Source organism: Leuciscus leuciscus, assembly GCF_965113295.1.
Source record: "Leuciscus leuciscus genome assembly, chromosome: 10".
Lineage (NCBI taxonomy): Eukaryota > Metazoa > Chordata > Actinopteri > Cypriniformes > Leuciscidae > Leuciscus > Leuciscus leuciscus.
The window spans coordinates 14,624,569-14,768,747 of record NC_138734.1 but is presented as its reverse complement, the minus strand read 5'-3'; the positions used below and the strand labels follow the sequence as shown (position 1 = coordinate 14,768,747).

The window sequence follows — 144,179 nt, the reverse complement described above, 5'->3', positions numbered from 1 at the left end:
TCTAGTTATATTGCTTAAAGGTACAATATGTAAGAATTTTGCATTAAAATATCCCAAAATCTCAAGGCCAGTGTTATATATTTTGTTAAGTTGATTACTGACAATATCCCAAATGTTTCCAACTATTTTTAAATCGTGAGAAAATTGCAATTTTAACCAAGGAAACGGGGCGTTAGAACAGGGGTGAGCTGGGAGTCGCCAGTCAATTGCGTCATATCCGCGTTACCCTCGGATTCCGCTCGTACTGCGTGGAGTCCTGGACAAATGCGGAAGTTGTAGTTGTAGCGTCTATCAAGCTACAAACTTTAGCTTGTTTCTTGCAGTCGTTATGGTACACAATTATTCTTTACCGATTGCAGCTGGTTCTGTCGACAAAGCATGCTTAATTTGATATTTTCCAAATGTAGCATTCGGTAATAGTTATGTTTATGTAAGGAAAGTATTATTGCTTTAGATTTGTGTTTAGTTTATTGACATTGTTTATCACGTCTGGTGTTTATGGCCATGTAAATAAACATAGCATGTGTTATACATAAAGATTAATCAGTATTTTGGCAAATGATGTGGGTATGTTCGAATGTACTTTTACAACAATTGTTTAGAACACGTAAAATTGTGCAGCGTTATCACAACAATGGATTCAACAAATACAGTAACATCTATGATAACCAATTTACATTTACATTTTTACATTTATCTGACGCTTTTATCCAAAGCGACTTACAATTGCTATATATGTCAGAGGTCGCACGCCTCTGGAGCAACTAGGGGTTAAGTGTCTTGCTGAGGGACACATTGGTGTCTCACAGTGGATTCGATCCCGGGTCTCTCACACCAAAGGCATGTGTCTTATCCATTGCGCCAACTCCCCCCAATTTAGTATTAAACCTTACTTTTCTTGAGGTTAATTCATTTTAATGAAATAAAAGTGTGATGAGGTTTAAGAGTCAGTCAGGAAGAAGACAGGGGTGACTGGGACTCATAGTTTATTAAAATAAAGCAAAACAAACAAAAGCCGCGCACAACGTGCATTCACCGTGGCAACCGCGACGGCTCAAAACAGTTAAAAAATGAGAGCTCGGATCCACCGGTTTTCTTCCTCTGCGTCCAATTTTCTCTCCAGTCTCTCTCTCGTTCCAGCGCGGCTTATAAGCGGTCTCTCCACGCCAATAATACTGCAATAAGACACAGGTGTTCGTCATTTGCCCTTGACCTACTTGTGGACGCTCGTCTCTTCTCTCTCCCATCACAGACCGCGCTGAACCACGCCCCCCTCGCCACAAAAAGCATGTCATTAAACGCAACATTTATAAAAATAGCCTTAGCCTCATCCATGAACATGATTTTTCGATTCCCGTCTGACTGATTTACATCCACGGTGGAGTTTAAAACGACAGTTCCCATCATTCCACGCTCCTTCACATCGTCATCAAGCTACGCCGTTGTTGTTGTTTGGAATGTAGCGCCCTCTAGCGGCAAAAAATTCTTGCATATTGTACCTTTAATTATATAATATGTTATAATGTATAATGTAAAAAAATAAATAAAAAAAAAGATCTCGTAAAAGTGCAATCATATCTTGAATTTTGTGGGCATGTATTATGACCTTTTGTTGACATTTTTGACACAATCCCCCATTACTTTCTGACCGGGCAAAATAAACCAAATTAGAAAATAAGTTATTGAATGCATTTGAAGCAAAACGTGTAATGATGTTGACAAATAAATTAGGCAATGCACTGGCAATTTAGTGATATTCCCGCAGTTGTGGTCTTGACCGGTTTTGAGAATCCTGAATTATCTTAGTCTGAGACAGAGACAGGCCAAAATCTTTAAAATAAATAGTCTTGAAACCAGTCGCAAGACCAAGACTGGTCTTGAGTACTGCAACACTAATATTAATTATACTGAATATTGGTAAACCAGTTAAATCTGGAATAAGTCCGGTAGGATTCAGTCTTCACAAAGATTTGGGTCCAAAGTTGACGTGACGTTGTTATATTAAGATAATAGAGTAGACACGAAGATATGCATTTTACAGCATTCTAAGGATTGGCAGTAGTTGCCATGAAGTTTATGGCTTTATAGCATGTTTTCTCTTCAATTAAAATCTGCTATCTAACATGCTATAAACACCGGAGGAAAATAAAGTTTAGAACATTGAGAAATATTTAACTTAAAATGACAGCAGAGTCCACGTCTCCTCTCTGACATATATTGGAGCTTCATTGCTCATGTTAACTTGTAATTATTATTATTTTTTTTATATAATAGACGACACAGGCTCATTGGAAAAACATCTGTGGCAACATTTCTGCAAAACGTAAAATACGTACCAATACATACATATCACTGCAGTTTCCAACAGAAATGAACACTAGAGGCAGTAAAACAGCAAGCACTTTTCCTTTTCATACAAAATTACATGGGCTGATTATGGATTAATTAAGACTTATTTTCATGCGGCTCCATGCTAAATATTATATTATGACCTCAAAGCACTTAGTGCATGATTTGTAAACGATAACATTTTGGAGTTTGCCTAACATTACCAGCTCCATATGTTTGGCTTTTCTGACATACTAAGCTTGCTCGGTAGCTCAGCTGGTACAGAATTGCGATGCGGAGAGCTCTGGTATAAATCCTGTGAAAGATGAGGCATGATAAAAGAGCTCAAATACTTCTAGAAACAAGCAAATATGGCATGGTTCCTTCAGCAATTGCGTTTCTGTCAGGACCACTATCGTCAAATACGATTGACAATTAGCATACAGTTAGGATTGGCGGTATGGTTCTGTTCTGGGCAAGAACTCCCTGCGCATACATGCAGCCTAGCATGGATAAGAGCAGGGAGAGCAGCAATAACCCCCCCCGAAAATCTGGATGTGTTTTTTTTTTTTTTTTTTTTTTTTTTACATGCTACCCCAACACGACTGACGCTGATAGAATGGTTAATACATCCTGATGTTAGTGGCATATGTTAAGTACTATAGATCCAATCTTATGGGGGAAGCATCATCCCAAGGACACATTGCAACAAGCGTGTTGCTGTAGCCAATTTAACAGTTGTATGGGATCTATTGGAGGAAGCTTACACCCCTAGCGGCAGCAAAATCTGATACAACCAAGCATGTTGTATAATCGTTTTAACTATTGCTAAAACTAGTTTGGCAGGGGAAGCATATACTCTACAGCAATATCTCCGACTAGCAGCAACAACTTATACAACAAGCGTGTTATATAACCATAGGACTAGTATAAAAACTAGTGTAGTCCGGTCGGGGAAGCATACACCCTGTAGCTCTAAGTCATATGCATTGCGCAGGGAAGCAATGAAGTACAGTGTGCTTCCTCATTCATGAAAATGATTTCTGCTCCCGTCGTACTGAAGACCATTGCTTGTGGAGGTGAAGATGACGACTCCCATGATTCCACACTCCTTCACAGGACCATCAAGCTACGATGTTGTTAGTGTTGAATAACAGACCTCTGATGTGAATGTACAACTGTGCCTACTGTGAATTTTGCACAAGTATGTTACTGATAATCTAGATAAGCTTTAGCTTCAAGCATGTGCTAACTTTAACACAGCATGTTGCAAGAATCGGATAGAATAAAGAACGAGCATTTTCCCAATGCAACCAGATAATCCTAAAACAACGCTTGATTACTACAGCACATTGCTTAGGACAGTATGCCCAATAATACTAGAAGTAGGGCTGGGCCATAGGTAACAATCATGTTGACTGAAGGTGCGTTCCATTCGACCGTAAGTGGACTGCAAATTTAAAGATGACGCAACTACCACAATGTTGCCCAACATCAAATGGCAAACGTAATGAAAGCGGAACGAAAACTGCGCTACTCATTATTTTGTGCTTCACGCTTAGTTTGGAGCAATTTCAGTGCAGCGCGAGCCGATCTTGATCAAGCGAAACTACTACACAGCGTTGAGAGATCCAGTAAAGAAAGCATTTGAATTCTCCACTAAAGTAATAACATTGCTGCGGAGGGAACGGAGGACATAGTCGACGTCGACTGAATGGGATTACGCTAGGGAGCCAATTGTCTTCGAGCATGCGAGCACGAGCCAATGAAATTTGGCGTGCGTGATTTGCATCACACACTCCGCCCCTCGGAGCGGGTATAAATACGGAAGTGGATGCACGCACTAGTTGCTTTACGCTGAGGAGCCGTGAGAACTCGGTCAGCGGTGGTCCAGCTTTAGTGACAAAGGGACTACGTCCTCCGTCCTCTCCTTCAGGGAACGGTGGGTTGCATACGCAACCAGGACGTTCCCTTTCAGTCGAGAACGTCAGACGTAGTCGACGTCGACTGAATGGGATCTTTAACCCTGGAAAACGCCACTAGAGCTGCCCCCTTCCAGTACCTGGGTAAAAGCCTCAAGTCCCCCCGCAACTCTGAGGCGGAGAAGGGTGAGGCTTAGGCCAGGGAAGTCGACTGCTGTTCCACAGGACCACTGGGAAAGCATACCCTGACAAGGAAGGAAGGGACGCTGCAGAAACCACATCCTGACCATCTCCCAGAGCAACCCTCCATCCCTGGGTGGTCCGCTCAGGTCAGCGTTTCCGCTGTCGCTTGCCACCTTGCTTGGCAGAGCCTCAAGACCTGGGTGGAGGCTGCTGCGGTGGTCCAGCGGAGGCGGCTGCAGACGGACGCCCTCAGCGACGAGCAGGCGGAGGATCTACCGCCGACGACCGGGTGGAGGCAGCAACAGGCCGTCGGGGCAGGATGTGCAGAACTGCTGGGCAAAGCTCTCTACCACGTCGCCGAACAACCCAACCTGCGATATGGGAGAGTCCAGGAACCGAACCGTGTCCGCTTCCCTCATGTCCGCCAGGTTGAGCCAGAGATGGCGCTCCTGGACCACAAAGGTGGACATCGCCAGACCGATTACGCGAGCTGCAACCTTCCTACCCCGGAGGGCAAGGTCAGTAGCAGTGTGGAGCTCACCCATGAGCTCACGGTCTGGACTACCCTCGTGCATGTTCATGTGCGCCTGGGCGGCATGCAGAGAAGAAGTAGCTAGCCCACAGGCTTTGTAAGCCTTGCCCGTCAGAGTGGATGAGAACTTACAGGCCTTAGAGGGGAGACGAGGATTCCCTTTCCAAGAGGTAGCGGTCGCTGGACACAGCTGCATCGCAACTGACCGCTCCACCGGAGGGATCACCTCATAACCCTTAGCCGCTCCTCCATCAAGGGTAGTGAGGGGGGAGGAGCTTCTCAGGCGCCATCCATGCCTTTGTCAACTCCTCATGCACTTCAGGAAAGAATGGCACCGGAGCGGCGGGCTGAGAACAAGACCGGCCCGCTCCGAGAAACCAATCATCCAACCGAGCCCTGCCTCGGCGGCCTTTTTCAGCATAGCTGACATCTCTGGATCCGGCTTGGGCAACGCTGGTCTCCCAGAGGGAGGCAGCGCAGCCGAGTCGTCATCTCCAGAGCCCAGCGCCCCTTCCGATGCTGCGACAGACATCCTGTCCTCTGGAGGAGCAGTCGGTACAGAGGGACCAGCACGCTCATCGGAGGCCTCCACCGGCTGCGGTGTGATAGATGAGGGAGGGATCCACGGGGCTTTGCCGGGTAAATTACCCCTCACCGTAATCCTCAGGTCACCCAATCCAGACGGCACTCGAGGCTTCCTCTGGGAAGGTAACCCAGAAGCAACACTGGAGCGGGGCCTGGGGATGGGGACTGCACCTTCGCGAGCGAAGGCGAGTCTCGACCTCAACGCCGAGATTGTCATATTCCCGCAATGGGAACATGAATCATCCACAAAAGCTGCCTCAGCGTGCTGTAAGCCCAGACACGTAATGCAGCTTTCATGACCGTCAGAGGGGGATAGAGCCTTACCGCACCCAGAAACGCACGGATGGAATGGCATCTCGAAAAAGATGCACTTACACCCGTGTTGCTCTTTTAGAAAATGGGACCCATCACCAGTGCTGAAGCACACAGGGAATGACCGTGGCAACACAGTTTCAGTGAATTGAAACAGTGAAGCACTCACTTTTTCGCCCTCAACCGACCGACAACACACAAATAAACAAGAACTTTGTTGCTGTTAGAACAGCAGTTGAGAGCTCAAAGGGGGACTGCTGCACCGCGCTGTAGAAACCACCAGCACTGGGTGAGTCTTTTCCAAAAGAACACCGACACACTCGCTCGTTGAAACACTCAACACACTCTTCAGACACCATTGAACGACTCCGAAGCAAAAAGCAACAAATGCTTTTTTCATGGGCTCGTGCTCGCATGCTCGAAGACAATTGGCTCCCTAGCGTGATCCCATTCAGTCGACGTCGACTACATCTGACGTTCTCGACTGAAAGGGAACTCACACATATTTAAAAATATGTTTTCTTTTAATATATATATATATATATATATATATATATATATAGGCTTTATATATATATATATATATATATATATATATATATATGAAGAGTTTGGTTCCAAAACGCGATAAATCCATTTTGATTAATTTGAGTAAAAATGTGTTTTCTTTACCAAGAATGTGGCAAGATGAAAACCACTATTTTCTGTTTCAAACTTTCACATAGCATCTTTAGGTTATAATAAAAAAAAAAAAATCAAATCCAGATTTTGATTTCAAAGATTTATTATAAAAACTGATAATTTTTCCCCAAAATGCTATAAATTCATGACACTTTTTTTTCAAAATGCAATTAATCCATTGAATCAATATAAAAGTTATTTTTCATATTGAAACTGTTGAAAATACACAACAAAATAAGTTGATCCACATATGACAGCCTCTGAACTCGGTCAATATCTTATTACAGGCACTGGACTAAAAATACATACAATCAGCCATCGCTAGGAAATACCTCCTGAACTTTTTAGACGGCGATCATCTGTAAAATGGCTTGGTCCTGCTCGGTTTTCGTTGACTTTGAGTAAAACAATTGAAAGTTTTTCAAAAGATCCCCAGGGGTTAACGTGTCAGCGTGACTGAAGTTTGATGCTGTCGTGTCGTGTGAGAACAAACAACAGCCGGCATTTTTCCTCCTCCCGCGTGCCTCGTCTTCTTAATCTCCTCACGTAAATGATTAGATTTCGATGGCTTACGTTTCTTCCCTACCGCAGAAACCACCAGAGGTTCATCAATGCCGTCAAAATTATACACATTTTTGTTTGATTGTTGATCAAAAAGTACAAAGTAGATAGGAAAAACTAGGATGCCGGGTGTATTCAGAGCGCCGCCGTTACTGTTTACAATGCGTGGAATGGTGCGCTGTGATTGGTTGAGCGGATTTATCGCATTCTGCAGAGAAAGGAGACTGGCGTTTGTAGCGGTTTGGAAAGAAAGGGAGAAAACATGAGAGAATAACACGGCGGATATCGCATTTTACGTAAAATTTAAAATGGACTTTTCAATACCGACCCTATACAATACTGATTTTTGCGAGAACTCAATTTTTTTTTAAATGGTGTTTATCGTGTTTTGGAACCAAACTCTTCATATATATATATCTTTTTTTTTTTTTTTAGGGAAATTTCTACATATCGAAAACGTACCGAACCGTGACACCACGGTGTCGTATCAAACCGAACCGTGAATTTTGTGAACCATTACACCCTTACTTATTACAGATGTTGATCGACCTCAAAGTTTGCCTTGATTGTTCTACGTTTACACTTTTACATTGCATGCAGTTTGTAACATTGTATTTAAGTTCAAGAGTTTCTTTAACACTTACTTTTTTATCTTAATATAAGGCATAAAGAAGGTTTTTTTTTTTTTACATTTTTGGACTGCTAAAAATAAAATAATTTGGTGTTTGCCTTATCTTTAAAAAAATAAAGGTTATACAAAATTTAAATAATTATCGATACCAAACAATATGAAACATTATATTGTGATAATTTTGTTAGCTATATCGCACAGCCCTAACTAGAAGCCTAAGTAACAAGCATAATTATATTCGATTACATTTGCACGAGCAACCACTAACAGTACTGAGAGCAAGTTGCTAAAACCACAGCATATTGCTGATACCTGATAAGCTTAGCACAGCATGTGACAATGATACCAGATATAAGCCTAAAACACAGCCATGTTCAGCCTGCTGATAATACTGAAGGAGCTTATATGAATACAGTGATAGGCGTCATATTTCTATAGGTAGACGTGTATCAGCTGAGAGTCAGCTCAGCTGATGCAAGCTTGACTAACATGACCTGCCAGAACTAACGCTACGCTTCATTTTCATGTCAAATTTGCTTTTGTTAACACTATCGGGAAGGTTTAGGGTTTAGTGTAGGTGTACAATACTTTAAAATGCGATGGAGCATTAACCTTTTAGCGTCACTCCTTGGACTATTCAATTAAGAACTGCGGTGATATGTACAAAAAACATAGCAATAAAACGTTGCCAGATTCACATTCATCTGTTCTGGATAAAACTGAACACACTTTTAGCGCCACTCACTGGACATTTCACCTTGAAACTGTCGCGAAACGTGCACGACGCAAAATAATATTATTTTGCAGAAATGTTGGACTGTTAATAGGCATAATACCAATGCGCACAAACTTTATTTACAGTCCTATTCCCCATGTACATACTATGTACATATTATAGTAATTGCATTAGCTACCCCTAAACCAAACCTTAACCCATGCAGTTACCTTAGATTACCCAGTATACACTGTAAGTACACGTGCTGTAAAATTCAGTGCAACCCGTACATCTGAGGACCACATGGGAAATAATTATTATATACTGTAGATTTGCAAGAGCATGAAGCATATTAACTCAAGACACTGGATTCAATACAAAACTCCATCCACATTGACCCTTGAAATACATTTCGATAATAAATGGACATTAGTGGACTTAACCTGTGTTTTTCACACACACTCCTGTTAAGGAAACATTACATAATATATTGTGCTCATCCCCTTCCTGTTATCTCTGCACTGATTGGAGGGCAATTAAAAGTATAAATCAACATATCATTAGATATTGCTGGGATTGATGACAGCATGAAGAGAACATTTTGTCTGCTCACGAATAATCTTTGAAAACAAAATATTCTATGTAAAACTATTTCTCTTATCTCAGGTTATTAAGCCAAAGTATAACATATTTCTGAAATTTGCAAAGCTATTGTATGTCTATAAGAATGTAATTGTAAATGTAAATAAAGCTCATGAGCCATAAGGCCTTATTATTATTATTGAATTTTTTTAGCTTGACAGCCTGTGGTTACAATTTTCTTTTGTTGTATAGAAAAGAGCAGATTATGTAAAACATTTCCTTTTGTGTTCCACATAAGAAAGGAAGTCAAATCAGTTTGGATGGATATGATTGGGACTAAATGTTCTTAATTTTTTTTAAGTTTAAAAAACATTTTTTTTAATGTTTATATCTTGAAAACAGTTTCTAGCACCTGTAGAAGAGCTAAAAGGCATTCACACATATTATTATCATTACAGAGCACTAGGACGACACCAACTCAGAACTCACACCTGCTTTCTTATCTTTACCTTTATGGCTTTATAGATCTATCTGGTCTACACTGTAATTGTGTTCACATGTCAGGTCATAAATGATCAAGACGTTTCTCAAGACCCAAAATGCAGATGTTTTGTTTTTTACCTCCAGTGACCCTTCAAGGAGCTTTTAATAGTTTCAAGGGGTTCTATCAGCTTTTAATCACAGCAAGTGTAAATTTTGCTAATCATGTTTATTTAGTGAATCATCTACTTGTGATTAAAAGTTGATAATAGAAAACATGTTTTCTGCATGTACAGTAAAGCACATTTGGATTTATATCTAAGGTGTTTGTTAGACTGGTGATGTAGTTTGTAATATATTTTTACATTTTTGTAATGTGTGTATTATATATATATATATATATATATATATATATATATATATATATATATATATATATATATATGAAGACCTCCGATGCAAAAGCCTCTAAAAGCCACCTCTGTCAAAGATGATAATAATATTGAGTGAATGCTCTCCGCACAAAGTATACGTTCATCAACCCAGCCTCAGCCCAAATGCCGGTACTTGGGTAGAAACCTAGAAACCAAACACCATAGAAGCCTGATAAAGTTTTAATATTAAACAAAACCTTTAGAGGCTTTTGCATCTGAAGTCTTCATACATATATATATATATATATATATATATATATATATATATATATATATATATTTATTTATATATTATGCAGGGCTGCATTTCTCAAAAGCATTGTGAGCTAAGTTGATTGTAGAGACCATTGGTGGCAAAGGCTCTCCGATCTACTTAGGACTTTCATCATATAAAACAAAAAATATTTTATCAAACTTATTAATTAACTTTAACATAGCTGGAGAAATCAGGTTATATCCCTGTAAAGCTGCTTTGAAAAGCACTATATAAATGAAGGTGACTTGACTTGACAGTTATGCTTCAGTAAAACCTTTTTTTTTTTTTTTTTTTGTTGGTTGAATTCAGTCATAATTAGTAATCTTAAATCGTTTATTTCCTTTCAACAAAACCAGTTTTTCAGGTTGGTTGAACTCAGTTATAAGCAGTAATCTTAAATCATCTATTTCATTTCAACAAAAATATTCATGTTTTGTAAATGATTAGTTAATCATTAACTAATCAATTGTAAATGACTTATAACTGAATCTACAAAACATATATACAATAATTAACATATCACTTATTAATCATTTATGAACGCATAGTCATGTTTCGTAAATAATTAGTTAATCATTTACTAATCACTTGTAAATGACTTGTAACAGAATTTACAAAACAAAATGTTAGTATAACACTTGTTATGTGTTTTGTAAACAATTAGTTCATCATTAACTAACCACTTATAAATGACTTACAACTGAACATTTTTATAAAGTGTTACCCAAATTTCAAAAACTTTTAGCCTTTTATGTCTTATATTGCAATTATATATGACGAGTTCAGATGCAAAAGCCTCTAAGTGCCATCTGAAATTTTCTTCTAGAATGATCATTTTTATCAAGCTCATATATTTAAGTTACAGTAATTTCACTTAAATGGCAATGCAAATGACCTATTAATTGTCATTTAAGTGAAATTACTGAACTTAAATAAACAAGCTTTATAAAAATGATCATTCTAGAAGAAAATTTCAGATGGCACTTAGAGGCTTTTGCATTTGAACTCTTCATATATATAAAATCTGGTGGATTATACCATGTAAAAGCACTGGTCACATTAGAAGCATTTCATTGCAATTGGTAATCTCATCAGTGCCCTGATTGGAGGACTTTGCTGAACAATGGCTTCTCTGTCTGATATTATTTGCATCACTGTTTGAACAACAAACATTATTGATTTTATTGATCACTGTCTTTTAACAAACAAGGTCTTACAGGTGACTTTGAATGCAGAGGTCTGAATAAAATAGAGTAATTTACTGACATTTTTAAACTCATCCACACAATGTATAATCCTGAAAATCAACAAGACATATTAAAGCATGTGCATGTGAAAGCCTATTCAAAATATGTAAAATATAGTTCCAGTCTTAGATGATAATTAGTCCCAGTTAGGCTAAAATATGTGATATGCAGTAGCAGTAAAAAAACACCTGGTTACCTAGCTACTGTATCACAATATTGTATACTGTAATTTGTATTATAAATACCCATTTTATAAATGTAATAAGGATAATGCACATAACACTGAAACAATTGCATATTAATATTGTTGCAGAGGCCAATTGATCATTAGTCCATCAATACACAGTTTGCATAAAATTATTCTTCCTTAAATAGTCTATGTTTGAGGTGACAGGAACGCCTCATCAATAATGCAAATGTCCCTTTAGCCAGTCTGAGGAAATTAGGGGCCACATTTAGGCTGTGACACAATACTCAATATGCCGTCTTTACTCAAGGTCCTGAAAACAAAGAGGGCTATTTTATTGAAATAAGGTGTGGTGAAATGTTAACCTGAATAAATAGCTCTTTACACTTTTTGTGTAAAATAATACATATAAGGTAATTATCATACATCATTAATAAATCCCAACACACAAAAGGATAAAAACATACTGCTTCTGCAAATATAAATGCACAAATAAAAACAAAACAAAACATACTATGAAAATACCCCAAATATACCTAAACAAATAATATGTTAATAATGTCAACTGTAGATAATTTAGTTTAGTTTATATATGTCTGGCAGGCTAGTGTTGCTTCACCGGCTTGACTTTTTCTTGTGTATTAATAAGATGATATGTTTAATCTCCACCTTGGTCCATACACCTCTTTTAGTGGCGATATCCAAAATGCCCTGCTTAAATCTCTGAAATTGCTGGAATTGCCAATAATGAGCATCAGTGTGAGGCTGTCTGCATGTCTTTTCTGCCAATAACACACAATGCAACAGCGTCAGAGTGACAGACATACTATTGGCTAATGCAGTCGTTTTTGCATTCTCTAATCTGTAGTTTGTGACCTCTGGTTCAGACATTAACATGCTAAAGCAAAGCATTGATGAGATAAAATAAGTATTCAAAGCATGTCTGTAGAAGCATTGAGAGTGTCTACAGTTGCATATACTTTGGAATAAAACAAAGTGGTTTATGTATAGACAACAATGAGTTAAAGCGTTTAAAGAGACAGTATCCATTTAAATGTTTTGAATGAGTTTGCTCAAACATTTCTCAATCCCTGACATGAATAACAGTTTTTTTCTTCTTTTTTTAAATAGAGCTTAACAGTCCCTTGTATATGCTTTTGTTTTACTGAAAAGGTAAAAAAAAAAAAAATCATCAAGACTGGTGATCACTGGTTCAGAAGAACTTTTCAATTCAGATCTAGCACAAAAAAATAAAAAATAAAAAAACACTGCAGGAAGTTAGTGGAACACACAGTCTTAAAAGTAAATACTCAATGCAGCATAGAGAATTTTGACATGGAACATATGTTCCCTTTCGTTCAGTCACTACGAGTTACGAGTTTCACTGACGAAATGGGGTTTCACTTAGAAGCCTATTACCTTCGAGTTTTAGAAAACGAGCCAATGGCATGGGAAATGCCTTGGGTATGCGGAATTTGTATGCCGCAACTCCGCCCCACCGTGTGGGTATAAAAGGAGGAGCGGTGGCAATTAGTGTTGCTTTCGTCAACGAAAATTATGACTAAATATCGTCGTCAACGAACCTTTATCACGTGACGAAAACGAGACGAGACGCAACGTAAATGCTGGTCATGTGACGATGACTATAATTAAATGTATAATGCAATATGGTTGACGAATAAAAACGAGACTAAATGTGGTTTACAAAATAAAAACTATGCTAAAATGTCTCTTCATTTTCGTTGACCAAAACGAGACGAGACGAAATGTTACAACGTTATTTCGTCTCGTTTAGTCGCAGTATATATTTTTGCAGTATTTCTGTTTCCTGTGTCTCCCTTCAGGGGCTGCATCAGGTCGCACTGCGCAGACGCAGGCGACGTCACTTCCTCAAGCCCGACTCGCGGCATTATTTAGATTGTTTAGACTGCGGTGAATTAGTGTATGTAAACGACAACAAAGTTAAGTCTATTAGTGTGACACAGAGAAAGAGACCGATGGCCGGCCAGACGGGGTTCGTCTTTGGAAGAAAAAGAAGAAACGACATTTGGAAAAACTTTCATTACATAGAAGTGGAAAAGAAAACGGAATGTGTTGTGGAAAAAGATGGGGAGAAATGCGGCCACAAAATCACAGGAAAAAACACCACGAACCTTAAAAGACATCTCAAGGCATTCCATAATGAAATTGAGGTAAGTTAAAAGACATTAACGTAACGTTACTATCTATTTTAGAAAGCTCATGCTAACTCATGAGGCTGTGGTTAATGTGTCTCATTTTAACGTTAGCTTTAGAAGTTAGCCACTGGAGCTGAAAACGACTGAGACAAACGTGTGTGACTAGCGTGTGTGTGTATATTTGTTTGTGAGAGAGTGTAAAGTGAGTTAACGTGTGTGTGTGTGTGTGTGTGTGTGTGTGTGTGTGTGTGTGTGTGTGTGTGTGTGTGTGTGTGTGTGTGTGTGTTTCTTTGTGTGAGAGAGTGTAAAGTGGGTTCTTAGTTCCTACCTCACTAACTGACATCCCTCGTTGGTCAAATATTGTAGCTAGTTTTGTCATTCACATAGCAATCACTCTGAACTGAATTTGGCATCAACAACATGACTTTGAATACCTTATTCTAGACCAATACATACATTTAAACAAATGGTGTTGGCATTAAAGGGATAGTTCACGTCAAAATGAAAATTCTGTCATCATATACTCACCCTCAAGTTGTTTCAAACCTGTATGAATTTCTTTCTTCTGCTGAAGAACACAAAGGAAGATATTTTGAAGAATGTCAGTAACCAAATAGTTAACTGGACCCATTGACTTCCATAGTTTTTTTTTCCTACTATGGAAGTCAATGGGTTCAGTTAACTGTTCGGTTACTGACATTCTTCAAAATATCTTCCTTTGTGTTCTTCAGCAGAAGAAAGAAATTCATACAGGTTTGAAACAACTTGAGGGTGAGTATATGATGACAAAATTTTCATTTTGACGTGAACTATCCCTTTAACATGCCTTTTGAGACTACTACTTAGACGACCTCTGTTTTGATTATGTAGACTTTTTTTTTTTCTTTTATGAACAGTCAAGTCACTCACTCAGAGGTTGATTTACTATAGTAAAAATCTGAGGCTGCATTTGTCCTGACATCTGATCCTGTGCTAGATTCTAGAAATAGCACCAGTGAAGCAAGTCCCACCCAAGAAGATGGACAAGCCAACTAGTGCTCAGGATTTCTTTGCCACAAGGATGTACAACGACAACTCCCCAGAGCAACGTACCAAAGAGGAGGGGATAGCACAGTGGATAGGCCGCACAGGACTCCCAGCAAGAATTGTTGAAGATGAGGAGTTCATCGCCATGATGGAAAAAATGGACAAAAAGTTCAAAGTGCCAAAAAGACATAAAATTTTAAACTTGATTGACAAAATGTACAAAGAAGAGAAAGAAAAAATCAAACAAAAACTGGCCACAGCACGCAGAATAACTACAGGGTTGGATATTTGGACTAAAAAGGGGCTTACAGCATCCTTCCTGGGAGTCAGCGCCTGTTACTTCAACCCTGAGGAAAACAAGGCGGAACACAAACTCCTGAACCTGAAGGAGATGGTTCACCCTCACACCGCAGTGTCGATTAGTACACTTGTGGAGGAGTCAATGGAAGAATGGGGGATCCCCAGAGAGAAGGTCCTCACAACGATTACTGACAATGGCAGCAATATGGTGGCTTCGTTCCACACACATGCAGAAGTTGCCACAACTTCTGAAGAGGACTCAGAGGCAGAGCACGACGATGACTATGAGCATCTGGAAGGGGAGGATGACAGGTAACGCAAGTCTGTGTATGAAACTATGCTATTAATTCAGAATCAGAATCCGCTTTATTGGCCAGGTTTACAAGGAATTTGACTCCGGTTAGTCTTTGCTCTCAAAGTACACAACAAACACTTTACATATAAAGAGTAAAAACACAAGGGGAACGTAAGAAACATAAATAATACTATATACAATTTAATTCATTCAACATTTATGTAACTTGTCATGTATTTTTTATGAATAAAAAATAATTCATAGAAATTTAAAAGATTAAAAATTATGCTATTAATTCATTCAGCATTTATGAAACTGGTCATAATTTAATTTCATATACATAGTGACTAAATAAGTTCATAAGAAGTTAACTACTAAAGCTATATCATTTGGTTCAATAATGTAAGGGCTAAAATGGTTAAATATGTGCATTTGTTTTTTCATGTAGATACGACTACGGAGCCATAGAGAGGACCCCATGCGTGGTTCACACTGTACAGCTTGTAGTGAATATGGTCCAGAAGGAACCCCCAATCCAAAGGCTGTTGGAGAAAGTGAGGCACTTGGTGAACAAATTTAGGAAGTCATCTGTCGCCACAGAGCGGCTGCTGCAGAAGTGTGCTCTGGTTCTGGTAAAAGACTGTCCCACCAGGTGGTCAAGTTGCTTTGCTATGATGTCGCGCTGTCTTGAAGTCAAGGAGCACCTCACAGCTGTAGCTGAGTCCATGGGCTGGGACAGCCTGCAGCCCAGTGAGTGGCAAAAGATCGGGATGCTGAGAGACCTTCTTCTGCCATTTGCGGAGCACACTAAGTCACTTGAAAGTGACACTCAATCACTTTCCCTTGTTGTACCAGCACTCCTGGATCTCAAAAACCACCTGTCGGAGTTCTCGCTTGCACATGGGCGAACCTACAAAGATGCAGCTACTCTGGCTCAGAAGATGCTGTCCAGCATGGATAGGCGCTTTAGTGTGTTTCTCGACATAACGGCTGACAACTTCTCACCACTTCCTGCAGCAGCATGCTTTGTGGACCCTTGTATAGCTGAAACCCTTCTGGAAAATGATGACAACGAAGTACAGAATCTTGTCAGAAAGGCAGAGGACTACATTGCTCATCTTGTGCCACAAAGAGTGCAAGTACGAGAAGAGCAGTGGTCCGATGATGAGCAAGTTGCAAATGCAGGTACAGGGGCTCCAGAGTCAACCCCTGCAAAACGGTGTAGATTTAAATTCTTCAGTGCTAATCGTCCATCGAGGCCCAAGACAGCCAAGATAACAAACATTAGGCAGGAGATTTTAAAATATAAAGAAGGGCTGTCCGAGTCGCACAAGACTGCTGCTACTAGTGGTGAGGTTGAGGAATCCGGCATTGAGTATTGGTTAACTCAGTGTTGTTCCACTGCGTTTCCAACACTGAAACCCCTGGCCTTGGACCTCCTGGCGATGCCAGCCTCTCAGGCATTACAGACCCTACAGAGAGGGTCTTCAGTGTAACTGGTTACCTCTCTTGTGGCCGCAGGAACAGGGCTAGGACCATTTTGGAAAGAAGCACTTTCCTCAAAGTAAACAAGCCTAAGTAGTAGTTAATGGCTGGCCTGAACAGAGATACAAGAAGCATGCATACTGTACACACACACACACACACACACACACACACACACACACACACACACACACACACACACACACACACACACACACACACACACACACACACACACACACAGTTTCTGTTGAGACTGCTGGTTATTTGGTTCAGTAGTTGGCATCATTCTGTTTGTTCTTTTCTGTTCTGTTCTTTTCTATGCAGCCAGTGCTTCCTATCCATCTCTAAGGTCCAAACCATTTGTAGTGTTATATGCAAAATCTGACTTCAGTTTACAATACAAGTAACAGACACACACATTTTATTTGCACTTTTTAGTATGTTATTGTAGCTCAACTATTCAAGCACCTTGTTTCTCTTTGTTAAACTTGAATGTATAAATTTTTTTCTGGCATTGTCATGTGATGCTATTTTATTTATTTTATTTAAATGTATGTGTGTGTACTTCTAACATGCTTGGTTGGTAAAATAAATATGTTGTAAATTCAAATCAGAGCGTCTTGTCTGGAATGGAGGTGTTCTTGAGTCTAAAAGGAAACAATAATATTTAAGATAACCTTGTTTGAAATGGGTTTGGCTAAATGAAAATTGGTTGTGTCTATACTACTAGGTACTTACACTATATTAACTAGGTTAAATCGAATTGCATCACTAAAAAGAGACTAAAATACAATTTTCATTGACTAAAACTAGACTAAAATGTCATCAGTTTTCGTCGACTAAAACTAGACGAAAATAGTCATGGATAATTCTGACTAAAATAAGACTAAAATGCTCAGACTTTTAGTCGACTAAAACTAGACTAGACTAAAAAGAGTATGAACCTGACTAAAACTAATAAAAACTAAAATGACAGCTGGACACAAAGACTAGACTAAAACTAAAACTAAAACAGGCCGCCAAAAACAACACTAGTGGCAATCTCGCATTATGTTTTCGCTTCGGAGCCGAGAGCAATCTTCACTCCTCAAGCCATTCTGAAATCTTCACTCTTCGAGACGAGCTACTCTCCAGGTGTTGGTGTGACGGCTAATTCCAATGAGTTCACATTGCCTGCTGATCGCTTGGCGACCTTCTCCGCCTTTCCTCCCCTTGATGGGGCCGCGGCCAAAGGGTACACTGTGTCACAGTGTCTGGTTGTGTTTCCCTGGGTTGTCACTAGAGGTCCTCGTTCTCACGGTGTCTTTCACATTTGACTTCAATTCCCAGCATTCTGTCTGTCACTCATCAGTTCATTGCACTCAGGTGTTTCCCATCACCTTGTTAGATCTGTGTGTGTATATATACCCTGGCTGTTTCTGTGTTAGTTGTCGAGTCCTTGTTAGATGTCCTCACACTTCCTGGTTGGTTTCTTGCCTGTTCCTGTATTTTGTTATTCTTGTTGGATTGCTTACATGGTATTTGACCCTTGCCTGGACTGGATTACGCTTTACGGATTACCCCAAATAAATATATCTAACTGCACTTGGATCTGCTATCTCTCCATTGTGTGTGTCGTGACACACTGGGGTTCCCCCGGTTGACCGCTCTGTTGCGATGCAGCTGTGTCCTCAGAGCTCCATTCCCCACAGCCCGCCCCTCGGCAGCACCTTAATGTGGTTAAAGAAAGAACTGTCTCACCCATGTCTGAGCCATCAGAGGTCTTGGATGACAGTGCGCGCCGCTCACGAGCCTCGCCACTCTCGTCCCCCTCTGTCGCCGGACCCCTGGCAGAGCAGGCCCCACCCTACTGTTGGGTGGCGAAGGGTGCGATTGAGACTGTCCCTTCAGTCGAAATGAAGTCCGGCTTCTACAGCCCCTACTTCATTGTACCCAAGAAAACCGGTGGGTTACAGCCAATCCTGGACCTGCGCGTCTTGAACCGATCCCTTCAAAGGCTTCTGTTCAGGATGTTGACAGCGAAACGCATTTTCGAATGCGTTCGTCTGTTGATTGGTTTGGCGGGCATATTCGTACGCGGTTCTCTCATTCGAGCTAGCCCTGTCTCCTCGCGTCTTCACGAAAGTCGTCGAGGCAGCCCCTGTGCTGCTACAGCAACACGGGGTTCGGATCCTGAACTATCTCGACGACTGGCTGATCCTAGCTCACTCTCGAGACCAGGTTTGCGAACACAGGGACCTAGTGCTCCGGCACCTAGCCCGATTGGGTCTTCGGGTCAACTGTGAAAAGAGCAAACTCTCCCCAGTGCGGAGGATGTCTTTTCTCGGTATGGAAATCGACTCGTAGGTGGTCTACGTTTCCGGTGTATGTCGCAACTCGCCCGCCACCTCCTCCTATGGATTCAGAAGCATCTGAGGTTGCTCAGAGCTATTCATGTTCCGGGAGACCTGAACCGTGCAGCCGACAAGCTCTCATGGCTTCAGCCACTTCCTGGAGAATGGAGACTCCATCCCCAGTCGGTTCAGCTGATTTGTGAACAGTTCGGTGACGCACAGGTAGATCTGTTTGCCATCCATGACTCTTCCCATTACAGCCTGTTTTATTCCCTGACCGATGGCACGCTCGGCACGGATGCACTCCGCAAGTATGCGTTTCCCCAGTGAGCCTTCTTGCACAGACCTTGTGCAAGATCAGGGAGGACAAGGAGCAGGTCAAGGATCTCCTTTCTCAGAGACGGGGCACCCTCTGGCACCCTCGTCCTGATCTATGGAACCTACATGTGTGGCTTCTGGACGGGACGAGGCAGGTTTGAGTACCCTACCACCTCCGGTGGTGGCTACCATCACTTCCGCTAGTGCATTGTCCACGCGACATGCCTTTGCGTTGAAGTGGAACCTTTTCGTCACCTGGTGCTCTTCTCACCGAGAAGACCCCAGAAAATACCCGTTCAGTGTCGTGCTTTCCTTCCTGCAAGAAGGGTTGGAGCGAAGGCTGTCTCCCTCCACCCTCAAATAGTATGTTGCTGCTATTGCCGCACATCACGACGCAGTTGAAGGTAAGTCTGTGGGGAAGCATGACCTGGTCATCAGGTTCCTGAGAGGAGCGGCATGCAAATTCCGCAGACTCAAGGCATTTCCCATGCCATTGGCTCGTTTTCTAAAATTTGAAGGTGATAGGCTTCTAAGCGAAACTCCCATTTCGTCATTCACTAACGTAACGCCTACTTTACGAGATGTTTTCCAGTTGCACTGTCATTGTACTCAATATAAGCTTGCCACTAATAAATCAACTTGCACCACAACACAACCATTCCAAACTCCATTCACATACTGACTTTATTAAGGGGGAAAAAAACAATACAACATCTTTACAAAAGATGGTATGAATAAGCACCACAGATGACATCATGACATTGATGTGAACCGAACCGACTTTTACTTTTTTTTTTTTTTAACTAGTTTACTTTTCTTTGCAGAAATAATAATAATAATAATGTGACAAAAGGACAAACACAAACATTCAAATGAATTCATACAATTGAAAAAAAAATTATGTATAGTTAAAAGTAAACTCCTGTTTTGGGGATATTAATAAAATATGAGTAAAAATCATCCACGTACAATGTTTTTTATGGCTCAGGTATTTATGAACTAACTCTGAGATTGGGTCCAATTGGAGCCTTTGCTGTGGTCACAGTCTATTTAATTCCTTGACACTTAACTTGTTTCTGACAACACCGAAAACATTGTCACCTGTATGATATTGGCCAGACCTCATGAACACAGTATTACAGGAAATCTTGCCGTTTTTTTTTTTGTTTTGTTTTTTGATAGAGTGTGTGTAGTGCCATGCCAAATTGTGTTGTAATGGCTGTCATTGCTGTTTGCAGACAGTGACAGCACTGACCGATGTTAAAAACACATATTTTTTTTCCAGAGAGAGAACAGTACTACTAGTACTCACTAGATGGTGACAGATAAATGTTTTTTCCTGTGATCTACTTCCAAGGCTCTGCCAAAAAATGAATTTGGGACAAGATAAAAAAATCCCAGAGGTCAATATCACTGTGTAACGGTTCTTACTGAAACAATTAATTTAAATCATATTGTGTATTGTTGGACATTAATGCCCCTTGCTGGAACAGATATCATTCTGCAAGTCTGTCGCTCATAACCGTATATAATATACTGCTCTGCATTGCTATGTATGACATATTGCCATATTTGCTGTTTGTCAAATGCAACCAAGACATTTATAAGGAGTCAGCCAGGGAAATACAGGATCAAGTGTTTGTGGCCATTAAAATGATTGATGAAATCGTCTTTATGGGAGATACATTATACAAGCTTGATTGAGACAACAAAATATGTACCCGTCCAGTACAGTTATAGATGTGGCTTGTCTCCCAACAAGAGTGATTCATTAGCGCTTCCATTAGCATGCGTGATTATGCTAATCATGCAGTAAATAAGTGCCAGTTCTTCGGAGACAGTTCTTTAATTTCCCTTGAATGTAGTAATTAGTTATGTTTTACTTTGCCGATTATTTTCAGGCCCTCTGAAATATTGTCCAGATGTGTTTTCAGTGTCACAGTTCTGCTCTCTTGCTTGGCTTGTACTAAACAAATCCTTTATTCACAGTAATTTACAACCTGAAATTTAATCAACCAAAAACAACAACAACTGGCTACCTATGAATCACATAAACATCTGAGGTGAATGCCTGCAGTAATATTTCTGCATTAGATTTTACATAACACTTAATTTGGCACCAAAAGTGCATATACATCTATTTCATCTATTGGTTTTCTTAATGTTTGTGAGTGATTTATCATTTGCAAAAAATACAGCACACTGAATGGTAAGGTTCTTAACATTCCTAGAGGTGGGTTTTGTGTGCCTCTCTCTTAAACCCTCTAGCGCAACCAACATATGTTGTAGCATGTTTTAGACTTTTGTCTTTACATGTTTTAGACAAAACTGTGTGCTCTAGAAATATTCCATTTTGTCTGATTCCTTTAGTCATGCTGAAATTTTCCATTGACTTAGCTATTTATATAATAATACATACCAGACTAAGCTAAATTACCAGAATTATTTTTATACATTTTTATAAACTTGTCTTTTCTGCTAAAAAGAACATTTTACCAAAGATATGTGATGAACGCAACATAAAGTACTAATGTTGGCCAACCCATGGACAAACTGAATAAATTAAATTTAAATGGATGCTACATTAGAGTACTATAGTATATAATAACATAGAAAAAGGAGAGAAAAACAACGTAATTCATTTGAATGTTTCTTTAAACATGGCTCATATGCTTTAGAAAAGGCTGTTATTCTCATCATAGTGAAAACACTACAGTCACACACAGTGAATCACTCTACAGCCCACAGACCTTGGCTTTGTGCAATCAAACTCATATCGTACAAATGAGATCCTACAAGACAGAGTTCAAAATAAACCTGATTGTTTAGTACTCATGGGAAAGAACAAGATATAGAGAGTGAGTGCTTTGAAGAGGGTCCAACTCCATGAAACTCAGGACTATTACATTCAATGACCCCTGGTGCCATGAAAAAAAATAGTATTTTCTCATCTGCCTGGCTATTCCGTGTGCTACCGAACATTCTAAATGAGTCCCAACCGAATTCCACTTAATATGTTGATCTAATGAATGACCTTAGTTTCACTTAAAAACATTAAAAATGCAGTATCATGACAGTACCCAAAAGTGTATGGCTGGTGGTCTGAACAAGTTTATACCTCCTAATACATTACTCAATCAGATGTAATATTTAGGCTTAGTTTGCATTCAATTCAACGATCACTAAATTTAGTTCAATTTAATTCAAAAAGTTCTTCCTACTTACTAAAATTGACTACAATGGTATAAGAGGATGGGGCAACCAGGGACATGTGCCATCATCTTTTACAGTTTGGGTGCTTCTTTGTCAAAAGTTGCAGATATAAAATGGGAATATCCCACATCTGACTTTGGATGGAAAACAGCATTTGGGCTGGGATTGGAGCTTGAACAACAGCCCATCTTATCCATCTGATTTTACGGGTAGTTAAAATTTTGAATTATGGTTGGAATTTGAGATGGGGTTAGAACTATGTTTGTTTGACAAGAATGTTGTTCCTGGACCATCAAAAGATCTTGATCCAAAGACACATCCTACATGGAAAAAATACAGTCACCATTTATTCTCCATACACACTTCCAGATACTATGTACCTTCATCTTTCAAATTCACTGTTGGTAAAATATTATTCTGTTGGATCTGTCGTAGTACCACATTCCCCCAGAAGTCTCTTGAAACATCAACAAAAATGTATCTCCACCCAAGAGCTTCTAAGAGAGCACCTAACATGGCAGGATGTAAAAGTGGCAGCAGCTGCGCAAATACGCGTGCTACGGGTCACAATAACAGAGTGTATTCACCTAACAGGCCCTGTCTGAGGAACTTGGCAGGTTAGTCTCTAGCCTCTATGACCCCACAAGCTGTCAGAGTGAATGGGCCGACCAAAGGAATAAAACCGCTTTTCTCCTGCTGGCCACCCCAGCTGGGGCTCTCACCTTATGATATTTATTAGCAGAGAGATGGTGAGTAAGTTTGCCAAGAAATTTGAGGTCTTATGGACTGTACTTTTCAAAAGACTGTGGCAAGGTCAAAAATGAGACCGTTTCCTCTGAGGCTGTTTACTCTCCGAGTCAGGGAGAGAAATGAAGGTTGGTGTGGCTAATTCAACTGAAAGGCACTAGTTATTGAATTAGAAATGTTCATACTTCATAATTTGTTTCCATCATGTTTTTCAAGTGTTTTTGTTGCTGGAGCATGTCATATTCACCCACTTATTTGGAGTGAAAAGTGTTAATATAAATTCTAAACGCTCTTTGAAGAGAAACCGGAATATCAAATGGAAAATCTTTGCAAGTTTTATTTTCTTATTAGTGGTCCTTGCTAAGGCAAACATCCCAATTACTACTGCTCATACAGTACTGGTTGTGGTGGATAAAATTCTCCCTTACTGTTTTTGTATATCCTATTGCATACATTGACAAATAAAATAAAAAGTTGCAGCAGCATTCCATTGTTACATATTGTTTTCTTTTTTTAATCTGACATGTAACTCATGCACTGGTGATGAACCAGACATAAATTTTACCTCCAATTTCATAATATGTTCTCCGTGTTTGTCCCTGGACTTTTGTGTTACTTCCTGCTTCTGTGCCATGTTTGTAGTCCCTTGTAGTTTTTCATGTTGATTAGTCTTGATTGTTCCCTTGTTCCTCGCATGACAGAATGATTTACCCTAGCAGGGGTTCAACTCATCCTCCTTCGCCAGGGCCAGCATTCCCTCGAGTACCTTCCGTAATAAACACACTTCCTGGACCATAATTTGATTTGCTATTTTTTAATGAAAAATTAACCTCTAAGAGCACAGCTTTGCAATAATAACGAAGCCAGTACCATCCCGGTCACTGGATCCGTCTCAGGGCAGATAAGATTGGCACCAAGTGTGGCGGATCGACAGCTCATTTCAGTGCGAGCAGCCGGCATCTGTAGTCTGGTGGTCCCAGCACCCCCAAGCTCAGTGGTCTTCCCTTTACCTCTGTGTTTGTCCCTGAATTTTTGTGTTACTTCCTGTTTCTCTGCCATGTTTGTAGTCCCTTGCAGTTTTTCATGTTGAATTGTCTTGATTGTTCCTAGGTGTGTCTTGTTAGCTTGTGTATACAAAACCCTTGTGTTTCCTTTGTTCCTTGTCAGTGATTGTTTGGTGTTTGTTTCTTGTGGATACCTGTTCTCCGAGCTCCCAGTGCTCCTGACTGTTGTTTTGTTTGGATTTAGTCATGTAAAGTCAAGTCACCTTTATTTATATAGCGCTTACAATACAGATTGTTTCAAAGCAGCTTTACAGAGATAACAGGAAAATGCAACAAAGTTTGTTTCTAGAAGAAAATAGCGTCACAGTCCAGCTTAATTAAGTTCAGTTCCCCCCCTGCTTTGCTCTCGGGATGATTTGCCCTACTACGAGTTCGTTTACCATCAAAATGATTTCAAAGCTGTTATATTAAGGTACAAATCTTGCATAGAGTGCCTTTAAAGAACCCATCTCACCATGTGAGGTTAGACAGACAGAAAAGTGTGAAGAGAGATACACAAAATGATGTTTGACTGTTCTTTTTGATGAAGCATCAGATCTGCCTCCTACTGTAACTCATGTCTGAGCAAGACAATCATCATTTTGGCATGCCTGTCAGATTTCGCTGACACTGAGGGAGATAGATCTGGCTCAACCAAACAGGAAATATGTTCCACAAAGCTGGTGGGCCCAATGATGAGAAAGAGAAAAGTGACAGCAGAAAAACACAAATATACTGTATTTTTTTGTTCCCATGCTCTTTCATTTTTAGATTAAATAGTCAGGATGGTGTCAGTTTTTGCGTACCTGTACTGTGCAATAAACGAAAGGTTTCACTTTTTTCATCAGGAAAATTATTGCATGTGTTGATATAGTCACAGTTATTGTTTAATGACGTGGGTGTCATCTCTCATCGTCTTGTCTTAGTCAGGGAAAAAAAGGTTGTCAATGAACATTTTTCGTCATAGTTTTCGTTAACGAAATTAACACTGCAGCAGAGAAAAAGAATACTAAATGCAGCTAATAAAGGCAACTAATATAAGGCAACAAACTAGCATAATTATAACAGCAAAATAAAAAGGACTTATCACTCAAAAAATAAAAAAAATAAAAATAAAAATAAAAATTGCTTGTTTCACATCTAGCCATATTTTAACCATGTTCATATTTTATATCTGAATAAATGTAATTATTTTTTACAATGAACAGATTTATGGTGATTATTTTAGGTGTCTTTAAATACTACATACTTACAAAAATATAATAAATGATTGTTTGGTATAATGCATTATTGTGTTCATGCTGTATTGCAAAATACTTTGCAAAAAAACTATCTGCTATTGAGGTGGTATAGGGTGGGTATGGTTAAGGACAGGTTTTGTGATATGGTTAGGTTTTGGGTGGGTTAAGGTTTAAGGGAAGTCTCTACAGTGTAATTATAGATGTTATGATACTACATTATATTTATGCAGTAGTTATAATCCATGTATTCACTTTTTGAGCATGGAGCTGACAATGAAAATAAAAAGAGACCAGACTTAAGTCTGTGCTCCAAAGCAAAGACAACATTATGCATATTATTTATATATATAAGTCTTTTTTTAAAGACGACAGATTATTGCTGGTGAAAAATACTTTTATACTTTTTTTATACCTTTTATAATTATATATTTATTTATATGTAATTTTTATATGAAATATATATTTTCCAAAACACGTTTTACTCTAAATCTGAGAAAATCAAAGCTATAAATCTAAACAAGCTGTGTTCCAAATCTGAGGTTGATATAAAAAAAAAAAATGTACATGTGCTCCCATTCATTTCGAACATTTTTTTAAAAAAAATTTTCAGCACCATTTAACCTTTTCAAATCATGTCTGTTAATTTATTTGTGTTCACGCAGTTTCGTTCTGCCGGAATGGCAGTTTCGTACCATTCCGATGAAGTAAAATATTGTAATTTATTGTAAGTATTATATTGAAATTTTTACAGAAATAATCTGGCAACCACATGCAGCTGTAATTTTTATTCTGTAAAAATGTGATGTAAAAAATATAAAACATTATTTAAATTTTTTTTTTACCTTACTTAAATCACAAGAGTTTTTGAAACTAAATAACTGAATAGCCTTATTCTATGGTATTTTGGTGTAATACTTCATCAACATTTCAGTATTTAATTTAAGAATGTTTTTGTTTATTTTTGTAATCAAAACTTTTGTGGTAAAGTTTTGGATTGCTACTTGATGTTCAATATAAAATATTGGTCCTGAAGAAAAAAAACTGTTAAGAATCCTGCATTAATAACTAACAAAAGTGTACTTTGAGTCATGGGAGTGTCATTTTGGCATCAAATAGACTAATCCATAAAGTTAAATGAGTTATTGCTAAATTGGAATTGACAGTCTCTGAGTGAAATAATATGTACTCATTAACAAAGCATCTACAAATTATTTATGTAATTTCAGCAATGTTTTTACTTGTAATATTTTACTTGTACTTCTGCCACTTCCAATATCCATTAGCAAGTAACTCTGAAACCAATAAATGTCACTTTGGCTTTCACCTAATTAAAACAATAGATTTCACACAGCAAATTGTGGTGTCATTCACAAAGCTCTTTCTTTCTGCTCTGCAACTTCCTCTAGCCACTTATGAGGAAGGATGGCATAAATAACCGTCATTAAAATGCCAAGCAATTGGTACAAAACCACATTACTGAAATTAGCTAACACACAGTACTGTAAACAAGACTGACCACCTATTTGTATGGGCTGGATGGGTGGGAATATACTGTAGAAGACGATAACTGAAAAAAAACAGCACTACTGATGTGTAAACGTGATGGTACACTAAATAAATAAATAAAATACAGAGTATGCTCTCTTAGTGGTCACAATCTCCATCCAACAGGACAGGTCAGAAAATCGTATAAATGTTGCTTTAACCTAGGCCAAATATGGCATTTTATAGTCCTATTTATTAGAAACCAGGCTATTCTGGGGCTATAGGAGGTTGGAGTGCACTATTCTCTTATATAGTGCAGTATTAGAGGAGACATCCATCTTGTATAGGTGCCCAAAACCATAGTGGACATTATCGAGTATTAAATCCGATAATGCACTGCAGTGACAAGCGTGCATGTGATGTACATTTAGCTGCTAAAGAATACCCATAATACAATATGAGGGTGCCACAAATTAATACCCACATCTCTGCAGAAGAGGCTGAAAATGTGCATTCAGGCAAACACTGCATGTGACATTCACGAACACCCGTCAGCATTTTTTATTGTATTATTAAACAGCAAGCACAAACTACGTCAAAGCATCCAGACTCACTCAGTGTCCAAATACAATTGTTTCCATTCACTCCTTCAAGTAGACTTTATTTTGTGGAATAATATAGGGAATGGTGAATGAAGGGGGGCTAAGACACAGCGGACACAGGACAGGCGCACAAGGTGAGACAATTAAGCCTTTATGAAAACCTCAGAAATCCATGTCAAAGACGAGACATGCAAATTTGATGTCCGAAGGCCATTCACTTAACATAAAAAGATAAACATGTGTAAATATAATATTAAATCACTTAACTTTTACCCTCTCTTTGACCCAAAAATATTTGTGTTGCAAACTATTAAATTATGGGAGTTATTGTGCTCTAAAGTGTCAAAATGCCATTCAGTGTAACTGTCTGGATTCAAATTCAGAAAAAACTAGAAAAAAAAGTATTTGTTCATTAGTATTGTGCGAAATAATCTATATTGCTCTGACAGAGCACATGAAAGTTCTTCATCTAACAGACTTCTCTCCACACCAATTGACATTCACATGGACAACAGCTCCACCTCTTGACATATTATTAATATAGCACATGATCTGCCTTCAGTATTCTCTTTTGTTATACTTTGTACTCCAGTGAATATTTCAGAAACAAAAAATCTTTCGGATATTTAAGTTCATTTAATACATACTAACAAACTTTAACACAAAGTACCCTTGATTGAGATGAGCTCTACTAATTTTTACTTAATTTGTGCTCTTGATTAAAGACAAATAGGGTAAAACTAATGGCCCTAATTATATTTCAGGATGTACTGTATGTTATTAAATTAAATTAGAAATAAAGCATCTGTAATTGAAATTAAATAAACACTGCTCAATGTAGAAATGGATCCACTCCAAGTAAAAACACTGAAGGAAGCAGTGTTGCAGTTTATAAAGTGGGTTCACTCTACAAGTCCTGATTGACCGTAAGTAATGACACCTGCTGTAAATAAACACAGTAACTGAAGAGACAACAAGAACAGAGAAAAAGAGAACAGGCAAACAGACGGCACAACAATTACAACCGACTTACAGCAATACAGTTTTTAGATTAAATCAAATTTATGAAATCAGACAGATGAAATCAACTTACATTTATTTTGAGTTACCATTTTGGTGATTAGTGTTCCCTTTGGTTGGATGCATGGAACTATGAACCAATACATTTAAGTGTTGTTAATAATAATAATAATAATAATAATAATAAAGTTTTATCAGTTAGACACACTTAGACACCAACACTCATAAAGTCAACAATGGTGACATTAAAGTAAATAAAATGCTGCATAAAAATGTAAGCTGTTAATTATATATAATTAAACACAGTAGCCTAATGTTGTTGTTTTTTAGAGTTCTTTCACACATTCCTAGGTGAGATAAGTTGATTCTAAGGCTGCGTGGTTGTAAGTCAGTTTTAATTTGTTACATTTACATGCACAACTTTTGTTTCAATGAATCCGAACGTAGTGAATGCTAAGCATGTGATTGGGTTGATGTGCGCGTTTATGTCACAAGCTTCAAATGGGATCGATTTTTTGACTTGCGCGCACACTGCACGAATATACAGAGTTTCCTGCTGTTTGCCCATAATAACCATTCTCAACTGCAGACTTAATATTTATCCATTTCTGGTCATAATTTGGAGACAATAAACATATGAACCGTTGTGCCGTGCTGCTTATTTATCACGACACACAGTAAAATGCCCAAAACCAGTCGTCTGTGGATGAAACTGAAAAAAGGACTGGTAGGCCACGCCGCTTTCTCCTTTTCACAAGCTCTTGCAATCCGTGGCGTCTGTCGTTTCTATGCAACCATAAACTGCGCTCTCCATGATGACGCGAAATTATCAGCAAAGGATTAATTAATTTCTAGCCCTTGCATTAGATTTACTACTATATATATTTAACCCGCCCTGTACAGCTATGATCAGCTGATATGAACGCTGATCAACAGGAACGCCTTATTCAACAGGAAGAACAGCTAGTTCAGCGCGTCATACGTCATTACGCTATTTTTACGTCATTGAACATGCGCAGTCCTTTCAGTTTCAGTTTTCAATCCAATCAAGTGCTTACATGTTATCTCGATCGGATTAGAAAAGGAATAAATTTAATTCGGATCGAGCTCAGTCGGATCGATTAAGGTGTTTACATGAAGGCTTTTCAGTCCGATTGAGCCTTCAATCCGATTACTAATGGATTATTTGGTTGCATGTAAACGTAGCCGTGCTGTCTGCTTGTCTGGTTTCTCTCTTTTTTATTCTCAGTGTTTCTGCTTGTTAACAGTAGGTGTCATCATCACTAATGATCAATCATCAGTTGTAGAGTGGACCTACTTCAACATTGCTTCAGGTAGAACAAACACTAAAACAGTATTCAGCGAGGTGGCTACACATTGTCATGTTGTAAATACGGCATCATCTGTATTGCAAACACCTTCTTGTTGCAGTTGTTTTTGGCATATGGGTCAAAGACGAGACATGCACATTTAGTGTCCGAAGGCCATTCATATGAAATCAAAAGATAAATAAGTGTAATATATAATATTAAATCACTTAAATCTTACCCTTCTTTTGACCTAGACATGTGTGTGGCAAACTATTAAATCAATGGAGTTATTGAGCTCTAAAGTGTCAAAATGTCATTCAATGTAACTGTTCGGATTAAAATTCTAACAACGTAGAAATTCATCCTAAAAATATAAATGAACACCCATGGCATAACTGTTCTAGTCTTTGCAGCAATATATAGAACAATGGGCAAGGTACTGCATCTAAAAATATTTTAAAACTTTAATAATATTTGTCCGGACTTTTGTTGTTCATAAATGTCATTCAGTATAACAAAGATGAAAAAGCAAATCACATAATGGTAATTATGTGACAGTGTGTGACATCACACAGAAGACCCATTGAAGACCATCAATCTATGTTACGGTTTGGTGTGGTGAAAAGAGAGTGCACAACGAGGAAGAATAACTTTGAACAATATTTAATAATCAACTTGGAGAAGTACAAAGAATAGCACAACCAAAACCAAATATGAACGAGGACAAACAAAGACTGAGGGAGAACACAGGGTATATAAGCACATGGAAAACAAAGAGAACTAATGAGATGATTAACAAGACACGCCTGAAACAAGGAACCTAATCAATTTAAAACCATGGAGACAAACAGGGAGGAAATGAGGATGACTGAAACAATGAACAAACTGAGAAGTGAACTAGAACACAAAAGCAAAAATAAACATAATCATAACATTACTGCCCGGGAGAAGGGAACCTTCCTGGTTGCAAACCGCTAAAAAGATTGCAACCAGGGAGGGGGGACGGGTACCCTGGAGTTCTGGATGTCATGGGCAGGTAAACAGGAAGCCTTCTTCAGGGTGGTACTGGAACTGCAGGTGACCAGGGTGGAGCTGGCAGTTCGGGAGACCAGGGTGGTCTATAAAGTCCGTTACGGACCTATAACAATCGCCAGGAGAAAGGAATCTAAATAAATTATCATCATCCAGTCCCATCCGGAAGCAGGCATTAATTATAGTATCATCCCAGCTCACCAGATGGGAAACATACACTGGACACTCTCTTTTCGATGCGCTCTATATGAGGAGCTTGACGGCTGGGTTAGGATCACACCCAGTAGCCCCATAGGGCTGGGGACGGCGAGGAAGGTAGTGTTTGAATGATAAAAACGCCTCAGCTTGTTTTTTGGCCTCCTGAAACCTCTCAACGACCGTGTTAACAGCGGCGCCGAAGAAGCCAGGGGGGTGATAGCGGGGCATCAAATAAAAAGACTTTGTCTTTATCCTTTATTTCAGACAGATTTAACCATAGATATCCCTCAGTGGCCATTGGGGCTGCCATAGACCACCCTATTGCTCTGGCGGTCTCCTTAGTGGCCCTGAGAGATAAATCTGTGGCACGATGCAGTTCTCGAACTGCGTTAGGCCCAACTGTCATCCAGCTCCCCCAGCAGGTCAGCCTGTAATGCCATTGTGTGCAGATATGCACCGGCCTGACCTGCTGCCGTATATGCTTTCTCACACTAATGTAGATGTTGTCTTTAGTGGCTTAGTGGGTAGCGCTGGAGCCTTCAGGGATGATGCCGAACCAGGGGCCAGATAGCTGGCTAACCTTTGGTATGTCCCTGGACATTGCTCCATAACCGTACTCTTTCAACCCCCTTATATCTAAATAAACGTGAACTTGGGGACTGAATAAGCATGACAAGTACGTTTTTTTCCATGACCTAGAAGTGTAGGTCTGGAAAAATGGAAGGCCCTGTGGTGGAGGTGCAACATTAGATGAAAGGAAGCGCTAGTCCAGTTTGCTGTTTTTGTTGTTGCATGAGACCAACTTAAGTGCTGGAGTAGCTGTACTTTTTTCTCCTGCTCTCAAAACAAAGATTTCATCAAAAGATGAAGTGGTACCAGGGAGATTATTTATTGTAAGGGCTGAAATTATGAATTTTATGTTTGTAGACCATGCAAAGCAGCCATATCACCCTGTAGCCCAATACTGATTGCCCACTGAAGCTAAGCAGGGCTGAGCCTGGTCAGTACCTGGATGGGACACCTCCTGGGAAAACTAGGTTGCTAAACTTTTGCTTCAGCCAAAGTTAATTGGCAAAAAATGATGCTCTGTGGTGTGGTCAATATTCTAGTGGTCCATCACTTCCTGGTGGATTGCAGTGGGGGAAAGCGAGTTTTAAATATTTAGGGGTATTTTTAGGGACAGATGAATATAGATAAAAAAAAATGGGAGGGCCTAGTGGAAAAAGTGTGTGCCCGGTTGTCTCACTGGAAATGGTTACTAACCCAGCTGTCCTACAGGGGTCTGTAAAACCTGGTCTGTAAAAACCTTGTTGCATCATCTCTGTGGCACAAAATGATGATTCTAGAGCCTCCAGAAGACATAGTAAGAAGAATTCAACAGCCCCTGGTGGATTTCTTCTGGTCAGGACAGAACTGGTTGAAGGTGCCAGTGTTCTATCTGTCAATACAGGAAGGAGGACAGGGGCTGGTCGACATTAGATCCAGAGTCAGAGCTTTTAGACTCCAGAAGGCTCAAAGACTGTTATATGGGGAGGATGTAAACTGGGCTCTGGTCCCCGAACTTGTATCTGTATCTGTTCCTGAGCCTGTTTCTGTTCCTGAGCCTGAATCTGTTCCCGAGCCTGAGTCTGTTCCCAAGCCTGAATCTGTTCCAGAACCTGAACCTGAATCTGTTCCAGAAATTGAGCCTGAGACTGTTCCTGAGCCTGTTCCTGAACTCCCACCCAGCCTCCCACCCAGCTGTTTCATGCGAGCCCCTCAGTTCACCCTTATTCCAGCATCAGGGATGTGGGGTCACCACGGGTCTGCCAGTCTCCAGCCCCATCATGGTTGGTGGATCCCCGGTCTCCGCCTCCGGCCTCCGTAACCAGGACTCCACCTCGGCTCGTCGGTCCATTAGTTCTACCTTGGCTCCCACCTCCTTCATCTCCACCGTGGTCCATCAGTCCACCAGCTCCGCCGGGCTCCCTCGTCCCTCCGGCCTCGCCTTGGTCTTTCGTCGGCCTGCCCTCGCCTCGGGACTACACTCCTCTGGCTTCCTCCCAGGCTCCTCACTCCCTCCAGCTCCAACTTGGTCCTCTGTCGCTCTGGCTCCACCGCGGCCTTCTGGATCCCTCGGGATCCTCAGTATCGCCTTGGCTCGTCGGCTCTCCGGCTTCATCCGGGTATCCTCTTCCACCTGCTCTGCCTCCGTCAGTCGGCCCCCTGGAGTCGCCTTCCCTGCCTCCACCATGGCTCCTTCCTCCGTCTGCTCCGCCCTGGCCGCCTGCACAACCAGCTGGTCTCCCGAGCTGCCAGCACCGCCCTGGAGTCTACATACCCTGCTCACCCTCTGGATTAAGACTCCCCTCCCCCCCTTCATGATTCTCTTGATCTTGCACAGTGTTGAACCCACAATGAACCTACAATTTTACAGATTTATATTGAAATTGTTTTTTGTTTTTTTTTGGAGTGGGATCATATGTGTATTTTGTTTTTTTGTTTTTGTAAAGACTCCTAATTCAGTGCTGATTTAGCACATATCTCACCATTTAGCACACTACAGTTATTAATATTAGTTTGACCATGTCCTTGTGTCATTGGAGGACACGGAATCCTGTACTGATGAACAAATAGCAAATACATGTTTATATGTGTGATATTAGGGTTAGGGTAATGGGGTAACCCTAACCCTAACTCTAGCACAAAATATTTCAATATACAGTAAAGTAGGAAAATCAGAATCTAAATCAATAGAAGAGAAGAGAAGTTATGAGAATGTGGCAGGAACAATGGAATAAAGGAAACAAGGGAAGGGAACTATTTTATAAACCATCAGGTTGGGGTAACATTTGAAGGGAGTAGATGCAGAAAGGAGGAAACCATCATTGCAAGATTACGGTTAGGGCACACTGGGCTAAAAAAAACTTTGCATCAACTAGGCAAGCATGATACTGGTTGTAATAATTGTAATTTACCTGATCAGCAGAGCATGTTGTTATGATGTGTAATAAATATGATAGCAGTAGTCAAGAGGAGAATTGAGGACATTGGAGAGACTTATTAAAATAAATATTAAATAAATCGTCAGGCCATAAAAGTTTCTGAGAGCTACCAAGCTGGATAAAAGTTTTTTTTTTTTTTTTTTTTTCATATAATGACAAAGCATGTAAGCCAGAGATCATTCATAACCTGAGGCTGGAGGTAATGCACTGAAACAGTTTGCGAGTGCGACCGCCGTTAAAAAAATCAAAGAAGAAGAAAAATCGCCATGTCACACGGAAAAGTATCCTGCCAATGAAAGAGGCTGCTGACACGTGAAGAGAGACACTGCCTTTATTGGACTAAAACCCCAAAACAGGTAAGTAAAAAAAAAAACATCAATTTAATATCATGTTATTCAGTTAAGTTTAGATGACATCAGATTAAGTGAATTAAGTTACATATGCCCCTTAATACCTTGAAATACTTCTTAAAACGGCGGCATTTTGTGCGGGCACATTAACCGAAAAGTCGACAAACGCTCCGATGCGTTTTGCTGGATTTTTTTCTACATAGCAGCAAAATAGACTTAAAATACATTCATGGTCATACAGACTTAAAAAAATATGAAAAAATAAACTGTAAAATGTCTTTTTATGTGTCCACTTACAATCGAAACAAAACATGTGCTTTTGTAAAATAAAGAAAATAAACAGGGTGTGCTTTCTGCCTCTCCGTCTCCGTGAACTTTTTTTCTGGAACACGTCTCTAAACTTAAACGAAACTCAGCGAATACACACAGGCAAGATATCTTTATTTTAATTTAAGTGTCTACTTTTAAATGATCTAATTCAAAACAAAAACAAATATTCTCTGTTTATGTAATCTGTATGAAAAGATAGAGATGTCAGTCGTTCTCATGGCAACTCATTATCTGCTAATGTGACATGCCTACAGAGACCTGACCGCGTGATATTCAAACGCAAATGATCTGAAGCGACCCATGCAAACCTGTCAACGCCCACATCAGCTCGATAAAACACATCAAGTTTAATCAGATTCATGTACTTTACGTCGTCTTGCGATGCTGTAAGGAATAATAATAGCGTAATAGTAATATAATCCTGGAAAAATTTACCTCAGAAGTGTTGGTTTCGATTTCATTTCGAGGAGCAACGGATTCAGCTGAGGATTGTGAATAGTAAGTTCTTTATTCTTAAGTGCTTTGTTCTAATCACAATATAGTGTATGTAAACCGCAAAAAGACTGTTTAAATATGAATCCTGCATGTCTATGTGTGAATGAACGGCACAGATCTGCACGTTGTTTTCTACAGGCACTTACAACATGCTATTTTTACATGAGCATGAACTTTTCCCAAACTATATTGCTATACTGAGATGAGTAAACATCGACTGAAATATGTTAAATGAAATATTTTATGTTTAAATAAAATGTCTTTGTATAAGCAATGTATTAAACTGCAAATTAACATTTATATGTTCTATATAATATATCATAAAAACGATATGTTACATATGAAATATGTATGTTTAGACAAGATTTTGTTGACTAGTTTTGGATAGATTATAAAGTTTTTACAGTAAAATAGACTACTGCTACATCAAATAAGTTTTTGTTCGCCAATTTCTGCTCATATTTTAAATATAGTATGGGATGTTTTGTCAAAAATAAAGTATATTGAATTATCAACTACGATGTTATTGTTTGTTCCAGTTCAAACTAATGGATCCTTAACTTTGAAATACCTATGATAAAATGTATGCTTTTTACAAGGAAAGATTACACTTGAAATATTGTTAAAATTGTATTTGTTGTTGACTTACATGTAAAAACATTAAGAAAATAGCAAAAAATATATTTACAAGGTAGATGTAAACAAAATCTTTAAGGGGTGGTTGAATATAATTTCACTTTTTTAACTTTAATTAATGTGTAATATTGCCGTTTGAACATAAACAACATCTGCAAAGTTTTGACGGTCAACGTTAAAAACAAAGGGAGATATAATTGCTTCATAAGGACTACAACAAATGCCTGGTAGGGACTACACGACATTCCTCCCGGGTTAGTGACATCACAGACCCTAAAATTTACAAGAACCCCACCCCAGAACACGATTTATAGATTATCAAGACAGAATATGCTGATTAATGACTAGAAGATAACTACACATAAGCTACATAAATTCACCAACTAACCATTCAGAAATGTTGTCTACATGTTGTCACTTCTTCTCGAGTATCTCCATCTTTCTGACTTCGGTTTGAACATATAAGGCTAAAAGTTGTAGAATTTTTCAGTGCATGTCTGTATGAGGTAAAAGGACACAGGCTGTTGAAGCTCCGCCCTCTGTTTCGGGAGCAGCAGCTCATTTGCATTTAAAGGGACAGACACAAAAACGGTGCGTTTTTGCTCACCCTCAAAAAGTGACAACTTTAACATGCTTTATAAAAATATCTGTGGGGTATTTTGAGCTAAAACTTCACAATACACACTCTGGGGACATCAAATACTTATTTTACATCTTTCATAAAGCGCATTATACCACCCCTTTTAATAGGTCAATATAAGCCTTCTCATTAAATTATTCGCAATATTTGGAAAACAGTCTCGACCAGTCGAACCACGAAACAACGGACCATATGATATTCCAAGTCACAGTTCAGCTCACGTAGCACCGCGTTCGTGGTTTGACTGGTCGAGACTGATCTTTCTTTGTAAAAAACTAAAGTATACATTTTATCATACGTATTTCAAAGTTAAGGATTCATTAGTTTGAATATAGCCTGGAACAAACACTATAATAACATCTTAGTTGATGACTTTATTTTTGACAAAACATATATATATATATATATATATATATATTAGTGGTGGGCCGTTATCGGCGTTAACGTGCTGCGTTAACGCGAGACTCTTATCGCGCGATAAAAAAAATATCGCCGTTAATCTATTCTCCAAGTTGGGTTGGGAGATGGCTCTATACTACACAAGCTATGATGACGCAATCTACCCGCGGCCGCGAGGTAAACCCGGCTGCAACGCATATTCGTCGTCATTTTAAGTAAACACGGCTGAAAGTGAAAGCTGGTGAAAAAGATTGCTGCAACATCCATTATTTGGACTTGGTTCGGGTTTAAGCCGTCAGACGAGCAGCAGCAAACTATATACAGAGTGTGTGGGGTAACAGTTCGGTAAGTTAACATACGACTAATCCGTTCGACCACCTCAAATTCAAAATGAAACATGATATCACTGAATACCAGCGCGCGCATATTATTCCCATTCCAATATATTTTAGTGGTGTAGCACATAATCTCGATTTTAAGAATCGTTGTTGTGTTTCTTTTTAACTGAAAAGACATCAGTTAGACAATATTCTAATTTTAAATTTGGGGTTTCATAAGCTCCAAGCCATAATAAACATTAGACCTACTTAAGTCTCTGCAGCTAGTGTACTTAAATTTGATTTATCTGCAAAATTATGTTGTATACTTACAGTTTTGCACAATATATGTTCTCAAAACTACATACACCCTTTAAAAAAAAAAATACATTTAGCAGTTGTTTAGCATGGGTCTGTGTAATCTGTTCTAAAATGGTTTTATTATAATATACTGTATATCGTTATCGCAAGAGGCTGCAATGTATATCACAATATAGATTTTAGGCCATATCACCCATCCCTAATTGATAGCCTATAGTAGTTGATAATAACATAGGCCTACCTAATGTTGCCTACGGACGGTAACAGTACAGTAGTAACCTTTTACAGTCTATGAGTAGAACAGCTTTCTCAAGCAGTTTGTGATGCATTTTGGAAACAGGAGATGAGCCCCTGGTCTAATGCGCCACCTGGCTTGAGAAACCCGTTCTCAAAGACTTACTTTTATAGTCATTATTTGGGTAGAACACATATTCTGAATGCCTTCGGCAGAATTCAAATGAGCCATTTTAATCTAGATTAATCTAGATTAATTTCAAAATTAATCTAGATTAATCTAGATTAAAAAAAATTAATCTATGCCCACCTCTAATATATATATATATATATATATATATATATATATATATATATATATATATATATATATATAGTACAGGCCAAAAGTTTGGACACATTACTATTTTTAATGTTTTTGAAAGAAGTTTCTTCTGCTCATCAAGCCTGCATTTATTTGATCAAAAATACAGAAAAAAAAATGCAATATTGTGATATATTATTACAATTTAAAATAATTGGTTTTCAATTTATTATACTTTAAATTATCATTTATTTCTGTGATGTAAAGCTGAATTTTCAGGATCATTACTCCAGTCTATCACATGATCCTTTAGAAATCATTCTAATATGATGATTCATTATCAAAGTTGGAAACAGTTCTGCTGCTTAATATTTTTTCATAACCTGTGATACTTTTTTAGGATACTTTGATGAATAAAAAAAGGGAAAAAAAAGGGGAAAAAAAGAAGCAAATGTTTTAAAAATAGAAATCTTTTGTAACAACAATATACACACTACTGGGCTGAGTTTCCCGATAACGATGCATCTTAGCTCTTAAGAGCGCTCTCTACGTGCAAGGTTACGAACGCTCGCCGCAATTCCACGCGCGTTTCCCAAAAATGCACTTAACATGAACGCACGAGAACGCGTTCTACGTGCTACTTAAGAGTCGCTGTCCATTTGCGAAGTGCTGAAATATAACCTTATATGGAATCGTATTCTGAATGTTTAACCTAATAATTGTCATCTGTTGTGGATTAGCAATCATAAAGCACCTACCTACAGGCGGAGGCACAGACAAAATGGTTGAACAAAAAAAACAAGAAAAGATACCTTTCAAAAAGATGAAATGAATGTCCTTTTAGAGGAGATAGAGCGAAACAAAGATGCAATTTTTAACAGATTTAAAGGATTTATTTTATTTATTTTTTTGTTCATTCATTTAATTTTTATAAAACTTATTAGATTAAATTATTTCTATTTTTTTTGTTTTGTTTTCTGACCTTTTTAATTATTTAATTTATACATTAATAAAAATAAATAAAAAAGAGTAATAAAGTGTACAATAAAGTACAATCAAAACCTTATATTATAGTCACATTGCATTTGAATAAAGTTAAAGGTGTAATCTGCCGGTTGTCCTGCAGGTGACCTCATAACTCTGTCTTCTTACGATGCACTTGGGGATTTACGATTACTCCAGAGCACTCGTAGATCTACGATGATTTTTAAGTGCTACTTAAGTTACGATGCTTTTGGGAAACAGACCATAATATTAAGATCAGTCGTACGGTCGTTTTTACGATCTACTTAGGCTTACGATGCTTTTGTGAAACGCAGCCCTGGTCAGTAATTTGGGGTCAGTAATTTTTTTTATTTCTTTTTTTGAAATAAATCAATACTTTTATTCAGCAAGGATGTGTTAAATTGATAAAAAGTGATAGTAAAGAAGATTTATATTATTAGAATATATATATATATATATACAGTTCTTTTTAACCTTTTATGCATCAATATATTAGGCAGCAGAACTGTTTCCAACACTCATAATAAATCAGAATATTAGAATGATTTCTAAAGGATCATGTGATAGACTGGATATCACATGTGACACTGAAGACTGGAGTAATGATCCTGAAAATTCAGCTTTGCATCACAGAAATAAATGATAATTTAAATTATAATAAATTGAAAACCAATTATTTTAAATTGTAATAATATATCACAATATTACTTTTTTTCTGTATTTTTGATCAAATAAATTCAGGCTTGATGAGCAGAAGAAACTTCTTTCAAAAACATTAAAAATAGTAATGTGTCCAAACTTTTGGCCTGTACTGTATATATATTTAACATATGAGCAGAAATTGGCAACATTATAAGCTTATTTGATGTGGCAGTATTTTACAGTAAAAACTTTATAATCTATCCGATTTTTCTAGGCGATTTTTTCTTATCTCAGTATAGCAATAGTTTGGTAAAAGCTGTTCATTCATTCACACACAAAAACGCGATTCATATTTAAACAGTATTTTTTGCCAGCTGTAGTAGCTACACAACAGCACGCATCTGTGCGTTCGTTCATTCATTCACACACAGAAACGCGATTCATATTTAAACAGTATTTTTGCGTGTACAGACACTATTGCGATTAGAACAAAGCAAATATAGAACTGACCTATTCCTCAGCTGGATACGTTGCTCCTCGAAATGAAACTTCCAGCACTTCTGAGGTAAATTTTCCATGATTATTATTAAGATAGTATTATTCCTCACAGCGTTGTAAAGTACATGACTCTGATTACTGGTGGTGTGTGTTATCCAGCTGATGTGGGCGTTTCACAGGTTTGCATGGATGCCTCAGATCATTTGCGTTTGAATAGCGTGCGCTTTCCGTGGGCGGGGTCACATTAAAACTTAATGAGCTGAGATGAGAACGACTGACATCTCTCTCTTTTCATACATATTACATAAACTGAGAATATTTTATTTTTTATATAAATTAATTCATTGAAAAGAAGAGAATTCAAGCCTCATGCCTGTGTGCCTGTTTGACTGAGTAATTGCTGAGTTATAGTTCATTTTCGGACGCGTTTCAGAATGGACTTCACTGACAGAGAGAAGGCAGAACTCGCATCATGTTTATTTTTCTTTATTTGGCAAAAAGCACAACACTTTGTTTTTATTTTGAGTATACAAAAAAAAAAAAAACCCAAAACCACACTTAACAGGATCGAATGATGTATGACACTTGTATGTAAGATAAAGTCAACAGAGTATTTTGAGTTTCTTTTGCACTGATAAGAACCCCCTTTCAAAGTTCTCAATGCTTCAGTTTGCATGTAGGGACCCTCATTATAATACCGTGTTAGTGTGGGGCTATTTTGAGCCTTGTTAGTGATATTAACTAGTGATTTCTTTTTACTTACTCTATTCCCTATATACTAGCGTTATAAGCTAATCAGTGGTTCGAGCTAAAACTGGGTACATTCGATTAGCATGAAAACACATCCCAGAGAACGGTCGACTCGGTACCCATTTGTTATTAACCCCTAGGTTCATTTTGAGCCGGAATTGTCCTTTAAGATTTACAATGGCCATGGCAAGTAAGTAATAAAAGTGTTGGAGCTGGTATCAAAAACACAAAAAATGAATTGAACAGGACATACAGCATTAGCAGGTTTAACTTTATATATCTGTTTAAGGATAACAGTAGCATAATTTTCCTATTGGCTCCTTGTCAGCATTTCAAACTGACATGGAGACTTTTACATATGTAGTACTTTTTGTTTTCAGAGTTTCAGAAAAAAGTCTTAACTAAATCGGTGGATATCCACATGGAGGTCAGAAGGCTGGGAAGAAGCGATCCTCCCCTGTCATCCGCCCATATAGAGCAGCTGGAGACGATGGAGGAGTTTGAGAGAGCCTCAAGGACAAGCAAGACTTTGAGTCCCTGGTATGATTTGCGAGACACAATAATATGGAAGTGATGTCATTTTATGCTCTGTTTTATTTATAAATATTATTCTGTGGTATATCAGTGAAACTTGTTATACGCTATTGTTTTACTAAACATGACAGGGATATTACCCCCTCTCTTTAAAGGTGTTGCAGCATACAAGAATTGGAGGGAAAGATGTAAGGGATTGTGTCCACAAAATTCTTGACAGGTATTTTTAACAGGATCCCTACATATAGGAACATGTAACATGCATAACACAAACACGTTGCATTTTTTGTCACAGTTTTCCAGTCAACAGAGGATGTGACATATACTGTATAAACCAACTTGTACTATACACTTTATTCACCAGGCCACTGTCTGAAACAAGTAAGCTGTGGAAAAACAGGAAGAGCTCCAGAGAACGTCTCAGTTGCATATGTAACCCTCGTTCCCTGAAGGAGGGAATGGAGACTTGGTCGACGTGTCGACTGATTGGGCTGATCACGCTTATGGAGCCTGTCATCTTCGAGTATTGATAAAACGAGCCAATGCACACATTGGCGTGTGAGCTTTGCATCCACGCTCCACCCCACAGCGCGGGTATAAATATACCATTTTGCCATATACCAAGTGGCCTTTTATTGTGGCCAGCCTAAGGCACACCTGTGCAATAAATCATGCTGTGTAATCAGCATCTTGATATGCCACACCTGTGAGGTGGATGGATTATCTCGGCAAAGGAGAAGTGCTCACTTCACAAAGATTTAGACAGATTTGTGAACAATATTTGAGAGAAATATGCCTTTTCTGTACATAGAATCTTTGAGTTCAGCTCATGAAAAATGGGGGCAAAAACAAAAGTGTTGCATTTATAATTTTGTTCGGTGTATATGAATCACATATTTGAGGTCTAAATAACTACATTATTGCCTAAAAAACTCTAAAAACTACATTTCGTGACAAAACAGTAGTATTTGTAAAAAAAAAAAAAAAAGTGGATTTGCTTGACCGCCATGACAGTCACAGCCTGTCACCGCTCACCAGTCACCCGCTCACAGCCAGTGATGGGAATAACGGCGTTATAAATAAACGGCGTTACTAACGGCGTTATTTTTTTCAGTAACGAGTAATCTAACTAATTACTGCTTCCTCCATTACAACGCCGTTACCGTTACTGTCAATAAAAATGCGGCGTTACTTTAATTGAGCTCACTGAAGCGGTTTTCATCCGAGTAGGCTCTCTCTCAGCCATAGGAGCTGCGAAGTTTTTTCTCTGGTGTGTGAGTGTTTATGAGGCGCGGGACTCGACAAAAGCGAGGCGAATGCCGCGAGCGTGCTCGACAGTGCACGAGAGAGACCGAGTGTGTCCGAGAACGCGCTCGACAGTGCGCGAGAGAGACCGAGTGTGTCCGAGAACGCGCTCGACAGTGCGCGAGAGTATGGCAAGCCAAGAGGCTCAGAAATACGCCATAGATGAATCGCGTTTAAAGCCAAACGCCGTAAAATACGGCGTTTTAAACCGTATTGGACGCCGTAAAATACGCCGTTGTAATTACAAACGCCGTAAAAGACGCGCGAAATACGTCAATGACGCCGTATTTGACGGCGTTTTAGTGTGCATGGAAAGCGCCGCTTTTTACGCCGTTCATCTCGCCATATGACGCCGTAAAAAACGCCGTTTTGGTTGCACAGAGCGCGCGCTATTTTACGGCGTTTTGCTTATAGTATAATGAGACACGCCCGCTGATTTCCACAGCCAGTAAGTTTGAACTGTTCTCTCCCAATCAATGATGAACTGAGTCAGACCAGACGAATTCAGCACGGATCATTTGTGGTAATCCAATTCGAATTCTTATGCTCGTATATGAGGAGTTATTAAACAAGGAAAAGAATCCAGGTCGTATTGGCTTAACTCGGCACATTTCCATCTAAGTGCTGAATAACAACATATTGATATAACCCATAGAATGCCCTATGAATTTGTGTGTTTTAAATAGGCCTATTTGAAAAAAAAATAAGACGAATGTATTTTTTGCTATTTCTAAAAAATGTGGCAGATTTGTTGGTAGGTATATAAGCTTCTCCTTCCAGAATTAAATAGTGTTCCGATTTTTGTAGGCTAATTAAATTCGTGTTTTATTCATATTATATTCATTAATAAAAATAACATAGCCTAGTTATTTCTTTCCCACATTTGAGTCATTATTCTTAAAAGAAATGTAAATTATGCTTGCAACAATAGCTGTAGGTTAATTGGCCTGGATGAGTGTGATTGGCCTAATATTGTGTCCCAGACCGGCATTAAATAATTCGTGAATATTTGTAAAAATTCGTGGCTTGAAAGAGTTGTAAAATTGACAGTTCTGTCGATGTTTTGCCCAGGCAGGGTTAGTTAAGTAAAACTAAAACTATTAAAAACATTGAAATGCTAATCGAAATAAACCTGAAATAAAGGAAAATATAATTAGCCTATTAGTTGAAAAACTTAAACTAAACGGAAATGAGAAATGTATTTTTTTTTTTTTTTTATCAACAAACTGAATTCATTTCGGGTTTTTTTTGCTTCCACCTTCAACCGACGCGATCTTCCATTCATTAACCGACAAGATTATGTTAAATTAAAATTAAATTAAATTAGAATGAACAAGTGACTGTGACCCATTAAAAATAGGCCTACCAAAAATATTTTTTTTGTTTTAGCCTGCATGTAAAATAGCAGCAACATCATCGTATTCACCTGTAGTGCTTCTGTGAACGGAGAAAAAACAGGATAACATCCATAACTCTATACTCTATCCATAATTCTGATACAATGTCTGAACAATCCGGCGACTCAAAACGGGGGTTGGAGGTAACGAAAAAAATAAAATAAAATTTACACTGCCTACGTAGCTTCTCTGCAGGGGCGGCGCCAGAGAATTTTTAACGCATGTGCTGAGGGGGTGCTAGATCATTGACAGGGGGAGCTGCGTAAAACTTGGCCACTAAATATTTAATATTCAGTTATTTTAATGATCACAATTAAAGTTTTATTAAATTGAACAAGCGCAACATTCAGCACAATCAAATAAAGATGTAGGCTATTATTAATAATAATGTTATATCAACATAATATCTCGTTATTTCGACATAATATGTGAAATATCTCGAAATAACGAGATATTATGTCGATACTACTGCTGTGTCCTTTAAGTTAGTAGCGTCACTAATTATAGTTAGCTACTTCCTAACACTGTATATTCCGCACCGAAGGCTCGTTCTACGAGGGTGTTGGGGATCTAGAAGTTGTTCAGATGGGCTATGAAATAGCTAGATTGAGGCTGATGATAATATATGTATCATTCACCCTCTCTAGCGGATCCCATGTGGGTATCTGAAGACAGAGAATAAGTTAACCCTTTGATGCACAACATGGGTCTAAAAAGACCCGACTGAGTTTTCATTTTCTATATCTTTGTAAGAAATGTATTTAATCATTCAGTATTCCAGGTATTCCTCAATTAACTTGTTTTAGATCATTACAAATCAATATTTAAATTTTTCCTTTCTTACTTTTCAAAAAAAAAAAAAATTGTCAATTGACCCATATAGGAACCTTTGATTTGTATAAATATATTTACTGCAGAAAACTATTCACCTGCCACACATTTCACAATTCAACACGGCTGCTTTTGTATTTTTCATGCATGTAAGTTTTATTTAAAACATTTTTTTTGTCACCGAAAAATATAGATATAGCCTCGTAGGCTAAGGTTACCTTGACCTTGAAAACCATTACTAGTGTGAAAGAGAAACATGTCCAATACCATTAGCTAGCTTGCGTCGACATATTCTATTTTATCTAATGTCAGCTAGGTCAATAAAATAAAATTTGCAATAGAAAGTTATATATACAAGTATATATTGTCGCTGTTGGGCAGAAACCTTGTACCGAAGGTACACAAAAAACACAAAAAAAACTATTGTGTTCTCTTATATAATATCCTCATTGATGTGCAACAATATGGTCTATGTTTGGTGTGTGATAGAATCCACTCATCTCCTGCCCCCTTCAGCACTTAGGATGGAGGTAATAATTGGACATGTAATTTGTTGTAACATTTTTGAGTGAAGGAGGAAGCAACAGTTTCATAAGCAGCGAAGATGGTAGAATCCCCATTTGATTTTTAACTGCCCCCTCCAGCACTGTATCTGTACCGGATAAAGTGCATTTTCTTCCTGAATAGTTTGGTCACTTCTTGAAAGGTTTCTTGTTTGTTATAAATGTTGTGTAACACTTGAATACTTATTTGGGAATTGTATATTTGATTTGTATAATAGTTTGGCATACTGGTCATGTGATTTGATAAGTTCGTTTTTGATAAGCATGTGATTTTTTTTTTTAACACCGAAAAACATGAGGTGCATGTTGTGCACACAAATTAAGAGGTTTAAGATTGAGAAGAGTGTTTGATCAGAAAATGTATCCTAAATCCTGATTAGAAGGCACACGGTATGCTTGCTTTTATCTTACTGTGTGTATCGATGTCAGTTTATTAAGCTATGGGCTTATGCAAAGAAACAAGCATGCATGTCACTGACTGAAACAATCTTTTGAATTAAATTATTTTGTTTTATTTATTAAATGTTTGCAAGGCTAACTTATGATGCTTTTGAAACTTAAGTATTAAAAAACAACTATTAAAATATAGCTGCAAGCAGCGTTGACGGGCCCAAGCTCCGGCGCCACCGCCACCCCAGTGTTTTAGGAAACCTGTGCATGGTATAATTCTAAACAAATTGTAAATCAGACGCTATATTTATATGAATCACATATTTGAGGTCTAAATAACTACATTCTCGCCAAAAAAGTTAATAAAAAAACTCTTAAAACTACATTTCGTGACACAACAACAGTAGTATTTGTAAAAAAATAAGGTGAATTTGCTCGTCTGCATTTGAAGCAGGTAAATGTAACATAACTAAGTCAAAATAGTTTGAATATGCCACATTTACTGCAGCAGCTTGGTGCCATTATGACCATGCATCACAACAGCCACATCCATGAGATCATTTAAATTTAGATGAATTTCATGTCATAGGATGTTATAGGTCACTGAGTGAGAAGTTGTCATTTGCAGCACAAAATTTTGTAATACCATAAATATGTGTCTTAGGTTTTTTATATATATATATTATTATTATTATTAACATGATTAAGCTATTTATATAAAACTGTCAGTGCACTACAATTAAACTGGTTCTTGCCTGTGTTTTTTAATTGAAACTCAGAAAAAGACAAGGCCTTGGAGATTTCTTATTCTTTAATGCAGACAAAAGCTCACAGCAATGAAAGGGTTCAACTAAACCATCAAGAGTGTAACTGACACACACACACAGAGAGAGAGAGAGAGAGAGAGAGAGAGAGAGAGAAAGAGAGAGAGAAAAGACAGACAGAGAGAGAGAGATTCAGATGATTTAACAACATTTGAAACAAAACATAAAATGTACACTGTGACAGAAAATAGTATTTGATAATGTCTACATATACATGATATTGCCGTGTGGAATAAATGCAAGTTATTTTACTGTTCACATGAACTAGGATTTATCCAACCCTGTTTGAAAATAAGCATATGCTGCCATCTTGTGGTTATACTATAACATTAGTCTTCATTTATTGTCTTCATCAGATAGCACTAATCAGAAAGTGTTTAAATGCACACACATCGATTGAAAAAGAAACTCAAATATTGTTTTTTGGTGTAAACAATTAAACATTTTTCATTCGTTCATTCGTTTTTTATATATATATATATATATATATATATATATATATATATATTGAAAGTAAAAAAAAAATTAAAAAAAGAGAAAACAGTTCGGTCCGTGTACTTTTTGATCATTTCATTTCCTGTTTGGAATGGAATAACGAGAAATGAAAACAAGCTTGTTTATTCGTTTTTTTGTTTAGTTTAAAAAACGAAAAATGTATTTTTCGTTTGTGGTTTACAAATCGGTTTATGGGTTCGATATTTCATTTGCACACGTGGGCGGCGCTGAAACGCCCCTTTCATCTGATTGGTCAAAACGCTCCACCTTCAGTAAGCTACAAGCTCTTCTTTCTGTCAGACAAAATAAGAGTCAGTACGAGTGCGGCACTGACAAATGCACTTTAATAAAATAATGTCTGAAACCACCACTCACTGATAACTACACACAATATTTGAAGCAGAAATATGTTGCTGGTCACGTAATTCGTGCTGCTGTGACTTGCAAGCGACCCCAATAATGTGAGCCACAGTATAGCCTATACAGATTATTTTAGCATGATGTATTTCCCATTGATAAATACAGTGCAAATAGTTCCGTCTCTTTGGATAAAAGGGAAGTGGAAATAATAATCAATAATAGGCTGAACTGTACCATGATAATATGTCCGTAACATTAGATGTCCGTAGATGACCTACCCATACCTGTTACATTATGTCTAAAGTTCCCATTAAACAAGAAAACCCAACAACCCAATGGGAATATATCCTTGTTTTCAACCACAATACAACGTCTGTCCAATGTTGGAGATTCATGTCAATCTGGCGTTTGATTCTGACATCAGCCTGATTGTACAATAGCCTAAACAGAACTGGAACCTTTGCAAGATATGATTTTATGATGGTTTTTAAACATCTCGTGTGGAGAAAATATTGTTTGTTCTGGGCAGTATGGCAAGCCATGGCAAAAAGAAGGATAACTTGTAGGCTATAGCCTACTTGAAAGGAAAACAAATTTGCAGAGTAAAAACAGTTTTTTGTTGTTGAATCATATATTTTTTTCTAGGCTACATCTTAATATATAGTTCCAGATGGACAAACATTAAATGTAAAAACCAGTGTGAATAACAATATCTTAAAATAATCTAGAGAGTGGATACACAGATATGGCCTATTTATGAATGAAATTCATGCATTTATTTGTCATTTAAACTGATGCAAACAGGGAAAGAGAGTATAAAAGACTTATTATCCTGTCACCCCCTCCAGTGGACAGCATTAAGTATTGCGGCCTTCATTGCTCAGATAACACAAGTCAATGGATTTTTTGAGAAAGTAAGTCTGACCAGTTAGAAAAGATCAGACGAGTCAGCGAGTCAGACCAGTCTGAAGGTCTGAATGCTTGCTTTCTTAAGGCGAGACACTACAGGTGAATAGGGTAAAATTTTAAAATAATAGATATCACCATGAAACTTCCTCAGTTCATTACTTACACAAGTTCATAAAAAAAATGTTTTACAAGTTTTTGAAATTTTTATGTTTAATTATGCAAATTAGGTTTTATCTCATTAAATATGTGGAATTTTGCATATTTTTTCAGTAGATATATCTGAAAATATGATAAAGCCAGACGCAAAATTATTTTTTCATTTTGATTACACACAAGATGAAAAAAGATGTTCAGAGGGATTTCAGGATATATGCTTTCATTACCTAGGAAATCAAAATATACTGTCCATAGCCTTAAAAAATCGATTTTCGACATTTTTTTTTAAATTAAAATGTCACATAAATCAGGCCAGGAATGATTTATTAACAAATCCCTCTGAACAGATCTTTAGAATAATGCTAAGTGTATAACTGGAAAGTTTGGTGTACATAGGTGCTACATAGGCTGAGATGTTTCTACTGGAGAATGACAAAAAAACGCAAAAAAAATATTTTGAGAAAACGGCAGTTAAAGATTTAATAGTTCTAAATGAGATTTCGTCGTTAGCTTTAAATCCCCCTTTGGACATTCACGATTGGTTACTGATAGAAAGGAAATGCCCATATTTGGTTTGCATAGCGTTGTGCAGGAGACTCAGAGCTTTACAACGATCCCGGACAAGACAGACTTCAGTGAACAGACGGAGCTCGGCATGTCGCGTTGGAATACTAACTTCCTGGTAAATTCGGGAGAAACTTACTGCCGCAAGTAAACAAAATGTAATAAAATAAACATTGTAATGTATATTTTCAGCGTTTTCTTTATAGCAGCTTGAAAGAATACATATTGAAGGAGTAAACTCGGCCAAAATCTCAAAACTGACCACTGCATGAAAAATCAATGTTTTTGCCTACCGTGTCTCGCCTTAAGCCAACATAATAAAGAAAACTGTAGCGACAATGAGTATGAACCAAACACAGACTAATCTTCGTCCAGAATATTAATTCAAACTCTCTGCTTCTCGATGAACCAAGAGGAAGATTTGGTCAGGACTTCATATCCTCATCAATCTTGTCAGAGGATCCAGGCGCCAACCAGTCGGGCTATTTAAAAGAGCCCCCAGCACTAACACATAACGCCTCGGTTACGACTGTAACCTCGGTTCCCTGAAGAGGGAACGAGCGTTGCGTCGAAACTGACGCTATGGGGAACGCTTTGCGTGATGACGTCTTGAAGCACATGTAAAATCAGTCCAATGGTGTGGCGGAACGTCAGAGGCGGGTGGCTAGAAGGAACAGAGCTTTCAAAGTCAAGAATTTCTCAGGAACCTCCTCAATAGGCTCAAAGGGGGCCAGGGAAAGGCCTTGCAGCGCAATGGACAAATCCCAAGGTGGCACCCTAGAGCGAACGGCAGGCCTCAGCCTCCAAGTGCCACGAAGGAAACGAGATACCAGAGGGTCTTTCCCCACAGACATTCCACCCAAAGGAATGTGGTAAGCACCTATGGCCGCCACATAGACCTTTAAAGTGGACGGGGTCAGACCTGCAGTGAACCGGTCCTGCAGGAACTCCAGAACTGTACCAATTGGGCAGTTGACTGGATCCAACCGACGGTCACTACACCAAGAAGTGAATACTCTCCACTTCAGGGCATAAAGTTTCCTCGTGGAGGGAGCTCTGGACTGTAGAATGGTCTCAACAACCTCAGTTGAGAGACCTGACTCAATGAGCTGGGCCCCCTCAGAGGCCAAGCCCACAGGTTCCACAGTTCTGGTCGGGGGTGAAAAATCGAGCCCCCTGCTTGGGACAGAAGGTCCCTCCTGACGGGAAGCTCCAGAGGATGCCCGTCGAGGAGGGACACAAGATCGGGAAACCATACTCTGCCCGGCCAGCGCGGGGCTATAAGAAGCAGGCAAACCCGGTCCCTGCGAACTCTCTCCAGAACTCCCGGGAGCAGAGCCACTGGGGGAAAAGCGTACAGACGTAGCCTCGGCCACGTCTGTACCATAGCATCCAGTCCCAGAGGAGCTGGATGCGTGAGGGAGAACCAAAGTGGACAGTGAGACATCTCTCGAGACGCAAACAGATCCACTTGTGCTTGGCCAAACTCCCTCCATATCAGCTCCACCACCTCGGGGTGGAGCCTCCATTCCCCGGGCCTCGGCCCCTGTCTCGACAGAGTGTCTGCTCCTATATTCTGGACCCCGGGGATGTAGGCTGCCCTGAGTGACAGCAACTTCCCCTGGGACCACAAGAGGATATGGCGTGCCAGATTGGATAATGGGCGCGAGCGCAAACCCCCTTGGTGGTTGATATAGGCGACTACCGACGTGTTGTCCGTATGCACTAACACATGGTGTCCCCTGAGATCTGTGATAAAGCTCCTCAGAGCCCGGAAGACAGCTAACATCTCTAGGCGATTGATATGCCAGGAACGATGATGGTCTTCCCACAGACCTTGAGATGAGCGACCCTCTAGGATAGCTCCCCAACCCGTGAGGGAAGCATCCGTCGTTAGCAGTTTGCGACGACAAGGAGCTCCCAGCACTGGGCCCTGGGACAGGAACCAAGGTTTCTTCCACATAACCAAGGCACGTAGGCATCGCCGCGTGACCTTGATTGTGCGAAATGGGTTGCCCCTCGGGGAAAACCCTCTGGTCCTGAGCCACCACTGCAGGGGCCTCATGTGCAGTAGTCCAAAAGGTATCACGTTGGAAGCTGCTGCCATGAGACCCAACAGTCTCTGGAACTGTTTGACAGTGAGTAGCTGGCCTAGCTTTACACTTTTCACAGCTGCAAGGATGGAATCTACACGTGGCGGTGACAGGCGCGCCTGCATCGACACTGAATCCCAAACCACGCCTAAAAAAGTGGTCCTCTGAAGTGGAGAAAGCACACTCTTCTTGGCGTTCAGCCGTAACCCCAGCTCTTTCATATGGGCGAGGACGACATCTCGATGCCGAATCGCCTCCTGATGCGACTGAGCTAAAATCAACCAATCGTCGATGTAGTTCAATATGCGAATACCCTGAAGGCGCAAGGGCGCCAGAGCTGCATCCACGCATTTGGTGAAAGTGCGGGGTGATAAAGCCAGGCCGAATGGAAGAACTCGATATTGGTATGCTTTGCACCCGAAAGCAAACCTCAGGAACTTCCAATGACACGGACGGATGGAAACATGGAAATATGCATCCTTGAGGTCTATCGTGACAAACCAGTCCTCGGACCTGATCTGTGGCACGATTTGACTCAATGTTAACATTTTGAACTTGAGCTGCATGACTGACTCGTTCAGAACTCGAAGATCTAAAATGGGACGCAATCCCCCGTCCTTCTTTGGAACTATGAAGTACCGGCTGTAAAACCCGGTTTCCCTGTTGGAGGGGGGTACATATTCTATGGCCCCTTTCTCTAACAGAGTGTTTACTTCCTGTTCCATAACCAGAACCTGCTCGGGGCCCACCACTGTGGGCAGGACCCCCATAAACCGCGGTGGGCGTTTCTTGAATTGTATCTGATACCCTTTTTCCACGGTCTGCAGGACCCAACGAGAAACATTTGACAGTAGCTTCCACGCTGTCAAAGATTCTACTAGAGGTACCAGCCTCTCGAGACTGGTTTCTGGATTTTGTTGCTGTTGAGTGGTCGGTTCGTCGCCCTGTAACGGCGCACCGGTAGGGAACGACCGAACAGACTGCTCTAGCACCCTCCTCAGAGGGGGCGGGCATCCCGAGGCCACTACGTTTCCGGGTGGACCTTGAGATATGTGCTCGCCGGAGACCGCTGCGCCCTGTAACACCGGAGGCGGCAGGGTTGGCAGAACGGTCCCCTGAGGGCACCGAAGAGAGACGGGCACCGTGAAAAGAGGTGTTAACCGCTCTGCTTCGGGGGGGACTACCCTCATTTGTCCTGAGCCCTCGGACGTCAGGACTTTTTCCCAGCAGCCTTCTTGGCGGTAATAACGGTCCGCAGATCCGTTTTACCCCTCGAAGGCTGCCGGGTTTGAGAGCGCCCTCCGTGTCCCCGAGATTTTTGTGGGGGAGCACGGGAGGACACACTCTGTTTTTGAGTGGCACGATGTTCAGCGCTCTTTTTAGAGGAGTGAGGCTGCTCCCGCTCAGCAGCCTCAATGAAAGAACGGCGGGGGAGAAGTTTTTGCAGAGCAGCTGCCTGTTTAGAAGCTTCTTGTGATTTAGCTACAGCACTGTTAACTGCATCACCAAATAGACCAACAGTGGAGACCGGAGCATCTAAGAGAACGTGTTTCTCTTTATCTGTTATATCGCTCAGATTGAGCCACAGATGCCTCTCAGTGGCCACCAGGGCTGCCATAGACCGCCCGATTGATTTAGCGGTCTCCTTGGTGGCCTTGAGAGACAGATCTGTGGCTCTGCGTAGTTCGGCCACCGTGTCAGGACCAATTCCCCCGCCCTCCTCTAAATCCCCCAATAATTCTGCTTGATAAGCCTACATAGGGGACATCGTTTGCAGACACGCTGCAGCTTGACCAGCGGCTGCATACGATTTATGAACCAGTGCTGATGTAAATTTAACTGGCTTAGAGGGAAGTGAAGGAGCCTTCAAGGAAGATGCCGTTGCTGGAGAGAGATAGCTCGCAAGCGTCTCCTCCACCTTCGGCATCTCCCCATAACCATATTCTTTATATTTATAAATGGAAGAATAGTGAGATGTTTGTGGTGTGTATACTCTGTAAGACACTGGTTTCTCCCACGATCTCGACACCTCGGTGTGGAGATCGGGGAAAAACGGAAGGCTTCAGTGCTGAGGCTGTGTACGAGATGGCAGGAAGCATTCGTCAAGCTTACTTTTCGAACGAACGTCCTGCCTATCCTCTGGCCACTCAATAGATAATCTCTGAACTGCTCTCGTGAGAACATCGAGCAATTCCTCAAAAGCATGAGACTGAGGTGGCGAATCCTCAGACTCAGCTTCAATACTAACAACGTCCAGCTCCTCAGAGCTGGACAATTGCAGTATTGGTGCCTCCATCGGGGGGGAAGAAACCGCAGCGCGTGCTTCCACACCCTGATGAGAGGCACTGGATCTATCAGAAGGAGGCTGAGATAAGGCAGAGCCCGTCTCAACATCCACTGATAAATCCATTTGCGAACCCCAGGTCTGAGATCGACGCCGTGCCTCAGCAGCGGCGGGACCAAAGCCCTGGGGAACGTGATCGGGATTGAACCGAGCCAAGCGGGATCGGAGCGTACGCAATGGAAGCGCTTCGCAATGCACACAGTCACCACCCTCGAGTGCTGACTGGGCATGCTCCTCACCCAAACAAACAACACAAAGAGTGTGAGTATCACCTCCCGTTAAATAACGCGGGCAGGGATGGACACACACTCTAAACTGCTGCTTGCTCACTATACTGAATATATAATATAATATAATATAATATAATATAGACAGACAACACCAAATAACAGGGACAGATTCACACAGAGCGCAACTGAAGACTCAGAAAGCTTTCGTTTTCTGTTTCGGGCTGGCTTTTATAGCTTCCTGGTACGTGACGTCACCCGCCTCTGACGTTCCGCCACACCATTGGACTGATTTTACATGTGCTTCAAGACGTCATCACGCAAAGCGTTCCCCATAGCGTCAGTTTCGACGCAACGCGAGTTCCCTTGAAAGGGAACTGGTCAAATGCTAGCTTTGTTGCCAAATTACTGATTGGTTAAGAGAAAGACAGAGACCAAGGTCTGACACAAGGGTCTTCACATCCCAGAGCCATAACTCACCCAGGCTCCAGAGAGTCTGTAACCAAAGACTTTTATTGGTTAACTGAAGAACTGGTCAACTTCGATAGTGTGCAAGACGGATCGATACCAGCAGATGTTGTTTTCCCCCACAACATTCCTGACCCCTTCCCCGTTGGGACCTCTGAACAAACAAACAGAGTCCGTTTCTCTCTAAACCAGAAAACTGAGATTTTTCCTACAGTATACATAAAACTCATTCGAGAACAATTTTCAATGGACTTACAATCAAACATCATGCAACTACATAACTCTATTTTGTGTCTGCAACTTATATGTGTGTTTAATATGCTTAGATACCATATAACTCATGTAATGTTATAACTGTTAGATGTTTGAATGAAAGTGTGTTGTGTTTCATATCAGTATGATCGTATGCTCTTGATTCAAAAGATGGCTTGATTGAAATCTGTGTAAAATGTTTCATATTCTTATAATACTGATCATGTCTAAACTGTGGCATCTGTTCTCTCTGTTAGTAAGGAAACCCCCCAGATAAGATAATTTACGATCAGAACTGAAAAGAACGCCACCTCCTAAAGTTAGCCAGTGTCTAATTGGCCAGAACTCATCCTTGGAGGTTGGACAAACTTTGAGTTTAAAATCTTAGACCCGAAACAAAGTTCACTCTTCTCTCTGCTCTCTGCACTCTGCTCTCTATCTCTGGGTTCACCCCCAAGAAACGCTCTGCTACCACTCTCAAGAGAGATGGGCAGAAAAAGGATGAAGATCTCAATCAGACAAGTAACCATGTAAACGCGGAGACAAAGAACCCAAATTAAGATCAGAAGAACGGGTTCAACAGCTTTATTCAAGCCATCTTACTACTCTCGTCTAAGTTGTCTTTTCTTTTCTAAGTTTTCCTTTATTTTCCGTTGTGAGTCTCGGTTCTAAGTTAAGTTTTGCGACAAGATTTCGAGCCACGTTTCTTCTGCAAAGCCAGCTTCAAACAAAGACTTTCATTCCGCCAGCACACCACGTGACTGGCCGCCCCAGACCCAGGCACAAGGACACCAGCCAACTAACGGACCGGGAAAACCCCTTTCACGCAACAAAAGGGAATCCCCAAAAGCAAAGACAAGCAAGTATCTCCAGACTAAGAGCTGAACTGGTGTATGGATATAAATTGAATAACCTGTCTAAGAAACGATAGAAGGGTTAAATTAATGATGGATGGTTCATTCCAGGTCATGTCTTATAAGTGCATAAACTTGGGATTTCATCATCTCACTCTTAAACTCACTCTTAAAACTTAATCTTTCCTTACTCTTTTCCTTCTGCAACTCGTATGAATGTGTGTGTGTGTGTGTGTTTGTGTTAGATATTAGTTTTATGTGTTAGTATATAATCAATAAAGTATTGTTTGTATTTGAACAAAGAGATTACTTGTTATCTGCTTATACATTTTATTGTCTTGAACTTCGATCTAAGTTACCGATGCTTTTACCCGTGATTATTTCTTAATTTATTGTTAGCTGGGGATTAATTCTTTCTTGGCCAGGAAGATATTATATTTCCTAGAGTTAATAACTGTTTATGCTTTCTGTTCATGGGATGAACTGATAGACTAATCATACAATTGATTCTGCTACAGTAAATTCTGAAAATAATTAAAAATAATTAAAATATTAATTATTGATCATAATCCGTTATGAATAATAATTAATTAGATTTATACGTGGGCGTATAAACGCTGCAAAACTCAGAGAAACAAAGACCATTCAGTATGTAATAAAATGTTATTATTAGTTTTATAATAAACTAATAACATTTTAAAGGTATGCTGTGCTATTCAACCGACATGATTTTAATCCCAAACCTGGTAATTTTGTTTACGTTAAAAAATTACGTTCACTGATTCTAGCTTCTCTCTTTTCTGTCTCTTTCTTTTCGTGTGAACTGAGTAGGCTACACATGCTTACATTCATAAATATAAACTTTATTTCTATTCAATTTTCAAAATTATTTATAGCCTACATATGTCACACACGCCTACCTTTTGATGTAAATAAAAGACGAGAGTGGTAAATGTTACGGACATATTATCATGATACAGTTCAGCCTATTATTGATTTTTGATTTTTATTTCCACTTCCCTTTTATCCAAAGAGACGGAACTATTTGCACTATTTATCAATGGGAAATACATCATGCTAAAATAATCTGTCATATACTGTGGTTCACATTATTGGGGTTGCTTGCAGGAGTATGAATTACGTGACCAGCAAAATATTTCTGCTTCAAATATTGTGCGTAGTGAGTGGTGGTTTTAGATATTATTTATCTTTAAGAGTGCCACACTCTTACTGACTCTTATTCTGCCTGACAGAAAGAAAAGCTCGTAGCTTACTGAAGGCGGAGTGTTTTGACCAATCAGATGAAAGGGGCGTTTCAGCAATAAAATATTGTGCCCCACGTGCGCAAATGAAATATCGAACCCATAAACCGATTTGTAAACCACAAACGAAAAATGAAAAATCGAGCTAAACTAAACTAACCTAAAAAAAACCCGAATAAACGAGCTGGTTTTCATTTCTGGTTATTCCATTCCAAACAGAAAACGAAATGATCAAAAAGTACACGTTTTTTGTAAAAAAAAACAACAAAAAAACAGAAAAACAAGTGTTCAGCTTGATTTTTCATTTTCGTTCTCATTTAGAAAAAAACATAAACAGCTTGAATATTCGATTTCTACATGTGGGCGGGAATGAAACGCCCCTTTCCTCTGATTTGTCAGCCGAAGATCAAACTGTTCCGTCATCAGCTCTCCCTCAGTTCCGCACAGTCCTCCGCTGCTGCACGGATTCTTAACGCGTTTATTGCAACTACTAGCCTACATTTCATCTTTTTCTCATCAAACAACCAGACTAATGGCTCAACACAACCCATACCGGGGAAGAGCCTAGACAGTGCTTTCTTCTGTGTAGATATAAATTCACGCTTTGCATCAGCTGAGTATGGCAGGATAAATGACGGCTGACGCCCAGTAAGTTTTAAAAATAATAATATTAATAAATTATGATATAAATTAATATAATTAGTTGTAAATTAAATATTTTAAACACTAATACAAAAAGGAAAGAATAATGCATTGACTTGGGTAGCCTATAAAATAGGCCTATTAACGTTCACGCATGAACTGTCAGATGATCTGACAACCGGAGAACAGAGAACAACCCAGCAAACACATTTACGTTGTGGCAAAGTCTGTGGCACGTCGCATTTTTATGGAAAGCCTCGAGAGCCAAAAACACGTGAATTTTAACCAAGCGGCAACCTCCCTGTCTCTCTCTTGAAACCAACACGGAAGTGAATTAAACGGCAATTCATCAACTGGCCGCTTGAGGCTGGCTGCAAAAGTGAGTCGAATCTGCATCTCCTCCATGCTGAAATGCCCAACTTTACAGCAGAAAAAAACATGTTTACAGCCTGGAGCAGGGCCGGCGCTCCGCACACGCACATCACGCACTGCGCGTAGGGCACCAAGTGCTTGGGGGGGCACCAAAAAATCTGGGTCGTGAAAAATCATCACAATAGCCTACTAGTATAAATAACAAATAAAATATGTCTAAAGCATGTTAATATACAAAAGCAATACAAAAGTAATATAGGCCTAGACCAAATTAGTCGAGAAAAAGGTGAATCTCCTGTGCCAGTCTCCCTCTGGTGCCCCCCTTCCCCACCTCCCAGTGGTCTGTTCGATTATGCCTCAATCAATGTCAAATTTGGCAGACACCGACCTCAGACATGGCTTTGAAAAGGCACCAAGAGTCGGGGGCGGAAAAAAGAAGAGACATCGGGATGATGCTCGCGCGTCGCTTGCAGGTAAGACAATGTTTTAAATAAAAATTTTAGTTTTGTAGCTCTTGCGTGTATGCATGTCGGGGCGTCGCTAGTAGTGCAAAAGATCCGGGGCTTTAGCCCTGCATGTTGAGTCTTTTATTTTAACGGGGGTCCGGGGGTTTCTCCCCCATGAAATTTTGAAACTTGGGCTGTTAAAGATGCAGTTAGTTTGATTGAGAAGGAAAGGAAGGCCAATCGTTGGGGTCCTCATCGTCATATTTGAATGACAAATAAAGCTAATTTCCCCCCTAGGTAGGCTATTACGTTACAGATGTGTGCATAGGCTATTAGTGCCCTATTGTAATTTCTATTGTAAATTCCTATTGTAATAGGGAATCACGTTCCCTATTGTAATTTCTTCGCTTCAATACAATGTCTATCTGCCTCTTGGTAAGGTGAACTTTAGAAAAACCCTGCAACTGAACGTGATGTGATTTTGCCAAATTAGACCGCTTAGATAAGTTTTTTCGTTGTTGTTCTATGCGGTCATTTTCAAGAGGTTCATAGGCCAAGGGCGACATCTGTTGGTGAAACCTTGCTTAGGGCACCCAAATGGCTAGCACCGGCCCTGGCCTGGAGCAAACATTTTATGTGAATTTCTGCTTTAGCAAAATTCTTCACCTAAACATTCATGCAAATTAAGCTAATTGAAATGAAAAGTTTGGGACAAGCCCAGCACCTGCATGGAACAGCCCCCCACCCAGAATAAAATTAGTTTTGGAGTTCAGATTCCCAACCCTACCAGGCAGAGGGCAATAAGAATAGTTAGATGAGGGACTATGGCATCTCTTTATACTTTACTAGCAAATGTAGAAATAATAAGTTAAATGTATCACCTTCTCATAGCCTGTCTCACCCTAGCATCGCTAAACGGCAGAGGAGCACTGCCTCCAGCCCTGACTGCTGTACTCTTTCTCGGTGCGTTTGGGGCCGAGGACAGCTCCCGGGCCAATAACTGCACAAAAGCCCGAGCTGCTACCTCGGCCTGGGGCGACAGACCCTGTCAAACACTCACTTAATTCACAAGAATTTCAACTTATAGAATGATACTAGCCTGACCCTATTAGCATGCAGACGCGCTAGCGTAGCTCGCTAGCTCAGCTCGCTAGCTTATGTTGATAGTTGCACAATTAAACCGGTTAACATTAACAATTAAACAACATCTCATAACAAGGAGATAACTAGCTAAACACGTTAAGTTATACTTACCGCTCCCCTGTCGTTGCCAGAAGCCATGTTGAGGTCTCAACTAACTGACAGAACTCCACCGTGCTAGCCCGCTCCCGCACCACATGCACATAGCGCTGTGTGAACACGTTCATGTGATTGGCTTATAAGTAAACAATCCCCCACGTGGGGTGTGTTCTTGTGATTGGCTAAAACAAGGGAGATATCTGATTGGTTGCAGATCATACCCTGTTTAAAAAAAGGCAGTGAAGTTCACAGACCGCAAGCAGTTTGTAAATCAAGATATATTTGTGTGTGCATCAGAAATACATTTCTGAATCTTGTCCTGTGCATTTCTGAATCTTGTGTGCATTTGTCAATTGTGTTTGCATTTCTGAATTGTGTGTGTATTTATGAATTTTGTATGCATTTGTGAATCGTCTGTGCTTTTTAAATTTTGTGTGTGCATTTGTGAATTTTGTGCGCATTTGTGTATCCTGTGTGTGCATGAATGAATCCTGTGTGTGCATATGTGAATGTAGTGTGTGCATTTATCTTTATTGAGACTCTTTAAGCTCCATATTATGAAGGGTGTGTCCACTTTTGAGTGACAGGTGGATTCCCGCGGCTGTGGTCATTAGTCATCATTAGTCATCGTTTGTCTGCTGTCTGTTAGCCGCCACGTTACCTCAGCTAATTGTCTGACTGTAAAAATAAATACATTCGAGAGTGACACGCTGCCAAGATGGCGACAATCGGCTATGCCCACTTTAGGCTTCAAAAACGGTCTTCAGAAACCTACGGGTGACGTCACGGACACTACGTCCATATTTTTTTACACGTGTAAAATACGTGTTGTTTGCGCATGACAAATCAGCTCGTTACATATTCAACGCGTATTTAACAAGTGAAATACGCGTTAAATACACATTAAAAATCAGTTTGAACGGGTCAGTGTCATTGGCTGCTGAAGACTTGGGTCTAGCATTTCTGTGAGCTTAGGGGGGTGTACCATTCACAGACTAGGCTACCACCATTTTACATGCTATCCACAACTTTCCTGCGAGTCTTATTGGGCGTCGCCATGACACTCGATACTTCCTGTTGACGGTATCTCAGTTCCGGTTTAGCCTAACGCTTAATGAAGCTAGCACACAAGGGATACTCGCGTTGCGGTACAAACGGGTGAAACTGATTACTGACAAGTAGTAATGCTGACAGATAAGCAATGACTCCTTGTGGCTCAACTTGTACCGTTGTCGGGTGCACAAACAACAGGCGAAAACTGAAGGATTTTATGAATGGGACCTGTTTCCAACATAAACGGACCCTCTACGCAGAAAGAGTGTTTCTTGTACTTAGAAAAAACTGCAGTACAACTGTATATATATTTTTTAGTGGTATGTTTATTGTTTTCAATATTTGAAAATTAATTCGAGAATTAACTTGAATGTGCGCAGCAATTTGTACAAATAGAGAGTATGTAGGCCTACTATATTTGTTGTAGCCATTAAGTAAGAGCATTTAGTTTCATATTTGTTCAAATATTATAATGTAATTTTTTCCATCTATGTTGATTTTGAAAAGTGAACACCATGATAGGATGCATCGGGAGACACAGAGTGGGTCAGACATGATTTTGTTAATGGGTCAGACATGATTAAACTTAATTTTCTTCATTAAGTTTTGTTATGTAGAAAATCTTTCTTTAAAGTGAATTTTGTTTTGTATAAATTATATCTTAATTTTAATAAATTTTTCATCAACCAATTGCCTGGATTTAATAAATATATAGCAGACAATATAATCATGACATGGAGGCGTCGGCACGGTCACTGGCATTGCACGTGAACAGGAGCGCATCTCATCATAAATTAACCGAAACTCAAACATGAGAAATATAGCCTATCTAAAGAAAGGGTTCAATGTCTTTAAACGAAACAATTCAGAATGAAAAGAAATAGGCTACTCTCTGATTATGTAATCCAAGATGTGCATTTCTCTCTAGGCTATAGGCGCGTTCACTACGGATCGTCAACTTCATCTTTGCAGCAGACACTGACAGAAAACACTAGTTTATTAATAAAAATCAATGCACGCGTGTCACCGGATTTACAAATGCACATCTTGCTTGTTGCACACACACTCGGCACACATATTGTGTTGAAATAACATTATTAATAATAATAAATCTTTAATAATATTTGATTGAATGCCGAATGTTGTGCTTGTTCAATTTAATAAAATTAATACTTTAATTGTGATCATTAAAATTATTGAATATTAAATATTAAGTGGCCAATTTTTGCTCATTTATTAAAAGTATTTATATATAATATATCTAGCACCCCCTCAGCACATGTTAAAAAAGTATCTGGCGCCTGCCCCTGGTTATAACGGCCCACGTATTGAAAATGGTTGGGTGTAAATCGGCTCGGGCTCATAATTATAGTTAATGTGTCGGGCCGGGCCGGGCCGGGCTCAGGTAGGGTCGGGCTTGATTTTTTGGGCCCGATCTAAGCTCTACTCGTCATTACCCAAGCAAGTTGTTTGGGCTTGTTGAGGCTCTCCGATAGCAGTATCTTCAGGCTAACGTAAACCGGAAGTTTGTTACCGGCTTGTTCTACGTAGCCATAGCGATCACAGGAAAGGTCAGAGCCTATTTATTTTGTCCTTTAAAAAAAAAAAAAAGATCTATATAAATAATATATTTAAATGGCAGTTTAATAAAAATTTTGATAAAAATAAAATTGCCATGTTTTTCTCCACTCATGCCTTTTTGTAAATAAACACATTAGTGGACATTCTAGCTTTAACATCAAAGCATTAACATTTGTGTGAGGAAATCAGTTACAGTGGAGGTAAGCAATCAATGCAGGTTTAAGATACAGACCATTGTCATCAATATCTGTCTTTGGAAAACAACGTGAGCTTTTATTGTGCTTTAATTTACTGCTATTCAGTGGTGGACAGTAACGAAGTAAATGTAATTCGTTACTGTACTTAAGTAGCTTTTTTGCGTATCTGTACTTTACTGAAGTATTTAAATTTGGGAAGACTTTTACTTTAACTCCACTACATTTCAAAGTCAAATATCTTACTTTTTACTCTACTACATTTTCAAAATCAGTCGTTCCTTTTTATTTATGAGTGGATAAAAACTTAACTGGTCAAACGAGCCACCAATCACAGTAGCCTACAACGTGCGCGCTTTGTTTTGAACTTGCCTTGGCGGTATCTACTAAGCGCAAACCAGAGCCGTTAAATATGAGAGTTGCGACCATAGACAGTATATAAGAGGTTGCGACACACACGGCTTGTTCGACTTGAATCGGCGCTGCACAGACCGATCAGTTTATGACATCAAAGTATAGAGCGAAATCGCGAGAGCGATTGAAAAGCATACAGAGCCGTCTACTCTCTAACCACTCTCGCGGTATTTTAATGTCATTCACCGATTGGTCTGTGCAGTGTGCCGTTTCAAGTCGAACAAGACAACTGTGATCTCGCCACCGCGCGGTCATGTGATTCGTGTAGCTCTCAATAGTTCCAAACAATTTGTGTTGCCAATGATTTTAAGCGGGGCAGAGAGCAGCAGCTATTATTGCAGCAATTATCGGTAAATACTGACGCATAATGAACATTGCTTATTACCTTGACACTAAAATTACTTGCATATAATAGCATTTTTTTTTTTCTGAGGAGTAGCAGAAACACTGCATTAATACGTTTTGGTGTTTAATTTTGTAGGGAAATTGGCTGCTCCCATAATGTAGTGTGTATATATATATATTCAATGGCATTGTGCAGGTTTATGTGAATGTATCATAACATTAGGATGTTTATAATTATGACCATAGACGCTCGTGAAAAATATGTACAGTAAATACTGTAAATGTATTATACCTTATGGGAACAGTCCCCTTCCGTCAAAAATTAAACACACAAAAAATGTATTCGATTCAAATATATATGACTAATTAATGTCATTTTATTAATAGATTGATGTGCCAAGAGTGACATTAGAGTCTTCACATAGACTGAGTTAAGCAAGAGTCTTGTGACAAAAATTATAATAGGACATTATAGCCATAAAAAAATCATAGTACTTGGATACTTAAGTACATTTGAAGGCAAATACTTTTGTACTTTTACTCAAGTGAATGTTTAAAGGCAGCACTTCTACTTTTACTTGAGTAATATTTTACCTTGAGTATCTTTACTTTAACTCAAGTACATGGTATGTGTACTTCGTCCACCACTGCTGCTATTGCAAGAAGGTGGCGCTTATTGAAACCTTTTTGTTCAGAGATTGGGCACTCATCAGACAAACAGTAATTAGGTACACAGGTGATATTATCAATTTAAATGAATTTAAAGACTTACAGTATTTTAATATGGTATTTAAGACTTTATATATAAGTTTTGAAGACTTTAAGGATTAGAATGAGAGCTTGTGCTCAGGTCAAGACAGGTATAAGAACTTGATTTGCCTTTCCTGACAGCAGAAGTATTATACTGCTACCACAATTAAATATGTTTTCTTGTGTAGACCAAAGAAAATATCTAGATTGCAATTTTATGAAAAAAATATTTTTACCAAGAGAAGATTGCCCCCTTTTGCACATTAGTAGCATTCTAGCTGTAACACCATTCACCACACCTTTTCTAATATTAAAAGCTAACATTTGATTGGGGAAAAGTGTACAGATGTGGTTCTTGATCAATGCAATTGTAAGGAATATCTGTTAAACAACATAACTAAAATGTATCGCTATGGCGAGCAGGGTGCCACCAAGATGCTTCACAGGGACCAAATTACAGAAATGTCCTATCTTAAAGGGATAGTTCACCCAAAATTGAAAGTTCTGTCTTCATTTACTCACCCTCATATTGTTTCAAACATGCATGAGCCTCTTTCTACTGATGAACACAAAATATATTTTGAAGAATATTGGTAACCAAACAGTCATTGGTCACCAATGACTTCCATAGTATTTTTTCCATACTATGGAAGTTCCACACAAGAAAGAAACTCATGGAAGTTTGGAAAAACATAAGGGCGAGTAAATGGGTGAACTATCCCTTTAAGTCCTAAGTTATGATCTGACAAGTTCAGTGTTTTAAATGGGTTCCAAACTGAAATCACAGTGGTTACTAAAGAGACAAGATATTACTCTGACTGAAGTTGTTTCTGTAACACAGCCACATGAAACCATTCTTGACGTTCTTGCAGCCTCAGGAAACCATTCCAGGTCATCATTTCAAGTCCTCCCTCAGTGTCAGATATTCTGAACTAATAGTCTGGGCCAGTGGTTCCCAAACTTTCATCAAGTTATACATGAATTTTGAACAATACTTGTTCTTGTCTTAAGACAACTTTGATTAACTGTTTTGATCCACTTCAAATGTTGACTACTGTATATTGAGCCGGACAACTTTCTTATTTACTGTAATTAGCTCAGGCCAACAGGACATTAGATATTATTGTTTGAATGTGGATTTTTTAATAAACTTGTTGTAGGAGATTCATGCAATTGCCACCAAACTCAGGCAACATTAAACAAAGACACTAAAGATGCTAAATTGCAAACGATTATATGACATCTCCAATTGTGTTGCCATGGCGAGGGATTAAAGTAAGGACAAAAAAGGAAAACAGGAAGTCTCTCATATCTTGTAAAATCATTGTTTGATTTAAATTAAGTGAATTACGATTGTATGTTTGGTCGGTCAGTGTACTTTTGCGTCCATTCGTTTTTCCTTTTTTAACCTGTAATTGAAAAACGAAAAATTAACAGTTGTTGTATTTTTAAAACGCAAAGTTGAACACCAACATTTTTATTTGAACTGTACACACCAAATGCTGCGCAAACAAATAAATATTGATGTATTTTCAGATTTTTGTTTATGACTTTTTGCCCCTTTATTAAACATTTAAAATATTCACAAATTATTATGGAAAAAAAAACAATTTTACTGGTTTTCTTGGGCCAAATTAGAACCCGGAATTTATATTTTTCCCGCAGTGCTGAATGAGAAGAGCCATGTCTCTGGAACCATACAGAGAGGTGATTCATAGGTGATTTATATGCTAATGATAATAAATGTGTCTGAAAAAACAACGAGGCATTTTAATTGTTTATTAATAAACTAGTGTTTTCTAGTGATGGCTGCAAACATATCTCCATCTCTGCTGTAAAGCGGATGTGCCTTTAGAGAGAAATGCACCTTTCATACGGATTACATAATCAGACGGTATTTGCTTTCGATCTGATTTTGTTCGTTTAAAAGTGGAAATTTCAAGCTTTATATAGGTAGGCTATATTTTGTTTCAGATCATTTTTGAGACACGCTCCAGTTCACGGAGATCATGAAAGCGCGTCTGATTGTTTTATTTTATTTTACAAAAGCACAACGTTTTTAGTTTACTCAAATAAAAGTAATTGCGAATGATGTATTATTCTTTTCTATTATTATTCTCTACCAGAAATGATAGAGTATTTTAAGTTGTTTCCACTGTTGATAGGAAAGCGCCGGCGCCTCCGTGCCATTCAGTGCCTGCTCCACTTCTCCGCACAAACCCTTGGATATGCGTCAAAATCTTGTGTTTATTTGTGATAATCTTAGCCCTGTATTATTATTGTCTAACCTGTATTATGACTGAAGTAGCAGAAGAGCTGTACTAGTGACGACATCAGTGATTCCAGAGGGCTCTGATGACATCCCTAAAAGTGAAAGTGAAAGTGAAGTGAAAAAGTGAAAGTGAAAGTGAAAGTGAAAGTGAAGTGAAAGTGAAAGTGAAAGTGAAAGTGAAAGTGACACGTAACGGCCAAGTATGGTAACCCATACTTGGAATTTGACCTCTGCATTTAACCCATCCAAGTTAATGCACACACATTAGGAGCAGAGTAGTGAGTAGTTAACACACACAGACACTGCAAACGTGGATACACACACCCAGAGCAGCGGGCAGCCTTTGTGTGGCGCCCGGGGAGCAATTAGGGGTTAGGTGCCTTGCTCAAGGGCACCTCAGTCATTTCCCACCGGCTCTGGAATCGAACCAGCAACCTTTGGGTTACCAGTTCAACTCCCTAACCACTAGGCCATGACTGCCCCTAAATTGGCTGTTTCATTGTAGGGGGCATAACAGGTAGTTGGGGCGTAATTTGTAGGTGGTTTGTAGCACTGCAGGACACAGTCGGACAAACTTGGATTTCTTCTAAAAGTCATTTGCCTTTTTTGACACTTGTGGGTCGCTGTAAACTGTTACATTAAACCCTAAATTTCAGTGAAGATTCAAGTTGGACTTTTCTGTAAAAACACTTTCTGGGTCGCTAATCATTCTCCTAGGCCATTGGTGCTTAGACCCTGATGATTGCCGCTTGTGGCTATATTATGTTTAGTATACAGTATATGTAGTATAGATTATATAGTATAGATTGAGTATACCGGTAGATGATTGAATGCTTGTTTGATTTGGTGTTGCTACCCCTCACAGTCCTCATGCCACCCTATAAATAATTTCCTAGATCTGCCCACAGTGTGAGCCATACACATTTCGCATTTCGAGTTGAAGTGTTTTTCTCTCGGCTCACCTTCTTTTTGAGGAAAGATTAAAGATTGGTTATGGTCTGTCACTCTGTTTCTGAGGTTGTCAAAGCTTGTGATGAGCTATGTCTCACTGCGGAAGCAAACGGTGTGGCCTCTTTTGGGTTTGAGAACACTCTTTCTACCACCACCACATCAAAATCTGAGTTATGCTGTGGTTTGTCCGATGCTATCCCCCCTAGTGGTCAGGAGACACTGAAATGTCTTGCTTTTAAAGAGCTCGCTAAGGTAGTTTCACATGCTGTAGGTAGACTAAATCTAGACTGGCCAGGTGCAGCCCAGCTGGAAAGCAGTCCAAATTGGATGAGTGCTTTATGGCTGGTCATAATTTGCCTCCAACGCATACACATCTCTCACCATATTGAAGTTGCAGATTACTTTGCCATCCAAGTCCTGCAGGATGATGTCAGTCCTGATCAGCAAGTCCTATTTGGCTGCAAGTCAGGATGGTGCAAAGCTGCATACCATGGTGGTTTTGTTGGCATACATCCTGAAGGATATGGACAAGAGAACTGCTTAAACCACCACTTGGCCAATCTGTCTATCTGGCAGTGTGGACAGATGGACGGATTGGCCATCTGTCAATTTTCATCAGAGTGCTGCCTACCAGTGGGGAACCTACACTATTGTGAACATAATATTTACAAACGTTTAGATAATAGTTTAAAAAGTACAATTGTATTCATTTTTTAATAAAAAGTAATCAGTGCTAATATTATTTTAGTTCTGTCATGACAACTCTTGGGAGATTGGTATGTTAATACTGCCCTGCAAAGGCAAAAGACCTTAACTCGCTAGAGTGTGAAACTGAGAAAAATGACTTTAAAGTTTCTGTTTTGTCCAGACAAAAGTATTATAGGTAGGACTCCCAAAATTTGACAACTAGTTGCTATAATGAAGAAATGTTTGTATGCAAAAAATCTTGAGCTCAAACTTGACCTTTGACCCTTGTTTGGCTGTTACTGTACTCTGCCTTTGTATCATATGCCAAAAATAAGGAGTCATGCAAAGGCAAAAGGCAGTAACTGACATATAATCAATATTTGCTTGCTGTCCCCCATACTTACATCCATTATAAGAACACCTAACCAAGGTCTAGTCATCATGGTATGTGTTTTAAATTATATAGAAGACCTTTGGTTGTTCCTATTTAGTGCTATAATGATCAGGATAGTGCGGCAACACTAACAACGTTAAACAGTATGACAGATACAGATAAGTAAAACGTAAACAGATAAGTTACTTTGCAGTACAGTATGTACAGTATGAATAAATGCAAGAAATATTTTCACAATAAAGATAATTTAATTATAATTGAATACAAATGTTTTTTGTTTTTTTATAAATTACAGAGGAGCAGTAATTTATCAATTTGCAACAAGAATATTTCATATTCATTAGGCGTGTTTAGGCCTTTATTTTGAAATAGCAATAAACAATAGCAAAAAGATTGGTAGAAAGCTCAGTTTGTTTTTATACCAAGAGTTAAAAAAAATAACACCAATTAAATTATCTAAAAAAAAAAAGTCAGATTTAAAAAAAAATATATATAAACAAAAATATTATGGATTCTCGATTCGTGATGCGGCTGCCAGCTATAACGCACATATGCACTCTTTTTATGCGTTTATTAGAGGTTGAATTAAAATGACGGTGACAGTTAAAGGGTTAACTTAAGGGCCACCAAACTGCTCAAGATGCACAGTCAACGAACACGACTTGGATTACTGCTTTTTATTTCTGAGATAATATAGACAGAGTCAACCGAAAAAAAGTTGGAATTACTTTTACCATTTAGGTTAGCCTACTTTGTACGGACGTTAGCGATAACTAGCTTAGTGCTATATGGATTTGTGTACGATCTGACATGAACACCTGCAAGAAGGAAATATGGCTCAAACACGTATGGATTGTTGTGGATACAGCAGATGACGTGCATTGCTATGGATTATGGATTATGCATCTTCCATGGATTATATCGGATTGCATGGAAAGGTAGGATGCCTGTGTATTTAATAATTGGGTTTCGGCGTCTGATGTGAGGCGAGTGTCAACGTTAGCGCTAACTTACGTGACACAGATTAAATTTAGCTAGCTCCGGGCTGTCACTGATATTGACAGATCTGAACCATCGCCCTGAACAAAAATAACAACATTTATGACAACCTATTAGCTTGCATACCATCTAAGTATGGCTTGTTCACCTTGCTTTGTTTCTGATTGCATACTTGGAGCAGTTAGTCTGGCCAAAGATGTGTTGTGTGTATGTTACGTGGTTTGGTGACAATTAAAGAGCGCCACATTTGACAGTATGACAAAGCCAGAGTACAGTAACATCACAGCGGCACCGTAACATCTCTCTTGATGCCAGGCTAAACAAAGTCAGAACACCGTAACTCAACTTCAGCGTGCTGGAACAAAGGCAAAGAGCCGTAACAACTGTTACGGTGTTCTGCTGTGGTTTCTCGTATGGTTTTGGAAGTTACGGTTGTCATGGCCCTTTATTTTCTCGTTAAAACAATCAAATTGACTCACGATATTTATTCACATGATAAAGGAGGTTTCAAATACCACAAAAATGACACTAACTCATTTTTGACCAAACATGATGTTACGGCGTTTTGCCTTTGTAGGGCAGAATAGAGATTGGCATGGCCCTGGCGGAATACATCTGCTACAGTGCTGCAGAACAAGTCCCGAGTCTTGCTACTGCCAATACATTCACATACATTGCTGTGAGCATGTTTAGTAGTTTTCACCATATTAGTCTGTTTTCTCTTTAATACGTGGTTTTCCTGCTAAGACAAAAGCTAAGATCAAAAGACCCTGCAATAAAACAATAAAACGCACCCCTGGAGAGAAGATCTCAAAGAAAGAGCACAGGACACCCCCTTGCATAGATGGGCGAGAAGATAAGTTTGGGCATCTCCCTACTCCCTTCCTTTACCTCTGATTCAAGTAACTGAAAGTTATATGTATCCTGTGAATCTTTTGTTTTTTTTCCCTTTCATGTTTGGTATAATTTTAAATGTCTATAAATGCGATAGGTAAAATGGTCTCAATTTCACTGCAATCACTGGTATTATGAGAAAGATTAAAAACGTAGGAGAATTCTGTTCTCCTTTTTGGGTGGTGTCTCTTCAGGATCTCTGAGAATCCTCTCCTCTCCCCCGAAACCCGGTGTTTGTGTAGTAAAAATGTACAACCCTTTTTTTCTGGTCTGGGTATTTAAGGAAAAGTGGTAGAGCAGCCATTTGGGAACATTCTGTAGCCAGAAGCCCCCATGCAGTGCTGTGTGAGTGTCTTAATAACACTCACACGCCACTGTGTGTCCTGTGTCAGGTATGTATTTCTTAATTTTAAATACAATCTTTGAGCAATTGATGTTATGTATTTATTATTTCTGAATTGGCGTTTAGTATTTAATGAAGCATTGTATAATTAGTGAGGTGTAGATATTCTAAACGGATCAAGAGAAAACAGTACTGGTATCAGATTGGCATCAGTATCGGCAAATACTCAAGATTGTGATATTTGTATCAGGCATTAAAAAGAGTGGTATAGACCCATCCCTAGCTTCTGAACATGCTTCAAACAATCGTCACACCTGAGGCGTGTTCCTATGGCATCATCTACTGACACAGCGTACATGTATTGTTCCCTATTCAAGATTCCAGGGAAACATACATAATGTTAATATTGCACAACTCATTAAAGATGGAACAGTATCTTATAATTCATAATTTCAATTTGCATAAGTGTTTTACTACAGTGTTTTCAATGGAAGAGAGAGAGAGAGAGAGAGAGAGAGAGGGAGAAGAAAGAAAGAAACAGTTGAACTGTTCATTGGGCATTTCAAAACTCATTTATGTGGACAAATCAGCAGAAGTTTTCAGCACACTGAAAAAAAAACTATATATAGAAAAAAAAATTGGGCCAGGGATAGGTATAAATTATTTGTTAAAGGTATAAAATCAAGAAACTCAAATTAAGCCTTCAATGTGATATTTCAGCATTTGAACTACCTAGACAAGACAAATAATAATAATTTCTGATATTTTTATTTTTATTTTATTTTTTTCAGAGTCCATGGTCAGTCTTTTCCTAGATATCCAGATGATACACTGAATTATAAATTATGGGCTTCTCCTACTTGTTAATGCTGAGATTCAAGCAGCAGGGTGGAGTTACTGCAGTGCTGGCATTTGATAGTGTTAGTGGCAGTAAGCGCAGCATTGTTTGGCTAAGATTGGTTGAATTGAAGAAGCAGTGAATCAGCTCTTTGACCCAACTTGCTCAAGTCTGTCTGAATCTCTGGCCAGGATAGGGCTGATGCCCCTAAAGCTTGCGTACGGCCGCTTTGGAGTCCCACTAAGGACTGGTGGGGTTCCTGTTTCCATGGGGCAGATGTAATCTGCAGATTCATCCATCCTGAGTTTTCTCAGTTGTCTGAAGTGAGTGAAGCCAAGCTTCTTTGGCTAAGGCAGAAAAATGTATGTCAAAAAACATGAACATGATTAACTTACAACTGCATATACATTGCTTATAATGGATGACTTAAATTATTGTGTTTGTAATATCATACCCTGACTTTGGCAGTGGTGTTTAGGGGTGTGTGCCCACTGGCGTTGGCAAACTCCTGCTTCTCTTGTTGGGCCTGGAGCCCCACCAGTGTGCTGAAGTTGGTGGTGAGGTGACGTCTGAGGAGGGTCTTCTGAGGAGGGATGTTGAGCAGCATGGCCATGGTCTCAGAGTAAAAGCGAGGCTCTAGGATCTAATAAGCAGAATCAGACAACTTAAAGGGGTCATGAATTGAGAATTCAAACTGTCCTTGAGCTTTTCATATATAAGAGGTCATCATGCTATAAGAATATCCTGTAAGTTTCAGAACTGAATACTTCCTTGTTAGTCCAAAAAGAGATTTTATTGAAACCAAGGTCTGAAAATGATTCGTTTTGGAATGTGCTGATTTATGACGTCATAGATATTTGAAAGAATGCCTCTGCAGAAGAGAAGAGTGATACAGAATCACAGGACTAAAAATAATGTTACCTTCCAAAAGATCCTAATGCTAGGGATGTGGTTATTTATTTTCAATAATGTGAATGTCTCAGTTGAGCATTATTTATTTGTATTAGGTACATTTGACTGTGAATTCTTTTGTAAATCAGTCGCAATTTCGGCGCAGGCTTTGCAAACAGACTTTTACGATATGGACTCAACAGTAATGCAACAACATGAAAGTAACCATACTCATTCTAATGCCTGATCTGTGACCAGTCATTTCTCACATTCATGTACAGTCAGATGTTCTTTGTCTCAAAATCATTTCTTGATGTCTATGGGTCAGTAAATTAAAACAGTGACTAAGGTTTTTTGTTGTTTTTCTGCCCTGGAGTTTAGATTCATACTTATAAGAATAAGGTTTTACAAAATCATCCTGAGATTTGAATACACATCTTTGAGGGAAAACCATTTTCTATTCAGTTGAAAACTACCCTCAAATTGTTGTATTTTAATGCAGATTTTGAGCTGTCATATATATATATATATATATATATATATATATATATATATATATATATATATACAATCATGGTTGAGCCAAGTTTATCAGTCTCTTATTTACTGGGAAGGACAATTCTGCTATCCATATGATGCATATGGCCTATCTCATGTACTGGCATATTTAAGCATCATTAGCAGTAGTGCTTTAGCAGCCAGTGCAAACTCACAATTAGGCCTCCATGAACGCCGCTGCCTCTTAGGTTTGGAGCATATTCAGCCAAATCCACTGACCTCAACCACTCCATCACTCGATGGTTAGACCACTGCACCACCTCAGAGGGAGATGTCTTATTCTGTATGTATAAAAAACAAACAAACAAACACACTCTTTCAGTGTTAGAGCACAAATAATTAACTGAAGCTTTGACTCTATCCATGCTTGCATGCATGTTTAATCTGCGATTTGTCTTACCTCATCCCCTGGCCTGCGTCTCAAGCAGTTTGGGTTAAACTTGTTGACGTGCAGGACATGGATGGCACATTTAATGCTCAGATGATGGAGTTGACTGGTGACTTTCAGGAACAAGAGATCGTTCTGAGAAAAAAAATAACATCAGTTTCAGTTAAAATATGTGCATCTGGAAAAGCACTGTTCCATGGCATTTTTGACAGAGGGATAGAGGGAACGTTTGGTCTTACCACTGTTAGATACTGTAGCATGCGGCCATCAACCTTGCTTTCGTAGAACTGATCTTTGTACTGTGGTAAACCAATGTCATCAAGCCAACCTACAGAAAATTAGGAAGTGGAAACACATAGGCAGAATGGACTTATTTAAACTGGCATACAGAAAACTCACGAAACTTCTTTCTTTCTTTTTTCTTTCTTTCTTTCTTTCTTTCTTTCTTTCTTTCTTTCTTTCTTTCTAACTAATATTCCTTTCTTTTTTTACTAATCGTTCTTTCTTTCTAACTAATCTTTCTTTCTAACTAATGTTTATTTATTTATTTGAAACTAATCTATCTATCTATCTATCTATCTATCTAACTTTCTTTTTCTTTCTAACTAATCTTTTTCTTTCTAACTAGTCTTTATTTCTAACTAATCTATCTATCTATCAAACTTTGCTACTTTAAACTTCTTCAAACTCTCTGGTCCGGCTTTCTCAAGCCAACTTAAGGTTTGTCTCAACAAACTTTTTTTTCTAGTTTTATTTTTTTGTTTATCTAAAACAAAAATAATCGGGGCCCTGTGTTTCAGTAAATTTAGAAAAAATTATATATATGTTATATAATTTTAAAGAACAGAATGTAGTTAATATACATCATTATTAGAAAACCTTTTTCTCACTTCCACAATGCCCAGCAATCCCCCTGAGATGGAATGCGGAGGGTGGGAGGGGAGCTGATGCTGATGCTTGCATGTGGCACACAACCTGATATCAGAGCTCAAAAAATAATTATAATTTCCATTATATCGTATCAAAGTTAAAATATTAATCAATGGATGCCTTATACTCACAAAGTCATAGACATATTATCCAATTATTCCTATTATTCAATTATCCAATTATTCCAATTACACACAAGGTCAAAGGCGAAACCGGCATGGAGAGGTCAAGGTCATCGCTAGGTCAAGGTCAGGTCAAGGTAATCGCTAGGGCAGGGGACGTGGCAAGGTCAAGAGGTCAACCCATCAATCATCATTAATTATAGGGCCATCAATCATTTTTGACACATGCCAAATAATAATCACTACTCATGCCTAACAACGTCCCCAATTTATTTAAAAATGACATTTACCATTTCTTAATCATTTTAATCATGTTCTTAAAGCCACACTAAGTAGAAATTATGTTTTTGTCAAACAGCGACCCCTAGAGTCGCTGTGGAATACTTGCACTGTCGTAAATATATTATTTATAACGTTGTTACATGATTGCAGCTAAATCACAAGTAAATAGTCTATAGGGATCTCCCAGTCACGTGACCCCTAGCCGCGTGTCAGCCATTTTGACGGAATACTATTGCACAAGCGCACATACATGAGAATGCGGATTATCACGTTTTATGGCTGCGAATTGATTAAAATAATGAATAATGGTCACTGAATTAATTATCTTGAGCCTGCTGAAATGTTCCTATTAATATATTTTCTTTCCAACTGTGCAATCTTAATAATAAATAGGCTAAATATATTTATCCACTAAGCTGCAGCAGTCCTATGCTCGCTTTCCCATTAAGTTTTTTTTTTTTTTTTTGACATTTCATACCTGTTGTTAAATTTTTTTATTAAATTGACTATAAAAAAGATTGCTTGTGCTGTAAAATTCGACATAATTTTTTCTAAATGAAACACTAAAAACTAAGTTTTCATTGCAACAAGTGAATTCAGGCACATTAAAATGGATATTCAGTGTGCTGGTGTTCATTCCAGTCTTTTAAAATAGTTGAATGAATAAATGCTCGCGAGGTGCCTGTAACGATTTTAAATAGGCTAACATTAGGCTATTTAATCAATAATGTACACAGGGTAGAGGAGAACGACAGTCAACTACTTTGAATATTATAGCATTTTGGGCATAAACATGTAAATAGTGAAAAGACTGATATTGAAAAATGATTAAAATAACTGACACAGAATGATTAAAATGTAATATTTATAAATGTAATCCAAATAAATAAATGTTCGTGGTTCGCACTGATGTTATTAATTTGTTCTCACACACTTCAGCGTCGCGGTCACTGGCCACTATCTATTATTAGTGCAGCGGCCGTCAGCTAACTCTTCACGTCATGTCATCATAAAAAGAAATATACAAGAGGAAGATAAAATAATTAGGAATCATAGATCCATATGAAGCACCACGAGTTATTTTTACAGGCATTAAATGTGTAGAAAAACTTCCTGACATTGAGTTTGGTGACATTTACAGCTACCATTCACTTCCCATCACGCTACACCGGAGCTTCATTAAAAGCATACAAAAGCTTAGCAGGCTATGGGTATCACGAGTCCGGATGGGTCAGCAACTCTTTGATTTGGACGCCAGTGGGGAAGGATTTTTCAATCATCACCGCAAAGGTTGGTAAATAGGTGAATATTTCGCGACGAGCTGTATTATCACCAGCGGTTTAGCATTTTCTATTCCGTCAAGATGGCTGCTCCAAATGGCGTGACGTCACGCGGGACGTCCCTATAGTCTAGGCCTACTGTATAATTTAATGTGTGTTGTTTTTATTGGAATGTAAACATTACAAAATGCCAGATAACATCAATTAAGTTAAATGTACGTCGCATTATTTCATAACATTGGCCGTTATGATGTCATTAGACATGATTATTGCAATTTATCATAATAGTTTGCAAATTGTGCTCGTTTACACTATTTACAACCTCTACGTTAGGCTTATTTATGTCCTGATAATTATGTGAGATATTGAAAGCTGTTCTCATGATAATCGCAGGAATCAACATCAAACGGCGTTGTCTGATATCCCTCAGGTCTACGTGATAAATACACCTCACAACACCTGAGTTCAGCTGGCAAACTAATTCGTGAGGCATAGCTATCTGATTTATCAAAACGATTCCATTTACACCTGGTCACATAAATGTATTTTTGCTAAACGGATTTAAATTCGATCTTCAATTCTCGCGCTATATGCAGATTTAATGGAGTGCACGTCACCGAAAGCAACAGATATGAGCTGCATTTTATAGATCATCAGCTAAAATTTCTAAATCAAAGGCCGCAATAAGAGAGAGCAGTAACAGCCCTGGTAAGATCATTTCGTTTCTTTACTTTTAATGATGAAGATTGTGTGTTGCGTCTGCGACTTACTTTCACTTTGATTTGCGATAGTTTGCACATTGGCTTGATGCAGTTGCTCATCTGCGGTGATGCGTGTTCCAGCGCGTCGTCATATCTGGATCTAACATATAGCCTATACAACGCTCTCACACGTTTTTTTTTTAGTTTTTTTTTTAGCATTTTTGGAATGAGTACAATTTACATATGTGGTTTCAAAAACCATATGCATTTACACTTGTCCAGTTTCGTCTGGAATGCGTCTCAGATCTCCTCCTGAAGTGGTTTGAGGGATCGGATTCAAATCCGTCTCAAATGCGTTTCGGAGGGCATTTAAACCTGGACTTTTCACGATCGGATAGCTATCCGATCTGAGAAAACGCATGAAGTGGCCAGGTGTAAACAACCCCCATGACAAAAACATACGCACGAAAGCCGAAAACAAACGCTGGTTGGCCTCTCACGTCCAAATTTGACGAAGTGGTGGGGGAAGTGACGTATGCCGTAAAGCAGTCGAATTTTGTAGTTCTTTTTGTGCTCTGGTTACTACCCGAACCCCGAAGTTACATAGTGCCAGTAAAAGCGATACAGACCCTGTCAGGCTATGGCAGACGTGCCATTCAACCTATTGTAAGTCGATGTACCATCACAAGGATCTTGGAAATATATTATGAAGGTTGAAAAGTTACATAGTGTTGCTTTAAAGTATTTGTACAAATCTAGCTAATTTATTAATATTAGTACATACGTGTAACCCAGATGTGATCCAGTTGTGAAGATTTCTCCATTGTCTTGTTACTAAAAGCTCTTAGAGCGAGTTGCAGCTTCTTTCTGTGCAGAGGATGTTTAATACAAATCTCCTGTTTAAAAAGAGCAAAAGAGTCATCATGACTGTTGTTTCACTGAGTCTTGTACACCAGTCTATCTTTGTGGTTGATAATATAATTTATTGTGATGTAAGAAACAAACTGTGGTTGGTTATTTTACATCATGTTCCATCAAGTTGTTGACATTTTTGTTATGACTGCTTTGCAGATAATATTGGGAGCATTTGAAATTTGTTAATTGTCACTTGCTTGCAAACATTCAACAACAACATCTGCATATTACTGTTACTAATATAATCCACAGTGACATGCCTACATAGATCTCAACAGCTAAATAACCATACCTCAATATAAAATTATACACAATAATAATAATAATAATAATAATAATAATAATAATAATAGCATACAAATAAACCTTCTCAAGCTCCTGTGGGGTGGCAGAGAGGAGGGTTTGTCCACTATCAACCCACTGACGGGCCAAACTGACATACTGACCCAAACCACAGTCTTCCAGCCAACCACACACCTGCTCTGTCGACCACTTAGAGAAGGGTATGTGGGAACTGATGAAGACAAGATAATAACATGATAAGAGCAATAACAGTTCAGTGTCTGTTATGTAAAGGAGATCATGTCCCTCCAATGTCTATAGCAGCTCTGGCCTGCCTTTTAAGGGAACTTTACCGAGATGAGTGTCCAGAATCAGGAGTCCGTGTTAGCCGTGGCCCAGCTGTAGCCCTGAAGCCTCCTCTCCTGAACTGAGTGGGCTCCAAGTCATCTGACGGAACACCTGTCCTCTTCATCCTCAATACAAACACATATTCTCAGATGCATGGATGATCTCAGATTTTTTGTCTCAGATTTCTTTATATTTGGTGTGCTACAATTGCTCCTGGTTCAACTTACTTTCCCCAAAGTTTGCGAATGCTAGTATTTTTTATGTTTTCCTGTAACACAGGAGTCTGCTGGCCAGAGTCGGCTCTACAACACACTGAAGAAAGATCAGATGTGGTTGTGTCCTTCATTTTCTCTGTAATTCCTGAGGGGGACAAAATTGAAATAAATAACTAAATAAATAATTGTACTTATTTGCTGGGTGGCAATAACAATAAAGCAGCAACATAATGCTATTTTGGTGCTATTAACCCTTAAACTCATATCTCAGGTCTTTAGTGACCTGGGACGTCATTCACAACCCTTCTCCTCATTCATTTTTTTAAAGTTAGACATCAACCTTCTTAGTATTCCTCAATAAATTCATTGTACACAATGTAAAAAAAAAAAAAAAAAAAAAGTGTACAAATTGTATAGGATCGCTAACGACTCGAGGTGTGTAACAGTGCAAGTCACCTTTATTCCACTAGGTGGCAATGTCTGATACACAATGATAAAGTGACGTTTCTCTAATAGTTATGGCAGGCAGAAAACAAAAGAATGGGAAGTATCATCAGCAAAAACCTCATCGATTTACTGCAGAGCAAGTACTGAACACAATCAAATATTAGTGTCACTGTCACCTGATGGTGGATCAGGTGAAGAAGCGGTCAGCAATCAAAATATAGATTTTGAAGATGAAAATGATATTTTTAATGTATATCATATTGTTTCAGATCGCAAATATGTGCCAGATGCTGAAAGTAGGCTACTGGTAAACGAGATCTGATGAGGACAGTGATAATGGCATAAAACATATACTCAAACGGAACCATTCCTAGCTCCAAAAGGTAATAAAATATGCTTTTGACCCGAAAATGTAATAATGATTGGCGAAACATTCATGTATTTAAAGGTTAAGTAATTATCATGAGGAAGTCAACATATCAGATAAACACAGCCTCATAAGATCTTCTAGAAATGTTCAACAATATTATTCTGCCAATATAATTCTTATTCTGATTTTCTTTGTTTTAGGGTCTTAGTTTCTGAGTTTTAGTTGGTTTGTGTTGTTTTGTATTTTCTTATAAATCATCATCTGCACTTGGATCCAGCTCTCCCTCAACTCTAAATTTACCCTTATTACAAATGGCATGTTGTTGTTTACCACATATTATTTTGACTTGTCCCTCAGAATAAAAAAATTAATAAAAAAAATCACAAAAATAGACCTACAATGCAAATAAATAGGGGAAAATATTCAGGGGGAAGAGCAGAAATGTTGATCTTGTGTTTTTGTAAAATTATTTTGTTTAGTCTCAAGAGAAGCCAGGTTATCCTGGTATATTTTTCTGTTGATATGAATAATCGTAAGTATTTAACAATATAGCGGGTGAATTATAATGTATATTACGATGTTATGATGAACAATATGCCTTTCTCCACTGATGTTCTAAGTTGTTCAAAGTGCTTCTAAGGATACTGATTTTTAGAAGGCAGACTGAGATGGCGAACGGCAACGGGAACATGGTTTGTGTAACATTAGCAACACATTACTAGCTGTTTGATAAAGGCTAATCATATTAATTACCGTTGTGTGTCCAATGTTGTAAAGAGCGATACCATTGTCGAGGATTTACCTCAGTAAAGTTGACCGACCAAGTGGATCTCTGAGCTTGTGTGAGTGAGTGAGTGGAGGCGGGCTAATTTGCCTATTCATGGTTCCGTGTATACAAAATGAAGCAATGGTGTAGAGTTACATTGAAGCTATTTTAAGGAATGAATACTTTTTTTTAATAAAATTAAATAAGAATAAGAATAAAACATTTTTCACTGGAAAATATTTAAATGTCATTTTTGTGATCAAAGATGAGTTTTAAGAGATAAAATGATTGACTACAGGGGGACTTTAAAGTATACCAGTGTCATTGTTTTGACCCAAGATGCTCACCAGCAGTAGTTTTTTTTTTTTTTTTTGCACATTTATAAAAGCTACTTAAATATCCTAATTAAACTAAGGCCAAATCCTGGCTTAATTAAGCCCTGTCTGTGATGTTTTAGTGTTATTGTTTTTCTTTTCGAACAGTGTAATAATATAATATTTTAAATGTTTAATTTAAGTACTGCCTGCTAGGCTTTCATCTAAAGAACATTATAGTCAAGATTTTTTTTCTTCAGTTAGAGATTTGTATAAATGAAATGAAAGCAGCTGTGCTAATGGAGCAGGAGAGACTAACTGAGCAGGTTTACATGGGCCAGTTTCCAGTCTTCCTGCCTGTCAAAACATGTTTGGGCATCTGGCAGTGATTTGCCTTCAGTCAAGCTTCAGTCGCAGGGTGGGTCCTGAACAGGTGGGGCCCATATGATAGTTGCTCTGGCCTCTGGTAGAGACCCTTTCATTACAGCCCATCAAAGGCACAGGGCTTTAAGGATGGTAGAAGTGGTTTTGCTCCAGAATAGGGGTGGAGGAGAGGCTAGAAATATACAGTACATTTGAGTCACAAAAAAGTACTTTACCAAAAACGAGAGGGCAGCTATACCTAAAATTGGCGTCAAGACATGATCAAACACACACATACACAAAAATATTAAATTATATTATAAATATTAAGGTTTGTGTATGTATATACCTGCTCTGATACGTTGGGTAAAAAGTTAATAAACGGGATGGTCACTTTACATGTCAGTCATATGGACTTAACTTATCTGATAATCACTGTCATCTTCAACAGGAAAGTACTAAGTACTAAGTTATTGCATGATAAATCCCCCTAGGCATATAAGCATTAGCAGTTACTTTTTTACATTAGCAGTACTTTTAAAGTGTCTCATACTAAGGTTGATGTCTTCATTTTTGTCCTCTGGAGTCCTCTGGTCGGATGTGTCACTCGTCTCACTGTCTCTATTCTCTGGGTGACTCAAAACTGCTGGGAGTGTCTGATGTCTTTTATCAGCTGGTCGAGTCTATAAAAATGGTTAAGAAGTGAAGTGAAGGTTAATACTGTCTGCTGCAGGCAGAATAAAACCATCTTCAGAACCCATATCATGAAAGAAGCATTATACCACTGCCAATGTAAAATGGCCATAATTTCAGTAATACTGTCTTAATTAGTTTATGTATTATTAATATATAAATGAATTAAGACTGTATAACTGAAATTTTGCCCATGTTACATTGGCAGTGGTATAATGATGATAATAATGATGATAGATTAATAACTCTATACCTCCTCTGATAAAACAGGCTCTACCAGTTTCCCATCCACAGCCTAAAAAAATAAGAGTGAATCATTAGAAACTTTGGCATGTCAACATCACACACACACACACACACACACACACACACACACACACACACACACACACACACACACACACACACACACACACACACACACACACACAAAACCCAAACAAAAATAAATCTGTGTCAACAGCAAACAACTGTTAATAATTTAAAGTGATTCTTTGGTCAAACCTTTTGTGCTGAGCTGCCTTTAAAGTCCTCCATACTGATGGACCTATGTGAAAGCAACATTATTTATATGTGACATGTCATTTTTTTTCTGTATGAAATGAGAATATTTGGATGCACAGACTCATTTACCTGGAGTTTGGATCTTTCTGAGAAGAAAATGGAGACAGCAGTAGAGGAGATGAGCTACTGAAGGTCAACTTTACCAGAGGCAAAGAAAAAAAAAAGTCAGAACCTGTTCAGGAGGTGATGTATCACAGAGTCAACAGCCACCAATACTCATTAACCTACACACACACCTCAGTGTGAGCTGTATGTGTTAAAGTCTTCATCTTTACAGTCCCATTCTGCTTTTCAACTTTGCTGCTGTTCTGTACTGATTTGTCTCCAGGTCCTATGGAAGATATCAATAATATGTCATAAGTTTGTTCAACTCCTGATATTATCTTGACTCACTATGTGTATGGTACACTTTTAATCTCATTGCCATGTCCAACTTACAAACAAATCATTCTTCATTTAATGATTTGTTCAAATCTTGTCAGCGAAATGTCACTTGATTTTGACAGAAAAATGATCTAATCAGTAAAACTCTGTTATGCAGATTTTCTATCACTTTAATTATGCAATGCCATTTTTGTCTTATAAATATTTTCTGGAAAATCTATCTCAAAATTATTTTGGTGGGTATGACCTCTAACTGTCTGATAAAACAAGGCAGAACATGTCTGAAGAATTTACCTTGAACTAAAGTAATGATTTCATTCATCTCTCTAAACTGGCTGAGGAGGAGAGAGAGCTCTTCTATTCGACGATCCTGGAACAAATTTGAACAATATATTAATAACCCATAAAAAACATATTTAGTAAATAAAAAAATAAAAAAACTTCTAAGCATCACATTACTGAGGGTATAAAGCCTGTGACGAGCCGAAATTTAATTATACATTTTGAGTTCAAATGGCACACAAGGCAGTTTCTGCCACAGGTATCCTGTAAGTCCAAGTATTTGGTACGTCTGGGGGAGCTGGTTCTGGCTTCAGTTTCACAGACATTCTACACACTTAAGTCCATAAACACAGGGCAGTGTGACGAACAAAGGACCCAGTGTGCTCAAACTGAGTCTTGCTCACCCTGTGAACATGGTGAGATGGTGAGGAAAGTGTGTTGACAAAGTGAGCTATATTTTGGAATTTCTGTTAGTGGCCATAACAGTTATGAACTTTAGTGTTTAAATATTTACTATTTAAAATAGTGTTTAAATAATAAAAAGTAATAATAATAAATAAATAAAAACTGTTTTGTGTTTTTTTTCTTTGAACATTTCAAAATTTCAAATAAAAAATGATTAAAAAAAACAACAACTCTATATACCTTTTCATTATTGGCAGTAATAAGTGACTCCATTCCTGTCTTTAACCTTTGTAGCTCCTGATCTGTTGACAGAGAAAAACAATGAAAGAGACAAACATTTTAAAACAATGCAATAACAGTAAAATATGGTACAGTCCTGCGCAATGCTATATTTGTAAGTTCCCTTTCAGTCGGTCAGTCGATGCCACGTCGAGACCGACAAATAGGGATCTTGCTAGAGAGGCCAATCTACTTCGAGTGAAACTAAAACAAGTCAATACACATTGGTGTGCAATCATTTGCATCAGCTGTGCAGCCTCGCAGCGCGGGTATAATAAGCAGCTGGTGTGATTGCACTTCAGCTTTTTGCTTCGGAGTAAAGCACTTCGATGCTCTCTACTTATTACAGAGTGACTTTACAAGTCTTTCTGGACCTCTCCATCTTCGGTGCGGGCGTGACAGCACAGCAGCGAGCGGTCTTTTCTCTCTCTCTCTCTCTCTCTCTCTCTCTCTCTCTCTCTCTCTCTCTCTCTCTCTCTCTTTCTCTCGCTCACGTTTTGTCAAATTGAGCAAAAGCAAAAAGCTGTTATCACAGCTGGTAAGGTGTGCCTGAGAGCGCTCAACGGCCGTTTTCATGGCTGGTAAGACCAGCAACAGAGAGACAGTGCACAGACAGGTGCAAATTCCTGTTTGTGTTCGCGGTGGCCGTTCCCCTGCGTGCTTCAGCACCAGTGAGTGCAGTCCCTAAAATAGCTTACACAGATAGAACACGTCTTTTTAAAGATGACATTCTATCTGTGTGTTTCTGGATGCGGTCGTTACCTGGGATCACGGGATGGTCACAATCGCTGCCTCGTGTGTGTCTGGGCATTGAACACGCTGAGGCAGCTTTTGTGGGTGAGTCATGTACCCATTGTGGGAAGATGACCATCGCGGAGCTAAGGTCGAGACTCTCGTTCCTGCAAAGGAGCGGAGTCCCCGTGCCTCTGCCTCGATCCAATCCCCCTCAGAGGGTTGCTTTGGGCAGTGACATGGGAGACCTGAGGATTACGGTGAGCCTTCAGGGAACCTCCTTCGGGGAACCAACCCCCTAGGAGCCCTCACCCCTCTCACGCTCCGCAGCCAGTTGAGCCGCCATTGGAGAACGCCGGACCACCCTCGAGGTGTGTACTGGTTGTCTCCTTTGGTGCTCCCCGCGATGACCAGATGTCGATCGCTGCATCAGAGGGTCGGGCTCACCAACGGGATCGGGCTCGTGTGGAACCGTGTCCCGAACCCTCGAGGTTGGACGATTGGTATCTCGGGGGTGGCGCGCGCTGGTTCTCAGCAACCCACTCCAGTGCCTTTGTTCCGGGAAAGTGCATGAGGAGCTTACGGTGATGTGGACGGCACCTTTTACTGCCAGAAACCGTTCCGGTGGCTCCTCCTCCCTCACCACCCTTGATGGCGGGGGGCTGTTGCTATGCAGCTGTGCCCTAACTCCACTTGGCGCGGAGAACTTCCTTCCCGGGCCTGTAAGTACTCGTTGGATTTAACTGGCAAGGCTTACAAGGCCTGTGGGGAAGCTGCCTCTGCCGTGCACGCCATGGCGTTGCTGCAGGTCCATCAGGCCAAGGCACTGAAGGTCCTGCACGAGGGTGGTCATGATCCCCAAGTTCTCCAGGAACTTCATATCGCGACGGACCTCGCGCTTCATGCGACGAAGGTGACCGCGTGGTCGGTGGGTCATGCGATGTCCACCTTGGTGGTCCAGGAACGCCATTTCTGGCTGTGTCTGGCCGACATGAGGGAGACCAACAAGCTCCGGTTCCTTAAGTCCCCCGTGTACCAGACCGGCCTCTTCGGCGACGCGGTCGAGAACTTCACCCAGCAGTTCTCGGCTGTACAAAAGCAGACTGAGGCCATCAGACACATCCTGCCGCGGCGGCCAGCTGCTGCCTCCACCCCACCGCTTGCGGTCCCTCAGTCTGCTCGTTGCCGGGGGCGGCCTCCTGCGTCTGCCCCTGCTCCCGCGCCGCAGCAGCAGCATCCATCTAACCGGCGCCGTGGAGCCAGTCGCAGGCAGGCCGCCCCGCCCGTCCAGGCCCCCGCCAAGAAGGGCGGCAAAGCCAGAAGCAAGCGGCCCTAGGACGGGTGACCCAGAGATGGAAGGGACTGCTCTCCAGGAGACAATGACCGCATCGCTCCATTCCCCGGAAGAGGGCCGGGTGGAAAATCGTCATTTTCCTTTTGTTTTTGTTCCGCCGCTGACTTCAAAACCAGCGGTACCCAAATTTTCAATAAAATAGCAGTTTCTTCCATCTCTGGGTCCGAAGAGGGCCCGGAGAGCAGTGTGGGGAGAGAATCCTCACCACTCTCATCCGCCTCTTCTATCGCCAGCAGGCAGCAGTGTGCAATTCGAGAATGCAACCAAGCCGCCTCCTGCATCAGGTCGCAACTCGCCCGCCATCTCCTCCTCTGGAGTCAGAAGCATCTGAGATCGCTTCGAGCCATGTATGTCCCCGGTGTGCTCAACTGTGTGGCTGACGAGCTGTCATGAGCTGTGCTCCCGGGAGAATGGCGACTCCACCCCCAGGTGGTTCAGCTGATTTGGAGAGAGTTCGGGGAGGCTCAGGTAGACCTGTTTGCCTCCTCAGAGACCTCCTACTGCCAGCTGTTTTACTCCCTGACCGAGGGAACACTCGGCACGGACGCACTGGCACACAGCTGGCCCCGGGGCCTCCGCAGATATGCATTTCCCCCAGTGAGCCTACTTGCACAGACCCTGTGCAAAGTCAGGGAGGACGAGGAGCAGGTCCTTCTGGTGGCTCCCTATTGGCCCACCCGGACTTGGTTCCCAGAACCCATGCTCCTCGTGACAGTCCCTCCATGGCCCATTCCTCTGAGGAAGGATCTTCTGACTCAGAGACGGGGCACCCTATGGCACCCGCATCCAGACCTCTGGAAACTCCATGTCTGGTCCCTGGACAGGACACAGAGGTTCTAGGTGACTTACCCCCAGAGGTACTTAACACCATCACTTCTGCGCGAGCGCCGTCTACGAGATGTGCGTACACCTTGAAGTGGAACCTGTTCGTCGAATGGTGTTCCTCTCACAGAGAGGACCCCCGAAGATGTTTGATAGGGTCAGTGCTTTCCTTCTTGCAGCAAGGGTTGGAGTGAAGGCTGTCTCCCTCCCTCAGTACATGCTGCCGCTATTTCAGCATATCATGACCACATAGATGGCAAAACAGTTGGAGAGCACAACCTGGTTGTCAGGTTCCTTAGGGGGGGCGAGACGATTAAATCCTCCTCGTCCCCCCTCCATACCCTCTTGGGACCTTTCTCTGGTGCTTCGAGCACTTCAGGATGCTCCCTTTGAGCCTTTGCAGTCAGCAGACTTAAATCTTCTCTCCTTGAAGACTTTGCTGCTGATTGACCAGGCCTCGATCAAGAGGGTAGGGGACCTGCAAGCATTTTCGGTTGAAGAATCGTGCCTAGAGTTCGGGCCGGGTGACAACCATGTTGTACTGAGACCCCGGCCTGGCTATGTACCCATGGTTCCTACCACTCCCTTTAGAGATCAGGTAGTGAACCTGCAAGCGCTGCACCTGGAGGAGGCAGACCCAGCCCTGGCTTTGCTCTGTCCCGTTCGCGCTCTGCGTATGTACGTGGACAGAACTCAAAGTGTCCGGACCTCAGACCAGCTCTTTGTCTATTACGGAGGCCAGCAGAAGGGAAAGGCTGTCTCCAAGCAGAGGATGGCCCACTGGATAGTGGATGCCATCGCCTTGGCTTACCAAGCTCAAGGCTTGCCGTGCTCACTCAGGTTGCATGCACACTCCACAAGAGGCATTGCATCCTCCTAGGCGCTGGCACGTGGCTCCTCGCTAACAGATATCTGTAGAGCTGTGGGCTGGGCGACACCTAACGTTCGCTAGATACAATAGCCTACGTGTAGAGCCCATGTCCTCCCATGTTCTCACCCTAAACGGGTAGAAGCTCTGTGAGTACCGGCTCTGTTGGCTTGCTGCACCCTACTCTGCATCCTTATTGCCCCAGAGTCAAACCTGTTGAGTCCTCCAACACCCTTGGCCAGGACATGGCGGAGCGTCCGGTGCCAGGCCTTTATCCGATGAATCCTTGAGAACCGGGTCTAGGCAGGGTCCTATATGTGTGAACCTACGGGGATCCCATGTCTGTATATTCTCCATGGCTGCTCCTAAATGGAAGCCTGTGTCTTTCCCTTGGGCTAAGTCACCCTCTATTCACATGCAGTACAACCCTCGGGTTAGTCCATATGTGTATTCCCACATAACTCTCTTTAAGAATGTGGCTCCCGCAGCGTTCCCCTCCCTCAGATCGGGCACGCTTTCCCAGTGATATCCAATAATCTCACTGTATGGGTTATCACGGAACAACAGTCAAGTCAAGTCAAGTCAAGTTTATTTGTATAGCGCTTTTCACAATACAGATTGTATCAAAGCAGCTTCACAGTATTAAATTTAAATAATACAACAAAGTTTGTTTCAATAGGAATTTATTGATTGATAAAATTAAATTAAATATCCCCAAAATATCCCCAACTGAGCAAGCCAAAGGCAACAGTGGCAAGGAACCGAAAAACTCCATCAAGTGACCTAATGGTGTCCTAAAACTCCATCAGGTGACCTAATGGAGAAAAAAAACCTTGGGAGAACCCAGGCTCAGTCGGGGGCCAGTTCTCCTCTGGCATTAATGAGCTAGAGGCCGGATTGTAGTTTGAACTGTGGGATTATATGAATGCCTGGCTGAAGAGATGCGACTTTAATCTAGTTTTAAACTGGGAGAGCGAGTCTGAGCAACGAACAGTATCAGGAAGACTATTCCAGAGTTTTGGAGCCAAATGTGAAAATGCTCTCCCTCCTTTGGTGGTTCTGAATATCCTAGGTATGACCAAAAGCCTTGAATTTAGTGATCTTAAAGAGCGCGATGGATTATAGGGAGATAGAAGATCCGTTAAATAGACTGGAGCTAAGCCGTTTAGGGCTTTATAAGTCAGTAGCAATACCTTGTAATTAATACGGAACTTTATAGGTAACCAATGCAGTGATGATAAAATCGGTGTTATATGATCATATTTTCTTGATCTCGTAAGAACTCTAGCGGCGGCATTTTGGACTAACTGTAGCTTGTTTATTGAGGATGCAGGACAACCAGCTAATAAAGCATTATCCAGTCTCGAGGTCATGAATGCATGAACTAACTTTTCTGCATCAGAAACTGATAGCATATTACGTAGCTTAGCAATGTTTCTAAGGTGGAAAAAGGCTGTTTTTCCACCACTGTTTTCCAACAGTGACAGATACACTCGGTGTAAGCCCTCTCCTATCGTCCGTCCAGGCAAGAAGGTGTGGAGGCTTACACAGGGCGCTGGATGGGGTGCAGCAGCTGTGGCCCTTTAGTAGGGATTCCTATTTGTCGGTCTCGACGTGGCGTCGACTGACCGACCGTAAGGGAACGTCTCGGTTACATATAGTAACCCTCGTTCCCTGAGGGAGGGAACGGAGACGCCACGTCCCGTTGCCACATCTGCTGCTGCCCGCCGGGGCAACCAGCTTTCCAGGCTTGGCTCCTCAGCAAAAAACTGAAGTGCAATCACACCAGCTGCTTATTATACCCACGCTGCGAGGCTGCACAGCTGATGCAAATGATTGCAGGCCAATGTGTATTGGCTTGTTTTAGTTTCACTCGAAGTAGATTGGCCTCTCTAGCGAGATTCCTATTAGTCGGTCTCGACGTGGCGTCTCCGTTCCCTCCCTCAGGGAACGAGGGTTACCATATGTAACCGATACGACATGCAAGATGATCTAAAATGTTGAAAATCTACTACCCTGAAAATAATTAAAGTTTACAGACATGGAAAACAGGAATAACAAGTCTTAAACTTTTCCAAGGAAAGCTGTAAGTGGAGCAATAAATGGTTACGACTTTGTTTTAGAGTCACCAGCTTACAAGACACTCACACAGCCATGAGTTTAGGGTCACATAAAACAATAAGACAAGTGAGAACTCACACAATCAAATCCAGAAATTAGCTGTATGTGCACAGATGAATTCTGCATTTATCTTTCTAGCATTTTGTGTGAGGTTGTGTAATAGAAAGCAAGCTTACGTTTGGTATTGAGTCTCCTTCTGTATACCTCCTCTAATGGTGAGCGAATGGTGGTAAGAAAAACACATTTTTTGTTAGCTATGACAGCACACAGCAAACACAAATGGCAATTATTAAAACTGGCTGTTATTATTAGTTATTGACTGATAGGTATTTTTTAAAGGTCAAAATCTAAAGAGCAGGGCAGCCAATGGCCAGTGTAATGCAGATTAAATAAAGGTTAAGGGTGTAATTTATGTGCCACTATAACAACACCAAATGGAATTGAAAGAATAATGACTAGCTGTGCCCAAAATTGTGTACTTTCAGGCTATGTACCGCATTTGATGAAGACCTTACTTCTTGACCATACATAAAGTTTGGGTCCCACTTTATATTAGGTGTCTTGAATTACTATGTACTAACATTTAAATTAATAATTTGATACAATCCACTTAATGCGTACATACATGTTTTTACATAGTACAGTTACACTTTATTTTAAGGTGTCATTGTTACAATGTAATTATTTATGTATTGAGTAATATTAATTAACTACATGTACTTACTATAGGGTTAGGGTAGGATTAGGGTTTGGTTGAGGGTTAGTTGCATGCAATTATGCCTAATTTACTGTTATTACTATGGTAAGTACATGTAACAATGTAACAAGGACACTGCAAAATAAAGGGTTACCCATAGTACTTATAGTTTTAAAATATCTGAATGCAATTAATTTCTGTAATTACATCTATAATTACACTGTTGACTATTCCCTTACCTCTTAACCCACCCTTAAACCTACCACTAAACCTGTCCCTAACCTTACCCTTATCCTACCTTAATTGCATCAAAAGTGTTTACAGTACAACGTGAACACAATAAGTACATTAAAAAAATGTAACGCAAGTACATAGTAGTTAAAGAGCCACATAATATATAGTGTGACCAAAGTTTGTTCTATAAAGTTTGAATTTGTACATGCTACTTCCGTCATTGTCATGTGACCTACAACATCAGGCCAACGCTCGGCAGAAGAGTAGGTCATCTGGGTTATTTGTTTACTCTTTTATAAATACTGCTTTTCAGCCATACCTTATATCCTGCTATTCAAACATTACAGTAACTACATTTGGATGCTGAAACTGCATGCAAAACAGGTTTCCCCGTAAACCCTTACTGCCTGCCATTGGTCAGACAAACATCTGATTTAGAACAACTTTTATTTCTGTTAATTAGCCAATTGTACACACTTGTGAGACAAATATCTCAAATGGACAAATATCAGCTAATATATCAGTCTACATTTACCTTTACATTTGCATAAGTTTATCACTAATTAACATGCACAGAGGTTTTAGACAGCTGTGAAAAATGTAAAGAGCTAAATTGCCCTTAACATTAGTCTTGACTGCATCAGGACAGGTGTTTAGTGAGATCTGAGGGAGAAAGCAGTACCTCTGTCTGCACTGTCCACAGACACTGGAGTGCTGGAGAGCAGCTGAGCCTGTAGATTCTCTATTTCAGAGTTCTTACAGCTTAACAGCTGCTGTAAACTCATGATCTCTGCCTGAGAGAGGAGAATGAATTCTGTTATTATAATATTGTTAAAAATGTGCAAATGAATTCATTAAAATTGTTTACATGATTAACATGTCATAGTAAATGTTTAGGAGAGTACTGAAAGGATATCCATTATGGAAGGCAGGATTTTTCTTTTTTCATAAAGGATTTTGATGTAACAATATATACTGTATATACAAAACACATTCACAATACAGATCATTTACTGAAACGCAATGTTGCATGTGTCATTTACAACTATCAGTACATTAAAGGAACACGTCGACTTTTTGGGACTTTAGCTTATTCACCGTATCCCCCAGAGTTAGATAAGTCCACCCTTTTCATCTCCGTGCGTGCCATAACTCTGTCTGACACACCCACCGCTAGCCTAGCTTAGCACAAAGACTGGAGGTAAACGGCTCCAGCTAGCATACTTCTCCCAATAAGTGACAAAATAACGCCAACATTCTCCTATTTACATGTTGTGATTTGTATAGTCACAGCGTGTACAAATAACAAGGTCACATGAGACACAGCCATCTTCTAACCGTATACATACTGGGAACTATATTCTCAGAAGGCGAAGCACTGCTACTTCTGCGGAGTGATTCACTCCAACTCTGAGCAAACTCTCTGCGCCTCACCACGGGGCTTCTCAGGAGCTGCGAGCAAATCACTCCACCCAAGTAGCAGTGCTTCGACCTATATATATAGACGCTATATCTTGAAACAAACTTTTTTGCATTATTTTCCTGTTATCTCTGTAAAGCTGCTTTGAAACAATCTGTATTGTAAAAAGCGCTATATAAATAAACGTGACTTGACTTTGGGGAACCAGGTCTGCGTGGGCCAATACGTCCTCCCTGACCTTGCACAGGGTCTGTGCGTATAGGCTCACAATGCATACTTGCAAAGGCCCCGGGGCTAGCTGTGGGCCATTGCATCCGTGCTGAGGGTCTCCTCAGTCAGGGAGTAATATAACTGGCAGTGGTATGTGTCCGGAGAGGCAAACAGGTCTACCTGAGCAGCTCCAAAGTGCCGCCAAATCAGCTGGCCCACCTGGGGGTGGAGTCTCCACTCTCCCAGGAGTGTGATCTGTCATGAGAGCGTGTCGGCTACACGATTGAGCTCGTCTGGAATATGTAAGGCATGAAGCGACCCGAGTATGCCTGGGGATTAGCCCAGCGGGAAAGCCCCCACTGTGATCTTCAGATCACCCTGCATATCAACCAAAGTAGTCTTCTGCTGAGCAGAATAACTAGATTAGAGAGGATAGCGGAGGGGACACCACCTCTTACGAGGTATGGAGTCTCAATCTCAGCATTGAGATGGAAATCTTCCCGCAGTGGGTACATGACTCATCCACGAATACTACCTCAGCGTGCTTACAACCCAGACATGAAAGGCAGTGATTGTGATTGTCAGCCGAGGCTAAGAAACGACTGCATCCAGAAACGCACGGGTGGAATGACATCTTGAAAAAGACGCAAAAAACACACTCGTGTTACTCTTTCAGAGGAAAAGCTATTGTGTGCTGAAGTGCACAGGGGAAGATCACCTGCACAACATGCAGAGATTCTCTCGAAGGTGATTACCGCTGATGCACCAAAACACAGGAAACTCTTCCGGGTTCTGAAGACCACTCATAGATGAAAGCAGAGCTGAATCAGTGCAGAAATGCTCGGCTCTGAAGCAAAAGCTTACTGAGTGTCTCTGCACGCCATACCCACAGCATGGGGCGTGGTTTGCGATGCAAATCTTACTCACCAATGTCCATTGGTTGTGTCTGTTAAAAATCGAAGGTGATAGGGCTCTCAGGCGCGATACTAATTTGTCAGGCACTGAATTAACTCGTAGGGCCCTATTTTGCACCCAGCGCAATTGACTTTGTACAGCGACGCATGTATCATTCCTATTTTGCATCCGACGCACAGCAGACTTTTCCCTCGACAGACGCACGTCGGTAAATTAGGGAATGAACTTGCACTCCCGGGGGTGGTTCAGCAAAAAGAGGAGGTGTGTTCCACATGAGGGAAATCATCGTGGTGTCCATGAAGATGTGAGAAAATAGCCATTATTCTAGCTTACACATTTACCAAATTTATTATACGCCTGTTTAACCAAAGCTAATTTGGGTGGGTTTCTCTCAGCCCCATACAATGTCACTTCTCTGTCTTTTACGACCCTGACGAGAACGTCGGTCTCCTCGGCTGTGAACCGCTCCTGGTGTGCTCCTGGCAAATCCGCCGTTATAATAGCAATTCGCCATGGAACAAGCGTGCCTGCTCTTAAAGGGAATGTGAGATGATGCTTTGATTGGTTTATTTCATGTTACGCCCAAACCACACCTATGAGTAATGTAGCTACTTCAGACCAACCCATTTTAGATTTGTGTCGGGCACAAGAGTAATGTATCCCGCTGGTATAATAGCAACAGCGCCCGAGATCCGCCCACAAAGTTACTTGCGTTTCGCGTTTGATACTTGCGTTTCAGATCGTTAAAATAGGGCCTGTAGTGACTGACTGGGAACTCAGGGAAAACAGCAATGGGAACCGAATGAAAATTAAGCCAAAACAGAACGAGGTTGTTACAATATCAACATCCATTCAGTATTTAGCAACCATCAATATGACAGGTTTATGTGATACTGTTAATAAAACAAAATTTAAAGGGATAGTTCACTTTGAAATTAATTTTTGGTATGTTTTAGCTTACCTCAAAGGCATCCAAGATGTAGGTGTCTTTTTTTCCGCAGTAGTTTCAATTTTGATATTTTTAGGTCAAACCGTTCTTGTCTGTCAGTCATATAATGCAGGTCTATGGTCATTATCTCAAAACACAAGCACAGAGTCCAAATTAAAACAATTCCCCGTCGTCCAAATTAAACAATTCCCCATCGTAAGTACACATTGATAGCCTAAGACACGAAACGAGCGGTTTGTGTGAGAAAACGAACAGTATTTATATCGTTTTTACCTCTTATACGCAGCCATGTCGAAGTGATCTGCTCTGACGTGTACGCAGACTGGTGCATAGATATATACACTAGATGTCGCCTTAAAGACATTCGTTCCAATGAACTGCCGTAGACAAGGCGAGATCTAGTGTGTATATATCTATGCACCAGTCTGCGCACACGTCAGATCAGATCACTCGGACATGGCTGTGTATAAGTGGTAAAAACGATATAAATACTGTTCGTTTTCTCACACAAACCGCTCGTTTCGTGTCTTAGGCCATCAATGTGTACTTACGATGGGGAATTGTTTAATTTGGACGACGGGGAATTGTTTTAATTTGGACTCTGTGCTTGTGTTTTGAGATAATGACCATAGACCTGCATTATATGACTGACAGACAAGAACGGTTTGACCTAAAAATATAAAAATTGAAACTACTGCGGAAAAAAAGACACCTACATCTTGGATGCCCTTGAGGTAAGCTAAAACACACCAAAAATTAATTTCAAAGTGAACTATCCCTTTAAGTCATTATTAATTGACAATCTGCTGCAGCTCATTTGTCTTTTGATCACAAGTTTGAATATATGGAAGTACAAATTAGATTTCAGAGCTACATTGGAAGATTGTCAGTGAATAACAACTTACATTTGGGCCTGTTCCTCAAACAGGACACAAAACATATGAGTCATATTTGTGTGGCAGTACCTGTGTCACCTTGAGTTTCTGCTCATACTGCATCTTCTCTTGTTCCAGCTCATCAACTCGATGTTTGAGCATCTTGAGCTCCTGGAGCAAGTTCTTATTGCACAAAATAATATATATATATATACAGTATATATAAAAAAAATAACATTTCAGCAAATATTACAATGTATTTCATTTCAAAATCCCCCCACTGAATGGTCTAATTATTCTGACAAAAATGTGCCGTGGTAAAAATGCTTTCTGCAGAAATACCATTGATACCAGAGTTGTGATACATTATTGTAATGCATTGTGGTTGCCAAGGTAAATTTAGGCAGAAACCCTGTTCTCGGAGGGCTACCTTTCTGCAGATTTGTGGTTCAACCCTGGTCTAATACACTTGTCTTAATTAGCTGGTTCAGGTGTGTTTAATTACAGGAGTGTTGGAGAGAGCTGAACATTTCAGGAAGGTACATCTCCAGGAAAAGCACTGGGCTCCCTTCTGTAAGGGTTAAACAATATGAAATATTTTTTCTAGCAATTTGAACATAACTACATCCCCAAAACTACAACTGTCAGGTCAAAAGTCACATTCTAACAACCATCCCAGTCCTGCCAGAACTTCTTAAGTAACGTTATATGCTGCTGTAGAAGTCACCATTTCCATGGCAATAGGAACGGCAGCCAGCAGGATAGTTTTTGCAGGCTAGCTAGATTATATTAGCTACCACTAATGCTATAGGTGGCATGGTATTTTTTAGGGTTAGAAGATAAAACACAAAGAAGTTTAAGTGCAAAAAAATGCAGCATTTGAAAAACATTGCATTCTAAATATCATATACAAACCTAAGATGCCTAAGGAGAAAATAAATGGAAAAACACAAGGCCTAGTAAAAGTGTGTGGTCAATGATGAGCATTATTAAAGCTCATACTAAAATAAACATTGTTAATCAATAACAATACATAAACAAAAAAAATGGCATCCCTTTTATACAATACATTTCTAACTCTAATTCATAAGCACACACAATATATTGGCAGCAATCACAGACTATGAGATACAAGGGGTGCCTACACTTATTCCACAGTTCCACGGTGTTTGAGTTTGTCTAAATGTCCAGATCTCAGACCTACCACTGGCTTTGGCTCAGTCAGAAAGGCTTGCACTGGGTCACTGCCACAACCTTCCTCTGGGACCATCTCCGCTGGCTTCTCTGGGATCTTACTAGAGATATCTTGCCGAATCCTACACATCTGCTCCTGAAGCTCGCTAATCAGATTCACTACGCTCTGTCAGAGAGGGGTTGGGATAGTAAAGAGAGGAAGAACCAAATGAAATAAGGTAAGAGAGAGTGGAAAGAATGGATTATGGGAAGCAGACATGGAGTGGTTTCCTTCCTATCTGTGCTCTGCAGGTTACTTGATCAACTAGATTTTAAAATCTCCCGTCATCTTAGCTTGATTTAAGTCCTAATATATCCTTTCCTAGAGTCCTTGTTTTTTCCAAGCCATTAGCAATCATGCATAGCAACATGAGATTGTGATTATCTATCATTCAGTGTCATTATACATAGACACAGTTCAGTAGTATTACAAGCACTAGGTCTAGTCCAAATATGAGATTATTTAAAAGGGGTCATATATTGGTACATGCACTTTAAGTTGATTGTACTGAAATGTGTGTTGGCAGTGCCTGTACACAACCATCATAAAATAATAATCCATCCAGTGTTTTTTTTAAAAATCTCCTTATATGTTTTCCCCCCTCTCAGATCAAGCCGTTCGACCTAGTGATTGACAGCAGCGTTTCAACACAGACCCGCCCTCGCTCGTAAGCGAGCTGTCTGTCATCATAGTCCGCGCGTCATCGTTGACACGCTGGAGCACTGTCTATGAGCAGAATGGCGTCTAAGCGATTGTGGTGTTCTGTTCTTGTGTGTAATAAGGAACACAGCAGTCATTTTGATGTTCCTAAATCTGAAGACGCAGTGGCTGAGTATTGTTTTCGAAGGGAATATTCCCCACGATCAAAGTCAATGCTTTCATGTTTGCGCGAATCATTTCACACACCAGACTGCTCGAGGGTCAGTATAAAGTTGGTTTTGCTAAGAAGCTGCTCCTGAAAAAAGGATCGGTACCAACTATTCGTGTTCCTGCTGCACCTCCAGAAGAAGAAACGAGTGTGACGTTTTATTAACCTTTATATTAATATTTATATTAATATTAATCTTTGCAAATCGCTAGCATGCTTCACGATGAATGCGGCTATTTTTACACTCAGGGTACATTACGGCATGTTTTCTATGTACAACGTTCTCGATATAATTTATAATCCCACGTTTATAATGAACACCGCGTTATGGTTATTGTGTTATTATTTCAAACGGTGTACGCACAGAACAGAGGGGCGGGGTGAGCAAAGCTCATTATCATTTAAAGACACATGCTCTTAAAACGGCGTGCTGAAAACAGAGCTGTTTTTGACCAGGTAAAATGAGTGTTTTCTTACAATACTAATGAGAATTTTTAATTAAAGTATATTACAAACTTTTAATTTAGACCCTAAAGAATCATATTAGCTTGTACAAAAATGGCATTATATGACCCCTTTAAGATAATAGATGTGTCTATGTACACCATGTAAATCTACAGCATCTATTTCTAGTGTGTGTTAGATTAACTCCTCAAACTATTGCAAGAGGAATCTGACAGAAGTAACATTCTAGTTTAAAATAATATGTTACATAAATGTCTCTTAATGTCCCATAAAAACAAAAACTGGTTAGTATTTTTACAAGCACATTTTAAATATTATTATTATTATTATTATTATTTATTATTATTATTTATTATAAGGTGAGTACCTTACCAAAAAGTTAAGTGTAATCACAAGACCATGTCAGCTTTTTACAAATTGTTGTTTGTTTCTTTCTGCGTTTCCAAGTCACTCGCATGGTTAGGGTGGAACATTTCAGGACATTCGAGAACATTATTCAACAGCACATCTACTTTTAAAACAAACCACAATGAGAAAACATGCTGTCTGCTCCCATCAGCCTGGGCTTTCTGAAATCAACTTCTTTAGACGAGTACATTTCTCACCCATCCATTTCACACAAGCCAAGGTCTCAAATATAAGAGCCTTTGTTAAAGAGCCAAGTGAATAAATGTCTTTTCCAGGATATACTGTGTGGGTAATCATGATTTGAACACAAACCAGCTTCTAATGTAGCGTTTGAAATAACTTCATCGTCTGGGTACTAATCTTTAAAAACATATCAAGTTAACTCATAATTTAATTCATAAAGCTGTCATTAGCTGAGGAACTTGGCTTTCCTGTGTGAACCATAATAGCTTAATGACCTAAAAAAATAACAAAGTTTAGTATGTCAGGCACCAAAAGCAGTGACAAAAATAACTGTAGATTTCAAAAGCAAAGACAGCAATAAAGTTAATCAAATTCAAGATTTTCAATTGTCAAACCTAGCTTCCTGTAACATATTTCACACCAAAGGGAGCTGTGTTCTAATAAAAGTTAATAGTCGTCATAGTTGTAGTTAATAGTTAATGTGTCCAGCACGTGGATGAAAGAACTTTCATGTGAGACGCCATTGGACACCAACAGTGTGATAAACTAGATGGTAAACTGGCCTATCTATAGCAGGTAGAAGACCGAGACCTTGTGTGAGAGAGAGATAGAGAGAGAGAGAATGGCATGCTACTGGAATGATCACGGGCGGATTGGTTCCATTCTTTCACTGTATGAAGCCAAGCAGTTGTCAGACGTCACATTGAGGTCATTCCTAACACTCTACCCATGCTAAAAACATTCTGGCTATTTGTCGGTTAGACTCAGCTTCGATACCACTCTAGTTAATTACACAGAAATTTGTTCTGCTTGTGATGAATACAGCCCATGTTTAAATGAAAGGTACACAACCGCACAAACACATACAGCTCATGCCAGCACATCGTAATGCCAGAGGGAAGGTATATTTTAAATCAACCAGTTATATACCACAGTTCATAGTAATTACATGAAAATAGCACACAGTAAATTAAAAGACACATTTGTTGACATAAGCCCAAACACTATCTTACAAGCACTCATTTCAAACCACCGCTTTTGTGCCAGCAGTTTTAACACTTAAGTAACACTTAAAATTTTTCCCTGAACAACACACAGTACAGTTTATAAGACTTTGTTTGCAATATTCTGATTCAAAACACTTCACAGTTTTAATACAAACAGTGTTGTCTAGATGGGATTCACTTTGCTTTTTCACATATTTTTACACACCTACAGTTCTTACAGTATATGTATTGATAGACTAAATGTCTTTTCCAGGATATACTGTGTGGGTAATCACGATTTGAACACAAACCAGCTTCCAATGTAGCGTTTGAAATAACTTACACCTACAGTTCTTATAAGTATTGATAGACTAAAATTTGGCCCCCACCTTAACAGTAGTGGTATTGTTCTTGTGCATGAAATTAGATCACATCATTTCATTATAGCAATTTTAAAAATGAAAATAGCATCATTACCGCTGATTACCCCCTGCTCTCTAGATCAGTATCAGCACTGAGCATTGAAATATCCATTTCGGTGGCAAAAATTCTGCAGAATTTGAGTTCTATATAGCACAGATGCATGGTTTTTAGTCTGAAGAAGAAGGCTTGGGTCCATGAGACCATGAGTCTTACTTCAGTGACTGAAAATTGCTGTGAAATGGCAATGATAATGTTTACATTATAACCAGACTATGTTTAGTCTTCAATCTGCATCTTTTAATCTACTTTGTGTGCAATCTGAATATTATATGGTTCTTCTTAAATTTCATCAGAGTTGTACCTCAGCTTTATGTTGTCTCTCAGCAATGTTGATGTGTTTGTCCTCCATGTTCCCCAGTTTTAGTTTTAGATAGGAGACTTCCTCCATCAACCCCAGCTTCTGTGACTCTTGAGAACTCCTGCCCAGAAGTTCCTATTAGAGTCCACACACACACATACTTGTAAATATACATATATAACTTACACACAAATAAGTGAAACTAAGAAACCGTCCACTGAAGAAGGCATAAAGTCCGTTCAAAATCTCTGTACTTTGCTGTTCCACAATGGCTAAATATACACAGGTTATGCGGGCTAAATTTATCTACTTCTCTTGCAGGGACTGACACATGAGTGAGTGAGAGAGAGAGAGGTAGAGAGAGAGAGAGAGAGAGAGAGAGAGAGAGAGAGAGAGAGGTAGAGAGAGAGAGAGTTGAAGTGCTCTGATCGTGGAGGGAAAAGTACATTACATTTGAGCATAGTAAACAGAAAAGGTGTTGAAATGAAGTGACTGAACAGACTGTTGTCTCAAACACTGAATTAAAGACAAAATGAAAAATATTTTACAGATATTTTGATAAGATATTTCAACATCAGAAAGTGTGCATTTGACATGAAAGGCTGAACTGAAATTGGGTAAATTAACTGTGAAAAAGTAGCCTATTTCCCATATGAAGACAATCAAATCCAAATTCAGATCAATCCTAACTGATGATCACCTGAATGCCTGCGTGCCACCAGCAGCTACAGCCCTGATTTCAATCGATTGGCGGATTTGTTTTAATGCAAGTCAACTGAATAAGTGGTTGATCTGAACTCTTGGTATAAAAGTTTGAGCACCCCTGGTGTAAAACATAAAAGCAGCATCTTGCCTTCTTTGATCTCGATGGTTAAACTCAGACACTGAACAGGAATATATTTAACAATACAGAAGCCCAAAAAACCTGTTTAAAATGTCGGTAGCTTGTGCTGAGGGGTTTTACGTGAGCTTTGAGACTTTCAAAGACAGCATATGGAAAATATTAGGCCCCTGTCACTGGAATTGGATTTGCCTTTGAAGGCCAAAACCTCAATGACCACAGGCACATGCCCTAAAAAACTTCCAATCTGAAGGCTGGAGATTTAATCAGCAATAGAGCTTTCAAAGCAAAGGCGAGTTAAACAGAAATATGCAATTAGCTTACAAGTAAAATTAGATTTGGAAGCAGAGGAATGTGAATTTAGTCTTTGAAAATGGTATGGATAGGTACAGAAGTCTCACCATGCCTTGAAAGAGTATATATTTATAAATGGTCCTAATGGCTCTAACAGGAACGGCTCTAGCAGGTCTACTAAAACATCAAAGCTTTAAGAACACTTTTCTCACTTCTCACATATTTTCACACTACACTCTACACAATACTACAGTTGTCAACTAATTCCCAAGCTTGTTAAAATTCCCAAATCAACCCAGGCCTTGGAATACTGCCACCACTTTAATATTTGGGTTGCCAAGGTGATGTGGTAACCAGATTCCTGGAATCCCACCCAAGAATGTCCTAACAGATGCCAAAGTTCCTTTTCGGGCACATCAGGTGCAGATTATTCTATTAATGTAAGCTGGTGCCTTAGAAAAGATATTAGAATATATTAAAATAAAAGCAGTTTAAAGGGAAAATCTAGAGCAACTATATTTTTTATATTTTCTGAATCACAAATCTAGGAAGAATCCTTAGTCTAAGTCTTAATGCTATTTTGATCTCTAGATATGGCTCGGCTCCCTGCAAATAGAATAAAAAAGTGACAAATCAACTAAGAAACCAGAGCACCCAATCTGATTAATGCATGACTGTTCATTTGAACATCCACCAAGCCTATTAAGAAACTTGGCCTGCCCAGTCAGGGTGAAGCAATGTAAGCAGGGTTAGTCATAAACAGCAGAACTAATGATGTAGAGTAAATGTGTAAAAGGGTGATCTTCGCATTTTGCACAGTGCATATCAGTATTGTTAGCTTTGTAAATCTGACACAGTTAAATGCAGACTTGACAAAGAGGCTGTTATAAAAGTATGGGCCAGTTAATTTTTTTTATTTAAATATAGTAAAAGTGCTGGTGGAAAGTACTAATGACTAATGAATTTATTACTATATAGACCTATATAGGTCTATAACCAATATATATATATATATATATATATATATATATATATATATATATATATATATATATATATATATATATAATTCAATTTAATAAGTGATAATACTGCTTTGTAATGTAATGATGTCAAATAATATTTTCATGTAGACAAAAAAATCTCTCTGAGAGCTTGTGATGGATTCACAACAATTCTTAAGTGTTTGAAATTATTTCTAATAAAAATATGCAAATTAAAATAATCTTCTATTTTAATAAAAATTACCAATACCTGTTGAAGCATCTGCTCAGTGGAGTTGAGTTTGTGCTGATATTCCCCAAGATAATTCTCTAGGTCTCTGATCTTCTGTCCCTGAGCCTCCACCTGATCCGTCAAAACACTCACCTGAGAAACAAGTTTAAAAGTTTGTTCATTTGAGGTACATCATCTTTGTCCATTGTCCTACTAAAGTTGTTTTCAGGTCTATGAGAAAAACATCAATTTCAGTCTACTCATTACTGTGTTCAGAGTCATACTAAATAAAAAATATTGTATCATACAGATTTTCAAACAAATTAAAGCCATTTAGCGTATTCTCGTCAACCCAGTTGATCAGGAATATGCAGGGCAAGCACCTACTCTGCACTACTGTCAAAAACCCAACAAGCCAGAACAGGACTAATCCGTAAAGCCTTGTCTGTTCCCATGAAACACCACGAGTGTACTGGCTTTTTTTCCCCAAGTGTTTTTTGTACACTTGTAGTACAATGGCTTCAGTTATTTTATCCAACAACTAAACAGGTTTTTCTGAATGTATTTATAAAAAATATATTTAGTATTGAAACAGAATACTTACAAGTTTACTTTTAGTACATTGATATTAATACTTACTACATAAAATATCCTTAAAAATGTACTTGAACTTTACTAAAGTAGCCTACACTTAATAAAATGAACTTGAAGTATACTTATTTTTTTCGTAAGGGTGGTCATTAAATGATTCACAATTATGTCTAAAAGATTTACCTTTTTCTCTCAGTGTTGATTATGTACAGTATTTTTATCGAAACATACAAAAATGTTTTAGGAATAATGTTGAATTTTGAATTTCATTTAATTTCATACAATACTGATATCTAAACTATTTGTTGCAACGTCAATACTGTCTAGATGGACATCAGTAAATTATTTGTAACAGACTGCCCTATGTTTTACCTGTAAAACAAGAGACTCTTTATCCCCTTCTAGACGAGACAGACGCTCCTGGTAGCTCTCAGCATTGCCTGGGCCTTGCACGTTGACCTGGAGTTCACAGGTGTTTAGAGTTATGTTTACAATCAGTAGAGAAGAAAGCGAAATCCTAAACTGTGCCAACGCTATCTCATGACCAATTTGTATGAATTCGTACGAGTGAGTAAAATGTGACTGATTCGTACGAATTCGTACGACCTTTGTAAGATTTGTCTAAACCCCAGTGATGGTTATGTTTAGGGGCGGGGTCAGAGGTAGGTCATTCGTACGAATTCATATGAATTGGGCAACTCGTAAAATATGTACGGTTTAGCAAAAATCGTACAAATTCGTACGAGTGAGGTCGTCTGAATTTGTACAAATTAGCCACATCCTAAAATTCGTACGAATTGTCGTGAGATCGGGTTGACTATGCAGCATGAAGGCCACAGCTACCTTTACAGATGTGAACAGTAAATGGCTTTTATAGTTTTTCACAATCCTGATTCAGTTTCTATTGAATATGTCACAGCAAGTTTGCAAAACTTCACATTACCCAACCCACCTACGGTTTAAAAAAGGAATTTCTTAAGAGGTTTATTTGTTCTGATCAGGTTTATGTACTCAAGCTCCATGCAGTAATGTTGTGGGACTTGGAATATGTCAATGATGTGTGAAATACTGTCTAAAAAGATTTAAGTTTGAATTTCTGATCTATGCCACAATGTGAAACACAATGAATGCTCTGCATTATGCCAGAGAAAACTTGAATGGTTGTTCTGATGTTTTATTAAATGTGTGTTGTATGCATGTTCACAAAATGTAATTAAATAAAGTGCATGTTTGCAATTTAGGAGTATAAAGGTAACAAAACAAACAAAAAAAACTGTAAAAAATATAATGCATTATACAGGGCAGAAAAGTGACTTAGTTTAAGCAATTATACTACTGTCTTCTAATCTGATTCTGTTCCAAGATTCCTGATATTTAACAACACTGGTAAAAGTCACTGTTTATGTCACTCCACTTGTCTGTATTGTGAAGTTAAACCAGAGTAGGTAGTTCTGTGATTTTACCTTGAGTACCTGGAGTTTTTTTCTGAAAGTCTGAGGATCTTGGTTCCCTTTTGGAGTGGAACAAGACACTGCGTCTTGGATTGATGCTATGGGACACACCATCAGCGAGACAGGTTTCGTAAGCATTTGTGCAAACATAACCATTTTAATTGGCCGACGACAGTCTATGATGTCATTAACTGAACACCTGTGAGTATAAGAGGGTGTCTGCAATGTACGTCATCCGCTTTTTTTTGTCTTCAGTGGCCGTTTATTTGTAGTAAGGTGTGTTGAAGACGATTTCACAGTATCAGCATTAGCATCAGTTGGCCGAAAGAACGTTTGGTTCAGAGACGGTGCTATCACGCATGCTCAGTATCTCCAGCTCATCGTTCTCCGTATTGAAGGTGTCCGAAAGAAACAGTTCTCCGTTCTGTAGGCTACTGATGATTCGAGAACTGCTGTATCTGTATGTGTAAGTGCGCTGAGCTGAGAACTGCTGCAATCTGAATACACAGTGGACAAAACTAAAAAGTCGAAGCATTTCTGTTTTGATTAACACATTATAAACAATTTACTTTGCACCATAAAACCTTGACAAAAGTTTACGTTCAGAAATGAAATAAGCTGTTCCAGAAAATGTTTAGTGTAATAATGAATGTTTAGTTTGGAGTAGTAACATATACTCTGGGATATTGGTGTCGGAGGGACTGTCAGGCATGTCCAAAAGTGAGTAACTTTAGAAAACTGTGGATCAGCGCTGATGCAAGACGCGAACTGTTTATAACGATTCAGACGAGTGTGGAGCTTATGACAAAATGATTTGAATTGTGTAAATTTGAATTATTGACAAGTGTAATCTAATATTGACTTTAAACGAATATTGAACATTTGAAATTTAACGAATTGAAATGTTTTTATGGCTGAATTTTATAGAAATGTATTTTCAAACAGCTAGTTTTTTGTTCTGTATTTTTTAAAACTGGATATTTGCAGTCTAAGAATTCAGATTCAAGTTTTCAAGATGAAGAACTTCAAATAAAATTTTCTAAAATTCAAAACGTAGAAAATTCAGATCGTACAGAAAGTTGGTCACAGAGGTCATCCACAGGGAAGAGTAGAGGATCTCAAAAAAGTCGAACGGAGCATTTTGGCTGCAGTAGTTTTCTGCCGTAAACATGGTGGTTCAAGAGAATCCGTGTAGGTCCGTGTACTTTTGCGTCTATTCCGTTTTACAACAATGCGAAATTTGATTTCTGCATTTTATTTGCGCATTTCATGGTATGGTCGATGTATTGTCCGGAGGGCTCGTCCAACCCGACTTTCTGTGGCTCGAATTCCCTTTGCTGCCAATTAACCAGTCATCAACTTACGAGGTTGGTGCTGCCTGTAGAGTGGTGAACAATTAACTGGAACACAATGGCCTGGTTTCATAGAAAGGGCTTAGAATAAACCAAGATTATGCCTTAGTTCAATTAGGACATCCAAGTAGCTTTTATAAACGTGCTTTTGAAAAAAAAACACATCATACATCAAAATTAACATAAAATAAATAAATAAAAAGAAATGGGCCTACAGCGCTCTTTATCAGGCATCATGATAAGCACAGTTGTTATTTATTTAGTTCTTTATTATGGCGAGCTCCCCGCAAGTCTTGACCCTGACTGACCCTATGATGTCACTCGTTGTCACCTGGTCAGTGTTAGTCAGTCAGTGACTCCGACGATGTCTGACAAGAAACGAAAATATCTTTCTGGCCATGAAAAACGACAAAAGAAGAGGCTGGTAGAAGAGAAGAAGCAAGAAGATAAAGGTACGTAAGCCTGTATGCTTAATTTTCCGATACCTGTATGGATAATCTGCACTAAAAGTCTTATATTAACATTAGCCTAAATTGTGCTTGTATTAACTTTCGTTATGCTACAGTTGTTTACATGCTAATAACATGCTGCATAAAATTGGTTTAGTATTATACCATTTGCTGTGATGTTAAAGCATTTAACAGAACAATATAAACCCAGTTTGGCTTCTACACTAAAGGGCTAACATTAATTTACTCCTTATGTCCCCTTTCCAGGAGCACTATTAAAGGTGGTATCAGTGATTTCAGGCCCAAAAATATTTTTATCACATTCATCTAATCTTTCCTAACGATCCGCTAGCTGCCCGCCCCATAAGCATGCCGTCAAAAAAACGCGTCTCTGTAGGCAGCCTAGGCTCTGAGATCTGCACACAAAAACAAATGGTTTAGCCAAACACTCAAAACCAAAACAAATAGTGTTCCAACCAATCACTGACAGGGGGAGGGTGTTGTGAGGTTTTGAGCCAGCTTTTTCTTCAGCTCTGACTTCGCGTGCAGCCGTGCACGAGCACAAAACCTCACAGCACCCTCCCCCTGTCGGTGATTGGTTGGAACACTATTTGTTTTGGTTTTGAGTGTTTGGCTAAACCAATTGTTTTTGTGTGCAGATCTCAGAGCCTAGGCTGCCTACAGAGATGCGTTTTTTTGTCGGCATGCTTATGGGGTGGGCAGCTAGCGGATCGTTAGGAAAGATTAGATCAATGTGATAAAAATATTTTTGGCGTTGAAATCACTGATACCACCTTTAAAGTATATGCTGCCAGTAAGCAAAGCTCCAGCTGTTGGTGAGTATAAAGTGGCTGTAAAATGATAAACTTCTGCATTTTAAAAATTAAGTCTAACTTTGTGTATAATTATTTTCTTTATTTCATTGCAGCTCCATCAACCACTTCTATTCCTGGTTCACAACACAGTCATATCACCCAAGAAGCTGACAATGCTGGTAATTTCGGTGTTTTAGTTTAACCTGTAGAGATAGATACATTTCCCACTTGTTGTAGTGTCCTGTCCTTTGCTCATAAATGAAATCTGTCATGAGCGGAGCATGTAATAGCTGTTTTTAAGGACTGATTATTGAGCAACATGATGGAGTTTCCTCCAAAGCTGCTAATGTTGAAAATACATTTTATTTAAAGTAACTTTTTAAAAGAAGATGGCAGATTGCATTTTAAGATTCTCCAGGTTTGATGCTAGGGACAAGGGTCATTTCAGTTCAGTCAGTTAATTACATTATCTTTATTTATTTTTTTAGCAGGTCCATCCACCCCTACCTCCAGCTCCGGTGTCACCCAAGAAGCTGACAATGCTGGTAAGATTAGTCCTACATCAACAATAAATTAACAATTATTCACCGCTAGGAAAACTAACATCCAACATATGTCAACTTACTAAAATTAAGATTTTTTTGTGTTAATCTTCCCCATAGGTCTCTCTCCTGTTGAAGTGGAGAGCAGTACCCACATGCCTTACACCACACCTAGCTCTCTTTCTACTCCTCAATTGGATCCAGCTGACTGGCCAACAGTCATTAATGACAAAGTACGCATTGATCTGGTGAGCAGAGGACCAGCACATGTTGACCACCACTTCACATTTCCAAAAAGACAATCAGACAATAGAAGATTTCACTATCATTTCATGTTTCGATCTCACACAAATGGTGAAAAGGTTAGGAGAAGCTGGTTAACATATTCACAGAAAAGTAATGCTGTCTACTAAAAAAAATCAACAAAGCTCAGTACAGATGGTCAACAAGACTGGATCAATATTGGCACTTAAGCAACATGAAAACAGCCCAGATCATGCAAAAAATGTGCTGTCTTGGGAGGAGCAAGAAGTCAGTCTACGAAAAGGGGAGACAATAGATCAGACTGAATTGTCCCTCTTACTGTGCGTTCACACCGGACGCGAATAGCGCATCAAATGTGTGCCTGCCGCGTCTAGTTATATGCTTGACCACTTTGTGTTAATTTGCGCGTAAAAACAAAAGTTGAAGCGAAATTTACACGCGTCAGAGGCGAAATCCGGAGGCGAAAGTTTCGAAACCCGTTGGCGGCCATCTTTTTTAGATGTTTATCGAGCATTAGCATTAGCATTAATCGAGAGAGTCACCGCTCGTATATGCTCTGGAGAGCAGAAACAGCTGCGTAGGAGACATCGTCGCTGTACTCGGGTCCACCAGACCCTCCGGAGGGTTTCAGGAGTTTCACAATTTGCTCCAGGAGCTAGGTTTGGTGGACCTAACGGTGAGGACGCTGACGAGGACAGCGTAGGCCGTATAAGGCCTCGGCCTCGAGTGGTCGCTGCCTGAAGAGCCCGCGCTCTACAGCCCGGCGCGAGGTTCACCCTTGCCCGCACCCACCTAATCTGTCATTTATTTTTGTTTTGATAATAAATGGAGCCAGCCTCCAAAAGTGAAATCTGTCCTGTGATTTTTTTGTTTTTTTTGTTTTTATACACTAAATTGTGTTTGTCTTTACATTAGAATAATAATGTTTCATATAATCTAGATTAGATATGGAATAAATAGCATTCAATACAAAATGAGTATCTCTCATATATTGAAATTGTGATATGTGAAAGATTTGCTTTGTTGTGCATTAGAACCACACCAAGCATTTTAGTCATATTACAAAATAATTTATTGAGGCCAAACATAAAATAACATTATAAACTGTCACTTCACCACGTGACAGCAGCAAGCAGGCTCCTGATTGGTTAACGCGGCGCGAATTGACGCAGAATTTCAGATTTTTCAACTCGGGCGGCAGACGCGAATTCGCGTCAAACCACACCAAGCGGAATGCACAAAAAGCACTACATAAAATCATTCGCGCTTAATGCGCCAGACGCTCAATTCGCGCCATTCGTGCGAACTTGACGCACGAATGAGGCGTATTCGCGTCTGCCTCATTCGCGCCGCAGGAATTTTTTATGCGCGTAACGCATCTTTGCATTGACTTAACATTGAAATCACTCGCGCCTGACGCGCTATTCGCATCCGGTGTGAACGCACCATTAGAGGCAGAGAGAAACAGGTGGAGGTCCTCATTAGGCTTGTGTCAATCATACAATCTCTAGCAGAGAGGAACATGGGTCTTAGAGGATCTGTTGATACGTTACATGTCAACAATAATGGTAACTTCCTAAAAGAGGTGGAATTACTAGCGAAGTTTGATCCTGTTTTAAAAGAGCATGTACGACGCATTGGCAGTGGAGCGAATCACACAACATACTTAGGGAAAACAATACAAAATGAGCTTATCGCTTGCATCAGTGACACCATTCTCCGTACAATTGTGGTTCAAATCAAGGTGTCAAAGTATTTTTCCCTGATTTTGGACTGCACTCCAGTTGTCAGCCGTCGGTTGTGATCCGTACAGTCGACCTAAAAAACACACCAGAAATCAGAGAGCACTTCCTGGGGTTCCTGTTAGCCCATGAATCAACTGGACTCGGTTTATCCACACTGATTCTAAGAAGGCTAGAGGAGCTGAACATCCCCTTTGAGTACTGCAGAGGACAATCTTATGTCAATGGTGCCAACATGAAAGGCCGAAATAAAGGGACACAGGCCAGGCTGTTTAAGAAGAATCCTCGAGCTCTCTACCTTGTGCAGCCCACACATTAAATCTGATGGTGGCAGATTCAGCCAAGGGGTCAGTGGATGCTACTAACTTCTTCGGAGTGGTGCAGAAATTGTACACCTTATTTGCAGCTGCGTCCCAGAGGTGGGCCATCTTAAAAGATCATGTGGACCTCACTGTCAAGGCCTGGAGTGAAACAAGGTGGGAGAGCCGAATTAACAGCATTGAGCCTTTACGCTACCACACCGTCAAAGTCAGGGAAGCTTTGCTTGAGGTGAGGGAAAAGACAAATGACCCTATGATTAGAATTGATGCCCAGTCCCTTGCAGAAGAAATTGGATAATTTAGGTTCCAGATCTGCACAGTTGTCTGGTATGACATTCCATCAAAAATTAACACAGTTAGCAAACTCCTTCAGTCCATCAACATGCAGCTGGACATAGCAGTAAGTCTCATAAATAAAACCAAAGCATCTCTACAGACCTACAGGGCAGCTGGGTTTGTAGATGCTCAGACCACTGCAAAAGAGCTCTGTGAAAACATTAATGTTGAGGCAGTGCTGAAAGAGAAGAGGCTGCGAAGTACAAAGAAGCACTTTACCTATGAGGCAGCTGACGAGGTATTGATCACTGCAATGAAGAGACTGGAAACAGGATTTTTCAATGTTGTGGTGGACTGTAGCATCCTGTCTTTGGAGGACCGATTCAAGTCAATGGGGGAAGTAAAAGATAAATTCGGAGTGCTCCTGAACTTTCACAAACTGGATGAAGAGTTACTCAAAGAGCAACGTGCCCAGATGTAGAGCCTTCCAGAGCTTCCCAAAGAAGTCACGACAGCGTTGGAGCTACTTATTCACATGAAAGGGGGCTGTGTGAGTTATACCCAAATCTTTGGGTAGCGCTGAGGATAGCCTGCACTCTTCCAGTGACAGTGGCAACTGCAGAGAGAAGCTTCTCTAAGCTTAAACTCATACAAACCTTCCTGAGGTCCTCCATGTGTCAGGAACGCCTGAGCGGAATGGCAATGATTAGCATCAATCACCAGATAGGCAGCCAGATCTCATATGATGAGGTTATAAATGACTTTGCATCCAGGAAGGCAAGAAGAGAACAATTCTGAGGAATGAGTAAATGGATGCATAGCATCACAGATTTGAAGAACTTCAGAGGGGCATTTCCCACAAATGTCTTTTTTGAAAATCACATATGATCTGCATCATTGTAAACTTATGATTATATTTAGTCAATAATACATGGTTAATAGCCTACTTATAAGTCAAGTATTGGCACCTTATTGCACTCTCTTACTGTAATTACATTTTTTTATTTTTAGCGAATTACTTTTTCCCAAGGAGACCATGCATGCGTGTGCGCGCACATAAATACACAAGTTTGGATTTTAATAGTTCTATTGAAATGTTACCTTATTCTTATTATTGTTACTATTTATCTTGTTTGTGGTGTTTTAGATGTTATTGTTAATTTTGTTTATTTGAAAAATTCAAACATTTAAATGTTCTATTTATTATTTTGTATAATATTTTATATAAATGTTATTCTATTTGCTCTATTTCATTTAAGTTATATGCTGTAGTTTGTGCCTCTTAAACTCTGGTGTCAATTAAAAATGTTTCTTTGATGGTCAGTGAAAATTACTTTATCAGTCTTTTTATTCAGCAAGTTCATCAGTGTGTGTTCGGTCTTGCACTGCCTTTCAGCTCAGTGGTATCATAATTTTCCTGTTAGACATCAAACACAGTAGATATAATATGTACAGTATAGTTATAAGGTAGTCATTGCTTCTCTTTAGGTCTTACTTAAAACGGTCAAAGGGGCCTCCAACCAAATTTTGCTTAGGACCCCCAAAGGTCTAGGGCCGGCTCTGATCACACCGGTGTGATCAGTCTAGGCTGGTCCCTGGAGCATGCGATCACACCGGTGTGATTAGAACGGTCAGTGCATCACGTGATCAACTGCTAAATTCAAATGTGCTTTCGCGTTGGCTGGCACTGAGCCAGAGACAGGCGCGGTCAGAGCTGTCATATATCACACCTTTTCAGTGTTTTCAACCACATAATGTTTATTTTTGGTTTCAGACATATAAATTCACATAAGTACTAAAAAAATAAAATAATGTAGAGTTTGTAAAATACACACTGATATGGAAGAGGCAATAATAATTATAATTAGACACGTTTTATTCATATCAGATACGCATTGTGTAAGTAACTTTAAAGTTTACTCTATTCTTCTCCCATTTGACCAGCCACTTACTTTTATGTACTTCGGGAGAAGTGGATGAATTCACGTGTTGTAAATCCAACAGATCCGATTCTCTGAACTTCTCACAAACTAACACAGCGGCGCCCATTGCGCATACAGCTCAACTAACGCGATCGTTATAAAGGTGTTTAAACAACAAGACACTTCCACTTGCATATATTTGACAAAGATAGATATAGATAACCATAGATAACAAATTTGTGAATATTTTTAATAAAAAAGGAAAAATGACGTAAAAAAGCAGATCATCATTAATTCAGCGCTGTTGCTGCTGTGGTTTGTCACGTGACAAGCAATGACGCGTCACCATGGAAACCATAAAGTGACACGTTCTAAAAAACGGTCGCCTTGAAAAATACACGCTGGGGGGTCAGCCAGAATATTTTAAACTGAAAGGGTTAAAACATGCATTTTAGTCTGGGACTAGCTTAAGCCTTCTCTGTGAAACCGGGGGTATGGTATGGTGGCCGAGAGGTGCAAAACAAATCACAATTCAAAAAACAAAATAACAATTCAAAAAACAAAATAACAATTCAGAAAACACAACGACAATTTAGAAAACAAAATAACAATTCAGAAAACAAAACAACAATTCAGAAAACACAATGACAATTCAGAAAACACAACGACAATTCAGAAAACACAACGACAATTCATACAAAACGGAAAAGGTAGGTATATTTTGAGAATGACATACTTATCACCCTCCCTGGGAAAGTCTATGCCAGGGTACTGGAGAGGAGAATACGGCCGATAGTAGAACCTCGGATTCAGGAGGAACAGTGTGGTTTTCGTCCGGGCCGTGGAACACTGGACCAGCTCTATACCCTCTACAGGTTGCTGGAGGGTTCATGGGAGTTTGCCCAACCAATCCACATGTGCTTTGTGGATTTGGAGAAGGCATTCGACTGTGTCCCTCGCGGCGACCTGTGGAGGGTGCTCCGGGAGTATGGGGTCCGGGGTCCTTTGCTAAGGGCTGTCCGGTCCCTGTACGACCGAAGCAGGAGCTTGGTTCGCATTGCCGGCAGTAAGTCAGACTTGTTCCCGGTGCATGTTGGACTCCGGCAGGGCTGCCCTTTGTCACCGGTTCTGTTCATAATTTTTATGAACAGAATTTCTAGGCGCAGCCAGGGGCCGGAGGGTGTCAGGTTTGGTGACGACACGATTTCATCTCTGCTCTTTGCGGATGATGTTGTCGTGTTGGCCTCATCAGACCAGGACCTTCAGCATGCACTGGGACGGTTTGCAGCCGAGTGTGAAGCGGCTGGGATGAGAATCAGCACCTCCAAATCCGAGGCCATGGTCCTCAGTCGGAAAAGGGTGGCTTGCCCACTTCAGGTTGATGGAGAGTTCCTGCCTCAAGTGGAGGAGTTTAAGTATCTTGGGGTTTTGTTCACGAGTGAGGGAAGGATGGAACGGGAGATGGACAGATGGATCGGTGCAGCTTCTGCAGTAATGCGGTCGATGTACCGGTCTGTTGTGGTGAAGAAAGAGCTTAGCCGCAAGGCGAAGCTCTCGATTTACCGGTCAATCTACGTTCCTACTCTCACCTATGGTCATGAGCTTTGGGTCATGACCGAAAGGACAAGATCCCGGATACAGGCGGCCGAAATGAGCTTTCTCCGCAGGGTGGCTGGGCGATCCCTTAGAGATAGGGTGAGAAGCTCGGTCACTCGGGAGGAGCTCAGAGTAGAGCCGCTGCTCCTCCACATCGAGAGGGGTCAGCTGAGGTGGCTCGGGCATCTGTTCCGGATGCCTCCTGGACGCCTTCCCGGGAAGGTGTTCCGGGCACGTCCCACTGGGAGGAGACCCCGGGGAAGAACTAGGACACGCTGGAGAGACTATGTCTCCCGGCTGGCCTGGGAACGCCTCGGTGTCCCCCCGGAAGAGCTGGAGGAAGTGTCTAGGGAGAGGGAAGTCTGGGCATCTCTGCTTAGACTGCTGCCCCCGCGACCCGGCCCCGGATAAGCGGAAGAAGATGGATGGCATACTTATCACTGATTGGACGAGACACCCGTCAATCAAGAAATTTGTGATCAACTTTGTTTTGCTATGCGAAAATCATAGACAGTGTGGCGAAAATGGAACACATTAAACGTTACTTTGAAGAAGGACATTCTGTGCCGTGATTGTGGACATGCTGGCGACATACCACATACTATTTACTATATTAATAGTGTGTTATGAGTTTAGTATGCCTGAGTACATGGTTAGCATGAGTGTTTCGCGATTAGCGCGATAGCCCGCTATTCATTATGAATGGTCATTATGTCGATGTTATTTGAGTGTATGAGAGTACATGATGTTGTTTCAGACTTATTGTGTTTGTAAAAAGCACGAGATTAGAGTGTTACTATCAGCTGTAAATGCCACACGTCATTTTGGGGCTAGAGCATGAGAACTGCACAGAGAGAGTGTTAAATAGCTTGTTGATCATATTTTTCCCTCTAGTGTGATGGAATGTTTAAAGTCACTTATGTCTACAACGAGTCATTACTGTAAAAAAAAAAAAGTGTTTTGAGTTTTTGTTATATGCATATTCCCGTTGCTTCATTCTGAGTAAATACACCAACAAAGAAGCCATCACTGCAGCACTCTCTTTTATTTCATTTTTCGACATTTCGTACCAGTAAGGGTACTTCCAGGATCGCTTGATTCCGGTTCTGGCTTGATTGACAGGTGTCTCGTCCATTCAGCGATAAGGATGTCATTCTCAAAATATACCTACCTTTTCCCTTTTGTATGAATTGTCGTTGTGTTTTCTGAATTGTTGTTTTGTTTTCTGAATTTTATTTTGTTTTCTGAATTGTTATTTTGTTTTCTAAATTGTCGTTGTGTTTTCTGAATTGTTATTTTGTTTTCTGAATTGTTATTTTGTTTTTTGAATTGTTATTTTGTTTTTGTAATTGTGATTTGTTTTGCACCTCTCGGCCACCGTAGTATGGACTACAACAGACAAGCTTCGTTCTCAGCGGAGTTGGTTCAATCAGTGTTTTTAAGCAGAGGCAGATCTTTGAATGCTGTCCTTGTGAACAAAATAAGATGCGCGATACCAACGTCTGCGTGCTCTACAGTGTAATATTTGTTTAAATCTGTCATCCAGCAGTGCATGTTGTTTAAGCCATCTTCCGAGTCAAATACACATTAATGATCATTATTTTAATTAATTTTTTTCGCACTAAAAATATTTTTTGGGTAATTTATAAGACTCAAAGCAGAAAAATTAAAATGCATACCCATGGCTATCTCATGAGAAAAATATGTCGCAAAACCACAGCATCAACTGCTGATATACAGTAAGCTATAGGCCTATTTCTAACTTCTGGATAATGATTTTATGTAATTAATTAATTCAATTCATGAGAGTTGCATTTTGTAGAGATATGTCACACCCGAAAATGACAATGACTACCGTGATGCATACAGCATACATTGTCGAGATAACACCACAAGTCACATAGCCTATATTATACTCACAAATACTTAAACTGTTCCCTCGGTTTAACAAATCGTGGCCACAGATTAATAAACCGTAGGCTAGTTGCAATAAACGTGTTGTTAAGAATCCGTGCAACTGCAGTAGCGGAGGACTAGTTAGAATATTAGAAATCTAATATTCAAGCCGTTCTCAAATTTTTCTACTCTTAATATTAAATCAATAAACGACTGAACGAATGATAGGCCCTACACGGATTCTCGAACCACCACCATGTTTGCTGCAGAAAACTACTGCAGTGCAGCCAAAATGCTCCGTTCGACTTTTCTGAGATCCTTTACTTTTCCCTGTGACCTGCTTTCTGTACAATCTGAATTTTCCACGTTTTGAATTTTAGAAAACTACATTTTAAGTTCCGAATTTCTTCTTCATCTTCAATCTGACTGCAAATATCCAGTAAAAAAAAAATACAGAACGAAAAAATAGCTGTTTGAAAACACATCCATAAAATTAAGCCATAAAACCATTTCAATTCGTTAAATTTCAAATGTTCAATATTCGTTTAAAGAAATAAAATTCAGAACTATTTAAAATTCCACATAATATTCAATTTTGTTATTCCAATTTTGGTATTCCTCAGTCGATAAAGACGTTCTTAAAGACAGGTTGTATTGTTATTTCGCTGGGAATAAGAAACTGACGGGTACTGTCACTTTTCATTATCGGTGTGCAACACAATATATATATATTACCTCACAATATTACCAGTTCCATATTATCTTTATTAAAAAATAAGACAATACATTTTTTTTATTTTTTTTATTTGACTGCATTCTTGCAATTTCTAAATGTTTACTTTTTGATTTATGAATTATAGCAGACTGATGGGAAAAACACATTATTTTGCTGTTACTTTTTTAAAATTATTTTGTATTATGTAAATATAATGTAATTATGTAAATTAGTTTTATTATTATGTAACAATTTATTGCTTTTTGTTAGTTTTTATCAGTTTTCATTTTTATATAAACATTTAACTTTTAAAATAAAGGTTTTTCAACAACATCACCATCTTCTGTTATATGTGGGCCTCCATGCTCATCTATTTTACAGTGATATTGGTGGAGATCAATATTTTTTCAGCGGGCCCCGAATCCTCTAGCTACGGCCCTGTATGCAGCACAGATTCAAGCAGCTCTCAGTAATAGTTAGGAAATAACAATTCATGGTGCAAACGGAATCATTCTGCTGTGGCACAGCTCTAAAAAGACATAGTAAACAGTAACTATTCAGATGAGTCAGTTCAGCGTTGATTCTGTCGGGTAGGCTATCGGACACACTTGGTCTATCTAGTTCTTGAAAACACGGCGTTAAGCTATAGTGCATTGGAAATGTGCTTGCTCTAAAGGCTGAATGTTACAACTCTCATGCCCCTCCCCCACTTCCACCGAGCACCCTCCCATTGAGTTTGCAAATATAACACTATATTTGCAGGGCTAGCCATTGTAATTAGTGATTATCTCCGTTTTTACATTTTGAGACTTAAAATGTCCTGCCGTTTGGATTGCGAGATTTTCTGCGAGACTTTTCAGTAGTAATAGCTTTTACTTTACAGTATTAGTTGTACATTATGTATCCATGCAACATTGCCTAATTATTTATTTCTCTCGTGTTTTTGTTTTTTTACCATAGTAATAGAAGCCCATCAGCTTTTTCTGGACCAAAAACAAAGGAAACTTTCAGCATCAGATGATAAGAACATTATATGAAAGCATGATCAGTACAGTATGTAAGTATTCCTCATTAACTGTGCTGAAGTATTAATGGGTTACATTTTAATTACATAAAAAAAATAAGTTTCAAATATTTGTGCAGGTATTCGACTTATAAAGAATACATTTAAGTGGCTAAGGCCCTGACTCTGAGGTACCCCATTTTAAAGGACAAAGAGGGCAATGGATATGTAAGTAGACGATTAAATCTTAATATTACTACTCTTGGTTCTGTTCATACAGTTTCTTATTTTGTGTAAAAAAACTAAAACTGACCAAATAATATTTTAAATAGCACATAAGGCACATGTCTCTGAAACGCAGGTTTACATTTGAGCGGACACCTTTGGCTGATGTTGAAGGAGTGAAAACACTTTGGTCGTTCAAAAAAGTCTCTGCAACCTGAAAAAAAACACTTGCAAACAAATGGCCTGTGGTGAGAACATATATTTATATTTTTTCTACAATGTTACTAGCCTGGGAAAACCCAGACAACTTCTGGCAAATTTAGATTTGCTCTGCAAGTAGTCTGGCAAAGAGCTCATTCAAAGCCCATTTCTAATCCGTCGAAATCGCGGCACCAATCAGAAACGTTGGGGCGGGCTTTACACAATGACGATCGCTCTGATTGGTTTTAGGTCTATCCAATTGCGCCCAGAGGCATTTGAGCGACGTCCGTTGGTGAAGCGCACCAACTTTTAAATGCATTATTATATTCAAATTGCAAACACATGAGGACAGTCTCCATGAAAGACCCACTGGCAGATGAACATGCTACTACATTTCTCTACATTTCTCTCCGAAACGGTAGGAAATTAAATTAGATTTAATAGAGGATTTTAACTGTGACAAGATGATTGACAGGGCAGTTTACGTGACAGGATGCACGCGACAGATCCGTCCGATAAAGATGACAAAGTAGTATGTCCCAAAGCTTGGGACGCAGCATATGGCTTTACACGATGACGATCGCTCTGATTGGTTTTAGGTCTATCCAATTGCGCCCAGAGGCATTTGAGCGACGTCCGTTGGTGACGCCCCTTTGGAAATGAGTTATTAATGAAGCTTTGCCAGACCATAACTCAGTTAATGGTCTGGTTTTAACCAGGCTACAATGTTACCAGTGTATTCTCAAATGTATCATTATAATGGGTGATAAGATGCAAACATTTTCTTTTTCTTGCCTAGAATTTAGAAATAATATTTTACCTGATTGTTTTTGCCTGTGCACAAGGACATGGATGTTGTTGGAGAGGATGCTACCTCAATAGAGGGACATTTGAAAGTCCTACAGGACCAATATTGAAAGACCTTCAGGACCAATATTGAAAGAGACAGCCAGATACTCGCATTGATAAAGAGCGAATGAGGAGGACCTTTGCCTGGAGGCGGAAGGAGATTACTGTTGGGATGACTGTTGAAGATGCGGTCAACAAATATCCGTTCTTGAAGAGGTCATCAGGGGTTAGTGTGCAAATTATAAAAGTATACCGATTAACATGTAGGACACTGAAACTGTATACAATTCTGATTTTCTTATGCTTGTCTTTTTATCTAATTTCAGCTTTATCAAGAAATTGGTTTCCTGTACAAGTCTGTTAATCTTTGCTGGCATGTTCAAGAAAATTTTGGAAATATTGCATACAGTGTGCCTACATCTTGCTCAAAGGAAATCTTTTTAGCAAAGCTGCACAAAGAAGCTACAATCTCTCATTGAAGATCATCTTGGTAATTGACTCTTTTTAAACTTTATCCTATTTATTAAAGGGGAAATGAAGCAGTCAATCAAGTTTACATGATTTACAAAATGGATTTCCACTATAATCAACAATTATATAAGAAACATGACAAATGTAAACTTATAAAAGAAAAAAGAAAAAACTTTATATCTTTCTCGGCCAGGGCGCCGCCATTGTGCAGTATTCTAACATGTGACGTCACGGGGTTGGTTGGCTTTAAAGGCTCTGGGCTGAGTTCAGTAAAACGCAGTGAAAGACATAAAACTTAACATTAAACTACGCATAAAAAACGTTCATCTGCTATCATATTATCATGTCAAACCTCTCATACATGTTTGCATCACACTGGCTCGTTAACAAGATGCATGTGCTGGTCGAATCAGCGAACAACTAACGTTAGGTACAGTCATTGTTAGCTAACAGCTGTAAGCATGAACTAGCTAAATAACGCTAACTTAGTGTTTAGCTAGTGAAGTTTATTAGTACCAGACAAAAAGACGACGTCTAACGTTATGTTAACAAACTGCACACTGTAGATGTTTGTGAAATAATTTTTTATTCAATATAATGTTTTACATTTTACAGACATGTTACAAACTATTTACAGGCTATTTGCTAACGTTATAGCTTGTGTGTGTGTGTGTGTGTGTGTGTGTGTGTGTGTGTGTGTGTGTGTGTGTGTGTGTGTGTGTGTGTGTGTGGACTACTCTTCAATCCTTGGCTCACTGAAATGACAAAATAAAAAAGCCGTCTTCCTGCTTCATTCTGTAACATACAGATCTGTATTATGCTATTGTTTTTGATAGTGTTATACATTTCTTACAGATAATCACGATGATCATTGCGTTTGTCTTACCGAATGTGGTATCTTCTTGTCAGCAATTACAGTTTTTCTATAAGCTTTTTTTTTTATTAATGCCGACAGTAAAATGTTGCCAGATATTGCTACGAAAAACAAGCAACAATTTTTTATTTTTTTTATAATAATAATCCGAAATAAGTTCAAAGCTTGTGTTTTGGAAATGAGATTAATATATCACAAACCCTAACATGCAACTTTCCACTTTAATAACTTCCTAAAGTGTGACATTAAATCAGAAAAACAAGTCCAGAAGACTACTGTCACCTTTCCATTAGATGGATCTGGCAACACTGGATTGCACCCGCGCCCTCACAACGCGCTCTCAAGCCCCGTTCACTGCGCTAGATTCTCGCAGCAAAATGAATTGCAAACACTCATATGAGGTGGTTTAAACGGCTAATTAATCATTCAGAGAGCTTGAAATTTTATTTTTGAATGTAAAAAAATGACCGAGGTCCGGACCTCGGTGACCTCATAGCTGGCTACGGCCATGTATCACCGGCTGTTCGACATAGCAACGTACCACTGCTCGGTTCCCACGCCATATCGACTCAAATGCATAAGCAATGGGACACACGGGCTCAACAGGTCTCTCAAGTTCGTCTTCCTCCATTTCAAATCAATTGCGTATTCAGTCCGGTCCAGTAACACTTCACTCTCTTCACTCACCAGCGGAACCAACCAACCCCGTTACGTAGGCTGTGACGTCACTTCAAAATGGCGACTCGCTAGCTAGATAGATAGCTAGGGTGCTTTTCAATATCCCTCCTCGTCTCCTCTCTCCTCCGTCCTCCATCCTATGACCCGGAAACCGATCGAGCTCAGCCATCTTGAAGGACATCTCAATTCTCTAATTGCACCGCGAGGAGTCGAGGATCGAGGAGTTAGGAGGCTTCCTGAGGAGTCATGAGCGAGGATACACAGGTGTATCCTATGCGGAAGAGTTTTATCGACTTAAAAGTGACGCACGTCTAAATTCTCCTCCCCCTTCACATCGGTCACAATCATTTTAATTTATACTTTACCTTTGCAGTTTATATAAACCACACATCTCACATATTTCAACAGGGTATCTTGCTTTATTATTATTTATTATGAATTTCTTAAATAAACAAACTTCAACAACATAAGGGCAGATCCTTTGAGCGCTGCTGATGACGCGATGAAGTGACGCTTGAGTGATCAAGTATTCCAATGTTTTAAAAAAAGTTACATTCGATTCCTCCGTCCTCGCGTCTTTTCCTTGCAGCCTTCCCTCGCATCCTACAGGGGGCGGAGCTGAGACGCGAGGAAAGGAAGCGGGGAAAGGAAACGAGGATGCACAAATAAGAAATGAGAAGCACCCCTAGAAATTACGAAAATAATTTTGTCATATCTGTGGTTTTAACAACTTTTTAAAATAAAATTTTTGGCAAGGTGATTTTTCTAATATATGTAGCTACTACCAGTGCCAAAACATGGACGTTTCATTTCCCTTTAAAGGGTTAGTTAACCCTAAACTGAAAATGTTGATATTGATTACTCACAGAGGTGTAAAATACTTGAGTAATTTTACTTGATTACTGTACTTAAGTATTATTTTTGTGGATTTTTACTTTACTTGAGTACAATTAAAAAACAATACTTTTACTTTTACTTAATTACATTTTTTTAAGAAAAAAAAAGTACTTTTTACTCCTTACAATTTTATTTATAGTCAAAAAGTACTTCTTTTTTGGAGATCACTTCATTCTATTTTCCCTTGCTATTACCAAACCAATTGAATTGCGCTCATGCCCAGTTTAATTTAAATGTAATTTATTCTGCCAATGAGATTCGTTTTCACATTCAATGAAATTGGTCAGACATGTTCATTGGTCCTTTGGAAGTGACTTCATGTCACATCTAAGTCCCTCCCCTTCCGGTGGACCACCATGGGACCTTATTTTCAGAAAAATATTGAATGGTAGTCAATGGCGAGAGACAACAAATATTTTGATCTCGTTTGAATTGTGCCCTGAATTACACATGTTTATCAATTTAAAAGATACATTTTAAAGTCAAGAAAGTCGCAGTTTGATGTAAAACTGTTGAGGTATAAGACTGTGAAAATACGTAATTACAAAGACTACAAACCCAAAAGGCGCACATGTGACGTCATACCTTTTCTCTCAATGAATGAAGCTAACTTTACTGAAGCTAACGTCTGTCATTTATTCTATAGTCTTACGTTATAATCGTAACGTTACGCCGTCATGCCTGAGTGTTTTGTACCAGACTGCACACATACGAGCAACGGATGGTGACGTATATAGTGCGAGACGAGAGATGTAGTTCATTGAGCGATTTTCACATAAAACTAAATGTTACTCTTCTGTTTTATGACAAACTGCGACTTTCTTGACTTTCATAATTATCTTTTAAATTGACAAACATCATATGTGTAATTCAGGGCACAGTACGGAATAAAAAGATAAGTTGTCTCTCGCCATTGACTACCATACATATTTTTTTCGAAATAAGGTCCCATGAGCCGGAAGCGGAGGGGAGGGACTTAGGCTCTCAATGCACAGCACCTTGACCTGGAAATTAGAGAAATTACAGTATAACAGTCAATCAGTGGAAGAAAATGGAGGAAGAACGTGATTCAGTTGCGAACCCGTGGCCGTACCGTAGCGAATTATTTTCTTTTAGTGGTAAAAGTATGTTTAGTGGATTGTTTAAAGTATGTTGCATACTGGCATTAGATAGTAGTCTTATAGTTTGATAATTAAATACAATTAAATACAAACAGTTCTAAAGCAGGATAAAACCTTGTATGTGGTTCATTCACTTCATGTTTTTAGAGACAAGAAACTTAAACAAGAATCTCTAGTTTTCATTCTTGCTTTTACTTTTACTTCTTTAATACTCAAGTACAATTTTAATGTGGTACTTTTTTTACTTTTACTCAAGTACGATTCTGGCCAGATACTTTTACTTTTAATTGAGTAAAATTTTCCCTCAGTACTTGTACTTTCACTTGAGTAACATTTTTGGTAACACTTTAGAATACTGTATCTTACTTACTGCATAACTAATAAGTAATTATTGAAGAACTAATAGGTAATTATTCATTAACTACTTCTTCACTACTGTTAACTACTAAGGAAGATGTGTTAACTGTCACATGCCTGTCCTGTCTTGTGCTGCACATGGGTGTTTTGTTATTTTGGGCCATGTGCTCGTGTCTATTGTCTAGCCCCTCCCATCTTGTTATCTGATTATTGGTTAATTTGTCCCACCTGTCTGTCTCGTTACCCTCCTTTGTTTGTTCCCCTATTTAGCCTCCTTGTGTTTGTAGTCTTGTGCTGGTTCGTTGTCCGTGTTTCTTGTTTCCTGGAGTTCCTGAGTTTTTGTGTTTGTACCGTACCTGCATGTCACTAATAAACTAACTCTGCATTTGTATCCTCGACTCTCGTTTACCATTCCGTTACATTAACTAATCAGTATGTAATATATTTTTATGATTGTGTTAAGTAACAGTTAGTTAATCAATAAATAATGAATTCTGTCATAACTCTTGAAGAAGAACTACTAATTATCTATTAATTAAGGTTCAAGAAAAATAACTAAGAAGTAACTACTAATGAACAGTCAAACAAAACTAACCTCAGATTAGTGTTTATATTTTATATACAGTACTGTGTGTGTCTGTTTTCCTCAGCATAGAATGCCATTGAGTAAATTCATTGTTTGAGGCAATGACTGAGGGAAACTGAAAATATAGGGAACTTCTTAGTTATTCATAAATAATTATCAAATAATTCTGCAGGAATTACTTAGAACCTGGAACAGTATTCTAAAGTGAGAATATAGGGAACTCATTAGTAATTAATAAATAATTATCAAATAATTATCCAGGAATTAGGCTACTTATAACCTGAAACAGTATTCTAAAGTGAACATATAAGGAAATGAATTGGTAATTAACAAATAATTATTAGATAATTCTTCAGGAATTACTTGGAACCTGGAACATTATTCTAAGGTGAGAATATAGGGAACTCATTAGTAATTAATAAATAATTATCAAATAATTATCCAGGAATTAGGCTACTTATAACCTGAAACAGTATTCTAAAGTGAACATATAAGGAAATTAATTGGTAATTAACAAATAATTATTAGATAATTCTTCAGGAATTACTTGGAACCTGGAACAGTATTCTAAAGTGAAAATATAGGGAACTCATTAGTAATTCATACAGAATTACCACATACTTCTGACTCAAATCAAACTTACTGTAAAAAAACACATTATTAACGGTATTATCTAAACCTTTGTAAAATAGATAAGTTATCATACATTATGATACATTTTTGCTAATTAAATAAAAAGTTTGCTTATTTGCAGATCAGTAGCCTATATAGCCTAGTAAATGTCTGCACTTATCTTTCTTATTAGTGCTGAAGAATGACTAAAACTGGCTAGAAAATAAAATAAAAAACATTGATCAGTGCTTTTTACTTAAGTAATTACCTTTGTACTTTTACTAAGGTAATTTGAAAATGAATAGGCCAATAGTTTATAATTTTACTGGAGTAATATTTTATTGGGTTATCTGTACTTTTACTCAAGTACTTGATTTGTGTACTTCATCCACCACTCCACTGCTAAAATAAAACGGTTTATTGTAGTAACCACTGTGTATGACTGTTCATTAGTAGTTACTTCTTAGTTATTTTTCTTGAACATTAATTAATAGATAATTAATCATAGTTCTTCAAGAGTTATGACATAATTCATTAGTTATTGATTAACTAACTGAAACTTAACACAATCATACAATTCTATTACATACTAATTAGTTAACACATCTTCCTTAGTAGTTAACAGTAGTGACTTAAGTGTTAATAAATAATTACCTATTAGTTCCTCAATAATTCCTTATTAGTTATGCAATAAGTAAGATACAGTATTCTAAAGTGTTACCACATTTTTGAGTACTTTTTACACCTCTGATTACTCACCCTCATGCCGTTTAAAATATTATTATTATTATTGTTGTTGTTTGTTCATCTTTGTAAAAAAAATACGATATTTTTAATGAAGTCTGAAAGCTTTCTTTCCCTCCATTGACAGCTGTGCAACCACTTTCAAGGCTCAGAGAGGTAGTAATATCATATCAATATCTTTTGTTTCAGGAATAGATTTTAAAGCAGCACTTCTCATGTTGCCAGCCTTGTTCAGTGAGAAGCTTGAACACTTCATTGTGCTTGGGGAGGTGCGCATATGTTTCTCTGTCTTTGACGTGAATGTCTATCATAAATGCATTTTATAATTCTTGAAATATATTTACTGCCCACATACAAATGAGGTGAATAATAATCCTCTTACTCCTTATGCATGTAGATTATTTCTCTACATCAGTTAACTTGTATGATCATAAAATTTGATTAAGATAAAATCTGTTTTGTGCTTTTGTCTTTTACAGTAAACCATCTTCATCACATCCAACTGTTCAAGTACAGGAAGCCACTGACTGGAAATGTGCTTACAAGAAAAGTCACTGCAGTCGTCAAGAGTAGATGGGATATAGATCTGCTGCGCTAGCTGTGTGGATGAAGGGGCTCTTTCTGCATTTTGTGCCTATTTCATCTTAAATTTGACACTTCAACTCCCTGATGTTTCTTCAGCGGTATGTTTCGAAACTTTCTGTGGATGGTGACAAGCCTCTTCCTACCCTGGTTACCAGAGTAATCAACCTCTTACAGTAACATCTGCACAAATCCATCGCCTGTTCTGTTGTCTTAAATGTTCTCGGAGAACATTCACAATAGTCAAATAAATCCAGCATATATTGGTCTCATTCATACACGAGGCAAATTTTTCAATAACTTTAACTTCGGCTCTACTGCATTCAAGGAGTACAGCCATGTACTAAATTTTTAAGACAAACAGCTTCAGCGAGTAATAAGTACATTTACATTTACATTTATGCATTTGGCAGACGCTTTTATCCAAAGCGACTTACATTGCATTCAAGGTACACATTTTACATTTTGTCAGTTCTTGCTTTCCCTGGGAATCAAACCCATGACCTTGGCGTTGCTAGCGCCAACGCTCTACTATTTGAGCTACAGGAAAGTAGAGATTAATGATGTAAAAAAAACTCAATGTGCAGTACATTATATTGCCTGTTTAATTAGCTGTATATCAATAACTACTTTATTATTTTTATTTTATTTGTATAGTATTCTACTGTACTTAAGACAATTTCTTGTACTCCTGTTACCTTTTTTTGAAGGTGTTACAGTTTTAAATGACAGCTTTATTCTTCTGATTATATTTGTTCAGTAATGTCTGATGAATTTTTATGTGTGATAAACAATTAATTGTCTCGACTCACACTGCTGCTGTGAGATGATGTAATACATTTCAAGTTATTCTCTTTGTAAAAGAAGGTTTATAAATAAAATTGAATATCTGTAAAATCAGTTATCTAAGCCAGTTTCCTTAAGATATTTTGTTTTTGCGCACCATTCGATTGAAACTGCATTGTCAATAGGGCATATCCTGGGGATCCTTTTAATAAGGTACAATTTTGTGCTTTTATTACAGTACGTACAATTGTACATTGGGGTACACAATTGCCCCTTAAATGGTACAAAGTTATAAGGTACAATTTTGTAACTCTCATTAAAGGTACAAAAAGGTACCCTTCAGGGTACCACCCCAGTGACGGCCACTTGTACCCTAAAAGGTACCGTTTTGTACTTTTTTTTTCTGACAGTATATAGTGTCAGAACATCTCAAGGACCCCAAAAACCCTCAGACCCCAGAGGGTTAAACCCCTTTATAACAATCGCGTTAGTCGAACTATATATATGCGCGATGGTTCAGAGAATTGTATCTGTTGGATTTAGAAGCACGTGAATTCATTCACTTTTACAGAAATACATGAAAGTAAGTGGCCGGTGTACTGGGAGAAGAATAGAGTAAACTTCAACGTTTACACAATGTGTATCTGATATGAATAAAACGTGTCGTCTAATTATAATGGAACGGATTATTATTGCCTCTTCCATAGGCATCAGTGTTTATTTTTACAAACTCTAAATGTATTCGTACTTATGTGAATTTAAATGCCTGAAATCTATAATAAACATTATGTGGTTGAAAACACTGAATAGTTGTGATTGTATGACATTCGCAGTTATAAGGTAGGCAGGTCCTCCAGGGACCTGCCTAGACTGATCACACCGGTGTGATCGTACGTGCGAAAGGGTTAAAAAGAGGTTTGTAAATAGATTGAATCGATGAGAAGTAGTATTCCTCCTGGCAGCCTAACTTTCAGACATTATTTTTTTTTGGAAGGCTTCAACATGCTCCTGGAAACCCATTCTCCAGGGAAGTTTATTTTCATGAGCTGTGAATTTCAAGTAATCTCGAAGACCTGATTATCTGATTTAGGTGTTTTTGATTGGGGTTGGAGCTAATCTCTGCAGGACAGTGGACCTGCAGGGTCAGATTTGAAGAATACTATTAAATGAACTTCCTGTCTATGGAACAATTGTATAAAACCAATATCACACTAGATATGGCACTCATAATTCTCCATAATCCTTTAATGCCATGCATGTATCACTGCATACATTTCACATCAGGCGTTATTAAACATATATAAAGATATACTTTAAAAAGGCCTTTTTTAATGTACCATGAGCCCTATAAGACTTCCAGGTTAATCAGCTTAGAAACAATTTAAGAAGTTCTTAACATATTTCAAATGCAAGATTAAGCATTTAGATAGACATTAGTGACAAAAATGAAAAAGCATCCAAGAACTGAAACGGACATGCTTACCTTTTTCAGCCAAGCAAAATGCTTGTAAAAATCAACGTCCCATTCCATTTTGTAGGGCCATTTTAAGATCCTTCAGTCTGATACTATCAAAACTATCTTAGATACTTAGATAAATAAAAATAAAGAGTGTGAAAACTTTTTTTATTTCTTTTCATCCTTCAAGTACACATTATGTGTCTCCTCTCTCTCTCGTCTGAGTTTAGCTTTTGGGTTTAGGTTCCTGAGCATCTGGTTTGGAGCAGCGGTCTGTAATATCAGGCTTCACTCCTGCCAGCTGCTCTTTTTTATTTCCCTCCCTTTCCTCCTCATATACTCTCCTCCTCCACTCTTTTTTCCTCTGCCAGACCATATTATTTATAAACGTTTTCTCCCCCCTTTCACTCTTTCTTAATAACAAGTGCTGTGTTTGGGGGCTTTCTGTAAGGGAAGCACTTTCAAACATTTGAATAGAGAAAGTGAGTATGTGTGGATTGTTAGAGGTGGGTGCCCCAGAGGAGCAGTGTCCCTCAGAGAGGCCATAGCGTCCACTTGAGAAATTATGGAGGTACCAGACAGCCTGCATTGTATTAGACGTGTGACAGTCAAAACTCTGTTGACAAGCCTTCATATGTTATGAATTTTCCAGCAGCATATTTCATAAAAGATGCAATATTTGCCATGTGGGTGAAAAAAACATAGTTATAAATAAGAATAGAAAAGACAAAAGATAATATTGTATATGTAGGTGTATTCTTCAATTTAATTATGGACACAAACAACACTTGACATTATAGGAGTAGGGTGAATATTACAAAAATGTGTGATATTTCATCCAAACAGGGTTAGAAAAATATGAATATTAAAATATTAAATACATTTTTCATAAAGAAAATGGGCCCATTTTAGGACATCTTATTTTATTTTATTTTTATATAACATTAATGTCATGGAATTAGGTGAAAAGGCAAATTATTTATCTTATGCAATATCTTCAATATCATTTTTCTTTTGGGATAAAATGGGGTGAACTAGATACAACTACTTCCGTGTATAAATAAAACTGCAGAAAGAAAATGTTGACAAATAAACATATATTTTTAACATATCTATTTTTAACTTTAAAAGAACATATCTTTTACCACAAATTACTGCAATGGAAAACACTGTTTATACTGTAAGACCACTGAACCAATCGAGGCAGTAAGATGGGAAATTAACTATGCAGCTATTGATGAAATATTTTATTTATCCTATAAAAAAAGAAAGAAAGAAAGAAAGAAAGAAAGAAAGAAAGAAAGAAAGAAAGAAAGAAAGAAAAAGTGTAGAACTAGTTTTAATGCTATAAAAGCCAGATGTGTTTTGAAGGCCTGACTGTGAGAGAAGTCACACGGGAAATAATGGGATTTTAGCTGAAGTTGCTTGTGGTTGGCATCTGCACCGATAGTAAGTTGCTCTTTTGGTTCACACCACCTTCTCTTGATAAAAACAATGAGGCAAAAACATTGAATAATCACTTTGTGGCACAATCAAAAAAATATTTTAACTTTAAGATAGCCAATTAATGAAGTAACTGTGTCAAAAGTGTTGGGGAGATTCCAGGAAGAGAAAAGGGAGGAGAGCACCTGCAAATGTGATCATTGGTTAAAATTCTATAAAAGTTTGATTTGTGAGTGAGACAAATTCATATGTCCTGCAGGTGTCTCTGCTTTGTTGCTTTCTTCAATAAAGTCTTACTTTGACGTCTCGAACTTGAGCATCATTTGCAAGACCGAGATTACTTTTCTCCACAACATAAAATTGGCGAGTGGCAGCCAGGAGCGGCCTGGGGCCTGACATCGACGAGAGCCGTGGCTGGTGGGTCAACAAAGACTGACCACCGGGGGTGCGCTTATGATGTAAGTAAGGAGTACATCAGGTGTTATAGGAAGTGTTCCCGGTACCGGCTGACCTAGTTTATGCAGCCTTACAATCATTTAACTGATTTGAATAATAGAGATTTATAAGGTACCAAAACTCCATCAGGTGACAGAATGGAGAAAAGAAAAACCTTGGGAGAACCCAGGCTCAGTCGGGGGGCAGTTCTCCTCTGGCCAACGAACGAACAGTGTATGATTATGATTCAGGCTGCATTACAGGTCAGAAGTCAGATTGGATCAAAACATTCCGAATATTTATCCAGTTCCATCTGTCGAAGTCGAAGATCGGAGTCATCACGCCGGTATGGAGACGGGTTTGTTAAGGATCAGTGCCAGTGGCTGTCGTGTCGATGATGCCTTCACAGGGGAGAGTCTAGTTGACACAATCTCTGCTGACGCTTCAAGGATGTGTTGTGGTTGTGTCTAGGCACAGGTCCACCATCTGATCTGGATACGGCCCGGATCCTGCTGACTACATCATGCATTGTATTCATGTCTAGGTGCAGGTCCACCATCTGATCTGGATAAGGCCCGGATCCGGCTGACTACAGTAAACCTTGGAATAAACAGAAAGACTAACATTAGCATAGATGCCATTCTTCTTATGATGTAAGGAGTACATCAGGTGTTCCCGGTACCAATGCAACAATGTATTACATTGTTACAAATCTCAAGAATGGCCTGTGATTGGGCATTATCTGAATATGAAAGTAAGCGTCTTTCAGAACCACCGTAAAAAAAACAATCCCCCGGGCGAAACTGCACGAGGAATTGTTTGGTAGTTAGCATTCTGAATGGCCGTCTCATGAGGGCTTTGTTCAGATGTCTCAGATCTAAGATCGGCCTGGTGCCGACGTTCTTTTTTGGTACAAGGAAGTAGCGACTGTAAAACCCAGACTGACTATCGCCCCTTTTGCTAGCAGATTTTGTATTTCGGTGCGAAGCACATGAGCCATGTCGCTTCTCACTGAAGTCTCGATGACTGCCTGAAACCGCGGGGGTCTGCGAGCGAATTGGAGTAACCTCGCTTTATGGTGTTCCTAACCCAGTTCGACACTTCGGGGATGGCTTGCCAGGCCTCGGCCCTTGTGTCTAGGATTTGAATGACAACTGGGGTTGGGCTGCCTAGCATAGGGGGACCTAATACCCTTGTGTTGTGTTTTGTGCACATATTCTCTTTGAAGCTGCCTTGACAGGCCTCGGCTCGGCTGGACAGAGATAGAGTGACAATGGGGGAAGGGCCGCCTAGTGAAGGGGGACCGGTTACCTGTGGAGCGAGTAACCTCGCTTTATAGTGTTCATAACGCAGTTCGACACTTGGGGATGGCTTACCAGGCCTCGACCCGTGTGGCTAGGGGTTGAATGAAAATTGGGGATGGGCCGCCTAGCATAGGGGGACCTATTACCCGTGTGTTGTGTTTTGAAACATACTCTTTTGTGCTTTATTATTTCAGTAGAGCGTGATCAGCTCGGACTGATTTGTGAACACTCTATCTCGCTCTATCAGAGCTGCTGTCGAAGCAGTGACTATCTGTGGTGGCACACGCTTCGCAGCGGGCGCATTGACTGCAGTGATAGACAGTGGAGATGGTGGTCTAGTGGGTTAAACCACTGAACTGGTAAATTGAAGGTTGCTGGTTCGATCCCAGCAGTCACCACCAGTGTGTCCTTGAGCAAGACACTTTACTCCACGTTGCTCCAGGGGGATTGTCCCTGTAATAAGTGCACTGTAAGTCGCTTTGGATAAAAGCGTCTGCCAAATGCATAAATGTAAATGTAAATGATAGTGTGCGATATCAGTGGTGCATGCTTTGTAATGGGCCCGGTGACTGATTTAAAAACATTAACAGCCACCTGTGAGCGGGGGGCTGTTGGGGAAACATTTATTTCTCGCTCTGTTTGAGCTGCTGTGAGAACAGCGTTTGACTACAGCGGTGCGCGCTTTACAGTGGGCCCATTGACTGCAGCTATAGTTCGCTCTGTTTGTTTGGATTGACAGAGAAGTGCTCTTATTGTGCTTATTGGTTCTCTAATAAAGCAGCGTTAGATTGCAGGTGGTGCATGCTTGTAACAGGCCCTTGCTGCAGTTAAAGCATCTACAGTTACCTGAGCTAAGAGGGAACTGGGAGGGATGAGCGAGCTCTCTTTGAAGGTGTTGAATAATGCAGAGTCACACGGGAGGCGGGGCCGGCGTGGGCTCACTCGTTTCTGACGCTCATTGTGTTTGTCTGAATTATGCAGAGGATTCATGAGACGGAGCGCAACCCGGGCGCGAGGGCGGGGTAGCTCTCGGACGTACAGAAAGCTAGCTGCGAGCACCGATATAATGGCGGCTTGTTCTCGCAGTGAGAACAGCCGTTGTGAGAGAGAGCAGTTTCAGCGTGGTTTGATTCCAGGCATGAAAACGCACTTGTTGTGTCTGAGTCACGGAGAGGGCTCTGCGTGACGTACAGAACGGGAGGGCGCGAGGGCAGGGTAGCTCTCGTGTCGTAAAGAGACCGTTGGTAGTCAATCTCCGAATGCAACGTAATGAACTTACTCCATATGAGGAAATGTCATGAACTTGTAATTTCAATGAAAAGCATGATAACTTAGATAAAAAAATATCCATGAATTTTTATGGAAACAAGCTTTAGAAGATTTCCATCTTTACTCTCCTCATGTTACGTTGCATTCGGAGATCGACTACTTTTGACTGACAAAATTCCAGCCACCGGAAATACTAACTGTTAAAGTGAGTCGTACAAAACCTTTCTTTTTAGTAAACTTTGTGTACACAAACAATGTAGTCAATGCTCAAGTTCATGTGTAGAGCCCCTGGTGATACTTCGATCAAAGTTTTATGTTGTGTCGAGCCTTCTTAGTGTTTTAAAATTAGCGATTTTGATGCTATCATAGAAGTGCCCCATGCACTCCCATTCAAAAGGCATTTTGACCTAAAACAAAAATATGGTCAATCTTAAAAGTGGTGTTTCCATTCTAATTATGCCTTTACATGAAAGTTTGACTCGGGTAGATTAACAAAAATAGCCTAGGTTCAATTTTGGCGAGAGATACCCTTTAAGTTGTTTTTTAAAGGGGTCATGAATTAATAAATACAATTTCCTTGAGCTTTTGACATATAAGAGGTCACCATAGTACATAGAACATCTTGTAAGTTTCAGAACTGAAAACTAACTTGTTAGTCCAAATACAGCTTTTATTGTAACCAAGCCCAGAGAATGACTCGTTGTGGAATGTGCCTGTCATAGATAGGTGAAAGACCGCCTCTCCAGAAGAAAATCAACGCCTACTTCATCATTGCAACTTTGGCCCACCCACTGGTGTGTTAGTGAGATGACGGTAGGGAAAAAGATGGCACCGTTGTCCATGGTATGCCGTCTGTTTCTCCGTCTGTCTCTCAGCTTGTCTATGGCTATTTCTGACAGGACCACTGTAGTCAAGTACAATTGCCAATTAGCATACAGTTAGGATTGGCGGTATGGTTCTTTTCTGGGAAAGAACTCCCTGCGCATCCATGCAGCCTAGCATGAATAAGAGTAGGGAGAGCAGCAAAAAAAAAAAAAAAAAAACCTTGAGGTAAACAAAACAGAACCAACATTAAAGTATTGCAGATATGTGACCCTGGACCACAAAACCAGTCTTATGGGTAATTTCTTTTAAATTGAGATTTATACATCATCTGAAAGCTGAATACATAATCTTTCCATTGATGTATGGTTTGTTAGGATAGGACAATATTTGGCCGAGATACAACTATTTGAAAATCTGGAATCTGAGGGTACAGAAAAATCGAAATATTGAGAAAATCGCCTTTAAAGTTGTCCATTTCTATTGGCGATAGTGCTGCATCCATTCACAAAAATAAATGTTTTATATATTTAAGGTGGGAAATTTAATAAATATCTTCATGGAACATGATCTTTACTTAATATCCTAATGATTTTTGGCATAAAAGAAAAATCTATAATTTTGACTAAATCTTTAATGTTTTGTTGGCTATTGCCACAAATATACCCGTGCAACATAAGACTGGTTTTGTGATCCAGGGTCACATATCATTAATTCAAGATTTTAAGTACAACATAATTCGAGAATTTACTCTGATTCAAGGGGAATCAGAATGCCATACTGACTGACGAGAGGATGAGCTGGGGATGGAGTAGGGAAATTAGCTCCTGAGAAACGTGACAAAAGTGACCTGCCTGAACTGATGCCATGCTTATTATATCTCTTTTCTCTCATAAGTCTAACTGTCGCTCAACATGTCATAATGTCATGTATCATGATATTTTTTTTTAGATGGAGATGTCATAATGCCATGTATCATGACATTTTTTTTTAGATGGAGAACCCTGCCAGGACACCACCTATATTGATCCAGTTCAGAAAGGAACCTATTCTACAAGCAATGTGGGATTCATTTCATCAACACATCCAACTACAAAGACATGAAAGACAACAGCATGGCAGGCAGGAATCAATTATATGCATCAATTCTGTAAATGGATTATATGTGACAACAAAAGAATCCCATGGGCCTGTTCCCCCCCTGTGGGCCCCCCCACCTGTTCATTTGCAAAAGTCTTCGGTTATGAAATATTTTGCCTGTGAAGTGGAGGCATGCATGTATTTCATGAGCATAGCTGCAAATAGTGGAATCCCTGTGGAAGAATGTTTTCACTAGAAAGGACTAAGACAGCAACATAATATAGTCCCCCAGAAGCACTGCACAATGAGCCCTTGGTAGAGATGTTGGAAAAGGGACTCTCTCCTCCAGATCTCGAAAACAAAATACTCATCAGCCGAGAAGAAAGTAATTTTAAAAATAATAGCGATCACCGGCGGCGCCAGGGGGGGGTCTTGGGGGGTCTCAAGACCCTCCCAAAAAACGCCTTGACCCCCCATTTGACCCCCACCCCCTTCCTGATTATATCCGGGATAAAGATTTAAAAATGTTTCTCTTCAAACTACGCAGAAATAATTAATAATTTATTCGACATATAAAAAAATATAAACATAAGAATCACTGCGACGCCCCATGAACGTCGATGCGCCTTGCGTCATTGTGTTCAAGCCGCTGCCGCGAGCCCGCAAGAGCTGCTACAGCTATAGCTTGAAGCTAAAAATGGATCGCTTTGTTGGACAAAAGAGGAGCAGAGAAGATGCCAGGGGGAAACTGGACAGAAGTTGGGCAATCAAAAGGTGATGAGAGTATGATAATTATGGAAGCTTGTTTCCGCCACAGAATAAAACATTTTAAAAGATAATTGCGACTTTTTATCTCACAATTGCGAGTTTACATTCGCAATTCTGTCTTTATTTCTCAGAATTGCGAGATATAAAGTCAGAATTGCATGAAATAAAGTCAGAATTGCAAGATATTAAGTCAGAATTGCGAGATATAAAGTCAGAATTGCATGAAATAAAGTCAGAATTGCAAGATATAAAGTCAGAATTGCATGAAATAAAGTCGCAATTGCGTGTTATAAAGTCAGAATTGCGAGATATAAAGTCAGAATTGCATGAAATAAAGTCGCAATTGCGTGTTATAAAGTCAGAATTGCGTGAATATCTCGCAATTGTGAGAAAAAAGTCAGAATTGTGAGATAAAAAGTCGCAATTATTATTATTTATTTATTATTCAGTGGCGGAAACAAGCTTCCATAGAGAATAAGATTTTGTAAATATGTTTTCTGTCATGGGTGTGGCAATGGCAATTAAAGTTCGAGCATTTTGTTTGCAAACTGCAATTGATTAATTAATTAAAAACAAAGTAGTTGAGATGCTGTGTTGTTTTTGTTGTTTAGTAGCAGTAATATGCAGTTATTAGCCATGTCCACTGTATTTTCTGTTGGTTTTCATGAGACCCCCCCCCTTAAAATGACCAGGACCCCCCATTGCCCCCCCCAATCAAAATTGTCTGGAGCCGCCACTGATAGCGATCACTTTTCACTTTATTTGTCACTTTTCCAAAACCTGTCGGCGAGCGAAAATCAGGCCTAAAATCGTTCAGTGTGAACTCGGCATAAACGAGTATCACGCCTGTCTTTTCGCGTGATTGAAATGCCTGATGCCTTGCATAAAAAACACACAACTTTATTATAAACATAATAAACATAATTATTTTGGATGATAAAATGTTCTCAGACCTGTGGACTGTTTGTTTATTGGCAGGTGATGGAGTCAGTCGCGTCGCAGCATCTTTCAGCTATGAGTGAAATACAGGACGGAGGTCTAAAGTTTGAAGTTCACCCGCAGAGCGCGAGTCCATCTCTGGCACGAGAACCAGCGCTGATACGGTGTAAATGGGATAACAGCCCGGTTGATTACACTTGAATAACTTTTTTAAAAATTTGTTTTTACTTCTAATATGTTTGTTATATGAGTTTAAATGTAGGAAATGTTGTATACATGTTAAAACGGTATAAAATATGCTGTATTGCTGTAGGCTACTCATCGACAATAAAGGCCAATGTCATAACGTTACTTGTGGTTGTGTGGAGTATTTTTCAAAGGTTTACAGAAAATTAAAAGTTAATATTCATGCTATAAAATTTAATGTTATTCATAAATAAAAAAGTTAATATTACTCATAAATATATATTTTTTTTAGTTTTCCTCAATTATTTCTACTCAATTTTATTTGTTAATGAATCAAATGCAGTTACACAGATCTACTTTTTTGTTTACTTACATTTACAGCACTCAGTTCATATGGTATATGTAATTGATTTCATTGCGTTAAAATTTAATCAATATTTTTAAGTGTAAAAATGTTTCACCAAAAAAAATTTGTAAATCATAGTAAAAGTTTTTTAGAGTGTGGCTCCCGCTGGTAGCAGGGCATCATAGTATTAAAAACGGCGGAATTGCATATTGTGCAAAAAAGAACCGAAGGAGACCCGGGTTGCATTGTCTGTGCGTTCACACGCATATCGAACTGGCAGCTGCCTCCAGCGGTGGCAGGTTTTGGAGTAGCTGCCTTCAGCAGTGAAGGGTTTTGTGGCAGCTGCCTAAAGCAGACCTGCCAACCTGTACGCATTTTGACCTCAAATACGCTGGTACGATTTGTCACTCTAAACTATGCAAAAACCTGGTGACGCCACGTCCTCATATCAAGCAACAGCAAAAGAAGAAGAGTTCGACCAATCATAGCGCTGGGTTCATTACCCAAATAGCAAGCGGTGATGATTGACAGATGCGTAAGGCCTATCATTAAAAAGAGACTGAAAATCGACACCAATAAAGAATTCCGCTCGATCCCCCTTCCACTCCTGCTGACTGATTTCACAAGCAAGGACAGTACAGTAGTCACGCTACTTCGACCTCCTGAAGGTAAACGGCCTGGGGTGGATGTGGAAAGTTTAAATATTGTATTGAGTTAACTTAATCCTCTGGATTTGATGATCACACGGGAGTGATCGCATGGATTATTTTAAAATACTCCGTCATTCATGGTCACTCAGATAAGAGGAAGACATCATTCAGCCATGCACATTATACAATGCTCAAATAATGCTGAACAATACATCTAAATCAATTTGAAATCACTAAGGCTTCGTGATTATGAAAGTGCAGTGATTTTGTGGATTACTGATAAGCACGAGTCTGGAGAAACAGGCGTTTATTTATTAATTCTCAGTCTTGAGAAACGTAGCCTGCATGTGTTACGTTATTGTGTTAATAATAATTAAAGTACCTAATTATGTTACATATTTATTTTGTATGAAAACTAGCGCGTTAGTTACTTATGGATCAGTGCTGCACAAGCTCACAAGCTGCACAAGCTCTTACAAACACAGACGTTCGCACAGAGAGAGGAGATAATTGTAAAATGATTGAAAATTGACGGGCTAAGTTTAAATTTTGTTCTTGCTTGTGTTTTTTTCTGTCAAAATATCAGAAAGCATTTTTGTATTATCCAACCGTGTTTTTAAAATTCGTTAAATGACGGACGTTTTACTGTTAACACAGCCCATATGTCGGATTCGTCTTACTCAGGGCCGTGCACAGACCTTTTGAGGGGCATGTGTTGAAACCGAAAAAGGGTTTATGATTTTCCGATGGTTAAAACAAATGATAGGCTATGTTGTTGCATTACTTATCAATATATTGTTAACATTTTACAAAAGTCAAACTCAAATGCAGTTACGGGGTTTTTGACCAGCGAATGTGTGCAAATGTGCATTTTGTCCGTCATTAAAACGGCGCCGGCGGCATCACATTACATTTTCATCAACAGGTTACAAACTAGTTTTTTGTAGCTATTTGGGCGCTCAGTTTTTCCTGTTGTAAAATACATTTGGCCAAAATCTTATTTTATAAAAGATGAAATGCTACTGTATGCACAGGCCAGAGCCATAGAGAGAAAGAGTTGCGACACTCCCATAGACCTCCGTTGTTAAAAATGGCGGCGCTTTTAACCGCCTACTTCCGGGATTTGAAGATCGGATTAGTTCCAAACACTGTCATTTGGGCGTTGGACACCATTCACTTACATTGCTGCGCGTCGAGTTGTTCCAGAGGTAAGTTGCTGAAATATCTACCTCTTTTGAATTGTCAACTGTCTATATTGTATCAGAGGCCCTTTGCGATGCTTATACTGGTCTTCATTTGTACATGCACAGCGTAATTATTTATATTTTATGTTGGTTGTTTCAACCAATTTCCAAGCACTGCCTGCTAGCTAGCGCGACTTCGTCAGCTGTGACAGTAAGAGGTAATGAATCGCTACCACCTTTATAGCAACTTTTATTTAATTTAATTTTTTGGGATATACTAACTTTTCATTATGTTTTGTTGTCTTGAGTGAAGCGGCTTGTGAGAACAATGCTGGACCTCTAGGATTGTTATGGCCATCACCAGTCCTGTCTGTTTCATGGATCACCTGCCCCTGGTTTTTGTTTTTCTTGTTCACACACACTCACACAAGCACACATTTGTGTTGTCTGCCATTGTTTAATAAAAAATATTTTATTTGAAAACCTTCATTTGTCTAAAAGTGTTTTGTTAGTTAATTGCTTAAGTTACAGCTACCCTTATACTCTTAGCCTACTCTGTACACTAACCCAGAGCCATAGAGAAAAATCTTCACTCTGCACTTGCCTATATACCCAAACATAAATTCGTAAATTCGTTTTTAATCTGTTATAGTTTTGATAAAATGTGTATGGCTTAATCTTAAAATTATATTCTTAGTCTTAACATGATCATGTTACACGTTGTGGTCCTGGGGGTGGCCACTTTCATCAGAAGAAGTGAGCTAGCTTCTAAGCGAACTCTGAACGGACCGCCACGGCAGACCTCTTTGCGTGATCATGAAGGTAGGCTAATGGCTGAGTCGGAATTTATAAGCAAAATCACGGGAATCAATAGCCTAATACAGCCCAGTTGTGCTAAAATAAATATCATGAGACGTCCATCATCAGATGAATGATATGGAAAAGTTAAGTTAGAGCCGCTAAAGCCAGTGCTACTACCCATGCTAACATGAACACTAAGCTTTTCCCTCCAAAAATATAGCCTAAAACTTGTCTCCAAATGCAAAACTGACATTAACAAAATGCAATAATGCTATAACAGCTGAAAAAGTACTTGGGTGTGTGTTTTATTTTATATTTACCGTTCAATAATGCAATCGCTGCTGTCTGTCCCATAGAAGAACATGACAGCCAGCGTATGTTTTGGAACTATTGGGGCTTACATGAACCACGTGACAGCCATAGCGGCGACATCAAAGAGTGTCGCAACTCTTTCTCTCTATGGCTCTGGCACAGGCTATTTAAGTGTAGGCTATGTATTGGCTATGACTAGATGGAAAATGCTAGACCTCTCTCTCAGGTCCCACATGTCTCAGTCAGACATCAAATAAATAAAATACGAGCCTTTATAGACATAGTGTTTAGTACTTATTCAGACAACAATATATTTGTTTACCCTTGCAAAACTGTCAGCTGCTGTCTGCTGTGCTGCTGTCTGCTGTGCTGCTGTCTTCTGTGCGGCTGCTGCGGAACTTCAGTTCATTCAATCAAGATAGGGTTTACTGGCAGTTTGAGGATCGAACAAGATTTACACAAAGCTCTTTTTAAGAACTTTCATTGGCTAAATATTTGTAAAACAGACCAATATCAATATTATTGATTTATTGAAGAAGAAGAAAAAAACACCACCACCACCACAAAAAAAAAAGGCCACTTCGGAGGGTAAGGGCAAAAAGGGCATGTGCACGTGCCTGGTCTAACTTATACTTGGTATTCTTTTTAGAATAAGTGATTCGTTTTGCTATTATTGGACTCATGTCTATTCGTTGTCAACTGTTTTCTATAAATATGTTAGTATTGGCTAACATTTATTCAGCTAATGCGTGTCCTGTTTAAAATGTGCAATGTTCAAATGCAAAGACAGCACGTCACAAATAGAAGCCCTTTTTTTCTGTGGGATTTAGTATCATATTTGGATATTGGAATAATACATTAAGTAGCCTATCTTAAAAACCCTTTCACACGTACAGTAAGTTTAAAATATTCTGGCTGACCCCCCAGCGTGAGTTTTTCAAGGTGACCGTTATTTAGAATCATAGACAGTATTAGAATGTGTCACTTTATGGTTTCCATGGTGACGCGTCATTCTTGTCACGTGACACACCGCAGCAACAACAGAGCTGAATGAATGATGATCTGCTTTTATGTAATTTTTCCTTTTTTATTCAAAATATTCACAAATTTGTTTGATATGGAATGACATATCTGATATTCCGATTGTCAAATATATGCAAGTGGAAGTGTTTTGTTGTTTAAACACCTTTATAACGATCGCGTAAAAGTTTTTAGTTGAGCTGTAAGCGCGATGGGCGCCGCCATCTTAGTTTGTGCCGCAGAGACGCAGTTCAGAGAATCGGATCTGTTGGATTTACAACACGTGAATTCACCCACTTCTCCCGAAATACATAAAAGTAAGTGGCAGGTGAACTGCGAGAAGAATAGAGTAAACTTTAAAGTTACTTACACAATGTGTATCTGATATGAATAAAACTAATTATAATGGAAATTATTATTATTGCCTCTTCCTTTGACATCGGTGTGTATTTTACAAACTCTAAAGATATTGTTTTTTAAGTACTTATATGTCTGAAACCTAAAATAAACATTATGTGGTTGAAAACACTGAAAAGTTGTGATATACACGGGTTTCTTGTATACAAACAATAACGGATGCGCGCGCATCCAGGGGCCTGTTTCAATAAGGAGGTTCAACCAACTCTGATCGAGTTAACTTGAACTCTGAGTTGATTTACCCTGAGATGGGAAACTCTGAGTTTTTGGTTTCAGAACAGCTGAAATTAGTTAGTTCAAATGAGTTGACTGACTCTGAGTTAAGCGCGTGCACCACAACTATAAAAAGCCATTATCAATGGAGCGCAGATATTATGAGTCACCATGGCAGCAGCGCCAGACAAAAAGAGGTCTGCATATTTCTTCACATTTTAATTACTGTTATATAGTGATGGGTGTAATTAATTACCAAGTAATCTAAATACTGTAATTTAATTAAAGGGATTACTCTTAATTCTTCTGTAATTTAAAGTTAAATCTGATGTAATTGTATTAGACTATAGAACAATTCTGTATAGGCTATTTAACATACATTTTTTAAAGTTATATTTTTAATGTAACCTTCTCCCTCTACACACTTTGGTCAATTCAATAATAATTCATGCAATTGTATATTGTTTATTTGAAAGCATTAAAAGTGCAGTTTCTTGTCTCTCCTTGTATTGTTTAAGTGGTTGAGGTTGATATGGGATTTAGTAATTAGTAATAAGTAGACCAATCATTTCTAAAGATAGTCATTATTACATTAATCTAATTACACTGTTGAAGATGTCATTTGTAGTTAGTAATACAAGTAACTTGCCCAACTGTTATAATATCAGAGGTGAAACTGGAAGAACGTCTCCGGTTACTATCGTAACCTCGGTTCCCTGAGAGGCGGGAACGAGACATTACGTCACTGACGTATATGGGAACTCCCTTCCTTCTCCGTTTTCACTGAAATCTTATAGGCTAACGCCAGCTGGAGACAGCTGGCCAATTGACGCGAAACATGCAAATGCTGACTGGACCGCGGGCAGTATAAATAGCATGGGCGCGACAATTACGTCAGAATCAAGACTGAACGCTAGCACAGCTGATCAAACGGCGAGCACGGCGGCTGACGTAATGTCTCGTTCCCGCCTCTCAGGGAACCGAGGTTACGATAGTAACCGGAGACGTTCCCTTTCAAGGCGGTCACTTCGACATTACGTCACTGACGTATATGGGAACTGTATAGAATCCCGCCGTGAGCGCAGTGAAGATAAGCCCAGAACGGGGTCAAGCTACACTCCCACGAGAGACAACAGTTCTAAGCCAGCAGCGCCGCTAGGAGCACTCGAAACTGATAGGCGAAACTAGACCAAGAACGTCTGCTCCGACCTTACCAAGTTGCATATCCAATGCAATGAAGCGAAGACTGCACCGGAGAGGGCAGCACAACACCATAAGCACTCGAGCACAAGAGTTAACACAGTGTCGACGGCAATAGCGGTGACAGCTGCATAACCTTATAGCCATACACAGAGTTAACAGGAATTGAAAACTACTGCGTAATGCGGAAACAGCTATGTAACATTATAGTCATAACACAGAGTTAGCAGCAATGGTAACTCTGCATAATGCAGACTACTGCACAGCTGGTGGTAACAGTTCATGAGTACATTAATAAAACTCACCGAACCCACGACGCTATAGGCAGTGCATCAAACTTGAAACCCTGGCGAACGTGTTCTGAGAAGACAGCCAGCATACCTAAATCCCATAGGCATAGCCAACATTGAAAGCGTCGAATTCAGTGAGAAGTCTCAGTATAAACAGCACGTCCCTAGTACCATCCATCAAGCACACAAACAGCTGGTCAGACTGCTGCCTAGTGATCCACGTACATCCGCAAAGCCCTTACAGGGCCAACAGCACTCTGAGCATCGGCATCATGCGAGGCTGACGGCTCAGCAGATAAGGTGGGCAGGGATCAATCTGTGCTCTGAACGGTGTAAGCGACTTCGGAACGCAGCTTGGTATCGGACGGAGAGTGACGCTGCAGTCACCAGGTCCGAGACAATGCAACATCATTCGCTTAGAATGAGCGTAGGTCTCCAACGTGCTTCACTGGGGCGAGAGCAGGTGAATTAAGGCCATCTCAAGAGAGCTCCCAACACTTGATAGTGTAAGTGTCTTGCTCAACTATGGACCCAGCAGCGGACACACAAGAAGGTTTCACAGCTTGGGGATGATAGGCTAGTAAGGGGGTCACGAGGAACTGACACTCCCTTGTAGAACATAGCCAATGTTCTAAGCCGATGCACAGAAGTGCAAACCAACACATAACTGAATGTACATAAACACAGTGCTAGTGGCCGTAGCGACAACAACTGTGAATATACGCAGTTAGATAATATCCCCATAATAGCATAGCACCTCAGTAAGTACACAAACACAGTCGTAGCCGTAGCTACAACTGTGAGTAAACGAGTTAACACACAATAGCCAGTTGCACTGAAGGAAACGGGGCAACATAACAGCGTAGCCCATGTACGTAACAGCATCGGTCGCTGTAGAGCGTCCATGTATGAACAAACGCAGCGTAAGTCGCCGTAGCGACAGAAACTGTGTAGAGACAGAACTGAGATGTACAGTTAGATCAGGATGGCTAGCTGCAACAAGGAAATGGGGCAGCATTACCGCATAACACATCCGTGTACGTACCTACATCCAGAAACTGTGAACATGCACGGTTAGATTAGGATAGCTAGTTTTGCACTGAAGGAAACAGGGCAACAAATAGCAAAAACACGTCCTTGTACGTACATAAGTGCAGTGTAGTCGCCGTAGCGACAGAACTGTGAATATGCACAGTAGATAGGATAGCTGGTTGTTGCACTGAAGGATAGAGGGCAACATAACAGCATAACACATCAGTGTGCACATTTTAAACATCTGTGTGTATAATGCAGCGCAAGTCGCTGAAGCGACCGAAACTGCATGAATATGCTCAGTTCAAACACAGTGGTCAGTTACGTTGAAGGGCAACATAACAGCATAACGCTTCAGTGTGTACACAGATGCAGCGCAAGTCGCCGTAGCGACGACTGAGACTATGCATAAGCATAGTTACATTTTGTGTACAAAAACCACAGCGTCAGAGGCATAGCGACATCGACTGTGAATACGTAGTTATCAGAATAGCCGGTTGCACTGAGGATACAGGGCAATATATAACGGCATAAATCATAGACACGTATATCAGTGTACATAACACAGCGTCAGTGGCATCGCACAACAACTGTGAATACACAGTAATCAGAGTAGCCAGTTGCACTGAAGGATACAGGGCAATATATAGCGGCGTAATCGTAACACATATCAGTGCGTAGTGTGTGCACAGCGTCAGTTGCATCGCACGACAACTGTGAATACGCACTGCGTAGTAATCAGAATAGCCATTTGCACTGAATGACACAGGGCAATATATAATGTCATAAATCATTACACATAACAGAGTACGTAACACAGCGTCAGTTGCATCGCACAACAACTGTGAATACGTAGTAATCAGAATAGCCATTTGCACTGAAGGATACAGGGCAATATACAACGGCAAAATTCATACACATAACAGTGTGTAGTGTGTACGTAAACACAGCGTCAGTTGCGTCGCACGACAACTGTGAATACGTACTGCGTAGTAATCAGAATAGCCATTTGCACTGAAGGATACAGGGCAATATACAACGGCAAAATTCATACACATATCAGTGTGTAGTGTGTACGTAAACACAGCGTCAGTTGCATCGCACGACAACTGTGAATACGCACTGCGTAGTAATCAGAATAGCCATTTGCACTGAATGACACAGGGCAATATATAATGGCATAAATCATTACACATAACAGAGTGCGGACTGCGGAGTGTACGTAACAGCGTC

At 39.4% G+C, this 144,179-nt stretch overlaps 2 protein-coding genes across 6 annotated transcripts; both read right to left on the bottom strand.

The window, feature by feature from the left end:
* Positions 1-50,492: 50,492 nt before the first annotated feature.
* LOC309507188 (uncharacterized protein) lies at positions 50,493-53,336 on the bottom strand. Its single transcript, XM_082181286.1, has 2 exons — positions 52,833-53,336; positions 50,493-52,104 (listed from the first exon to the last, which is right to left on the bottom strand). The coding sequence occupies exon 2, from the start codon at positions 52,009-52,011 to the stop codon at positions 50,722-50,724; it is 1,290 nt and encodes a 429-aa protein (XP_082037412.1). The 5' UTR covers positions 52,012-52,104; positions 52,833-53,336; the 3' UTR covers positions 50,493-50,721.
* A 17,986-nt stretch (positions 53,337-71,322) lies between these two features.
* Positions 71,323-127,479, bottom strand: ppfibp2a (PPFIA binding protein 2a). Of its 5 annotated transcripts, none has more exons than XM_082182917.1 (24): positions 127,263-127,478; positions 102,826-102,912; positions 101,902-102,015; positions 99,516-99,647; positions 95,792-95,947; positions 94,687-94,770; positions 90,901-91,012; positions 89,464-89,496; positions 83,352-83,413; positions 82,719-82,794; positions 82,277-82,371; positions 82,110-82,177; positions 81,981-82,023; positions 81,730-81,771; positions 81,337-81,466; positions 78,536-78,668; positions 78,314-78,433; positions 78,045-78,192; positions 77,548-77,659; positions 73,688-73,776; positions 73,461-73,583; positions 73,216-73,341; positions 72,066-72,254; positions 71,323-71,958 (listed from the first exon to the last, which is right to left on the bottom strand). In XM_082182917.1, the coding sequence occupies exons 1-24, from the start codon at positions 127,308-127,310 to the stop codon at positions 71,755-71,757; spliced, it is 2,526 nt and encodes an 841-aa protein (XP_082039043.1). In that variant the 5' UTR covers positions 127,311-127,478; the 3' UTR covers positions 71,323-71,754. The 5 variants fall into 5 exon arrangements, with proteins under 5 accessions (XP_082039043.1, XP_082039042.1, XP_082039045.1 ...); XM_082182916.1 differs by having other exon boundaries at positions 94,678-94,770; positions 127,263-127,477; XM_082182919.1 differs by lacking the exon at positions 89,464-89,496 and having other exon boundaries at positions 127,263-127,479.
* Positions 127,480-144,179: the final 16,700 nt, after the last annotated feature.

Coding starts and splice junctions, on each gene's coding strand:
- ppfibp2a (XM_082182916.1), bottom strand. CDS start 127,310: ATGGAATGGGACGTTGATTTTTACAAGCATTTTGCTTGGCTGAAAAAG. Junction 82,178..82,276: donor CACATACAGCTCACACTGAG/GTGTGTGTGTAG, acceptor CCTCTGGTAAAG/TTGACCTTCAGTAGCTCATC. Junction 73,342..73,460: donor GACGCAGGCCAGGGGATGAG/GTAAGACAAATC, acceptor TTATACATACAG/AATAAGACATCTCCCTCTGA.
- LOC309507188 (XM_082181286.1), bottom strand. CDS start 52,011: ATGAAAGAGCTGGGGTTACGGCTGAACGCCAAGAAGAGTGTGCTTTCT.